This window comes from Vicia villosa, linkage group LG7 (assembly GCF_029867415.1).
Source record: "Vicia villosa cultivar HV-30 ecotype Madison, WI linkage group LG7, Vvil1.0, whole genome shotgun sequence".
Taxonomy (NCBI): domain Eukaryota; kingdom Viridiplantae; phylum Streptophyta; class Magnoliopsida; order Fabales; family Fabaceae; genus Vicia; species Vicia villosa.
Genome location: NC_081186.1, coordinates 20,186,842 through 20,331,020, shown reverse-complemented (window position 1 = coordinate 20,331,020; position 144,179 = coordinate 20,186,842).

The following is a 144,179-nucleotide window of genomic DNA, read 5'->3' as shown; positions in this document are numbered from 1 at the left end:
TTGCAGGAGTAACAGGCTGCTTTGAAGGTAGTGGAGTATACACACGTCCACTTCTTGTTACTCGACTCACATCAGCGATGTTTACGACAGATGAGAGAGTTGGTAAAGGAACTTCTTGTCCATCCTTTATCATTGTTGCATTGTAGTTGTATGGAACTGCCTTGTCAGAGTCATAAGGAACAGGTCCAGGTAGACAAATGATCAAAGGAGCAATAGGAACCCTTGGCTTGTTATAAGTAACTTCTATGCGCTCAGGCATGTTGAAATGAGGAACGATGACGTTAACTGTAGGCATTTCCGAGTTGATATCTGAGACTAAAAGCTCATGCGGATAACATCCTATCATGTTAACTTCATTTTCATCCCTATTTCTGTAGATCTCAATAGTACCATTATCTAGCAAAACTTGGAGATCTCTTCTCACAATCGAACACCCGTGAGGATCCACACAACATATTCTACAGGAACCGTATTGATGCTGGCGAAAATTCTGCCCCCGACAAAGAGTAGCGTGCATTTGTACCAAATCTGCTCTTGAGAAGTTGATATTATAGACTCGGTATGGACCAGGACATCCATACACCATGTTTACAACATGCCCTCCATGATTGGGCAGCGGATTTGCTTGCACATTTGGATTCAAATTTCTGAATGAGAGGAGATTAGATCTAACCAACCTCTGAACTTCATATTTCAAAGCTATGCAATGCTCAAGATCATGGCCAGGCGCTCCTTGATGATAAGGGCATGATACCTCAGCTTTGTACCACCATGGGAGTTTCTCAGGTACTGGTGGTGGTGCTTTAGTTTGAACAAGACCTCTTTCAACCAAGGCAGGGTACAACTCTGTGTAGGTCATTGGAATCGGATCAAACTGTGGAGCTCTTTGTACACGATTCTGATTATTGTTAAACTGCTGAGCCTGTTGTCGAGGCTGTTGTTGTTGAAACTGCGGGGTAAATCCCGGATTTGGCGCTGTATTAACGACTGGCGCAATAGCAGAAACCTGTTGTTGACGACTGACATTTCCTCTTGGCCTCCCTTGGGATACCATGTCAACACTTTGTTCTTTCTTCTTTGGGAAACCACTTCCGAACTTTTTGGTTCCGCTTGAAGATCCACCTTCTTTAGTTAGACGTCCGGTTCGGACCCCTTCTTCTAGACGCATCCCCATGTTTACCATTTCGGTGAAATCACTTGGAGCACTAGCAATCATGCGTTCATAATAAAAGGGACTGAGAGTATTCAAGAAGATTTTTGTCATCTCTTTCTCTTTTAACGGTGGATTAATCTGAGCAGCGGTTTCTCTCCAACGTTGGGCATATTCTTTGAAAGCTTCATGATCTTTCTGAGCCATGGATCGAAGCTGATCTCTGTCGGGAGCCATATCCGAGTTGTATTTGTATTGTCGGACAAAGGCCTCTCCTAGATCGTTGAAAGTTCGAATATTGGTGCTATCCAAACCTGTGTACCACTTCAGTGCGGCACCAGTCAAACTGTCTTGAAAGTAATGGATAAGCAACTGATGATTATCTGCATAAGTAGACATCTTTCTAGCATACATTACGAGATGACTTTGTGGACAAGAACTACCTTTGTACTTCTCAAAGTTAGGGACCTTGAACTTAGCCGGTATTTGTACACTGGGAACCAAACATAGCTCCTGGGCATTCTTTCCAAACAAATCTTTCCCACGAATAGCCTTGACTTCCAATTGAATCTTGTTGAATTGTTCTTGGAGATCTTCCACAAGATTACGCGGATTTGTGCTATCACCTTGATCATGATAAATCTCATTGCCATCATAAGGAACAGTGTGAACCGTAGGGGTCGAAACTGTCATAGTGGGTTGAGAAAGTGCCATAGTGATTTGGGAAAACGTTACCCCTGAATGTGGAATAAACGCCGAACCTTGTGCAGCAGGCGCTTCAGTTGTAGCTGTTTGAACCCCAGAGAAATTATGGCGGAAACCTGTACCAAAGCTGAAAGGCGGGCCCCAACCTTCTGGCATAGAGAAAGATGGAATGCTGAATGCAACTGTAGAAACTGGAGTAGTGACTTCAGATGTTACCGTTGCTTGACTGTTGGGTGGCGGCTGCTGATTCTGTGCGGCCATCAGGGAGTCAACCAGAGTAGTGAGACTTTCCAATTTTTCCTGAAGAGTGGTCACTGTACCACGGAGCTCAATATTCTCTTGTTCAGAGTGTTCCATTACTCTTCTTCTGCTTGAACGAGTATTGTATCTGTGATCTGATTGCGAGCATGGTCGAGAAACTTTGAGACGCGACAGCTTGACGATCTATTGGAGAAAGATCCAAAAGATAAGACTCTATACAACAGACTCGATATGCAGAATGATGTATGCAAAAAGAAATTTATGATTTTTCCAAACATTTTAAAGATTATTTCCTTGCAAACATTTGAACACAAACAATTCTTTTATTGAAATAATGGGAAATGTTACAACATTGGAGCGTAGCTCCTTACAGAATCAAATGATACATGAAAATCTAAACAAATCCTAAACATCTTCATCAGACGAAGAACCAAATGCGTTGTGCAGCTTGAGCTTCATGATTTCTTTCCCATAGTAAGCTTTCAACTCGGCCTTTTCAGCTCTCAGCTTGTCAACAACATTCTTCCAATTGTCAGGCATCGGAGCGTTGCTTGTCGAGGCTTCAGGATTTTTCTTGCTTTCTTTGATGTATCTTCTGATTGCGGCGTCTTTCCGACGGATCTTCTCATCTTTGCTCATGAGCCATCCATCCTGATAATAGAGAGTTTCTTCGTGATCTTTCACCCTTTTCTTCAACTTTCTATTTTCCTCATCAGTTTTACGAAACTTTTCTTCCCAAGAGTCCTTTTCTAACCTTATCTTGGCTAAGATTTCCTGGTACTTTTCTACAGTGTTAATGGGAACATTGGGTAGTTGAGACACTACAGGGAACATGGGTTTTTCATAATCATAAGGCATTCGAAACTCCTTTGCTCTTTTCTTCACCCAGCTGGTGTAGGCGTTCGTAGCAATGCAGTTCCTTATCTCACCTTTTCCTTTCCATCGGACGTCGTACCAAGCTCTCACCATTCTTGTTTTCAACCCTTGAGGATCCTCCCCTTCTTGGTAGAAGTAGCTTTCCACTGCGAGACCAACAGGTTTAACTGAATTTGCATACCCGAGTTGTCGTCGGGCTAGGACCGGATTGTAGTTAATTCCTCCTTGTGTACCAATGAGGGGTACATTGGCGAATTCTCCACAACTATCAATGATTTCTGCGCCGCAGCGAGCCAGAGCATACCAATGGATATCATTATTAGTAAGGGACATAAGTCTTCGAGGCCAATGCAAACCTTCTCGGTTTTCCGTGAAAATAGGAGACTTAGGTAAGTGTGAAACAATCCATTTGTACAAAAGAGGTGCACAACATACAATGATTCCACCACCTTGGCGATTTTTGTGATGAATAGAGAAATACATGTCACCAAGCAAAGTCGGAACAGGATTTCCATTCAGAAAGATCTTTATGGCGTTGATATCAACAAAGTCGTTGATGTTGGGAAACAGAACCAACCCATAGATGAGCAAGGCTAATACAGCTTCAAAAGCTATCATGCTACCAGTGTCAATGAAATCAAAAGCTTTCTTTATTAGAAACTGCGAAGTCAAACCCGGAAGGTTTCCTTTGGTAGTCCAATTACTTTCTATTTCAGATTTCTTCAAGTGGATACTTGCTGCAATGACTGGTGACTTAGGAATGGCTTCCAAACCATTGAAAGGTATTTTGTCAGACACAGGAATACCCAAAAGATTGGCATATTCTTCCAAGGTTGGTACCAACTGATAGTCTGGAAAGGTGAAACACCGGTAGACGGGATCATAGAACTGAACCAGAGTTTTGAGAAGTCCTTCATCAACATGAGTGTTCAAGATAGGCAAAAGCTTTCCATGGCTTTTCCTAAAATCGGAAGGATCTTGTACAAAAGATGCTAACTCTTTCAGTCTTTCTACATTAGGAGCTTTGAAACCGTACTTCTTGGTATGCCTTTTTACCCACTCCATAACTTAATCCTATAATGTTTGCAAGGAAAATTTCTAAATTTTTTTGGAAAAATCATGTTTTTATGGAAAAAGATGGGTTTTTTAATGAATGTATGAATGCATGGATGCATGGATGCCACATATTCAAACATGGTAAAGCAAACATGGTAGTTCAAACATGGTAACGCAAACATGGTACTACAAACATGGTAACACAAACATGGTACACACAAGTTCAACGGTCCAGCGTCACGAGCATGAGGTCAGAGAACCAAACATGGGATAGTACTAGGGTTTATCACCTGCAAAACATGTTCTACTGATACGTCAGAGTCCACATTTTTCTTTCGGATATTACCGGCTTGCACAACTGAACTTGTGAGCCAGCAATATTCTCAAGAAAAACTCGTCTGAGTGTGGTTCTCCGCATGACAACTAATCCAAGTCTACACCTGAATAGTTTCTGCACCACAACCTAATAAGGCCAGGATGGGTTGGGGTTCTACAGCCAACTCAGCTTCTACAGTTCAATGAAAGCAATAATGTCTTCGCAACTGAACTTGCTAAACATATACTACCAACAAGGAACCTCCACTGAGCGGAAGGATTCTCATGCTGACTTTTTAAGGACTGAACTCCTTGTATGCCATACATGACTATACCCTCCACCTAATTCTTATGTGTACTTAATCCGGGTTAGGATTTGTCCATAATGTATCACTTGTAACAGAATCACACAAGTAACAGGACCAAGGAACCACACATGTAAATAAAAACAAAACAAATAGAAATAACCCTTTCTTTGGAAACAACAAAAAGTTTATTCCCCAGTGAAGTCGCCATTTTTCTGTCGCGGGCGAAAAATCGTTTGTCCTTTTTCGGGATGAGACACCTGATGCCTTCTTTGGGCTCGAGTGCTCAAAAAATGATTTTTCTTTTGTACCGACCAAATTTTTTATTGTTTCCAAAGTAGGAAAAGGAAAAAAGCTGCAATAACCTAAAAAGTGGGGGAGAGATTCCGGGTAAGAGGGTTGGTTATACGAAGGGAAGGTATTAGCACCCAACGAATCTATAGTACTCTATAGGTTTCTTTGTTTTGTTTATTCCATTCTTGTTGTGGTGGAGGTTCTTGTGAAATAGGTGGGACCTAAGGTGTTTGTTTGATTATGCTCGCAAAGATCATTGCGATCCTCTGCATACATATCCCTTAGAGGGAATCAGAGCATCTGTAGCTCGGGGTCTACGGGTGCTAAGGTTTGAATGGTTTTTTTTTTGTTTTGTTTTGTTTTGCTCGCCAAGGATCGACCTTGTGCCTACGTATTCTCAAAGGGATGTTGAGAAAGTCAGAGCAATCGTAGTTCCCACTTATGCTAGTGGAAGCAAAGGAAAAGAGACAAATGTCATCTAAATGTTCGATGTATCTAATCTATATCATCACATACATCTGTTTGATTTTTGTTTGAAAATCTCTTCATTATAAGCCCTGGGCTGTGCCACTTATGGCGCTTAGAATGATAAAGATGTTTTTGTTGTTTAACCAGCCTTGTGGCAAAAACTTTCAATGAAGTCAGCCTTGTGACAAAAAGTTTTGATTAATCAGCCAGCCTTGTGGCAAAAGTTTCAATGAAGTCAGCCTTGTGACAAAAACTTTGATTAATCATCCAGTACGGTGGTAAAACAGTTTGATTGATTAGCCAGCCTTGTGGCAAAAAAGTTTGATTGATTGATTGATTGATTGTTTGTGATGATATAAAAGAGATACTCCTATCATAGAGATGCAAAATGTCTAATCTCCTAGGGTATTTTGATTTGGATATTGGGGATGCTTATAAGAAGCCCGTGGGTCCTTGTACGAAGCCTAAGAGGAGGCTATCCGAGGGTCCTTGCATTGTAAGCCCAAGAGGAGGCTATGGGAGGGACAATCCAGGGTCCTTGCATTGTAAGCCCAAGAGGAGGCTATGGGAGGGTCACTCGTTTGTACAAAGCCCAAGGGGAGGCATGGTATAGTTGGTTTGAGCTCTTAGAGCGATTTCACCGGGAAACCATACTCTATGTCCTAACCTAAACTAGGGAGATTCTTTGCACGAAGCCCAATAGGAGGCTATGGGGAACCTAGTGTTGTACTAAGTTGAATAAGCACACATATCACACATATGAACAAACATGAACAAGTATGAACAAACATGACCAAGTATGAACAAGCACATATATATGACAAAGTATGTGTATATAATGGAGTTTATGAAGGAAATATACCTGTAAGCATGATCCATTTGTATACACAGGGCTCGGGACTCATACTCGGGGAGAGGTCCACTTGAGTTTATTCAAAGCTATGTAAACAGGTATTTACAAAAGGGCTTGGGACTTATACCTACATGGAGGCCCATGGTATATTTTTGGGAAGATTTAAAGAAAACCTTCATTTTTGGTTTGTTATTCAAAGTTAAAAAAAACAGATTGAGATATGTACAAAAATGTGTGTGTACAATGAAATACCTAATTTCATGTACAGGAATGGGTATGTACAAAAGGGGCTTGGGACTTATACCTACGTGGAGGCCCGTGTTTTATTTTATAAAACATGGTTGATTGTTTATTTACAAACGCGTCGTTTCGTCGTTTTGAAAACAGTTTGAAAAGTATTGTTTTGAAAGAGTTTTCTGTACAAAGAAAAACTGTGAAAAGAAAGAGGAAAGGGACTTATACTCTCTAATATTCGAGAGGCCCATATCGCTTTGAAAATCAATTGATCAAATAAAAAGATTTAATCAATAGTTTCTTTTGAAATCAAAAAGAGATGGTTTATCGTTTTTTTGAAAAGAATTGCGATCGCTTGTTTTAAAACGATTTGAAATTGAAAGAAATCAAATTAATCAAGATAAACAAAAAGATTATGCTTAATTAACACCTAAATGATTAGGGTTTGATCACAAAATATTTATAAGTGATTAGGTTTGAAAATTAAATGAAAAAACAATATTTAAAGTATTTAAAAACATTTAAAAATGTATCATTTTAAACCTAATTAAAAACATATTAAATAAATCTTTTTTTGTGATTTTTTTTGATATTCATAAAATATATATATTAAATAAGAGGTGTGTAAAAAATGAATGAAAAATGAATTAATTTGGTTAGTTAAATAATTAATTGAAGTTGTGAAGAAAATGAAAGAAAATAGGTACTAAAAAATTGGTTTTGTCTCTACAAGGGTTTGAACCCACGACCTCACGCTCACCACTCAAAAACATAACCAACTGGACCACGCGCGTGGTCTGATTATCAAAGGCAAGGATTAGGTTATATTTTGAGTCAAGTTACTAAATTCAGCTTCAAAAATATGGCGCCAAGAACATGAATCCCAATTGAATTTGAAAATTCTGGAAACTGGATCAAATTGATCAAGTGAAGGGTCTAATTCACTCGTTTTTTCACAAGGATCACGATGGTGGTCTTTAATTCCATTTATTTTCACTCTAAGGGGGTCAATTCTCTGATGAACACGAAGAACCCTAATTCTATGATTCATTCTAAAATCGTGTATGTGCAAGTTAAGATGCAATTGATTGAGGGTTAATGATCCTCATAGGTGCAGAAACAAGATGGTATGCTCACATTTCATTTATGATGCGTGCAAGTATGAGTTTGAAGTTCATGAGGCTTACCTTCAAAAACGGCCAAAGTGGAGATTGAATTCTTCAGTAGAGGTGTTACAGATGCTTTGCAATGATCTGGATAGCTTCAATGATGATTATGGAACATGTTTGGATGCTTGGAGTGAACTGAATTCATCTGAGCATAGCCATGGGACCCGATCTGCAGTTGCTTGGAGTGAGGATCGAATTTGAAGATTATGAGGTTACAGGTCATATGTGAGTGTTTGGATCATTCATATGAAGTATATGGAGAGTGTTAGAAGTGATAGTTTGGGCAGATATGGCTTGATGTGAGAATTGGCATGTTAAGGTTCACTTTATGCAAACATGGAGGTGAGATGGTGATTCTGAGTTTTAAGGTGTTTTTGGGTGTGTGGATGGATCAAACACATCACATTTGATGTTTATGGGATGTTAGAACCCTCACTTTTCTCAGAAATTGCAAGAAATGGAAATTGCAATTCTCCCTCTTTGAAACTCATGAAACTTGTAACTTAAGAAAGAAGAGAGAAAACCTATGATTATGAGGTTTTGGTGTGTGTTTGAAGATGATTTGAACCTCTATTTATAGGCCAAGGATTCTGAATGCAAAGCTCTTGCAAGTTGATCAAGAAGTGATGATTTGGCTTAAGAGATAAAATGGAATCTTTCACATTAAATGCAAATGGTTAAAAGTGACTTAACCATGGTTATTTCTCTAGCTTCTTATCCTCTTCCATTCTGATCTTCAAATCAGAAAATATCATTCAATTATTGCTTCTATGCATCATTGCTTGGATTATAGGTCATGTAGTCTTGAAACTTAGTGAAAAATGGTGCAAATCCAAGTGAAAATGATCACTAATGTCAAAATTCAAAACCATGGCTACACTCCATATTTTTTCATGCTCTTGGTCATTTTGGAAAGCTCATATTACACACTTCAAAACCCTAGTTGAAAGTTTCTTCAAGACCTTTAAGGAAATGGGTGAAAAAGATCCATGAACTTTGAAGAAAATGAAGTCTTAAGTGAAATTTTCAAAAGATACCAACTTTGAAGCTCCATATCTCTTAAATGGTTGATCTTTTGGAAAAAAAATTATATGTGACAAAGTTGTTCATTGGATCAAAATCTACAACTTTCATGTTGGAAGTTTTTTTCAGTTTGTAGGTGAAATTTTGAGTTATTCCCTTCCAAAGTTTGAAAAAAAACCATGAAAAACACTTAGAAATTTTTCTAAGTATGGAAAGTCAAACTTTTGACTTTTTGATTCTTGATTGATTTTCTTGATTTTTCTTGATCAAATGACTTCATATATCATACATTGATGATTAAAAACTTCAAAAGTCATGGTTGACCAAAATTCTCCAAAAGTCAATGGTGATCTTGTACAGTTGACTTTTTCAGACGAATCGCGTTTCTGGAGATTTCAAATGAACCAAGCTATCCTCACCAAATGAATGGTATGAATGGATCATATTGAAGCATTAGAGGATATTGAGCCATGGTTTGAGTTGTGACACCATGTCCTGATTAAAAGGTCAGTTGTTCAGTGAATTAGGTCAAAAAACCCTAATTGTCGACCTGATAAAATTGATGACTGTGGATCTTGAATTGAGATGCAATTTCCATTGGATATTGTCATAGGGATTATTTGAGGATGATTGAAACCTTTGATTGACTCCCTGGGGATTTTTAGGGTTTCCCAAATGTGATCCCTGATTTTAGTCCCTGATAGTTCAAAACCCTAATCTGATGATTTGAAATTTCACTGTTGATCAATCCTTGTGTAGGAGATGTTCTGAGCCAATGGATTAGGTCAAAATGATGCACTTGGGGTCTTGAGGTCATATCCCAAGTCATTAGGTTAAATTCTGAGCAAAAGTCAGGAGTATGCTAGCTTCAGTCAAAACCCTAATCTGGTTGATTCAGAGCCTTTGAGCTTGTTGAAATGAATCTCTGAGAACCAAATGTTGATTGCTGATGAAGATGATTCATTTGAGATGAAGGGAAAACAAAACCCTAATTGTTATTTGTACTGATGAGTGATTTCTTGATTAAACCCTGCTGAGTCACAAGTAGCAAACACAAGCTATGCAATTTGTTAGAGATGCAAATGATGCATATGCTATGATATGAGGTGGTATCTTAGGTCAAAAATTGGGGTATGACAGAAACTCCGAAATTAGTGTCAGAAATTCGTAATTTTCTTGGTCTTATAAAAAGTTTATTGAAGGATTTTCAAAGTTAGCATTGCCGTTAACTAAATTGACCAGGAAGGGTCAAGCGTTTATTTGGGATTCGAAATGTGAAGAAGGATTCCAAGAGTTGAAGAAGAGGTTGACTAGTGCTCATATCTTGATTTTGCCGAATCCAACAGAATCGTTTGTGGTATATTATGATGCGTCACTGATGGGTTTAGGTGGTGTATTGATGTAGAATCGACAAGTAGTCGCTTATGCGTCGAGACAACTCAAAGTGCATGAAAGGAATTATCCAACTCATGATTTAGAGTTGGAAGTTGTGGTTTTTGTTTTGAAGTTGTGGCGACATTATTTGTATGGTTCGAGATTTGAAGTGTTTAGTGACCATAAGAGTCTGAAGTATCTCTTTGATCAAAAGGAGCTTAATATGAGGCAGGGGAGTTGGCAAGAATTCCTTAAAGATTATGATTTTAGTTTGAATTACCACCATGGTAAGGAAAACGTGGTTGCTGATGCGTTGAGTAGGAAGTCCTTACATATGTCTATGCTAATGGTGAAAGAATTGGATTTAATTGAACAATTTAGAGATTTGAGCTTGGTATGTGAAGGTACTCCTAATAGTGTTAAATTGGGTATGCTAAAGCTAACTAGCGGTATTCTTGAAGAGATTAGAAAGAGTCAGAAAGCTGATGTTGAGTTGGTCGATAAGTTGACTTTGATTAACCAAGGTATAGGTGGTGAATTCAGAACTGACGAGAATGGTATAATGAGGTTTGGTGATAGAGTTCATGTTCCTGATGTTGTTGAGCTCCGAAAGAGTATTCTGGAAGAAGGACACCGTAGTGGATTGAGCATTCATCCTGGTGCTACCAAGATGTATCATGATTTGAAAAAGTTGTTTTGGTGGCCTGGAATGAAGAATGAAATTGCAGAGTTTGTATATTCTTGTTTGACATGTCAGAAGTCAAAAATTGAGCATCAGAAGCCATATGGGTTTATGAAACCGATGTTTATTCCTGAATGGAAGTGGAATAGCATATAAGTGGATTTTTTTTCTGGTTTGTGATAACACGAAATTATATCGTATATTTTGACTTGATTCGCATGAGTTTTATTTAATTTTTATTTGTTTATATTTTATTATGCCGGTATTTTTTCGTATTTCAGGTATTCGATTATAAAATAGCTACAAAAGAAAATGGAAGAAAAGAAAAGAAAATGAGGTGAAAAGAAGAAGGAAAGATAGAAAGAGGAGAGAAAATGAAGAGGAAAAAGAAAAAAAAGAAAGAAATGAAAAAGAGAAGAATATATATATATATATATATATATATATATATATATATATATATATATATATATATATATATATATATATATATATATATATATATATATATATATATATATATATATATATATATATATATATATATATATAAAGGTGGGGCACCCACCCTTGGCTTGGGGCCCCCATCCCAAGTGCATACACGCATGTAAAGAGAAGAAGAAAAGAAAGTGGGGGGATCCCACCTCCAACCAAGGGCCCCCACCCCCACTTGCCCTGTCATTAAAGCGACGTTCGTCCCTCACCCAAGTGACCCCCGCCACTAGCTACTTTTTCTACAAAATTTTCTCCACCACTCACACGCTTCAGCGAACCACTCTCCTCTCCACAAATTTCTCTCATCCGATTCTTCAGCAAAGAGGAATCAAACCCCACTTCCCCTATTTTTCCTCCATCAACTGCTCCGAGTAGGAATTATAAAAAGGAAGAAAATCAACATTTTTTGGTTTGGAAGATTTTACGGAGCAGAGCAGTTCAAAGCTATTTAATTTTCCGGTTTCTATTATGTAAAAGGGGCTAGTTCTCCACATTGGGGGACTATTCTCAAACTAGTTTTAGGATTTACTTCTACCATTTTTTTTCTTCTGTGCTTTGATTCAAAGCCTGGCGGAACGATTTCGGCCCAACATTTGTTTCCAGTATCGATTTAATTACAGGTTCCATTTTTATTTTTCATTTTACTGTCTTCAATTTATTTCCTAATTATGTTTAGCCTTATATTAAATCATTTACTATGTTTTTGTCTAATTTAAAACCCCAAAATTGTTTATGTGTTTCTGTCATTATGTCCGGCTAAATAGTTTAGAGTCCGGCGTATGAGGACCGTCGTTACCGACGTGACTCGGTAGAAAATAATAGGTGCGAACTTATGATTAAAATTCTATTTTGGTTTTAATTTCCAAGTCTAATTTAAATAACTTTGTCACGAGAGTGAGATGTTATTTAACACGATTTTGTCACGAGAGTGAGAAATCAATTAAGGTTAGAGCCGACACTGCGAGAGCATGGGGATCAAACCGGATAGTAGAAATTAGGCAACAAATCTAAATACAGCGAGAGCGCTTTAGATGCGTTTAGGATATTTTTGGCTTTCAAAATATACTTCTTAATTACCGGGCGAGCGAGAGCAAAATCTTGGGATTAGGAAGTATGGCTTTAGTTAATACCGCGAGAGCGTGAGGCGGAGTCTTTAAGTTGGTATATTCTACGGAACTAAGTTATAGTCGTAATTAGTACCCGTTTTCTATAAGTCCTTCAGGAACGCAGAAATCATATCCCGGCCTCCCTTTTATTGTATTTTTCTCTTTAAAATTAATTTAGTTTTAGTTCTAGACTTAGTTTCCCCCTTAATTAATTATTCATTAGCCTTAGCTTTACAAAGCGACGATAGACTACAGTAGATTGACATTGGTCTCTGTGGGTTCGACAATCTTTTATATTACTTCGATAAATCCGTGCACTTGCGGACGCATCAGTTTGCCGAGAACTGTTAAGAATCGTGAGGCTATCTGGGTTATTATGGACAGGTTGACGATGTCTGCACATTTCATACCGGTAAGAATGGATTATTCGATGGAGAAGTTGGCTCAATTTTATATTGAAAGGATAGTTAGTCTGCATGGCGTTCCTTCGAGTATCGTGTCCGACAGGATCTGAGATTTATGTGTAAGTTCTGGGAAGGTTTGCAGAGGGCTTTGGGTACTAAGCTGAGACTAAGTTCTGCTTATCATCCGCAGATTGATGGACAGACTGAGAGGACGATCGAATCGTTATAAGATTTGTTGCGTGCTTGTGTGTTAGAAAAGGAGGTGCTTGGGATAGTTATCTGCCTTTGATTGAATTTACCTACAACAATAGTTATCATTCGAGTATTGGTATGGCTCCATTTGAGGCTTTGTATGATAGGAGATGTAGGACACCGTTGTGTTGGTACGAATCTGGTGAGAGTGCTGTGATCGGGCCAGAAATTATGCAAAAGACTACGGAAAAGATTAAGATGATTCAGGAGAAAATGAAAGCTTCTTAGAGTCTTCAGAAGAGTTATCACGACAATAGGAGGAAGACACTTGAGTTTCAAGAGGGAGATCATGTGTTTATAAGAGTTACTCCTATGACGGGTATTGGTCGAATGTTGAAGTCAAAGAAATTGACACCTCGTTTTATTGGTCCATTTCAGATTTCTGAAAAAGTAGGAGAAGTAGCCTATCGTAATGTTTTACCGCCGATTCTTGCAGATTTGCATGATGTATTTCATGTGTCTCAGTTGAGGAAATACATTGCGGATCCGTCCCATATGATCCAAGTAGATGATGTACAGGTGAAGGACAACTTGACGATTGAGGCTTTACCTGTGAGGATTGAAGATCGAAAGCTGAAGCAACTACGTGGCAAGGAGATAACCTTGGTCAGAGTAGCTTGGGGAGGACCGACTGATGGAAATGTTACCTGGGAACTAGAAAGTCAGATGAAAGACTCCTATCCGGAACTCTTTACTTGAGGTATGTTTTCGAGGACAAAAACTGTTTTAGTGGGGGAAAGTTGTAACACCCATATATTTTAATTTTTAATTTAATTGGAATTTAAATTAATAATTAGAATATTTTGGTTTGTGAAATTAATTGGAAAAGATTGGTTTATTGCATTGGGCTATGTGTGATACTAGTGAGAAGAGGGGTGTTATATTAGTAAAGCCCTTTTACTAATCAAAAGTCTGTTTTTCATAAAAATAAGGAAATTAGAAAAGAGGGAAATAGAACGTGAAAAAAGAGCTGAGAAGTAGAGAACTCAGAGAACGTGAAAGAGGAGCAGAAGAGCAAGAGGACCAATCAAGAATCTTAGCTAAGGTAAGGGGGACTCTCCGGTTAACATCTCTTATTATGTTATAGATGATAATGTTGATTAGATGTGTTATTTTTGTCAATTTGATTATATGTTAGATTGGGGTTTAGGATGATTTTGAAGAGAATCATATAATTTGATGTTACCCATGTTAAATTCTGTGTGTAATTGTGTGTGAATTGATGTTATGGTATGAATATAGTGTTGTTGATGTGTTGCTGTGTTCATCCATGGAAACTAAATATGAGAATAAGGGTTTCTAAATAATTGAGTAGAAGTTAGGGTTTTAATGTGTAAAACTGATATAGGATGCTAGATTGTTGAAGTTGAATGAATCCTATATGTTAAAGTATGCAAAAATGTTGTTTTAGACTCAAAATCGCAGACTGTTAACAGTGGAAACGAGTGGAAAACGGACTGGTACGATTGCAGATTTTGGAAGAAGTCTCTGGCGATTTGTGTATGATACGCGTATGAGGGACATTCCCAAGGGCCGTACGCGTATGGTACGCTTCCCTATCCCGTCATAACGCATTCCTCTGCCAGTATGCGTATGAGCAGGGGTGATACACGTATGGTGGAGTGATACGCGTATGAAGCGTTTTTCTGTGAGAATCAGCCTCTGCTGATACGCGTATGGTACACGTACGGACAGGCGTGTGTGCAGAATTTTCCCGCTTTGTGATTTTTGAAAGTTTGATGATGCGTAACTTTTGAACCAATGGCCTGTTTTGAGTGTCGTTTCGAGTATGATGAACCTTATGAAATAACCTTTGTATCGGATGACGATTTGATTGTATTTGAATGATGCTAATATATATAAACATGCTTTGATGATGATGGTTTGAATATTAGACGATGTTGTTCATCGGATCGACAATGGTATAAGTATGTTGTATATATGTTTGCATTCATTCATAATCATTTGTTGCGGGATGTATCCAGATGATTGTTGTGGATCAGTGAAGGGCATAATTCTCATTGTGTGGAATTTGTGCTGGCAGGACCGTGTCTTAATGATGTTGGATCGGTCGGTGGGTTATTCCCATCGATGATGTTGGTACCACATGCATAGTGTCGGTTCATTCATATGCATGATTTTCATAATATGATTAAATGTATTTCAATGTTATGATTTAATGATGTGTTGAATGTGTGATGGTGAATTTTCTGAATATAATACAATTGGGTGAATAATATAACTATGATGTGTGATTGTTTATGATGCAATAATATTTGTTAATTGTGAATGAGACTCACCCTTACATGTTGTCATTTTTCAAATTGAGGATAACGGCTTTCGACTTGGTGAGGATTAGCTCATAAGTCAGTGTGTTTAGTATATCGTCAGGTGTCATGCTCTGATATTGTAACACTGGGGAACGCGAGTTTTTGAGTTTATAAATTTATAACTCTATTTTTTTGTTTTGTTTTGAGTTATCTTGTGGGATATAATATCAAAGATGTTGTGCTTATCCGTATGATTAATTTTCCGCTGTGTTAACATGAGATGTTAAGAATTATGATGAATTTTCCTTAGTGAATGCATGACAATGACATACGTTATTTTGTTTTTAAATTGAATTGTGGCATCCTTGTTTCATGTTACTCTGAATTATTTATTTAATTGCCGCAGGGTTTAGAAGGGTGTTACAGTTGCTTCTAGTGATGTAACCGGTTACATCATTTCATGTAACCGGTTACATGCTTTTTTTTTAGTTTTTTTCTAACTTCTTTTTGTTGTATTTCTCGCACCGTTTTGAGTTTTCATGCGAATAAATAGTGCTTTTCGAGTATATTGATACTTCTGGAACCATTGGCGATGTTTAAATTTGTTTTTAGTCGATATTTTGTTGGTGTTCTTTGTCTTTCCCTTATTGTTTGTTTATCATTCGAAATAACGCAATTTCAATTGCGATATGTTGTTATCTCTAACTTGTGAGCTACTATGCAAGGCATTTCGAAAGGCGATCACTGATAACGCTTATCCCATTTGTGTTCCGCTTTATTTACGGGACATAACTTCACTTCCTTGTGTCGTGTTCTCATCTTGGAGACACGTCTTTCACTTTATATCTGTTCGTTTGGATCGTTTGTTCCTCTTGCAGGTGTATTGTGATTATGCTCGTTGCGTACGTTGACACGTGATTTATTTTCACAACGTCGACCCTTGTTTGCTTATGTGGCTAATTAATGTGCTGACTATTTGCTGTTGCCTTTGCTAGCTCGCTTACGGGATCTCTGGTTTTCTTTCTTATTTTGCTGCAGTTTACGGATCATAATCTGTTTGGTATTTATCTCGTTTCATTTTACCTTTTCTCGCATTTTATCTCTTTCTTTCATTTTTAACATGAGAAGTAGGAATTAGGCATGCATTCATCTGGCCAAGCCCTCGAGAGAGGCTCTGTTTTTGTTGGTATGTTTATGTTTGTGCTTGTAGGAAGTCCTAACCAAGGCTATTATAAGTCCTTGAGAAGGCAAGCGGAAAAGGTTGGCAATCAACCCCCGCAACTTTCAGTTCTCAGGTCATCCCTATGCTCACTTTTTGCAAGTTCAGAGCTCTGGACAAGTCCCAAAGATCATCGAGTCGAAGGTCCAATGGGTAAAGTGAAGCGGGTCCATGCAATCGGACCCCCACGTTTCTTAACTCACGTTAATTGACGTTGACACTCGGTGTACGCGCGCACCGATTTTCCTTTGCTCCTCTTTGCCCCGGTAACACAATGCCGCGGTTAAAGATTCACAACTCCTTGATCTAATGCTTGGTTGACTCGGGTGATATGCTCCCTTTGGCTATGGCGGGACCACTTTTCTACTACACGGCTGCGCCTGTAAGTGTGTGTGCACGAGCCGAGCTCGTTTGTTTGATATTCTTGTTTGTTTCTTTTGCTTTTTCCCCATAGGTCGCTAGTTTAGTTTAGTCTTGTACCCTTTGTATGATAACATAGGTAGCAAGCTTTCCCCCCTTAGCTTAGGTTTTCCTCTTGCATCTTTTAAAATACAAACCAACTCTTTGATTTTATTTTCTTAAGAGCTTGTTATTTTCGCTCCATTCCCAAGCGTAAGACTTCAAAGGTCGAGCAGCGGAATGCGAATGTAACTCGTTGACCTAAAAAATACAAAACAAACAGAAATTAGTTAGCCGAGCTACGGTACCTCTGATTCCTTAAAAAGGATATGTAGGCAGCGGGGTAGGGCCCGTGCGAGTATAACTCTTTCTTTTCCCTACATTTTGCATGCATACTAAGTTTAGTTTAGGCGTAGATTTGTTACACACTGTAATACGGTGGGAGAACTAACTTTTAAAATATTGCGGATAGCAACAGTTGCCACCAACTTTTATTTTATCCAATTGGAAAGGCAAAAAGAACAAGAAAGACCTTTGAAAGATTTTGAGTTCGGGGGGTAGGTTATACATAGGGAAGGTGTAAGCACCCTTTGTTTGATTTGTTTGAAAAGTGTCGTGTGTGTTTAGAAAAAGATTTTGAATAAGGACTTTAACTTGTAAATAAGTGTAGCCTTTTGGAAATTGTTTCGAAAAGAGGTGTGAAAAGTAATTTGAATTTGAATTGATTATGAGCAAGCAGTTAAGAGCCACCTACCCTTAGTTTGTCTTTCTTGTTCTTTAAGTCTTTCGTTTGAAAGGGCTATCCATACCATAAGGAGGGTAAGTAGTCTTTTCATTGGATGTACGGGTCATTGAGGGTCATCGTTTGCCATAAGGCTATCCATACCATAAGAAAGGCATGAAGTCTTTAGGAAAGAATGTGAATAGTCATTTGTAGGCACCCAGTAAGGATACCTTAGCATTCGAAGGGGCAATCATCATTTATCGAGGCAACATCGAGGGACAAGATCATTTTTAATCGTAGGCAACTCGAAGGGACTATGATATTTATTTCGAAGGGACTATGATGATTTGAATCGATGGCAACATTTGCTAAGGTATCCTACATCCAAGGGACTTGACTATTTTTGATCGAAAGGCAGCATAAGAGATATTACCTTAAAGGTGTGTGGGTACAACAATCACGTGAATTTGATTTAGATATTTATCTTGGAAGTTAGTGATCTATGTCCAATTAATTATTTTGTCACTCCCTATTTTACTAACCTCACAGATAATAAATAGAAAAGGAAGCAGTTACAATATGCAGAAAATAAAGAGCAGAAAGGTGAATCCTAATTACTATTACATTTAAAACGAATGAGCGACCTATACACCTTCTAGAATTTTAAGTGACATTAAATTAAATAATTGAATAAAAGGCAAAAAATTAAATAAAGGAAAATTAAATAAAAGCAGAAAATAAGAGGGAAAAATTAACCAGAGGGTATTTGACAATCAATGGAATATGAGATGAGAAGAGAAATTGCGCCTTGATAGAAAATAAGGGTTAGATGTAACACCCCATATTTTCTAATTTTAATTTAATCGGAAATTAAATTATTATTTGGAATTATTCGGTATTTTGTGGAATTATTTGGAAAGAATTATGAGATGGGCTATTGGGCCAAGTGTGGTGTTAGTAAAGAGGGGGTGCTATGTTAGTAAAGCCCTTTACTAATTAAAATGTTATTTTTCATAAATAATAAGGAAAATTGGGAGAAAGGAAAAAGGAACGTGAAAAGCAGAGCAGAGGAGATGAGAGATTGGAAAGCTGGTAAGTGAAGAGGAACAAAGAGGAAAAGAACCAATCAAGAATCTTTGGCTAAGGTAAGGGGGGACTCTCTGGTTATCATCTATTATCGTGTTCTTAGATAATAATATTGATTAGGGATGTTGTTGAGTCAATTGGATTATATGTTAGGTTTGGGGAGGTTATGAATTGATGAAAATTGCATGGATTATTGATTGATTTATGTGTTGTTTTGATGTGTGATGATGAATAATGATGCAATTGATGATTAACTGCCTGTATATGATGTTTGGAGTTAGTTTTGGACTCAAATTGGGCGAGATCGTAGGATCTGACGCAGACCCGAAAGTCTGTAAAATCGCCAGTTCGCGCCGCGTCCCAGTGTTGGCGCCGCAAAGGCGTACTTATTTTTTCGTTTCGCGCCGCGTGCATATGTTGCGCCGCGAACTCGTTTGTGTGGTTCAGGTCGCGCCGCGAAAATTGGTTGCGCCGCGTGCTGTAGCGATGGTTGCTTTCTTGGAAAAGTTAAATGATGTGTAACTTTCGAACCGTAGGTCTGTTTTTAGTGCCGTTTCGAGCACGATGAATCTTACGAGATGGTCTACGTGTTTAAATGATGGAATGAGGTGTGAATCCAAATATTTTTAAATATGATTTTTATTTCTTGGTGAATGATGTATTGTACATATATGTGATGAGATGTGTTAAATACATGCTATGTTGAAATATTAATCATGTGACGATTTGTTTAATTGGATGATGTATTGTTGACATATATGATGAAATGTGACAATATAAGATGTTGTTTTGAAAAACATTATGATGTGATGATTTGTTGAGAATTATATGATGATGATTGATTATTGTGGAATGATGTGGATACATGTGTGTTCTCCTTATTGATGATGATGATTGATGTGGACACATGTATGTTCTTTAATGATGATGATGATGATTGATTGTATTTGAATGATGCTAATGTATATAAACATACTTTGATGATGATGATGATGTTGATGATGATGATGAAATGAGTATTTTACGATGTTACTCATTAGACTTGACGATGGTATAAGTATGTTCATGTATGTTTGCATTCATTCATGTTCATTGATGATACTGTATCCATAAGGGTGTGTTGGATCAGTGAAGGGCATGATTCCCATTGTGTGGAATCTGTGCTGGCAGGGCCGTATCTTGATGATGTATGATCGGTCATGGGTTATTCCCATTTGATGAGGTTGGTACCACATGCATAGTGTCAGTTCATACATATGCATACTTTTATAACATGATTGGAAGTATTCCAGTGTTATAAATATTGATGATGTGTTGGTTGCGTGTTTTGTTGAATTAATGTTGAGTATGATTGTCTGTTTGAAAGATGTGTTCTGTTGGCATTTATGTAAATGATGGACGTTCCTGATAATCTGAATATGATGAAATTGGGTGAATGATATAACTATGATGTGTTGTTATTTAAGATGCAATAACATTTGTTAACTGTGATGAGACTCACCCTTACTATTGACATTTTCAGATTGAGGATAGCTGCTTTCGACTTGGCAAGGATTAGCTCATAAGTCAGTGTATTAGTGTAGCGTCAGGTGTCATGCTCTGATATTGTAACACTGGGGGAACGCTAGTTTAGAGTTTATGATGATACTCTATCGTGTTGTTATTGTATTAGTTCTGTGGGATATTGCATATATGATGTTATGCTTATCCGTATGATGAATTTTCCGCTGTGTTAACATGAGATGTTTATGTATTATGATGAAATGTTCCTTTGTGAAAGCATGACAATGAAGTTATGATAAATTTGTTTTAATTGGAATTGTGGCACCCTTGTTTTCATGTTTTACTCTGAATTATTTTATTAATTTACGCGGGGTTTAGAAGGGTGTTACAATAGTGGTATCAGAGCAGGTCGATCCGTCCGGCCAATTGTCGAGTCAGCTGAGTTGCGCGACAGTTGTATACTGTCGGCGTTTTATCCCTTGGTACACGACATGTGAGTGAATCACTGTCGGTACTTGTTTGTTTTGTTGTAGGTGTTAGATTGAAATAAGTGGGGGAGAAGCTTTGCTTCTCGGTTATGTTTCAGTTGTAAGATGATTGATTCAGTAGGCTGTTGTTGGCAACAGTGCAAGCGTTGTTGGAGTTTGTTATTTCCCGAATTGAAGGTGACTTGGAATTAAGATTTGACTGGTAATTGAGTTGGAACATCTTGAAGGAAGATGATTAGAGGTATTTGGTGATTAATTGTAGGAGAGGAAAATTAGAAAGTTGCGATGTGTCAGCTCTGCTGGTGTGCTGCAAAGTTGTCAGTTGAGTAGCCTTAGGTCTTAGAAGAGGATCAGTTGCAAGTTTGCAAAGAGGATTACTGTCGTAATGTTTCAGAAATCGCACTTCGGCGATGGGATGTGTTGCTCAAGTTATAGGAATGTTTGGAAGTGAAGAGATATGATAAGGGGCTGTTTGGAATGCGATCGAGTTGAAGAGAATGAGTTTTCGAGTGAGATTTTCGTAAGCAAAACGCAGGAAAATTGCTGAATAGCTGCAGAACTTCGAAAATCCATAACTGGAGTTCTGGACATCCGATTTGAGTTCCGTTTGAAGCGAAGGAAAGCTAATGAGATGAACTTTGTTATAAAAATGGTTGCAGCAGCTGTAACATAATTAATTGTGACAGGATGACGTTGGAAAGAGGTGAAGTTGCGGTTACTCTTGTTCTTATAACTAGACTTGTTTATTGGTACTGCACGGGATGTCAGTGTCAGTGTTGAACGTATTGAAGGAATAATTAGAAGGTTTGTTGAGAAGTAATTTTAATAATTGAATATAATATTTGAAGGGTTTTGGATATATCGTATAGAGTGTCGCTGCATGATGTCGATGTTGCATCTGGATAACGATTGGAAAATTCATATCTTGAGTTCTGAGTGTCGGATTAATGTGCCCTTTGAGCCTACGAAGAGGTGAAATTATATTCTACCTTATGGGAGAGTTATAAATACAGTAGAGGTGATCCTATGAGGAGATATTCTGAATTCGGTTAAGGAAGCGTGGAACTTGTTGAATAGGAATGCCTACTACCGTGATTGTTTGAAACAAAATTGAGTAGAACATGTTGTTGATGAATAAGTTGATGAGATGTTCAGTAATAAAGACGATTTGAGTGCCGATGGATTTTAGTGAGAAATGAATTAGTAGTAAAGGCGAAATAAACTTTGGAACAGTTGAAGTCATATTTGTGATGCTAAAGCAACGACAAGTATAGAAAAAGAATTGTAGAGAAATTCTAACATATGTGGACGTGAGGAAGACTTTGTTGAGATTCCGAGTGGAATGATATTTGGACGTGAAGGATATCATGGAATTTGGATTAGAACCACGAGTTATGAATGTTGTCTTGGTCTTGCAGGTTAATTGTACGGTTCAAGATTCGAAGTGTTTAGTGATCATAAGAGTTGAAGTACCTCTTTGATCAGAAAGGGCTTAATATGAGGCAGCAGAGATGATTAGAGTATATTTTTTTTTGGATTATGATTTTGGTTTGAATTACCATCCTAATAAGGAAAATGTTGTGCTATTATGTCGCGTAGGAAGTCTTTAAATATGTCGGTGCTAATGGTGAATGGGTTGGATTTAATTGGACAATTTTGAGACTTGAGTTGGTATATGAAGGCACTCCTAATAGTGTTAGATTTGGTATGCTAGAAGATGACTAGTGGTATTCTTGACGAGGTTAGAGAAGGTCAGAAAGATGATGTTGAGTTGATCGATAGGTTGACTTTGAATTACCAAGGTAGAGGCGGTGAATTCAGAATCGACGAGAATAGTATAATGAGGTTGAGTGATTGGATTTGTGTTCCTGATGTTTTGAGTTTCGGAAGAATATTCTAGAAGAAGGACACCGTAGTGAATTATTGAACTATGACGATGTTAATGAGTTTGGGCGCAAACTCGGAAAGGGACACTATTATGCAGTAACGACGGTTTATGCTTAAATATGATTGTCAACTATCTATTGACAAATTTAGGACTTGATCACCCTAAATCTCTTGTTGGTAGTAGATGGATTCATATAGATAAGATGAGCTTGTTTTGTTACCTTAATGGTATAAGATGTGATGAATACTAAGCCGTGGGAATAATCACTCACTATGTTGTGGGAACTTATGAAGAGGTGAATATGAAAGAGTGCAACATGATGGACAAATGACTTAAGACGGGTAATCAGAGTCGCACAGCGAAAGTGTGATGTGGAGTAGTGTTATGAGTACTACTCGTGGGAAGTGAGGAATTAATATGTCAGGAGCTTACATAGAGAATATGTGTTGATCTATATGTTGGGTTTAGAATCCAGTGGATGTAAGGATGTCGTGTCGAAGAATTATAACTCTTTTGAATAATTGCCGAGATGATGAATATGTTATTACGGTTGTACGTAGTTAACGAGTATGTATTCGGCGAAATTAAAACGAAGAATTGATACTATATGATGTTGTAATAATTTTGTGTTGTTATTAAGGTGATATTGTAGATTCCAGATATAATGAGTAATTACACTCTATGAAGGACAAAGTGGATTTAATTCTTAAAAGAGAGTGGGACTCAGTTGGGCTATTTTGTAAGCAATGGTATATTGATGCTAATGAGTGTGACTATAATTACTTGTGTGTACTTGTTCTGATGGTTAGGATGTTTAAATAGAGGAAGTAAATCAGGAATTAGTTTTCGTTGGATGCGAGTAAGGATTGCTAAGTGGAAGATTAGTACCATGAATGATGAGGAATGATTCTTGGACGAATGAGTAAAGAGAGTCGGAATCGGGTGAAACTCAGAAATCTATTTGGTATAGATGATTGTGATGAGTAGTCAGAGTAGTGCGGAAAAAGCGGAATGTAACGTGTTGGATAATTGCTGGTGTGACTTAAGAGGAGTCAGATAATTGGAATTCAATGGTATAGGAATATGAGTATTGAGTTTCTTGAAGGAAGCGGTTGGTGAAAAGTCTAAGTATTACCTTATCACTCAAATGGAAAAGTGTGTCTAAGGATGATAAGTTCGGTAGATGGTATGCATCCCTGCAGTGTTGATCAGTGTGATCACACTATGGATTGTGTAATTGTATTACTCAGTTATTAAGCGTATTATATAGGTTGTACTTCAATGTTCTATTGTTGTTAACCTTTTGGAGATATAGCAAGTGGTATCCTTTTGGATGGTCAAATGCGACGTAAGAACTGGGATTTGAATGTATGAAACATGTTTCTTGTTGGTTATGTCAGATGGATTTTTGAGGATTGACTGATGGTAATGTTAATTGAGAGCTGGAGAGTCAGGTGAAGGACTCTTATACGAGCTGGTTACTTGAGGTATGTTTTTGAGGACGAAAACTCTTTTAGTGGGGGAGAGTTGTAACACCCCATATTTTCTAATTTTAATTTAATCGGAAATTAAATTATTATTTGGAATTATTCGGTATTTTGTGGAATTATTTGGAAAGAATTATGAGATGGGCTATTGGGCCAAGTGTGGTGTTAGTAAAGAGGGGGTGCTATGTTAGTAAAGCCCTTTACTAATTAAAATGTTATTTTTCATAAATAATAAGGAAAATTGGGAGAAAGGAAAAAGGAACGTGAAAAGCAGAGCAGAGGAGATGAGAGATTGGAAAGCTGGTACGTGAAGAGGAACAAAGAGGAAAAGAACCAATCAAGAATCTTTGGCTAAGGTAAGGGGGGACTCTCTAGTTATCATCTATTATCGTGTTCTTAGATAATAATATTGATTAGGGATGTTGTTGAGTCAATTGGATTATATGTTAGGTTTGGGGAGGTTATGAATTGATGAAAATTGCATGGATTATTGATTGATTTATGTGTTGTTTTGATGTGTGATGATGAATAATGATGCAATTGATGATTAACTGCCTGTATATGATGTTTGGAGTTAGTTTTAGACTCAAATTGGGCGAGATCGTAGGATCTGACGCAGACCCGAAAGTCTGTGAAATCGCCAGTTTGCGCCGCGTCCCAGTGTTGGCGCCGCAAAGGCGTACTTATTTTCTCATTTCGCGCCGCGTGCATATGTTGCGCCGCGAACTCGTTTGTGTGGTTCAGGTCGCGCCGCGTGCTGTAGCGATGGTTGTTTTCTTGGAAAAGTTAAATGATGTGTAACTTTCGAACCGTAAGTCTGTTTTTAGTGTCGTTTCGAGCACGATGAATCTTACGAGAGGGTCTACGTGTTTAAATGATGGAATGAGGTGTGAATCCAAATATTTTTAAATATGATTTTTATTTCTTGGTGAATGATGTATTGTACATATATGTGATGAGATGTGTTAAATACATGCTATGTTGAAATATTAATCATGTGACGATTTGTTTAATTGGATGATGTATTGTTGACATATATGATGAAATGTGACAATATAAGATGTTGTTTTGAAAAACATTATGATGTGATGATTTGTTGAGAATTATATGATGATGATTGATTATTGTGGAATGATGTGGATACATGTGTGTTCTCCTTATTGATGATGATGATTGATGTGGACATATGTATGTTCTTTAATGATGATGATGATGATTGATTGTATTTGAATGATGCTAATGTATATAAACATACTTTGATGATGATGATGTTGATGATGATGATGAAATGAGTATTTTACGATGTTACTCATTAGACTTGACGATGGTATAAGTATGTTCATGTATGTTTGCATTCATTCATGTTCATTAATGATACTGTATCCATAAGGGTGTGTTGGATCAGTGAAGGGCATGATTCCCATTGTGTGGAATCTGTGCTGGCAGGGCCGTATCTTGATGATGTTGGATCAGTCATGGGTTATTCCCATTTGATGAGGTTGGTACCACATGCATAGTGTCAGTTCATACATATGCATACTTTTATAACATGATTGGAAGTATTCCAGTGTTATAAATATTGATGATGTGTTGGTTGCGTGTTTTGTTGAATTAATGTTGAGTATGATTGTCTGTTTGAAAGATGTGTTATGTTGGCATTTATGTAAATGATGGACGTTCCTGATAATCTGAATATGATGAAATTGGGTGAATGATATAACTATGATGTGTTGTTATTTAAGATGCAATAACATTTGTTAACTGTGATGAGACTCACCCTTACTATTGACATTTTCAGATTGAGGATAGCTGCTTTCGACTTGGCAAGGATTAGCTCATAAGTCAGTGTATTAGTGTAGCGTCAGGTGTCATGCTCTGATATTGTAACACTGGGGGAACGCTAGTTTAGAGTTTATGATGATACTCTATCGTGTTGTTATTGTATTAATTCTGTGGGATATTGCATATATGATGTTATGCTTATCCGTATGATGAATTTTCCGCTGTGTTAACATGAGATGTTTATGTATTATGATGAAATGTTCCTTTGTGAAAGCATGACAATGAAGTTATGATAAGTTTGTTTTAATTGGAATTGTGGCACCCTTGTTTTCATGTTTTACTCTGAATTATTTTATTAATTTACGCGGGGTTTAGAAGGGTGTTACATTAGAAGTCTTTTATGGTGATAAATTCTAAATCTTGAGGGTTAGTGAACACCTAAAAAAAAATTAATGGTTAAAACCTTACGGCTAAAAAACCTAATGACAAACCTAAGGGTAAAAACCTAAGGGTAAAAATCTAAGGATAAAAAAAAGGGTTAATGGGTAATTAATTACTGAGCCTAACTGTACTAAATTAGTTAAACTAAATTAAAACTACGAAAAAATTAATCAATTCAATAAAACCCCAAATTCTAATTATTAACCTAAATTGTTTAACCTAAACAAAAACTAATCCTAATAAAATTATTAACCTAAGACTAATTCTTTTCCTTTTTAAAAAAAACAAATAAAACTATGTTGATTTTATGATAAAGAAAAAAAGTTATAAAAGTTTTATAAATAAAAACCCTTAAAAAACTATATTAAAACTAAATTGGATAAAAGGAAAAAACAAAGATTATATAACAAACAAAAAACAATAAAAAAAACCTGTTGTGTGATCCTGTGTGGTATGGTATTGAGGGTCCATCGTGTGGAGCATTTCAAGGGCGTTAGATCTGGCTCTAGGAGGAATCCAGCGGCCAGTGCGTGATGGTGCACTGTGGTCTTTCATGGACTGGCTGCACTGAACCTGCACTTGAACATAAACAAAAGAATAAAAATCACAACAATTGCAAGGGGCATGGATCGAACCCCCGCCCTTGCATACGAAGCCCTTTTGGGTGCGCCGCTTACCACCACGCCATTTTCTCTGCGTTGTCAACCTACTGAACAAAAAAAAAAGTGAAAACAAAAAATATTCCAATTTTTTAAAATGAAACGCGCGCGATAACCAGGTCATCTTCTTCGTTTGGCATATTTCCTGTTCCTGCGATTTACCTACGAATTTGCTACGATTACATTCGTAGTCAATCCCTGCAAACACCTAATTCACAAAATACAACGAGGAAATTCAAACTAAAGATACAGTTTGCTCCGAAATTGTCCTCTAAATGTGATGGTACCAACGATTTTGACCAATTGCGTCTCTAACTAACAATCCCCAAATCGAAGCTTACAAACCCTAATAATGGTGAAACCTTATACCTGCACTCAAACTTCAATCAACCTATGCAAAAAGCTTACAAACGTGATTATGAACTTGAATATACAATCAAAACATATCTATAGTGCGTAACTCGTAGGAATCGACTCTTGGAAAAGAGGTGCAAACCGTGACGTGCAACGGGCAATTCTGGACGTGTGTATTGAAGGTGATGGTCTGGATAGCTTCAGCAACGTCCAAGGAATGCGTTTGGAGCCTTAGAATGCTCTGAATCTCCCTCTATCTCCAAAACCGACTTCCACTTGTTCTTGAAATTTTATGAGTTTGAATAGAGTTTCTGAAATCTGCAAAACGTGTCCTTGGCATCTGAGCATGTTACATATATATTGGATACAATTAGGTCAACAAATTTGGACAAAATCTCCTTGAATCCATGATTGCAATTTTGAGGAAATTTGATTTGTGAATCTTTCTAATTCTAGCACAATTTCAATCCAATCAACCCCCTTCCAATCTTCACGAATTTTGCACTTAATATGAAGTATTTGATTTATATTGTATTTTTAATAAATTAAATTCAATAAAAAAATAAAAATATTAATCAATAATCCGTGGCTTTGGATATGGACCTCTTTGATAACTTGAAGAACAAGATTGGATCATAAAAAGTTGGTCCCTTTTACAAGGAAATCCATTTTGACCCTTATTTGTTTCATGTACTTTACCAAAAATTGTCCAACTTTGACAAAGCATATCTCCCTCAATTTTTAAGATATGAAGGTTTTCTAGGACTTTTTGGAAAGCCCAAGGTGACCTCTACAAGCCATTTTGGAACCTTTTTTGCATTTTGAGATTTTATCTTGATGATATTGGCTTTGACAAAAAACTGCTTTTGGTTGACTTTCAAAAAGGACCTGTAATGTTTTGGCTCATATCTCCCAAATGAAGCAGTTTTGGCCTTGGCTTTAGAGATTCAAAGTTATATAGAATTCAATTTACTTAAAAATAGGCTTTGGTTGGGAAATTTCTGATGTTCCATGTGAAAGTTATGGCTGGTCAAAGTTCGGTTGACTTTTAGATTAAAAACCCTAATTTAGAAATTTTAGGTTTTGTTGATTTTGGAACTTTCCTTGATGAATCATGATTAACCCTGGATTAAATGATGAATGTTACTTTAAAATGTTGATGTTGACCAAAAATCAGGAGTTTTGACAGTGGTTTGACCATAGTTGACTTTTAGGTCAAACTGGTCGACTGTGGATCATTTGAGTAGTTGACTAAGCAATCTTAGGGATCAGAGCCTGAAGATTAGCACGAGGATCCTTTGAAGCATATGAGAGGCCATGGGATCCATTTGAGGTCTTAAAACTTTATTTGACCTTGAGAGAAACAAAACCCTAATTATGGGCTTGTTGCTTAGGAGAGAGGTAAATGCGCCAAATTCTTGCATATTCTTGAGCAGTTGAAAGTCAGGTGAGTCAAAATATCTGAAAATATTATGGGAAAATTTTGGGGTATGAAACACACCCATAGTTTTAGACACAAGCGTGGATACCACCGAGTATGATGAGCGCGAGGGGTGCTAACACCTTCCCCTTGCGTAACTGACTCCCTTACCCTCTTCTCTGGTTGTGAGACCATTGTTTTGTTTCGTGGTTTACTGGAATTCCATTCCTTTTCAGGATAAATATGTTAGTGGCGACTCTGTTGATTTTCGCAGTAGCGATAATTGGCAACTCTGCTAGGGACGTCAACCTATTGCGGGTCCGTACTTAGCGAGTCGATCCTAGAGCTTGTGTGTTTATCTTTGGATGTTTTATTGTTTTGCATATTTTCCTGTTTGCATTTCATTCTATTTGCGCTTTTACTTTTCTGCATCACATTCTGGACTGTCTGGATTTCTATCTGGTGGGTGGGTGTTACAAGAGGTAAAAGACCCAATACATAGGTCATGAGTGATACCTTAGGAACTAGGATTAGAGTGGCCATGACGAACAAAAGACGTATGTCTGATTGTTCCGATCATGTATCCACGGGCAGAGCTTGGTGGAATGAGGCAATATCGTATAATTGCGCCTACGTTCGATCCTCTGTTGGCTTTTTGACCTACCCTGGCCTAGATTTACCCGTGAGTGGGGCGGGAATCAATCATTACTTAACAGGTACATTGATAGTGACCTCGGTTTTTGTTCGAGGGTTACCGTGGTTCTTGTTCGAGAGTTACCGTGGTTCTTGTTCGAGGGTTACTGTGGTTCTTGTTTGAGGGTTACCGTGGTTCTTGTTCGAGGGTTACCGTGGTTCTTGTTCGAGGGTTACCGTGGTTCTTATTCGAGGGTTACCGTGGTTCTTGTTCGAGTGGTTTCATTTCCGTGATGGTGACCATAGTTCTGATTCTATTGATTATGTCCCGTGTGAAGGTGGAGAAAAACACAAGAAAGGGGGAGGATTGAATTGTGTTCTTTATCGATTAGAATTCCCTTTCTTTTCTTTAACGTCTTTTCTTTCTTCGGTTTAATCATCTATATTATGCTTTGATGTTGCGGAAGCATGAAGTATAGTACTACATACCCAATGAGATGTTCATTTTAACTTCTGTGTGTCATTAGAGCTTCTGACTTGCTCAGTATAGTTCTGCAGATTGAAGCTTGGAAGTTCTAAGTTAAAATGACATGTGCAGAAAGTAAAAGACACATTTATTTTTATCCTGGTTCACCTTCTAACTAAGGCTACCTCCAATCCACCTTCTTCAGGTGATTTGCCTCTCAATAGTGGTCTTAATCCCTTATAACCAAATCATGATTACATCTGAACGATCCTCCATCGTGACTCACAACCTACACAGCCAACTGCCGTGACTAACCATCTGGACAATGACCCGTTCAGTGATCTCCTTGAGATATAACGTCCATTGACTCAGGCACCCTGCACAGTCTACCTACTGTGACTAACCCCTATATGATTGAACCGTTCAGTGATCCTTTCTGGATATAACGTTCATCAATCTAGTACCTGCACAACAACACGTTGTAACTAACTACCTGCATAGCTTCCTGCTGTGACTAACTACAGATGATAAGCCGTTCAGTGATCTCAGCGAGATATAACGTTTATCAATCTTTTAGAGATTATAAGTGTGCTTCTTAGTTAAGCAGATTGTCTCCTGCTGTAAGTACATACTATGCGATACAATGACAAGTTATCACTATGAGTGAGTGAATAATATTTTAAATCTACTTGTTTGTATCTTCTGAACTAGAACTTTGATTTTTGATGGTAAGCAGAGTGAGAGCTTCAGCTCTATATGTTGAATGCTTCTTTAAATAGTTCATTGTCTTCACTTCTTCTTGTTAAGCAGATTAAGAATATCAGTTCTTTTTTAAGGTTGCTTCTTTGATATTTTCCTTTGATTTTCTTCTCAAGCAGATTAAGAATATTTGTTCTTTATTGGAGGTTGCTTCTATGATATCTTCCTTTGATCTTCTTCTTAAGCAGATTAAGAATATTAGTTCTTTATTGGAGGTTGCTTCTATGATATCTTCCTTTGATCTTCTTCTCAAAAAGATTAAGAACATCAGTTCTTATTAAAGGTTGCTTCTTTGATATCTTCCTTTGATCTTCTTCTTAAGCAGATTAAGAACATCAGTTCTTATTGAAAGTTGCTTCTTTGATATCTTCCTTTGATCTTCTTCTTAAGCAGATTAAGAACATCAGTTCTTATTGAAAGTTGCTTCTTTGATGTCTTCCTTCCATCTTCTTCTTAAGCAGATTAACTTCCTAGGAAAAACATACTCTTCATAAGAGATCTTTGCTACTTTTTATAGCTGTTGAATATGTTTTTTGTCTTGATCTTTGGAAAGCGTAATAAATGTAGACGTGTTTTCACCATGCTTTTGTTTTCTTCAATGTGCTGCATGTAGGTTGCTTCTTCAATCATTCTTGGGAGTTGTTCCTTTTATTTGTTGTAGCCGTTTAGCTAATAATGATGTTTGTAATAGATTTCTTCTTATTTCTGATCCTTCGTGAAATTCTGGTATGACAGACTCGGATGTCATTCACAATGTCAAGACATATGATCTGTTATTAATGTAGCAGAGGCAGAACAGAAAGATCCCCAACTTTTGATTACCCCTAAACAGGAGTCAATGAGATCTGGGATCACATGTGTTTAGTCAACATAACCAGATTGTAAAGTTTATAAATGATATCATAACATCCATGACTGAACAAACAACACAATGCAGAAGATAAATAACACAGTTAATTGTTAACCTAGTTCGGTCTAACTACCTACTCTAGGGGCTACCAAGCCAAGAAGAAGATTTCACTATCAGTAGTACTATTTTATGTAAACAACCTCAGGTTTACAGATAAAAAACCTCTAGTTTACCTAGTCACTACCCAATGCAACCTTTATCTCAGACATCTATCCAAGACAAGAGAACTTCTGTTTACTCCCTAGTGATACCTAACTGTTACAACCTTACAACAGCTATTTACACAATTAATAATGAACAATAACTTGATCTTGCTTCACAACTTCAATCAAGAACACAATACTCAACTCTTACCTACAGGTTTCGAGTGAGAACAATCACGTCTCTTACCTACAGGTTTCGAGAAGGACATGGCAGCCATCCCACAACCTGGGTGGTCTACCTATAGAAACTCTAATGACTACATCTTTTCTAAACAAGGTTTTCTATGTAAAACTAGGTTACAAAGATTTCTATTTATAACCTATTCACAATTGGACTTGGGCTTACAAATCGCAACACTCCTTGCTGTTACAAATCTGCAGAAATCTTCTGCTACAATCAAGGTCTTTTTAATCATGAGTTTCCTAATTTATCTCCTAAATTAGAAACTACTGAATCTTCAATCTTCTAATTTGATTCTTCAATATTCTGACTTGATTCTTTTGACCTTTAAATCTGCACCACATAGGATTATAAAATATTCTACGAATATCCTGTATCTGTTGAGTTACAAACTGAATCTTCCTTCCAGTTCTGCAGGCACGATGTCATGAGTTGATGTCATGACACTCCATATAACATCTTGCTTGTACCTGTTTTGTTCTTTTTATATTTGCAAGATTACACTTGTATTATGTTTTACTGCTATAATGTTTTAGCCAAACATAGATGCCAATCAGCCAATAAAAGCACTGACAATCTCCCCCTTTGGCATATTTTGGCTAAAACTAAACATTCATTAAAAATGCAGCAAAACACAAATACTTCAAATTTCAAGACAACAAGGAAGAACAAAATTTTACATTCTCAGAATTGGGCTTTACCTTCTGTTCTTCAGGACTTGAACCACATCATAACATCTTCAGTCTGCTACAAAATCCTTTATTTCTTTTTACAGTAGCAAAATTAGAAGATGATATTCTCTCCCCCTTTTTAGACATAATATGACAAAGAATAATACGATGTCATAATATGCAGTGTAACACCTTCATGCAACACTGATGAACACGAGGAAGACGATGGGAGAAGGCCTTTGTCTTGGAGGACCAATGGTGGCATAAGAGACCCCTTCCTTAGTCCTGAACCAGAAAACAAATCCTAGCATAGACCCTGAGAAAGGACTTGAGTGAAAACTGTCCACCAGTCCTAGTAACTCAGAACACAAATCACAATTGTGTTCATAAGTCAGATCACAAATCATAACGACAAGTGTTCATATACTGAAGGTTGTATATGGTGGAACATTGTTGTTGTTATTGTAGAAAAACCCATGGTAGAGACCATCAACATCCCCAACCCGTGTTTTTCTTTTTCTAAAGAGGTTTTGGTACAACAACCCATCACAATAACAAACGCAGACATGACTCATAAGAACACACACAAACGACATCTTGAGAGAGTTTGATTTCTGTAATCCATGGAGATGCCATTATATAGCCATTGGAGATTATAGGAAATAACGATGGTCTTTGGTCTTGTTCAACGGTCAAACGGTTAATTAGGAAACAGTTCCAAAAGTAATTACTCTTTCGAAAGCAGTTTTTGACTTTTTTCTGATAGGAGTTATCTTGAAATACCAGTGCATGCATAGTCATTGATTGTACTTTACACTGACCACTGACGTGTAAATAAACTTCAAGACAAATTTCCTTGTTTGACTTAGAATATTCAATGTCTTTAAACATGTCATGACATCCTGTCAGACATTGTCACTTTTCTTCCTTTTAAGCACATAGCTCAAGATTCTTTAAAAGATTAAGACAAAGCATCCTACGGACCAAGTAATAGACTCCCCACTTACTCACTAGTCATAGACATAGACTTCTGTTGTTCTGAACACCTTGAGACTGTTAGACATACAACTACCACATTAGTGTAGAGAAGGAATTGTGGTTTCCAGTTGCACATGGTTAGATTTAACCATTGACAAATAACTGACAAAAATGTCACATTTTCTTCATGATGTTAAAGTATTTTTAACCAAGAAACTTTTCTTGACAAAAGAAGTTACTCCCCCTATCTGAGATAGTCTGTGCTTCTTCAAGGAATAAGCTTGAAATGATGAATGGAAAATATAAGACACATCTTCATATCTTCAAGAGCCGCACCCTCTGTTCAACTATCCTGCTGAACACACTCACTATAGCAAATTTGCTCCTTTACATTAAATACTTACACCAGAAGATGTCATAACATTATGTCTGAAATTTGTACTACCAGTTTTTTCCACAAGGTTCATCTCTTTCTTCAACAGACCCTTGTCTACTAACTTATCTCCTCCAGAAATGATCAACTGATGACCTTTTGATACTAGAAGCACGCACAGAGAGGTTGCCACAATCTCAACATACAGAACTGCCACTTCTTGAACTTTGTTGAGCATAACCTTACCATGTTTGGATCAGATCATGGCCTGCTTAAGAAAATTCAAAATCCTTCTTGATATGGTGTTTCTCAATCTCACACATTGATTAACATGCTCCTTGAACCGGAAGGATTCTCCTTTATCCTTAGCTGTGTTGATCAGATCATAGAACTTTTGTCTTCATAGTCATTTTCACTAAGTGAAGTCTTCATCATGAAAGTAATTATGTATTGCCAGAACAAATTACTTACATCCAGATCAGAACCTGCCCATTCTAATCCACATTATGCCTGAACTGCCACTTTAGACAATAATGTCGCTTTTTCAAACTTCTAATGCATATTCCTAGTCCTTCTTCCAGGATAAATGCACTTTGTGATGTTGACGTCACTAAAGACATAAGTTCGTCTGAACTCAAACAAACTCTGACTATCCATAGAGATAACACTTCTCTATAGAGGACTTGGAACACAAGAAACAATTTGTTTTCACGACACGAAACAAGACTCTTATTCTTTACCAAACAATTGTAAAGAATGACCTCAGACTTAACAATGTCTGAACACTACCCTTAAACCCTATGATTGTCACAATTAGACAATCATAACCTAGACTCTAGACATTTCTCATATTCGAAAGAAGAACATGAGGGACTCAAACAAGACTCAAACAAAATCAAAAGACTCTATAAACCTGAGCAATTTAAACAACATACATGAACTTTAACTAAAGTCTCGATCAAGAGGTGTTATTTGAAAACGAACTGCACTAGGTGGACTTGTGCATAGGTTGGATCATGCACTAGGTCAGAACAAGTGATACACACCTTCAATCCATGTCTTCGGATGATAATGTAAAGAATATTCTTTGCTGGTCTTTGAGAATAAACATGATTTGAGTTATTTTCTGACATCTTGTGTGACTTTGTTCTTCTGGCTTTAAGGTTAGTCTTTGAAGGACTTTACATTAGGATAGAAGCAGAATAACATTGTCTTTGTTGATCTTCATACTCTTTTACTCCCCCTGAGATATACCAATTTAGGACATTTTTGATGTTCGTACTTGAAGTTCCCTTTATTTGGAATTTGCCACAGTTTCCAAGTTTAGAAACATCAGTTTACTTGCTACACAAGATTCAGATTGCCACACTCTGCAACTTGAAGTAGAAGAAACTATGATTGTATAACCATAAAATAATCTTCAGCATACACATCTGAGTCATTTCATACAGACATTGTAAATATCCAGCTCCCATCAAGATATTTAATAGAATCAGTATGCTACACCAGATACTCTTGCCATTCTTCCTTAATGTGTGAAGATAATTGAGAACACATAGCTAGAAGAACTTATTCTCAGTCTAGCATCCAGGTTCTAAACCCAATAAGTACTAAGTCTCCCGTCAAAGTACTTACCAGCTTTTCAGTTATAATTTGCTACTCACACTAGGTCATTCTAACTTATTACCTCTTCACATTTGTACTTTCTTCTCTTGGCAAATATTCTACAAAGAAATTGAAGATCTCGAGATGATGTTGTGACATCAGATATGACATCATCCTTCATGGTTGTTGGTTAACATTCTTAATGTCAAATTGACAACACTCGGGGTGAGAATAGAATAATCCAATTATCAGCAATACCCAGACATATCAAGGAATACAATAGCCAGCATCTCAATAAGCTTTTCTTCAGACATTTATTCTGATTTTGAGATGATGGATGCCATAGTCTGTACCTATAGAGGAGATTCCCTCATTTAGGTTTCTGGACCAGACTTGATTATAGCATGACACTGAATTTGTCAGATTCATCTGACTTCCTTGATTCCAAACAACACTACCCTTTCTGGATAACAACTAGGGCAATACACATTCTTGACCATATTTCCCTGTGGTAGAGTCACAGTATTCAACTCCAACAACTGCTCTATGGTTATGAATGATGATACACATATCTGGCTCCATTGATTAGAGGAAAATGCCAGATGTAAGCTCTTCTTAATTTAATCACAAAGGATCAGAAAGGAATACCTTCATGAGTTTTCTTGTGGCACTGAGCTTTTACTTCTAACTGAATTGGAGTAGAAGCACATGTTAATCGTGTCCAGGTTAACTTATAGTCAGATGTCTCCTCTTCCAGACCAGGAATAGGTTCCAAACCAATTGTAATACGGTGAACTGACTTTAAAGAAATGTCGCGGTAAGCAAGAGTTGCCACCGACTTTTATTTTATCCAATTTAAAGAAAGGCTAAAAGAACAGAAAAATACCTTTTTAAAAGAGATTGAGTTCGGGGGGTAATTTATACAAAGGGAAGGTTTAAGGCACTCTTTGTATCCATGGTTTTCAATGGGCTCTTAATTTCTTAGCTCATTTGTTTTCAAAAGTTTAGAAATGTATAGAAAAAAAGCATTTGAATAAGGACTTTAGCTTGTAAATAAGGGTAGCCTTTTTGAAGGTTTTTGATAAAAGGGTAAAATAGATTTAAACCAGAGAAAACAATTAGGAGGTAATTACCCTTAAAATATTAAAAAGGTTCTTTTAGTCTTTCAGGGATATCCATACCATAAAAGGGTAGGAAGTCCTATTATTTGAGGTTGAAGGGTCATCGAAGTTATCATTCGCCATAAGACTGACCCTGCCATAAAGAGGGCATGTAGTCTAAGGGAAGGATAAAATAGTCATTTTAGGCAACCAATGAGGACACCTCAGCAATCGAAAGGGACTATCATATCATATCATAGGCAACTTCGAGGGACGAGATCATATAACCGGAGGCAACATCGAAGGGACTTATGATCTTCAATAATGATAATGGGCTGAGGGCAACATTTGCTGAGGCATCCTCAGATCCGAGGGACTTGACTATTCTGTAATAAACAAGGCAACAAGGCAGCAAATATAAGGGCAACAGGCAACAAGAGGGGTTACCCTTAAAGGTGTGTGGGTGCACAATCACGTGGTTTATTCAGATATATTATCTTGTAATTAATTATTCTAAATTCAATTCGAGGTTTTCACGCCCAAAATTACTTACCACACAGTTAAACAAATAATACAAAATCTAACTATTACAAAGCCTCGGGCGGGGGATTACATGGCCAAAAACCCATTGATAAGAAAAATAAAGGCAAGAAAGAACAATAATTAAATAATAATAAGTTTAGGGCTACCACAAGGTTTGAGCTTTAATCGATCTGGTTAACCCCTGAAAATTAGGCACGAAGAAGAGAAATGGTTAGTGCATTAAAGATCGACAACAATTGTAATGTAACATATGAAAAATTAAAATTGTAATAATTTAGACAAACAAATAAACAGGCAAGGCAAAAGGCAAACCCCGAATGGGACAAAAGTTAACCAGGGTTAATAAAAGAAACAGGTAAAACCTGGACCAGGGTTAAGGGGCAACACCTATCAGTAATGAAACTTTTTAGGGTTAATCGAGGCTAACAAACCTAAAAATTAATTATTGGTTTCTAACCTAATTAATTTTAAAATCGGCTAATCCTGATTAAAATAATTTAATACTTAATTAATTAATCATCAAACCTATTTATTTAAACTAATTTTAAATTAATTATCTAGTCATTTAACCTAAAAACTATATTTAATTAATTAAAACAAATTTAATAATAATTAAAAAAAATTATGAAATTTTAAATAAAAAACCTAAAATACTAAATTATAAATTTAAATGGCTTTTAGTTTTAGTAAAAAAAACAATTTAAAAATAATTAAAAAAACAAATAAGAAAGAAAGAAAAACAAAAATGGAACTTAGCTTTTAATCTGGTGTGGCTGAACACTGAGGGAGCATCATGAGGAACCATCTCCAAGGCCCTTAGATCTGGCTTTGCGTTAATCTGATGGTAGTGACAAGAGAGTGCACCCTACGGCTTTGTTTACCATGCGCATTGTATCTGAAACCAAAGAAGAGTAAAAGAATAATATGCAAGAGGCAGGGATCGAAACCCTGCCCTTGCACACCAAGACGCAGACCATCTCTTATACCGCTGCGCCATCTTTCATTCGTTGTTAACATAATGGCAAATAAATAAAATATATGAAATTAATGACTCAGAAAAATTCAAATTGAACTGCGCGCCCATATCCCTTCATCGTCAACCTGGGATTTTCTGAAAAAAACAAGAGACTTTTACCCATGGCTTCCTTGCGTGGCTATAGACCTGCACAAATCAAACTCAACAAATATGCATGATAAATCAAGAAAGAGACCATGGTTTGATTCAGAAGCTTCCCCTGAGGCCAATGGTATCGCTAATTTTGTCTAATTTTTCCCTTAACTCAGTGTCTCCAAATCATAGAGTCGGAACACTAGCCATGGTGCATTCATATACCCGCGCTTAAAACAAAATTGGACTACCCAGATAGCTTGCAAACTTCATCACAATCATAAATATATCATCAAAACACGTTAAAGACGCATGAATGTATGAGATCGAAAATTCAGAAAAAACCATAAAAACGTGAATGGTGATATTACGATTCAGAGCGTGTTGATGTGTTGCGAAGGGCTGGGATTGATCAGGAAGCTTCAAGGAATCGATTGGCACTCTTGTCTTGGCTTGGAATGATCAAAATCCTTGGTTGCTTGCTCTTGAAAGGGGACAGTTTTTTCCAAGTCTCCAAGAGCTCTTGAGGCTGCCAATCCTTGTGAATTTCGTGCCCCATGCTTTGGTACTATTATGTTTATATAATAAACTGATTTAGGTTAACAAAATTAAAGAGAATCCTCTTAAATCTTTGATTGGGAAATTGATTGAAATATGATTTTCAATCTTTCTAAATTTGCCAAATTCCAATATTTTTCAATCAATCTTGGGGAGCACGAAATTATATGGAATATGGGGGTAAATGATGATTGGATTTGATTCAAATTGATCCCTTAAACTATATCTTTGATTTTCTATTTGATTTACTTAATTTTAATCATTTTTAAATGAATAAAAATTCATAATAAATCAAATAAATCAAACAATTTCGTGGCAATTGAGTTTTGAGACTTTAGATAACTTGAGAGTGAAGATTGGGCCAAGAAAGATTGGGTCCCTTTGCAAAAAGAATCATTTTGGAGACTTTTATTTCACATTTTTCTTCTCAAAATTGTCCAACTTTGACAAGGCATATCTCCCTCAATTATTAAGATATGGAAGAGTTCTAGGACTTTTTGGAAACCTCAAGATGTCTTCTACAAGCCACTTTGGAATCTTTTTTCCGTTTGGAGATTTTATCTTGATGATATGGGCTTTGACAAAAAATTGCTTTTGGTTGACTTTCAAAAAGGACCTATAATCTTTGGGTCCATACCTCTCAAATGAAGGATTTTTAGACGTGGAATGTGAGAGACAAAGTTGTAGGGAATTCAATTTACTTCAAAATGAGATTTGGAAGGGAAATTTCTGATGTTCCATGTGAAAGTTATGGCTGGTCAAAGTTCAATTGACTTTAGGCCAAAAAACCTAATTTAGAAACTTTAGGTTTTGTTGATTTCTGAACTTTCCTTGATGAATCATGATCAATCCTTGATCAAATGATGAATGATACTTCAAAATAAGGATGTTGACCAAAAATCAGGAATTTTGACTGTACTTTGACCACAGTTGACTTTTAGGTCAAACTAGTCGATTGTTGACTTTCTGAGCAATTGACTGGGCAATCCTTGGAATTGAAGCTTGTACTTTGCCATAGAGATAGTTTGAAACATCATAAGCCATAAGAATTCCATTGGAGACTTTGATTCATTGTTTTTCATTAGAGAATTCAAAACCCTAGTTCATTGAGCCATTGTTTAGGAGAGTGTGTATTTGAGCCTTGAGCTTTGGTATGAGCTTGAAAGGAGAAATGAGATGGGTACATTTTGGGGTATGACACCAACGTTCTCACACTACATTAGTTTAGCACCAAAACATATGTTCTTCATCTTGTAGCTGCATACCAGTACTAATGTCCCAACATCCGGTAGGACATCTGTTCCTCCTTCTAGGAACACTTCAGCCTTGAATTTTTCAAGGTTCACACTTGCAGATGATTATGAATATCATTGATCAGTTGACATTCATCAGCTCTAATAAACCATGTCATTATGAGTGGACTTGAGAGATTACTCAAGTATCTTTGTCACTTTAATCAAAGTTGTAAGTTTCTGCCATACATTCTGTTGAATATACTTAACCCTAGAATCTTTCTTATACACATGGGGTTGCATAGAGACTATGCAGCGGAAAATAGTCATACTTCAACAGTTCTCTTCAGTGGTCAGATAGACTTGTTAACCTTACTTCTTTTGACATCAGGTGGAATTATTGTGTGGGGAAGGTTTGGAACATCATTACCAGTTGTGGTAAATACTCCAATGTCCCTCTCATTGGAACATCATTACCAGTTGTGGCCAATTGGGATATGCAATGGAAGGTCCTCCGAAGGATGTGGAAGTGGTCGAATTAGTGTACTTTGCTGAAGGGAAAGATCTTATGGAGCTGGAGAAGATAACATTTGCTTGGACAAAAGTTCATAAGAAAAATCAAACCACTATAAGTAAAAAGGTTCCTATTGCTACGGGTCCTTATATGGATTGGATCAGGGCAAGAGCCAAAGATTTGTTGTTTCCATTTGTGAAGTCAGATCCATTGTATGAACGGCCTCCTGTTGTCTTGTCTAATACAGTTCCTCCTGAGCTCTACACTCAAGCCTAGGCGGACAACATCAAACTTCGAGCGAAAGATAGGGAAGTGGATTTGGAGAATTATTTTTGAGACCAAGAAAAGGGTGAGTTGGCTCGTAAGCTCAAGCAAGCACAAGGTGAAGGCTCAGGCATGACACGTGCTCAAAGGCGCTCTTATGACTTAATGGAGGAAAACTTGTACCGAAAGCAACAAGAGTGTTTGAAGTTGCAAAGGTCCGAAAGCAATGGTAAAAGGAAGATCCGGGATTTGGAAAAGCAATTGAGGGAAGAAAAGGCCAAGTCAGCTCGACTTGAGGGAGAGCTTGCAAGACTCCTAGCCCAACAGAGATGATTGCCTTGATCCGAGTGAGTATTTCTCATTTGTTTCTTATTTTGATCTACCGACCACCTCCAGGATTGTTGGATGGGGTTGTATCTTGATGTATTAAACCTCATATGTATGCTTTTGAATCATTTACTTTGTTGCTAGACTATGCACAGCTTATCTGTATGAACTCATATGTTTGTTTATGGTTGAATGAAATGTAATCGGGGTTCTTCGAATATCTTGCTGTGTTATTTATTATCTGATGGTTTTCTGTATTTTTGTTGATATGTCCTATCTGAAAGTGGGATGAACTCTTGGATACCTGAAAACTGACATACATTTCATGCATATCATACCATATATCATACATTTTCATGCATTTGTAGGTTTTGCAGATCATCTCTCTTATATCTTGCTGTTTTATTATCAGAAGGTTTCCGACAACGACAACTCATTCAAATCCGACTCGAAGCAACCAACGAAGACAGATAGAGCAAATACAAGAATAGATGGCTGAGATGCGAGCTCAGTTGACTGAACAGATGAATGCACAGATGACATAGTTTATAGAGGCACTGGCTAACGTCACCAGGGGTCAGGAAGATTTGCGAGTTCTCGTCGAGAATTCCAGAAGGACTGAAAATGATGGATGATAGTATGGTTTATTTGATGATGTATCAGGCCGTATTGATGATCACCATGATGAGGATGAGTTCAGGTGTCGTCCTAATTTCGTGCCTTATAATCCTTTCCATCAGAACCAAGGGTTCCCACCGCCACCTCCGTCCCGTCTCTTGAGGGAGAGAGGTAATCAGAATAGAGGACATCTTGAGGTTGACCTTGAGAATGTGGACCAGCTGTCTAGGCACAGTGTTGATGGTGTACAAGATGAGGGTGTAAAGATTGGAATGATTGAAGAGCGACTGAGGGCTGTTGAAGGAAAAGGTGTGTTTGGTATGGATATCACTGATTTGGGATTGGTTCCTGGTGTGAGGGTCCCACCAAAGTTCAAAGTGCCGACTTTTGACAAGTAGAACGGAACTACATGCCCCTTGAAAAACGTCAAAGCTTACTACCGCAAGATGTCGCTTTATTCCGAGGATGAAGTTTTCCTGATGCACTTCTTCCATGATAGCTTGGCTGGAGCTTCCTTGGAATGGTACATGCAACATGAGCATGCACACATTCATTCATGGAGAGATCTTGTTGAGGCGTTCATCAAGCATTATCAGTATAATGTTGATATGGAACCTAATAGGACCCAGTTGCATAGTTTGGTTCAGCGCTCTAAAGATTCATTCAAGGAATACGCCAAGAAGTGGCGTGAGCTGGCAGCAAGATTGCAACCTCTGATGACAGAGAGGGTGATGATTGATATGTTCATAACTATCCAGACATTATTATCTGGCTTGTAGTACGTCTGCAAGTTTTACTGAAATGGTTAGATGTGGCGAACGAGTCGATATGGGCCTTAAAATGGGAAAGATACAGTTATGGGGTGTTGCTAGTCCTGCTGGTGGCAAGAAACCGTCAGAGGGTTATGCCAGAAAGAAAGAAGGAAATGCAAATGCTGTGTATGGGCGAAGTGGTCAAGGAAGATGTAATTCCCAGGTTAATGCTGTTACAATTCCTATGCCGCAACAGTTAGAACAACAGGGGCAGCACCCTCAGTACCAGAATAACCAGTACCGATAGAGAAGGGATATAAATATTGATCTGATTCCCATGACGTATGCTCAATTGGTAGCAGGAATTGCTATGAATACGTACTTAACCCCTAGGTACGTGGTTCGATTCCTGCGGGAGGCAAAAACAATATTTCCTGGGCAGCCGGTAAGCGGACCTAGGGGGAGTATTGATTAAGATGGTGACATGCTCGGTTGGCCGACACGGTTGATGCGTGTGGCGGATATCGGGGTGTTACAACACCAAAGAGGAAGAGGGGTCATCTAAAGAGAAATTTGATGAGACCGTGGTTGCAAATGCTGATAATTTCGCTGGTACTGGTAGAATCACTCGCAGTGGTAGGGTGTTCTCTTCTCAACAAGTACAAGACAATGTTGATGCTTTGGCGAAGGCCAAAGGTAAACAAGTGTCGATTGAGGGCCAGAGTAATCCTCCGATCCAGAATGGGGCATCCGATAATGTTGTGTCTTCCAAAGATGTGGAAGAGTTATTGAGAATTATCAAGAAGTGTGACTATAAAGTTGTTGATCAGCTGCGCCAGATTCAATCAAAGATCTCCATCTTACACTTGTTGATGTGTTCAGAAGTTCATAGGAATGCTTTGTTGAAAATTCTGAATAATGCTTATGTGCCGCAAGAGATATCTGTGAATCAATTAGAGGCGGTGGCCACTAACATCTCAGCAGGAAACGACTTGGGGTTTACCAATCGTGATCTTCCTCCAGAGCCGAGAAAACACAAAAAGGCATTGCATATCTCTATGGAGTGCAAGGGGACGAATCTGTCTCGTGTTTTGGTAGATACCGGTTCTTCCTTGAATGTGCTTCCCAAATCGGCACTCGTGAGAATTGATTATGATGGTGTTGAGTTGAGGCCCAGTGAATTGGTGGTACGTGCTTTTGATGGTTCAATGAGATCCGTGTTTGGAGAAGTAGATTTGCCAATCCAAGTTGGTCCTCAAATCTTCACTACTACTTTTTACGTGATGGATATTCAGCCTGCGTATTGTTGCTTGTTGGGACGACCATGAATTCACAAAGCTGGCGCTGTGACATCCACTCTCCACCAGAAGTTGAAATATCCAATTGATGGTAAAGTTGTGACAGTTTGTGGTGAGGAGGATTACATTGTGAGTCACCTGTCTTCTTTCTAGTATGTGGAGATTGAAGGTGAAATACACGAGACCCCGTTTCAAGCGTTCGAGGATGTAAATGCTGTGAAAACTCCGTTTCGTGAGGTAAAGAGGTCTGAAACGATTATGTCTTCCTTGAAGGATGCACAGGTTGTTGTGGAAACTGGTACTAGGGCGGGATGGGGATAGATGATTGATGTGCACCCCAAGTTCAATAAGAATGGTCTCGGTTTCAACCCTGGTAGGAAAAGCTTTGCATCTCTAACGTTAGGTTTCACTCTAGTCAAGTTTGTGAGTGGCGGTGTTATCCAAGGCAATCTCATCAGTGCCATCGTCAATGGTGAAGAAGGGGACAATGACTGTGATTTTGATAGCTAGTTTCATCCAAGTATTCCTGGGGAGTAGGGGTGGGAATAGGCCAGGCCGGCTTACAGGGGCCTATAGCCTAGCCTATATAAGGCCAGGCCTGGCCAGTCTTATTTAACAAAAAGGCCAGGCCTAGGGTTTTTTAAAAGCCTATTTAATAAAATAGGCCAGACTTAGGCTATTAAAAAAGCTTATGAAGCCTTATAGGCCGACCTATATTTTCATGTATATTAAAAATAGGCTAAATAGATCGACCTATATTTGCATGTATATTAGAAAAAAAGCTAAATAGGCAAGCCTATATATGCATATATATTAGAACAAAGGCTAAATAGGCCGATCTATATATATATATAGGACGACTCATAATATTTCTTAAATAATATGGATTAGTTGAAAACTATAATGAAAAGTAGGCTTTCAGGCTAGGCCAGGCTTTTAAAAAGGCCAGACAAGGCAAAAAAAAAAGAGCCTATTATAGACCACAGGCCAGGCTCAGGCCTTTCAAGTTTATCGTAGGCCAGGCTCAGACCTTATAAAGCCTAGCCTATTTCCACCCCTACTGGGGAAATGCCTCGCAACTGGACAATTGAAGATGTCATTCAAGTCATAAAGGCTCAGGAGTAATTTTCTTATTTTCATATTTCTTATCATGCAATAATTCCTACGCTTTGCCCAAGGCGTAGTGAATCATTTGTAGGGCCATACAATTCGTATTCTCAAAGTTAATCATAAATAAAAGGACATTTTTTGCATCCAAATGTTTTGTTCCTTGTCTTTCTTTTAAAACCTTTTTCCTTTTAAAATGGCAATGTTTCCTTTTGCACCCACATGCACAAAGCTTAATAAAAATAAAAACTAAAATAAAACATCAAGCATGTAGATGTTCCACCACCATGGATTCCATTGGTAACGGTCTTGCTATCGTTCATTATGACTTTGATAATCCGATCTACCAAACCGAGGAGGAAGCTTATGAAGACTGTGATCTTCCCGAAGAGTTGGTCAGATTGTTGAAACAGGAAGAGAAAGTGATACAGCCGCATCAGGAGGTAATTGAGATGGTGAATGTTGACCTTAAGGAGCAGGTCAGAGAAGTCAAGGTAGGGGTTGCGCTTGAGTATAGTGTGAAGCAGAGGTTAATTGCTATGTTGAATGAATATGCAGACATCTTTGCTTGGTCGTACGAGGATATGCCGGGTCTTGATAAAGATATTGTGGTGCACCGTCTACCTCTCAAGAAAGATAGTCTTCATGTCAAGAAGAAATTGCGAAGGACTCATCCCGATATGTCCGAGAAAATTAAGAAAGAGGTTGAGAAAAAGTTTGATGCTGGCTTCTTGCAAGTTGTGAATTACCCTCCGTGGGTTGCGAATATTGTTCCTGTGCCTAAGAAGGACGGAAAGGTCAGGATGTGTGTTGATTAAGAGATCTGAATAGGGCAAGTCCGAAAGATATGGTTTGAGTATTGGAGCCATGTCTTGATTAAAAGTCAATTTTCCAGTGTAATTAGGTCAAAACCCTAATTTGGGGCCTCAGGTGATTTTGAGAGTTGTTGATCTTGAATTGGGTTATCCTTGGACTTAGATATTGATGAGAGAACCCTTTGAATCATAGGAGAATGTTGAACTTCCTTGTGGGCCTTAAAACCCTAATTTGCCCAGCCTCCTCTTGATCACTCTCTTGTCTTAGGACACAGGTAACAAACAACAATTTTTTTGTATTTTTGGGTTAACAAATGATATATGCATGCATGATGATGATGATAATAATGATGATCTACCATTTGGAATATGGTGGGATCTCAGTGGTAAAAAATTGGGGTACAACATTGTGGCACGTTGCTTGCTGCTATTCAATTTTGGGAAAGCTCGACCAACACTTTTCACACTATATGTGGAATGATTACACCAACTCTTATGGATGTAACAGCCATTACAAGTTTGAAACCAACCGGACGCGTCTTCAACTACAAAGACGTAAAAGCTATCCCCTTGAGGTTTGATGTCGGTGAATCTCGCAAGCCGACATATGACAACTTCATTGACCATCATGCCACCACTTCAGGCCCAATAACTGATGAAGAACATGTGGGGTTTTTAACTCTGGCTATCTCGCTTTGTGTTCTGTTCCAGGTCGATGCAAGTGGCCAAACAATTTTCTCTCTTTGCTACTCAACTGCACCAAGGTCGTGACGTTTCCCTTGATCAACTAGTCTTGGCTTCTCTCAATGACTCGCAGACTGATGTGGTGTACCAAATCAGGACCCTCGACCATGAACAATCAAAAGGAAAAATGTCTTAGTTCATGGCCTTTTTTGGTTTCTACAACTATGGCTCAATGACACTTTTTCTAAAGACCTCAAACCTTGTGGGATGAAGAGGGTAGCGTGCTCTCCAAAAGAACGTCACCTTATCTGGAAACGTCTAATTCCTTTTACTCCTCTAGACAAAAACTTTCCTAACGTCAAAGTGTTTCGCCTCTTGTTCGACATCATGCTAATTCGTGTCGACTTTGACCCTTCTATGGCTCCATTCAGCAATCGAACTAAGGGTCCTGACTGGTTTACCAGAGCTTTTCCCCTACCAACGCTGCAGTTAAGAGTGAAACTCTTGCTATGTGGAGACTTTTTTGGTCCCTCAACTCCTGTCGACTGTAATTGTTGGTTAAACGCCTGGCTTGGTTGCTTACCAACCTAATTTGGTGGCCCGACAATTTGGCCTCTGCCAGTTTATTCCAAATCCTTATTCCTTTCCCGTGATCTACTCCAGAAGATCATCGGTGACCACCTGTCATACCCCAAAATTTGCCCATCTCATTTCTCCTATTCAAGCTCATACCAAAGTTCAAGGCTCAAAGATACATCCTCCTAAACAATGGCTTAATGAACTAGGGTTTTGATTTCTCTGAAGAAAACCAATGAATCAAAGTCTCCAATGGATTTCATATGGACTATTATGTTTCAAACTATTTCTATGGCAAAGTACAAGCTTCAATTCCAAGGATTGCCCAGCCAATTGCTCAGAAAGTCAACAGTCGACTATTTTGACCTAAAAGTCAACTGTGGTCAAAGTCCAGTCAAAACTCCTGATTTTTTGTCAACATCCTTATTTTGAAGTATCGTTCATCACTTGATCAAGGAAAGTTCAGAAATCAACAAAACCTAAAGTTTCTAAATTAGGGTTTTTTGACTTAAAGTCAACTGAACTTTGACCAGCCATAACTTTCACATGGAACATCAGAAATTTCCCATTCAAATCTCATTTTGAAGGAAATTGAATTCTCTACAACTTTGACTCTCACAAGCCAAGTCTAAAAATGCTTCATTTGAGTGATATGGATCAAAACATTACAGGTCCTTTTTGAAAGTCAACCAAAAGCAGTTTTTTGTCAAGCCCATATCATCCAGATAAAATATTCAAATATCAAAAAGCTTCCAAAGTGGCTTGTAGAAGACATCTTGAGGTTTCCAAAAAGTCCTAGAACTCCTCCGTACCTTCAAAATTGAGGGAGATATGCCATGTCAAAGTTGGCTAATTTTGAAGGAAAAAATGTGAAATAAAAGGCCTCGAAATGGATTTCTTTGCAAAGAGACCCAATCTTTTTTGGCCCAATATTGTTCCTCAAGTTATCCAAGACTCCATAATTGCCACGAATTATTGATGATTATTTGATTTTATATGAATTTTGATTCATTAAAAAGTCAATTTAATCAAATATTTGGAAGGAAAATAGAGAAGATTTGATTTGATCTATTTTACAACCATAATGACTCACCAAAATATGCATTATTTTATAACAAATTCGTACTAAGTGTGATTGGAGAGAAAAGATTGAAATTTGAGAAAGTTTAAAAATCATGTTTCAATCAAAACTCAAATCTTTGATTCAATAGGATTCTATCAAAATTTGTAACCCTAATACATTCTATTATATAAACATAATGTTATCAGATGTGTAAGGGGGGGATTCACAAGGTTTTGCAGCATCCAAGAACCCTAGCCTGAGCTCCAAAGTTCAAGAAAATCTCAAACTTGAATTATGAATTACAGGCAAATTCAAGGTGTTCTATTGATTCCAATACGTTCCTTGAAGATCACTAAAGCCGTTCCAATCTTCATACGCGAGCCAAGCATTCAGAATCACCCACCAAAAGCCCCACGGTTTGCTATTCTTTTTTTACTCGATTAGCATAATACAGGCATCCATAATCAAATCCAATTGCATATATCTGTTTTACGTGATGTACTGAACAATTCTGGAAGTTTAATTGTGTTTTTGTGTCGGTGTGAAGAAGATACCATGTTAGGGTTTCAAGTTTCAAAATTGGGGCTTTACGTTTAAGGCAAAATTAGGGGAAACCAATAACGTTTTTGAACTCAGGGTATCTGGACGATCGTGTCCATGGGGTCGCGAAAGATTTCTGTGTTGTTTTGTGGTTTTTACATTTTCACAGGTGTAGTAGAGGTGAGCTTTTACAGCTACCATGGAAAAGTGATGTAAAAAGGGAATTACAGGTGGTCACTTGGAGAAGATGACTGCATGTCATCATTCCGTTGATTGGACGAGTGGCGCGCTGAATTTTTCAAAAAAAGGGGATCAGATGCGTCACATCCACGAATGCGTGCAGTGTTCTCAGCTCCTCAACCATGTGATTGTCACCTTTTTAGATCCCACGCACCAAAGACGCTGGCGCACCATGCTCCTCTCCTGATGTGCAACATAGGATTATACGCCAGGTTTCTTTAATTTTATTTATTTTAATTACACAACTCCTTAGTTTTGTTTGTTCTTTTTTTTCTTTTAATTTTTTTTAAAAAGTTTTCTTATATATATAAAACTAAAAATTTTTTATCCAAACTTTTTTTAATTCAAATATTTCTTTTTTTAATTAAAATTTGTTTTATTTAATTAAATTAAAATTGATTAGGCTAAAAATTAGGTTTAATTAATTTAATTTAGGGTTTTAATTAATTTAAATTAGGGTTTAATTTACTTAAACCTTTTTAGCCACTAATTTATTTTCCATTTGTTTTTGTTTATCTCATCTTCTAACCGTGATTTATTTCCTTCCAATCATGGTTTGCTCTTTTATTGCTTAAATTGTCTTGCAGGGTTATGATATTATTTTCTTGTGGTTTGCCCACGAGCCTATTTTCCTTATCATTGCAGGGTATCATCTATTTACTTATTTCTTGTGGTTTAGCCACAAAATGTTTTTGCCTTTATTTCAGTGTTTTAAAAACCGGACCGGACCGGCCGGTCGGACCGGTCGAACCGGGAACCGACCAGGTAACCGGTCTGGTTCAATAGTCAGATCGGGTATGCCATCAAACAGGTGGGAACCGGTGAAAACCGGAAAAACCGTAAAACCGGCGGTTTAATTGCTTTTTTTTGTTTTTTTTTTAAACTTTTTTTTTAAACTTTTTTTTTAACTTTTTTTTTAACATTTCTTTTAAATTTTTTTTTTAAACTTTTTTTTTAGTAGTGTATTACTTAAATAGCATTCTCACATAGTTTTTTTCGTTAGTGACAAATTAAAAACTTTATTGTCTATTTGTTATCTTTGCTAATAAATTTTCTTAAATAGGATAAACATATTAAATTTTATTTGATTTTCTTTTTAGGAGGATCCTATTTTGAATTAAATTTGGTATACATTGGAGTTATTTTGTTATAAACTATTCAATTAGATTATGTTGTAATTAGACTTTGTTTGCAATTAGACTTTGTAATTTTTTATTATTTTGTTATGTGTGATACCTTTGTTTAAAATTTGAATTTAAGTTATGAAATTGTGAATTTATGATATTATATTTTTTAAAAATTTAAAAGCTAGTTATATTTTTTTAGAGACTGAATCATCCGGTTCGACCGGTTTTATACCTATATAATGACAGGTCTATTCAACCGAGTTATCCGGTTTCATCCGGTTTAATCCGGTTTGGTCGTGTGGTTCGACCAGTGACCCAGTGGTTCAACCGATAAACCAGTGACCCAGTACCCTCACCGGTTTGATGACCGGTCCGGTTTTTAAAACACTGCTTTATTTCCCCTTCCCCGCAGGTGTTTATTGTAATAGTTAATTAGGCTTTTATTTTTCTGCCTTTAATTTCTGCATTTTTAAACTGCGTGGTTAGTAATCTTAGGGAGTGCAAGCCTTGAACTGAATTAGCATCACTAATTACAAGATAATATAATTGAATTGAATCACGTGATTGTGCACCCACACACCTTTAGGGTAACCTCTCTTGTTGTCTGTTGCCTTGTTATTTGCTGCCTTGTTGCCTTATTTATTACAAAATAGTCAAGTCCCTCAGATACGAGGATGCCTCAGCAAATGTTGCCCTCAGTTCATTCTCATCACTAAAGATCATAAGTCCCTTCGATGTTGCCTTCGGTTATATGATCTCGTCCCTCGAGGTTGCCTACGATAAAATGATGACCTTCCCTTCGAATGCTAAGACGTCCTTACATGTTGCCTTCTATGACCATCCGATGAACCTTCGATGACCCGCACATCCAATGTATAGGACTACCTACCCTCATATGGTATGGATAGTTCTATCGCCCAAGGAAAGCCTTAATGAATAGGAAAGACTTTACGAACTTAGGGTAGGAACTCTTAAGTGCTTACTCACAATCAATTCAAACAAAAAATTTTCACACCCCATTTTCTAACGTTGTCTTTTTAGACATTCTCAAAAGCAAATTGTTTTTCTAAACACACATGACACAGACATTTCAAAACAAACAAAGTGAGCTAAGCAACTAAGAGCCCGTAAATAACTAGGGATGAAAAGGGTGCTTACACCTTCCTGTCGCGGGCGAAAAATCGTTTTGTTCCTCTTTTTTGTGGGATGAGACACCTGATGCCTTCTTTGGGCTCGAGTGCTCATAAAAAATGATTTTTCTTTGTACCGACCAAACTTTTTATTATTTCCAAAGGAGGAAAAGGAAAAAAGCTGCAATAACCTAAAAAGTGGGGGGAGAGATCTTTGGGTAAGAGGGTTGGTTATACGAAGGGAAGGTATTAGCACCCAACGTATCTATAGTACTCTATAGGTTTCTTTGCTTTGTTTTTCATTCCATGTTATTGAGAGGTTCTTGTGAAATAGGTGGGACCTAAGGTGTTTGTTTGATTATGCTCGCAAAGATCATCGCGATCCTCTGCATACATATCCCTTAGAGGGAATCAGAGCATCTGTAGCTCGGGGTCTACGGGTGCTAAGGTTTGAATTGTTTTTTTTGTTTTGTTTTGCTCGCCAAGGATCGACCTTGTGCCTACGTATTCTCAAAGGGATGTTGAGAAAGTCAGAGCAATCGTAGTTCCCACTTATGCTAGTGGAAGCAAAGGAAAATAGACAAATGTCGTCTAAATGCTAGATGTATCTAATCTATATCATCACATACATCTATTTAATTTTATGTTTGTTTAACCAGCCTTGTGGCAAAAACTTTCAATGAAGTCAGCCTTGTGACAAAAAGTTTTGATTAATCAGCCAGCCTTGTGGCAAAAGTTTCAATGAAGTCAGCCTTGTGACAAAAACTTTGATTAATCAGCCAGTATGGTGGCAAAACAGTTTGATTGATTAGCCAGCCTTGTGGCAAAAAAGAAGTTTGATTTTGATTGATTGATTGTTTGTGATGATATATAAGAGATACTCCTAGCATAGAGATGAAAAATGTCTAATCTCCTAGGGTATTTGATTTGGATATTAGGGGGATGCTTATAAGAAGCCCGTGGGTCCTTGTACGAAGCCCAAGAGGAGGCTATCCGAGGGTCCTTGCATTGTAAGCCCAAGAGGAGGCTATGGGAGGGACAATCCAGGGTCCTTGCATTGTAAGCCCAAGAGGAGGCTATGGGAGGGACACTCGTTTGTACAAAGCCCAAGGGGAGGCATGGTATGGTTGGTTTGAGCTCTTAGAGCGATTTCACCGGGAAACCATACTCTATGTCCTAACCTAAACTAGGGAGATTCTTTGCACGAAGCCCAATAGGAAGCTATGGGGAACCTAGTGTTGTACTAAGTTGAACAAGTATATATAACACAATCACACATATGAACAAGTACAAACAAATATGCACAAGTACATGAACAAATATGAACAGTTATATGAACAGTTATATATGACAAAGTGTGTGTATATAATGGAGTTTATGAAGGAAATATACCTGTAAGCATGATCCATTTGCATACACGGGGGCTCGGGACTCATACTCGGGGGGAGGCCCATTTGAGTTTATTCAAAAGCTATGTAAACAGGTATTCACAAAGGGCTTGGGACTTATACCTACATGGAGGCCCATGGTATTTTTTGGGAAGATTTAAAGAAACCTTCATTTTTGGTTTGTTATTCAAAGTTAAAAAAAAAACAAACTGATCGAGGTATGTAAAAAAGTGTATGTACAAAAAAGCGTACAATGAAATACCTAATTTCATGTACTGGAATGGGTATGTACAAAAGGGGCTCGGGACTTATACCTACATGGAGGCCCATGGTATATTGAAAACATGGTTGATCGTTTTATTTACAGACGCGTCGTTTGTTGTCTTGAAAACAGTTTGAAAAGTATTGTTTTGAAAGAGTTTTCTGTACAAAGAAAAACTGTATAAAAGAAAAAAGAGTGGGTCTTATACTCTCTAATATTCGACAGGCCCCACATCGTTTTGAAAATCAATTGATCAATTAAAAAAAAAGATTTAATCAATAGTTTCAAAAAGAAATGGTTTATTGTTTTGAAAAGAATGATCGTTTGTTTTAAAACAATTTGAATTTGACAAAAGTCAACTTAATTAAGTAAAAAAAAATCAAATTTTAATGCTTAATTAAGACCTAAGTGATTAGGGTTTGATCACAAAAAATATTTACAAGTGATTAGGTTAAGAATCAAATGAAAAACAATATTTTAAAGTATTAAAAAACACTTAAAACATGTCATTTTAAACCTATTTAAAAATGTATTAAATAAATCTTTTTTTGTGATTTTTTTTTATATTCATAAAATATATGTGTTAAATAAAGAGTGTACAAAAAATGAATGAAAAATGAATTAATTTGATGTGTTAATTAATTAATTAAAGTTGTAAAAAAAATGAAGAAAAACAAGTGTTAAAAAAAATGGTTTGGTCCCTAGAGGACTTGAACTCGTGACCCTAATGTCACCAACCAAAACAATAACCAGCTGAGCCACGCTTGTGGCTTGTTAGTAATACGCGCTTGGTAGAATATATTACTCAACTGAATTTCAAAACTTATGAACCAAAAAACGCGCCAAGAACACAATCCCAATTTGAATTTGAATTTTCTGAAAACTGAACCAAATTGATCAAGTGAAGGGTCTAACTCACTCGTTTTTTCATAAGGATCATGATGGTGGTCTTTAATTGCATTTATTTTCACTCTAAGGCTATCAATTTTCTGATGAACACGAAGAACCCTAATTCTATGATTCAATCTGAAATCGTGTATGTGCAAGTTATGATGCAATTGATTGAGGGTTAATGATCCTCATGTGTGCAGAAATGAGATGGTATGTTCATATTTCATTTATGATGCGTGGAGAGTAGAGTTTGAAGTTCAAGTGTACTTACCTCAAAAACGGCCAAACTGAGAATTGGATTTTGATCTGGAGGTGTTACAGATGCTTTGTATCAATCTGAATAGCTTCTATGATGATTATGGAAGGTGTCTGGATGTCTGGAACAAGTTGAATTCATCCGAGCATGGCCATGGCACCCGATCTGCAGTTGCTTCAAGTATGAATCGAATTTGAAGATGGAGATGTTTCAGATCATATGTGAGTGTTTGGATAGTTCATGTGTGATATATATGAGGTGTTGGAAGTGTTAGTTTGGACAGAAATGATCTTGAATGGATTTTGGCATGATAAGGCCATGGTTATGCATATTTGAGAAGTGAGGTAGTGATTTTGAGCTTGAGGTGTTTTTGGGGTGTATGAGTGGTTCAAACAAGTTTCAAATGATGTTTATGAGTTGTGGGAAGCATCATTTTGCTCAGAACTTCAAAGGTTTAGAGGTTGAGCATTTTACCTCTTTGAAACTTAAGAAACTTGCAATTCAAGAAAGAAAGAGAAAGCCTATAATTTGTGAGACTTTGGTGTGTTTTTGAATGAGGAAATGATCTCTATTTATAGGCCAAGGTTTCTGAATGAAGAGCTTTGCAAGTTGATCAAGAATTGGTGATTTGGCATTTGGAGATAAAATGGAATCTTACCATTAAATGCATTAGGTTAAAAGTAACTAAACCATGGTTAAATCTCAAGCTTCTTATCCTCTTCCATTCTGATCTCAAATCAGAAAAATATCTTCAATTATTGCCTCTATGCATCATTATTTGGATCATTTGGCAAATTGGTTCATAACTTAGTGAAAATGGCATGAAATTCTAAGTGAAAAGTTCACTAATGTCAAAATTCAAAGCCATGGTTATACTCCATATTTTTTCATGCTCTTGGACATTTTGGAAAGCTCATGTTGCATACTTCAAAACCCTAGTTGAAAGTTTCTTCAAGCTCTTTAAGGAAATGGGTGAAAAAGATCCATGAACTTTGAGAAAAATGAAGTTTTAAGTGAAGTTTTCAAAAAGTACCAACTTTGAAGCTCCATATCTCTTAAATGGTTGATCTTATGAAAAAAAATTATATGTGACAAAGTTGTTCATTGGATCAAAATCTACAACTTTCATGTTGGAAGTTTTTTTCAGTTTGTAGGTGAAATTTTGAGAAATTCCCTTCCAAAGTTTGGAAAAAACCATTGAAAAACACTTAGAAATTTTTCTAAGTATGAAAGTCAAACTTTTGACTTTTTGATTCTTGATTGATTTTCTTGATTTTTCTTGATCAAATGACTTCTCATATCATATATTGATGATTTGAAACTTCAAAAGTTATGGTTGACCAAAATTCCCCAAAAGTTAATGGTGATCTTGTACAGTTGACTTTTTCAGACGAATCGCATTTCTGGAGATTTCAAATGAAACAGGCTATCCTCATCAAATGAATGGTATGAATGGATCACATTGAAGCATTAGAGGATATTGAGCCATGGTTTGAGTTGTGGCACCATGTCCTGATTAAAAAGTCAGTTGTTCAGTGAATTAGGTCAAAACCCTAATTGTCGACCTGATGAAATTGATGACTGTGGATCTTGAATTGAGATACAATTTCCATTGTATGTTGTTATAGGGATTATTTGAGGATGATTGAAACCTTTGATTGACTTCCTGGGGGTTTTTAGGGTTTCCCAAATGTGATCCCTGATTTTAGTCCCTGATAGTTCCAAAACCCTGATCTGAGGACTTGTCTGATCAATCTTTGTGTAGGAGATGTTATGAACCAATGGATTAGGTCAAAATGATGCACTTGAGGTCTTGATATCATGTCCCAAGCCATTAGGTCAAATTCTGAGCAAAAGTCAGGAGTGTGCTGTCTTCAGTCAAAACCCTAATTCAGTCGATTCAAAGCTGTTGAGCTTGTTGAAATGAATCTCTGAGGACCAAATGTTGATTATTGATGAAGATGATTCATTTGAGATGAAGGGAGAACAAAACCCTAATTGATTGTTTCTTGCACTGAGGAGTGATCTCTTGATTAAACCCTGCTGAGCACAAGTAACAAACACAAGCTATACAATTTGTTAGAGATGCAAATGATGCATATGCAATGATATGAGGTGGTATCTTAGGTCAAAAATTGGGGTATGACAGATGCCCCTATTTAAGTTTCTTCAACCTGAGACATGAAGATTGAAAATCTTCGTTTTGATAGGGTAGAAGAGACTTAAATATCAGAAGACGCAAATTTTGGACCTAAGATACCAAAATTGCGAATGATGCAAGGATATCTTTACCGAGGGAATATCAAAACTGACTCCACTGGGGAAAAGAGGTTGGGAAGGATATCTCAATCCGTTTTAGGAAGAGAATCCGTTTTTTCGGGAAAGCAAGTGTATGCTTCATTGGGGAATGATAGCTTTGTAAGAAAAGCTTACCTATCGGCATTATCGACTATCAGCTTGGGGATAGACTTGTTTAATAACGCGAAGGTGAAAGGTATGAAACTATATTACCGACTATCAGCATGGTGATAGACTTGACAAGGTAAAAAGAGTTTCAAAGGTTCGGTTAATATTACCGACTATCAGCCTTGTGATAGACATGTTAAATAATATAACCAGAACAAAAGGTTACCGACTACCAGCCTTGTGATAGCGGTTTTGAACACATGATCAATTATCATCCAAGTGATAAAATGATTTTGGAGACTTTGATAGGGGAATTACTGGATATTCAACCTTGTGAACAGTAATAAGGCCCTGATCGTCAAATGATCTTCATGATTGATTTCCTTGAGAGGAAATTTTTGAAAGAAACATAAACTGCTCAGATGACGAGGCGATTGTTTATGGTTCAATTTTTTCACGACTCTATTTGGGGAATCGGAATTTGAATCTTTGGTAAAGACAAGGTTCTAACCAAGAATTAATTGGAAAGACACAGTCAAACAAGACTTTGTACCCAATGAGGAATGAACTCAACTGGGGATTTTCTCCTTTGTTTTGAGAGGAGAAACTAAAGCAACCTTCTTCCACGAGGAATGATCTCAGTGGGGAACTGGAGAAAGAAAGGATGTTATTTCTGCTTATGGGTGACAATCTATTTGGAGAGATGACACGCCCATATCTGTTTCTTTTTTTTTCTTTCTCTTTTCTTTTTTTCTGGGATAGATACATCCTGAACAAGTGATTTTGAGGCAAACATTGAAAAATGCAAGAATGCATAAATGATGCAAATATGTATGAATGATGAATGTCATGAATGTCGCATGCATGCTAACAATACTGACAGACAATGAAGTATATACTGGAGAAGGACCGACGTCGCAATACAACCAGATACTTGGCAAATGTTCTTCAACACGTTGTAGATAGCACGGGTGATGAATGGTGCTGCATGTTTTAAACTTCTCTGGGGAAGATAAGCATTTTTCCTTATTGAGATGGAAGAACCTTTTCACTGGAGATAGAAAATCTTCGTTACTGGGGATAAAAGACCTTCTTCACTGGGGATAGAAGAGCTTCTTCACTGGGGATAGAAGAGCTTCTTTACCTCGAGGGGTAATTGCTTCAAGAATTCTTTTTTGGGACAAGAATACCGTTGTCTCAACAACTTTTCCAGGAGAATCCTTTTGTTCATCCTATGGAGACGACTGCTGATGTTCCTTCCGTTGTTCACAACTCAAAGGAAAATTTCGCTTTTATTTTGAAAAAGAAAAGTGAAGTAAATTCATTTAAAACTTATTTTTTTCTTTTTTGTTTCAAAAGTGAATAACACAATTAAAGCGTCATTTTGCAAGCTGAAAGAAATTAAAGATTGCAAACAAATGGGCACAAGGCTCAAATTTATTTAATAGGATGGAAATCAGCTAAAGGCGTGATTCCATGGAGTTTTTACAAAAGTTGGAAACGGTAATTATGCGGAAAAGGCTAAATTGAAAGCAATAACCACTATTCCCTTAACAACTTTGAGTTCCAACTGTGCTTGTTGCTTCAGATTGGCGATGATTTGATCGAAGTTCCTTTGATGAAAAAGACTCTTCAGGTGACGAAGTATGGACTGATGCAGTTACTTTGTCATAAATCCCTAATTTTTGCCTAGATTGCCCTTTCAGGTTTTCAATCTACCAGGATGAATTTTTTTCTGTTTATTGTCTCTAATTTTTGCCTGGACCGCCCTTTCGGGTTTTCAATCCACCGAGACGCTCATTTTTGCCTAAGTCGCCCTTTGCAGGTTTTCGACTTACCGAGCTGTTCTTTTGTAATTTTTAGACAAAGTATTTCTTGACTGCATCAGCATTCACAGGATGTGGGAGTTCATCACCATCCATGGTTGCAAGAGTCATGGCGCCGCCAGAAAATGTTCTTTTGACAACATACGGGCCTTCGTAATTAGGAGACCATTTGCCCCTAGAATCTGGTTGAAAAGACAAGATCTTTTTAAGCACGAGGTCGCCTTCTTGAAATTCACGAGGTCGAACCTTTTTGTTGAAAGCTTGTTTCATCCTTGCTTGGTATAACTGTCCATGACATAGAGCAGTCATACGTTTTTCTTCGATTAAGTTCAACTGATCGTATCTGCTTTGACACCATTCAGCCTCTGATAACTTAGTCTCCATGAGGACTCTCATTGATGGTATTTCCACTTCTACAGGGAGCACAGCTTCCATGCCGTATACTAGAGAAAAGGGAGTTGCCCCTGTTGAAGTACGCACTGAAGTACGGTACCCATGTAAAGCAAATGGCAGCATTTCATGCCAGTCTTTGTAAGTGACGACCATTTTCTGGACGATCTTCTTAATGTTCTTGTTAGCAGCTTCGACGGTGCCGTTCATTTTTGGTCTATAAGGAGAAGAGTTATGATGCTCAATCTTGAATTCCTCACATAATTCTTTCATCATCTTGTTGTTCAGGTTTGAACCATTGTCAGTAATGATCTTGCTGGGAATACCATATCGGCAAATGATGTTATTCTTGATAAACCTCACAACCACTTGTCTTGTAACATTGGCATAAGATGCTGCTTCGACCCATTTGGTGAAGTAATCAATTGCCACTAAGATGAAACGATGACCGTTTGAAGCTTTTGGTTCGATCATTCCAATCATGTCGATCCCCCACATGGAAAAAGGCCATGGAGATGAGAGAACGTTGAGTGGAGTCGGTGGCACATGGATCTTATCTGCGTAGATCTGGCACTTGTGACATCTCTTCACGTGTTTGTAACAATCAGATTCCATTGTCAACCAATAGTATCCTGCTCTTAAGATCTTTTTGGACATTGCATGCCCATTTGAATGAGTTCCAAAGGACCCTTCATGCACTTCATGCATTAACATGTCTGCTTCGTGTCTGTCCACGCATCTGAGCAAAACCATGTCGAGGTTTCTTTTGTATAGCACATCTCCGTTCAGGAAGAAACTGCCAGAAAGTCTCCTTAGAGTTTTCTTATCTTTGTTTGATGCCCCAAGCGGGTACTCTTGAGTTTGAAGGAAGCGTTTGATGTCGTGAAACCACGGTTTATCATCGATGACAGCTTCAGTTGCAAATACACAGGCGGGCCTTTCAAGGCGCGTGATTCTGACTGTAGGCATATCATTCCAGTGATTGACTTTGAACATGGAAGATAGAGTAGCCAAGGCGTCTGCCATTCGATTCTGATCTCGAGGTATATGATGCAATTCCACCTTGTCGAAGAAAGTCAACAGACGTCTTGCATAATCTCTGTAAGGAATCAAGCCAGGGTGGTAAGTTTCCCATTTGTCTTTGATTTGGTTGATCACAAGGGCTGAATCTCCATATATGTCTAGGATTTTGATCCTTAAGTCAATGGCTTCTTCGAGACCCATGATACAAGCTTCATATTCTGCGATGTTGTTGGTGCAATCAAATAGCAATCTGGCGGAGAATGGGATGTGAGTACCCTTGGGAGTGATGATGATTGCCCCAATTCCATTGCCAAAAGCGTTTACTGCTCCATCAAAAATTAGGCCCCATCTTGATCCGGGCTCAGGACCTTCTTCAGGTAACGGTTCGTCACAATCTTTCATCTTCAAGTACAAGACATCTTCATCAGGAAAGTCAAACTTGAGAGATTGATATTCATTGATTGGTTGATGCGCCAAGTGATCGGCGAGAATGCTTCCTTTGACCGCTTTTTGAGCACGGTACTCAATGTCATATTCGGATAACAGCATTTGCCATCGGGCAATCCTTCCTGTTAAGGCAGGCTTTTCAAAGACATACTTGATCGGATCCATTTTGGAGATTAACCAAGTAGTATTGTTGATCATGTATTGGCGGAGACGTTTTGAAGCCCAAGCCAAAGCACAACATGTTTTTTCGAGCATGGAGTAACGAGACTCACAGTCTGTGAATTTCTTACTCAAGTAATAGATGGCATGCTCCTTCTTACCGGTTTCATCTTGCTGTCCAAGCATACAACCCATGGATTCTTCTAACACAGTAAGGTACATGATTAATGGTCTTCCTTCAACTGGAGGAATCAATATTGGTGGTTCTAACAGGTATTCCTTGATACTGTCAAACGCTTTCTGGCAATCTTCAGTCCATACAACCCCTTGATCTTTGCAGAGAAGCTTGAAAATTGGCCCACAAGTAGCAGTCATCTGAGAGATAAATCTGGAGATATAGTTTAATCGTCCAAGAAATCCTCTTACTTGCTTTTCAGTTTTTGGTGCAGGCATCTCTTGAATAGCTCTGACTTTGTCGGGATCTACTTCAATACCTCTTTGGCTGACAATGAAACCCAAGAGTTTTCCAGATCTAACCCCAAAAGTACATTTGTTAGGATTCAAGCGAAGCTGATATTTCCTTAGTCGTTGAAACAACTTCAAAAGGTATTCAATATGTTCTTCTTCTGTGCTGGACTTGGCTATCATGTCGTCCACATAAACTTCAATTTCTTTATGCATCATGTCATGAAAGAGAGTAGTCATTGCCCTTTGGTAAGTTGCGCCGGCATTCTTCAATCCAAACGGCATTACTTTGTAGCAAAAGGTACCCCATGGGGTGATGAAAGATGTCTTCTCCATGTCTTCGGGAGCCATCTTGATCTGATTATAACCGGAGAACCCGTCCATGAAGGAAAAGACGTTGAACTTAGCGGTGTTATCAACCAGCATGTCAATATGTGGTAATGGAAAGTCATCTTTTGGACTGGCCTTATTCAAGTCACGGTAGTCAACACACATTCTAACTTTACCATCTTTCTTCGAAACTGGCACTATGTTGGCCAACCATTGAGGATACTCAGAAGTGACAAGACAACCTGCGTCGAGCTGTTTCTGAACTTCCACTTTGATCTTGTTAGCCATATCAGGGTGAGTCCTTCGCAATTTCTGCTTAACCGGCGGACATTCTGGCTTCAATGGCAAGTAATGCTGAACAATATTGGTATCCAACCCAGGCATGTCTTGGTAGGACCAGGCAAACACGTCAACATATTCTTTGAGAAGGTCTGTCAACTTACTCTTGACATCAGCATCAAGCAGCGATCCAATGGTCACTTCTTTTTTGTCTTCTTCAGAACCCAAGTTGATCTTTTCTAAAGGCTCTTTGTGAGGCAGAATGGCTCTTTCCTCGTGCTTAAGTAATCGAGAGATCTCGTCCGGAATCTCTTCTTCTTCCTCTTCTTCGGCTTCGAACACAGGAAACTCAAAGTTGGGAGAGGGCATATGGTTATTGCATTCAATGGGTTTATCAATAGTAAATCTGCACATGTGATTTATATTTATTTCAGAAAATTTATGAATGCAGGAGTGTATGCAGATTTTTTTTTTTTTTTGAAAAGTTTTTTTTTTTTTTTAATTTTTTTTTTGGTTTTTTAGGATTACCATTTCCTGAAAAAGCAAAAATAAAACATATAATGTAGGGAATTCAAAATGACACTTTATTTATGATTCATTTTTGAAACAAAGCCCTAAACACAAACTCATTTGTCTTGGGCAGGACAAAGAGGGAAACTTTTAAAACAAAGCCCTATACACAAAGTTATTTGGGCGGAACATTCAAAAGCAAAGCCCTATAAAACATCTCTCTGCTTTGGGCAAGGCAGGAGGTCAAAATAACAGCGAGGTGATTACTTTGAGCGGCGAACAACATTCGGAACGTCGACAGCCTTCCAGTAGCAACGAACTCCTCTGTGCATTATGTAATCAGGAAAATTCTCCTCGGAATTATCTTCAGTATTGACATTGACCGCTGGTCGGGCAGGATTTGAAGGTCCTGGTTTGTCACCCTTGTTCTTTGTAGAGTTGAAACGGTCTTCTTCTACTTCTTGAAGAGCATAAGACGAGTCACAATCTTCAGAATTTTCAGGATGTATTTCCCAGTCTTCAGGATGAAGAGACTCATTGTCAGCGACACTTTCCGAGTCAACTGAGGGACCATCTTCCCCTTCATCTTCAAAAATGGCATTTATGTGATAATAACCATCTTCAGGATTATAAACCTTGGCGGATGCATTGAAGCTGAAACCTTCAGTAATTTCAGGCTGCTGAGAAAATTGACAGGGCTGATAAGCCTCTTCTGGTTGACTATGATATTCAAAGGAATCTCCCCATCCAGTTGGTTGGATATCTTCCATGGAAATCTTTGAACTTTCAGGCGCAGTATATTTCACCATATAATCAAATTTTCCACTTGGTTGTCCCAAGGTATCCCAGATCTCTGCAGGAACAGGCTCAATTTCATTGCCTTTGGATTTCTCTGACGGAGGATATGGTTCTTCCTGAGATATGTATCCCGAGTCATTGAGATAACACTTCCATTCTTCTTCAGTATCAGGTAGACCTTCTTCGATACATTCTTCGATAAGGACATTAACCTCTTGAGGAATTGGTTTAAGGAACCCTCCACTAATGAATGTTTCTTTGATCGGACGAAGGGTTTCATCCTTCTTGGTGCAGTTTGAGAATGTTGGTGAACATCCGAGTCCTGCTCTAGTTTCATTCTTGGTAGGGATCACAACTTGCCCCCAGCCAGTGGTAGTTCCATCCTTTACTACTTTCACTGCCTCTTTGTAAGAAGAGATCGATGCTTTCTTTTTGGAAGATTCGTCTTCTAAAGAGAGACCTTGGAACGGAGTTCCTTCCACATCATCAGCACCGATGAAAGAGAAATTGGATAAATGGCTCACCATCAAGGCTTGTTCTCCACTTATTGTTACCAATTTTCCATTTGTTACAAACTTTAACTTTTGATGGAGCGTAGAAGTTACTGCCCCTGCTTCGTGGATCCATGGTCGTCCTAACAGACAGCTATAAGCAGCTTGAATGTCCATGACCTGGAAGGTGATTTGAAATGTATGTGGGCCAATTGTCATGGGAAGATTGACTTCGCCGATAACAGATTTTCGCGATCCATCAAATGCTTTGACTACTACACCACTGAATTTCATAGGCATTCCTTGGTAAGACAAGCGAGCAAGAGTCGTCTTTGGCATCACATTCAAGGAAGATCCGGTATCTACCAACACATTGGACAAAGAGTCTGACTGACAGTTCATAGAAATGTGCAAAGCAAGATTGTGATTTTTACCCTCCTCGGGGAGTTCTTCATCACAGAAGCTTAAATTGTTACAAGCTGTTATATTGGCTATTATCCCATCAAAGTGATCAACAGTCACATCATGATCTACAAAAGCTTGATCCAAGACCTTCATCAGGGCTTCCCTGTGGGCTTCTGAGTTTAAAAGCAATGAAAGTATTGAGATCTTCGAAGGAGTCTGCATAAGCTGATCCACAATCTTGTATTCACTTCTTTTGATAAGTTTCAAAATTTCATCAAAGTCATGATTGACATTGGTTCCACTGGATTGACCAAAATCAATGTTTGTATTACTGACAGGAATTTCTACAGGACTCTCTACTGGTGTATTGACAGGATTTTGCCCGGTTGCAGGAGCAACAGGCTGCTTTGGAGGTAGTGGAGTATACACACGTCCACTTCTTGTTACACGACTTACATCAGCAATGTTTACAACAGATGAGAGAGTAGGAAAAGGAACTTCTTGTCCGTCCTTTATCATCGTAGCATTGTAGTTGTATGGAACTGCCTTGTCAGAGTTATAAGGAACAGGTCCAGGTAGACAGATGATCAAAGGAGCAATAGGAACCTTCGGCTTGTTGTAAGTAACTTCCACGCGCTCAGGCATGTTGAAATGAGGAACGATGACGTTAACTGTAGGCATTTCCGAGTTGATATCTGAGACTAAAAGCTCATGCGGATAACATCCTATCATGTTAACTTCATTTTCATCCCTATTTCTGTAGATCTCAATAGTACCATTATCTAGCAAAACTTGGAGATCTCTTCTCACAATCGAACACCCGTGAGGATCCACACAACATATTCTACAGGAACCGTATTGATGCTGGCGAAAATTCTGCCCCCGACAAAGAGTAGCGTGCATTTGTACCAAATCTGCTCTTGAGAAGTTGATATTATAGACTCGGTATTGGCCAGGACATCCATACACCATGTTTACAACATGCCCTCCATGATTGGGCAGCGGATTTGCTTGCACATTAGGGTTCAAATTTCTGAAAGAGAGAAGATTAGATCTAACCAACCTCTGAACTTCATATTTCAAAGCTATGCAATGCTCAAGATCATGGCCAGGTGCTCCTTGATGATAAGGGCATGAGACCTCAACTTTGTACCACCATGGGAGTTTCTCAGGTACGGGTGGTGGCGCTTTAGTTTGAACAAGACCTCTTTCAATCAAAGCAGGGTACAATTCCGTGTATGTCATTGGAATTGGATCAAACTGTGGAGCTCTTTGTACACGATTCTGATTGTTGTTAAACTGCTGAACCTGTGGTCGAGGCTGTTGTTGTTGAAACTGCGGAGTAAACCCCGGATTCGGTGCGGTATTAACGGCTGGTGCAATAGCAGCTACCTGTTGTTGACGATTGACATTTCCTCTTGGCCTCCCTTGGGATACCATGTCAACACTTTGTTCCTTCTTCTTTTGGAAACCACTTCCGAACTTTTTGGTTCCGCTTGAAGATCCACCTTCTTTAGTCAGACGTCCGGTTCGGACTCCTTCTTCTAGACGCATCCCCATGTTTACCATTTCGGTGAAATCACTTGGAGCACTAGCAATCATGCGTTCATAATAAAACGGACTGAGAGTATTCAAGAAGATCTTTGTCATCTCTTTCTCTTTTAATGGTGGATTAATCTGAGCAGCAGTTTCTCTCCATCGTTGGGCATACTCTTTGAAAGCTTCATGGTCTTTCTGAGCCATGGATCGGAGCTGATCTCTGTCTGGAGCCATATCCGAGTTGTATTTGTATTGTCGGACAAAGGCCTCACCTAGGTCGTTGAAAGTCCGAATATTGGTGCTATCCAAGCCTGTGTACCACTTCAGTGCGGCACCAGTCAAACTGTCTTGAAAGTAATGGATAAGCAACTGATGATTATCTGCATAAGTAGACATCTTTCTGGCATACATCACAAGATGGCTTTGTGGACAAGAACTTCCTTTGTACTTCTCAAAGTCTGGGACCTTGAATTTAGCTGGTATTTGTACACTGGGAACCAAACATAGCTCCTGGGCATTCTTTCCAAACAAATCTTTCCCACGAATAGCCTTGACTTCCAATTGAATCTTGTTGAACTGTTCTTGGAGATCTCCCACAAGATTACGCTGATTTGTGCTATCACCTTGATCATGATAAATCTCATTTCCATCATAAGGAACAGTGTGAACCGTAGGGGTCAGAACTGTCATAGTGGGTTGAGAAAGTGCCATAGTGACTTGAGAAAAAGTTACCCCCTGATTTGGAGTGAACTGTGAATTTTGTGCAGCAGGCGCTTCAGTTGTGGATGTTTGAACCCCAGAGAAATTATGGCGGAAACCTGTACCAAAGCTGAAAGGCGTACCCCAACCTTCTGGCATGGAGAAAGATGGAATACCGAATGCAACTGTAGAAACTGGAGTAGTGACTTCAGAAGTCACTGTTGCTTGACTGTTGGGTGGCGGCGGCTGATTCTGTGCGGCCATTAAGGAGTCAACCAGAGTAGTGAGACTTTCCAACTTTTCCTGAAGAGTGGTCACCGTACCACGGAGCTCAATATTCTCTTGTTCAGAGTGTTCCATTACTCTTCTTCTATTCGAACGAGTATTGTATCTGTGATCTGATTGCGAGCGCGGTCGAGAAACTTTGAGACGCGACAGTTTGACGATCTAATGGAGAAAGATCCAAAAGATAAGACTCTATACAACAGACTCGATATGCAGAATGATGTATGCAAAAAGAAATTTATGATTTTTCCAAATATTTTAAAGATTATTCTCTTGCAAACATTTGAACACAAACAAATCTTTTATTCATTCATTTTTTTTTATTGCAATAATGGGAAATGTTACAACATTGGAGCGTAGCTCCTTACAAAAGCAAATGATAAATAAAAAGCTAAACAATCCTAAGCATCTTCATCAGACGAAGAACCAAATGCATTGTGCAGCTTGAGCTTCATGATTTCTTTCCCATAGTAAGCTTTCAATTCGGCCTTTTCGGTCTTTAGCTTGTCAACAATATTCTTCCAATTGTCAGGAGTTGGAGCGTTGCTTGTTGAACCTTCAGGTTTTTTCTTGCTTTCTTTGATGTACCTCTTGATTGCAGCGTCTTTCTGACGAATCTTCTCATCTTTACTCATGAGCCATCCATCTTGACAGTAGAGAGTTTCTTCGTGATCTTTCACTTGTTTCTTCAACCTTCTGTTTTCCATATCGGTCCTACGAAACTTGTGCTCCCAAGCGTTTTTCTCTAACCTCATCTTGGCTAAAGTGTCTTGGTATTCCTTCATAGTGGGAATGGGAATATTGGGTAGTTGAGGTACCACAAGAGACATGGGTTTTTCATAATCATAAGGCATTTGAAACTCCTTTGCTCTTTTCTTTACCCAGCAGGTGTAGGCGTCCGTAGCAATGCAATTCCTTTCCTCACCTTTTTCTTTCCATCGGACGTCGTACCAAGCTCTCATTATTCTTGTCTTCAACCTTTGAGGATCTTCCCTTTCTTGATAGAAGTAGCTTTCTACTGCGAGACCAACAGGTTTAACTGAATTTGCATACCCGAGTTGTCGTCGGGCTAAGATCGGATTGTAGTTAATTCCTCCTTGTGTACCAATGAGAGGTACGTTGGCGAATTCTCCGCAACTATCAATGGTTTCTGTACCACAGCGAGCCAAGGTATACCAACGGATATCATTATTAGTAAGAGACATAAGTCTTCGAGGCCAACGCAAACCTTCTCGGTTTTCTGTGAAAATAGGAGACTCAGGTAAGTGTGAAACAATCCATTTGAACAACAAAGGTGCACAACATACAATGATTCCACCGCCTTGGCGATTCCTATGATGGACAGAGAAATACATGTCACCAAGTAAAGTCGGAACAGGATTTCCAATCAGAAAAATCTTTATGGCATTGATATCAACAAAGTTGTCGACATTGGGAAACAGAACCAACCCATAGATGAGCAAGGCTAGTATAGCTTCAAAAGCTATCATGCTACCAGTTTCGATGAAATCAAAGGCTTTCTTTATTAGGAAGTGTGAAGTTAAACCCGGGAGGTTTCCTTTGGTAGTCCAATTACTCTCTACTTCAGACTTTTTCATGTGGATACTTGCTGCAATGACGTGTGACTTAGGAATGGCTTCCAAACCATTGAAGGGTATTTTGTCAGACACAGGGATACCCAAAAGATTGGCATATTCTTCCAAGGTTGGTACCAACTGGTAGTCTGGAAAGGTAAAACACCGGTAAACGGGATCATAGAACTGAACCAGAGTTTTGAGAAGTCCTTCATCAACATGAGTGTTCAGGATAGGCAAAAGCTTTCCATAACTTTTCCTAAAATTGGAAGGATTTTGTACAGAAGATGCTAACTCTATCAGTTTTCCCACATCAGGCGCTTTGAAACCGTATTTCTTGGTATGCCTTTTTACTTCTTCCATGACTAAATCCTAAAATGTTTGCAAAGAAAATTTCTCTAAATCTTTGGAAAAATCATGTTTTTTATGAAAAAAAGATGGGTTTTTTTTTTGAATGTATGAATGCGTGGATGCATGAATGCCACATATTCAAACATGGTAAAACAGACATGGTAATGGTAACGCAAACATGATACACAAACATGGTAATTCAAACATAGTACACACAGGTTCAAAGGTCCAGCGTCACGAGCATGAGGTCAGAGAACCAAATAGGGATAGATCTAGTTAATCACCTGTACAACATGTTCTACTGATACGTCAGAGTCTACATTTTTCTTTCGGATATTACCGGCTTTCACAACTAAACTGATGAGCCAGAAATATTCTCAAGAAAAACTCGTCTGAGTGTGGTTCTCCGCATGACAACTATCCAAGTCTTCACCTGGATCGTTTCTGCACCACGTCCTAATAAGGCCAGGATGGGTCGGGGTTCTACGGCCAACTCAGCTTCTACAGTTCAATGCGGCAATAATGTCTTCGCTACGAAAGCATGCTAAACATATATTACCAACAAGGAACCTCCACTGAGCGGAAGGATTCTCAAGTGCGCCTGCACATGACTATACCCTCCACCTAATTTCTTATGTGTACTTAATCAGGGTTAGGATTTGTCCATAATGTATCACTTGTAACAGAACCACACAAGTAACAGAACCAAAGAATCATACATGTAACAAAAATTAAAATAAAAACAATAATTAGAAATAACCCTTCCTTTGGAAACAATAAAAAGATGGTCCCCAGTGAAGTCGCCATTTTTCTGTCGCGGGCGAAAAATCGTTTTGTTCCTCTTTTTTGTGGGATGAGACACCTGATGCCTTCTTTGGGCTCGAGTGCTCATAAAAAATGATTTTTCTTTGTACCGACCAAACTTTTTATTATTTCCAAAGGAGGAAAAGGAAAAAAGCTGCAATAACCTAAAAAGTGGGGGGAGAGATCTTTGGGTAAGAGGGTTGGTTATACGAAGGGAAGGTATTAGCACCCAACGTATCTATAGTACTCTATAGGTTTCTTTGCTTTGTTTTTCATTCCATGTTATTGAGAGGTTCTTGTGAAATAGGTGGGACCTAAGGTGTTTGTTTGATTATGCTCGCAAAGATCATCGCGATCCTCTGCATACATATCCCTTAGAGGGAATCAGAGCATCTGTAGCTCGGGGTCTACGGGTGCTAAGGTTTGAATTGTTTTTTTTGTTTTGTTTTGCTCGCCAAGGATCGACCTTGTGCCTACGTATTCTCAAAGGGATGTTGAGAAAGTCAGAGCAATCGTAGTTCCCACTTATGCTAGTGGAAGCAAAGGAAAATAGACAAATGTCGTCTAAATGCTAGATGTATCTAATCTATATCATCACATACATCTATTTAATTTTATGTTTGTTTAACCAGCCTTGTGGCAAAAACTTTCAATGAAGTCAGCCTTGTGACAAAAAGTTTTGATTAATCAGCCAGCCTTGTGGCAAAAGTTTCAATGAAGTCAGCCTTGTGACAAAAACTTTGATTAATCAGCCAGTATGGTGGCAAAACAGTTTGATTGATTAGCCAGCCTTGTGGCAAAAAAGAAGTTTGATTTTGATTGATTGATTGTTTGTGATGATATATAAGAGATACTCCTAGCATAGAGATGAAAAATGTCTAATCTCCTAGGGTATTTGATTTGGATATTAGGGGGATGCTTATAAGAAGCCCGTGGGTCCTTGTACGAAGCCCAAGAGGAGGCTATCCGAGGGTCCTTGCATTGTAAGCCCAAGAGGAGGCTATGGGAGGGACAATCCAGGGTCCTTGCATTGTAAGCCCAAGAGGAGGCTATGGGAGGGACACTCGTTTGTACAAAGCCCAAGGGGAGGCATGGTATAGTTGGTTTGAGCTCTTAGAGCGATTTCACCGGGAAACCATACTCTATGTCCTAACCTAAACTAGGGAGATTCTTTGCACGAAGCCCAATAGGAGGCTATGGGGAACCTAGTGTTGTACTAAGTTGAACAAGTATATATAACACAATCACACATATGAACAAGTACAAACAAATATGCACAAGTACATGAACAAATATGAACAGTTATATGAACAGTTATATATGACAAAGTGTGTGTATATAATGGAGTTTATGAAGGAAATATACCTGTAAGCATGATCCATTTGCATACACGGGGGCTCGGGACTCATACTCGGGGGGAGGCCCATTTGAGTTTATTCAAAAGCTATGTAAACAGGTATTCACAAAGGGCTTGGGACTTATACCTACATGGAGGCCCATGGTATTTTTTGGGAAGATTTAAAGAAACCTTCATTTTTGGTTTGTTATTCAAAGTTAAAAAAAAAACAAACTGATCGAGGTATGTAAAAAAGTGTATGTACAAAAAAGCGTACAATGAAATACCTAATTTCATGTACTGGAATGGGTATGTACAAAAGGGGCTCAGGACTTATATCTACATGGAGGCCCATGGTATATTGAAAACATGGTTGATCGTTTTATTTACAGACGCGTCGTTTGTTGTCTTGAAAACAGTTTGAAAAGTATTGTTTTGAAAGAGTTTTCTGTACAAAGAAAAACTGTATAAAAGAAAAAAGAGTGGGTCTTATACTCTCTAATATTCGAGAGGCCCCACATCGTTTTGAAAATCCATTGATCAATTAAAAAAAAAGATTTAATCAATAGTTTCAAAAAGAAATGGTTTATTGTTTTGAAAAGAATGATCGTTTGTTTTAAAACAATTTGAATTTGACAAAAGTCAACTTAATTAAGTAAAAAAAATCAAATTTTAATGCTTAATTAAGACCTAAGTGATTAGGGTTTGATCACAAAAAATATTTACAAGTGATTAGGTTAAGAATCAAATGAAAAACAATATTTTAAAGTATTAAAAAACACTTAAAACATGTCATTTTAAACCTATTTAAAAATGTATTAAATAAATCTTTTTTTGTGATTTTTTTTTATATTCATAAAATATATGTGTTAAATAAAGAGTGTACAAAAAATGAATGAAAAATGAATTAATTTGATGTGTTAATTAATTAATTAAAGTTGTAAAAAAAATGAAGAAAAACAAGTGTTAAAAAAAATGGTTTGGTCCCTAGAGGACTTGAACTCGTGACCCTAATGTCACCAACCAAAACAATAACCAGCTGAGCCACGCTTGTGGCTTGTTAGTAATACGCGCTTGGTAGAATATATTACTCAACTGAATTTCAAAACTTATGAACCAAAAAACGCGCCAAGAACACAATCCCAATTTGAATTTGAATTTTCTGAAAACTGAACCAAATTGATCAAGTGAAGGGTCTAACTCACTCGTTTTTTCATAAGGATCATGATGGTGGTCTTTAATTGCATTTATTTTCACTCTAAGGCTATCAATTTTCTGATGAACACGAAGAACCCTAATTCTATGATTCAATCTGAAATCGTGTATGTGCAAGTTATGATGCAATTGATTGAGGGTTAATGATCCTCATGTGTGCAGAAATGAGATGGTATGTTCATATTTCATTTATGATGCGTGGAGAGTAGAGTTTGAAGTTCAAGTGTACTTACCTCAAAAACGGCCAAACTGAGAATTGGATTTTGATCTGGAGGTGTTACAGATGCTTTGTATCAATCTGAATAGCTTCTATGATGATTATGGAAGGTGTCTGGATGTCTGGAACAAGTTGAATTCATCCGAGCATGGCCATGGCACCCGATCTGCAGTTGCTTCAAGTATGAATCGAATTTGAAGATGGAGATGTTTCAGATCATATGTGAGTGTTTGGATAGTTCATGTGTGATATATATGAGGTGTTGGAAGTGTTAGTTTGGACAGAAATGATCTTGAATGGATTTTGGCATGATAAGGCCATGGTTATGCATATTTGAGAAGTGAGGTAGTGATTTTGAGCTTGAGGTGTTTTTGGGGTGTATGAGTGGTTCAAACAAGTTTCAAATGATGTTTATGAGTTGTGGGAAGCATCATTTTGCTCAGAACTTCAAAGGTTTAGAGGTTGAGCATTTTACCTCTTTGAAACTTAAGAAACTTGCAATTCAAGAAAGAAAGAGAAAGCCTATAATTTGTGAGACTTTGGTGTGTTTTTGAATGAGGAAATGATCTCTATTTATAGGCCAAGGTTTCTGAATGAAGAGCTTTGCAAGTTGATCAAGAATTGGTGATTTGGCATTTGGAGATAAAATGGAATCTTACCATTAAATGCATTAGGTTAAAAGTAACTAAACCATGGTTAAATCTCAAGCTTCTTATCCTCTTCCATTCTGATCTCAAATCAGAAAAATATCTTCAATTATTGCCTCTATGCATCATTATTTGGATCATTTGGCAAATTGGTTCATAACTTGGTGAAAATGGCATGAAATTCTAAGTGAAAAGTTCACTAATGTCAAAATTCAAAGCCATGGTTATACTCCATATTTTTTCATGCTCTTGGACATTTTGGAAAGCTCATGTTGCATACTTCAAAACCCTAGTTGAAAGTTTCTTCAAGCTCTTTAAGGAAATGGGTGAAAAAGATCCATGAACTTTGAGAAAAATGAAGTTTTAAGTGAAGTTTTCAAAAAGTACCAACTTTGAAGCTCCATATCTCTTAAATGGTTGATCTTATGAAAAAAAATTATATGTGACAAAGTTGTTCATTGGATCAAAATCTACAACTTTCATGTTGGAAGTTTTTTTCAGTTTGTAGGTGAAATTTTGAGAAATTCCCTTCCAAAGTTTGGAAAAAACCATTGAAAAACACTTAGAAATTTTTCTAAGTATGAAAGTCAAACTTTTGACTTTTTGATTCTTGATTGATTTTCTTGATTTTTCTTGATCAAATGACTTCTCATATCATATATTGATGATTTGAAACTTCAAAAGTTATGGTTGACCAAAATTCCCCAAAAGTTAATGGTGATCTTGTATAGTTGACTTTTTCAGACGAATCGCATTTCTGGAGATTTCAAATGAAACAGGCTATCCTCATCAAATGAATGGTATGAATGGATCACATTGAAGCATTAGAGGATATTGAGCCATGGTTTGAGTTGTGGCACCATGTCCTGATTAAAAAGTCAGTTGTTCAGTGAATTAGGTCAAAACCCTAATTGTCGACCTGATGAAATTGATGACTGTGGATCTTGAATTGAGATACAATTTCCATTGTATGTTGTTATAGGGATTATTTGAGGATGATTGAAACCTTTGATTGACTTCCTGGGGGTTTTTAGGGTTTCCCAAATGTGATCCCTGATTTTAGTCCCTGATAGTTCCAAAACCCTGATCTGAGGACTTGTCTGATCAATCTTTGTGTAGGAGATGTTATGAGCCAATGGATTAGGTCAAAATGATGCACTTGAGGTCTTGATATCATGTCCCAAGCCATTAGGTCAAATTCTGAGCAAAAGTCAGGAGTGTGCTGTCTTCAGTCAAAACCCTAATTCAGTCGATTCAAAGCTATTGAGCTTGTTGAAATGAATCTCTGAGGACCAAATGTTGATTATTGATGAAGATGATTCATTTGAGATGAAGGGAGAACAAAACCCTAATTGATTGTTTCTTGCACTGAGGAGTGATCTCTTGATTAAACCCTGCTGAGCACAAGTAACAAACACAAGCTATGCAATTTGTTAGAGATGCAAATGATGCATATGCAATGATATGAGGTGGTATCTTAGGTCAAAAATTGGGGTATGACACTTCCCTTTTCATAACCTACCCCCCGAACTCAATCTCTTTTCAAAGAAGGTCTTTCCTGTTCTTTTATACCTTTCCTAATTGAATAAAATAAAAATCGGTGGCGACTCTTGCTCACCGCAACATTTTGCTTGCAAAGATAAAAAGTCAGTTCACCGTATTGCACCACCCTTTTGACGTAATCAAATGGGATATTGAAAATTTATGGGAAAAAAGGCCAAGGCTTGCTCCTGTCCCTTTTCTACATGCATACTACTCTACTTCAGAATTTAAAGCATGGTGGCATTCATATCTCGACGCCTATATTGGTGCTCCTGAGACCAAATTGGCTGAACTGACTCAAGCTCTTGTTCATTTTCAGGCGAAATCAACAAAGTGTAAGGCTACTCATATAAAACAGATTCGAGCTTTCCAGAAGTATTTCCAAGTTGAGTATCGATCTAATGATCTTCGTCGAACCATCTCTGAGGCCGCTGCTGAACCAAAGTAGAAGGTAACCGACAGGATTCCAAAACTAAAAATTCCTGGTTACGCGAAAGATAAGTATCTTTATGACCTTCATTTTGGAAAAATCAAATTTTCTCCTTTGCCATCTAGCCCTTTGGCTTTGGCATTTGGCCCACCAATCCCAGATTGGTGGTATTGTCCTTTTTCAGACATACAAAATGCTTATAAGAAAAAGGCCGACAGAGTGGTGCCGACGAAGCAATATCTACCCCACTATTCTGGGCCGCTTCATATTGCTCCTCAATATGTTAGAGTGTGTGTAACACGGTGGGAGAGCTGACTATTTAAAAAAATTTCGCGGTAAGCAAGAGTCGCCACCGACTTTATTTTATCCAATTTAAAGAAAGGCTAAAAGAACAGAAAAAAACCTTTTTGAAAGAGATTGAGTTCGGGGTGTAAGTTATACAAAGGGAAGGTTTAGAGCACCCTTTGTATCCATGGTTATCCACGGGCTCTTAATTGCTTAGCTCACTTTTGAATTGTTTGAAATGTTTGAAGTGTCGTGTGTGTTTAGAAAAGATTTTTGAATAAGGACTTTAGCTTGTAAATAAGCGTAGCCTTTTTGGAAATCATTTTGAAAATGAGGTGTGAAAAGTAATTTGAATTTTAGAGCAAGCAATTAGTAGCAACTACCCTAAGTTTTAAAATTTGTTCTTTTAGCTTTTCAGGGCTATCCATACCATAGGAGGGTAGGAAGTCCTTTTATTGGATGTAAAGGGTCATCGGAGTTATCGTTCGCCATAAAACTGACCCTGCCATAAAGAGGGAAGGTAGTCTAAGGGAAGGATATAATAGTCATTAATCTTTTTAGGCATCATGCGAGGACACCTTAGCAATGGGACAAATCATCATTTATCAAGGCAACATCGAGGGACAAAATTGATGATGAATGAAATGAGGGCAATATTTGCTTTAGGTATCCTCGGAATCGAGGGACTTGACTATTTTAAAGGCATAATTAGTAAGGCAACAAGGCAACAGTAATACAGCAACAGGCAACAAGAGAGGTTACCCTGAAGGTGTGTGTGTGGCACAATCACGTGATTCAGTTCGGATATTTTATCTTATAATTAGTGATTCTAAGTTAATTTATAAGGCTTGCACTCCCTAAGATTACTAACCACGCAATTAAAAAATATAGAAATTAAAGGCAGAATTTAAATGTCCTACGCTATTACAATAAACACCTGTGGGTAGAAAAATTAAAGGCGGAAATATAAATCTAAACTATTACAATAAACACCTGCATGGAAAATAGAGGCAAAATATAGAAGAAATAAAATAAGCCATTACAAGGCTTTAGGACAGTTACATGACAGAGGAAGAAATGAGCGCAAAAATGAAAACATGATTCAGTGTGGTGGAGGTCTATGGTGGAGCAGCACGTTCTGGTCCTTTAGATCTGGAATTAGTGAGATCCAGTGGAGGAGATTGAGGATGAATAGATGAACAGCTCGAATGTACCTCGCAATACAAGAAAATGTTAAGATAGATATGATAAGGAAATATTAGTGAATAACCGAGAAATCATAAAAGACATCTAAAAAATTAATTCTAAAGAGAAAGTTAACTAAAATATTTTTGTTATTTAATGATATATTATGAAATTAAAATAAAAACAATAGTGAAGGAATTATAAAACAAATTTATTAATAATAAGTTAAAAAGCAAACATGGAGGTGTGGTAAAAGGAATTAAGCGCTGGCAGGGGTACATAGAGAGAAACGGATTGGGTTGGTTTTTGAGTAGGCTCAAAATGTTTTTTAAAACAAACAGTCAACACAAGAGAGAGGTGAATGGACCATGCGGGGGTGCAAAATGGATTCGGATGGGCTTAAGTTCAGTATCTAGGCCCAAAGAAAATTATAGTAAATCCCCTAACCTAAAGGTGGACCGCCCCACTCTCTCTCAGCCTCCCTCACGTTAACATTTCTTCAACCCCTCTGTTCAACTTAATTGCACAACCTCACACTCAACTCTCAATATGCTTTCAATCTCTCAATTCTATATCTAATATTCCCAAAATTTAATCACAACAACACATGAACAAAAAGGTTCAGAATCACAAACTCACAACATTGCAAAGGGAAAAAGAACATATCGATCGGTGATGCTGAGATGACGTTGAGCTGTGTTTGCAGGTCGCGAGATTGATGAAGCTCGATTCGCAGGTTGCGTAGAATGTTGGGTTGTCATTTTGTTGCGGTGATGATGAGCGCTGGTTGTGTCGGTTGCGATTCTGGATCGGTGCTGTGCGGAAGCGATGTTGCGAGTCGATGGAGTAACGATGCAGGTTCTTTGTGGCTGAGGTCGGCGGTGATGACCTAAACATTTGATGTAGGAGCATCTCTCCGACGAAGGTGCTTCGTTATCGGTCTTGTGCTGTTGTGATGATAGGCGAAGACAAACATGCTGTTGTGATGATAGGCGAAGATGAACAGAGACTCCGATTTGCTGCATATGTTATCGTTGAAGTTGCTGGTTCGGCAGTGGTGGAGGAGGTGACTGGAGGGTTGAACCGTGGATCCCCTGCGAAGTTAACTCTACAACTCCGACGCCGCTCTAAGTGATTTATCGCCGACTTGTTGGAACAAGTTAATAGCCTATAAGGAAATCAAAACACAAACAAATATGAAATTGCAACCGGCAAAGTTTACGGAATTTCAAACAAGTAAACAATTCTGCGATTTTTGAAACAAGATTGGAATTATTGAATGATGATTGTTGTTGCAGATCCAATCAATGATGATAACTAGTTGCTTGCTTTAATCCGGTTTGTTGTTGTAACACGATGAACTGACTTTATTTGAAATGTTGCGGATAGCAAGAGTCGCCACCGACTTTTATTTTATCCAATTGGAAAGGCTAAAAGAACAGGAAAGACCTATGAAAGATTTTGAGTTCGGGGGGTAAGTTATACAAAGGGAAGGTACAAGCACCCTTTGTATCCATGGTTATCCATGGGCTCTTAATTGCTTAGCTCACTTGTTTGTTTGAAATGTTTGAAGTGTCGTGTGTGAATAGTAAAAACTTTGAAGAAGAACTTTAGCTTGTAAATAAGCGTAGTCTTTTTGAAAAGTTTCTTTGAAAAGAAGTGGGAAAGATTTTGAATTTGAATTTGAATTTGAAAAAGAGCAAGCAATTAATAGCAACTACCCTAAGTTTGAAGAAATTTGTTCTTTTAGCTTTTCAGGGCGAAAGGGTCTATCCATACCATAAGAGGGCAGGAAGTCTTTCAATTGGATGTTTAAGGGTCATCGAGAATAATCGTTCGCCACAAGACTGTCCCATGCCATAAAGAGGGCAGGTAGTCTAAGGGAAGGATATAATAGTCATTTTATCTTTTTAGGCATCATGCGAGGATACCTTAGCAATTGGGGACAATCATTTTTTATAAGGCAACATCGAGGGAGTTTCAATAACTTTGAAGGCAACATTGCTTTAGGTATCCTCGGAATCGAGGGACTTTGACTATTTAGTATACTTAGAGGCAACAAAATTATAAGGCAACAGGCAACAAAGGCAACAAGAGGGATTACCCTAAAGGTGTGTGGGTGCAACAATCACGTGATAACTTCGATGATATTTATCTTATAAGTTAGTGATCTATATTCAGTTCATGGTTTATCACTCCCTGGATTACTAACCACGCAAATAAAATAAAGGCAGAAATAAAATTTCCTACGCTATTACAATAAACACCTGCGGGGATGGGGGAAATTAAAGCAGAAAATAAGAGAGATCAATAATTAGTAAAAATCCTTAAGCGCCTTGATCTTCCTCGAACCCTTGATTGACTCTGAACATCTGAGAATTAAACAGAAAATAATAGGGGTGAGTGTAGGAGGAATTCCTTGGCATTGAAAATAAACCCTAAGGCAAAAATTAAAAGGTAAAATAACATTTAAATAAGAAAAGGATTAGAACTTAGCTTTTTGATTGGCATGGCGCGTGGCTGAAAGATCTTTATTAATCCTGAAAAATAGCCACGAAGAAAAAATGCGTTAGTGCATTAAAATTCTTAACAATTATAACGTGGCAGATCAAAAATTAAAACAATAATAATTTAGGCAAACAATTGAACAGGCAAAACCCCAAATGGGTAGCAAGTTAATGGGCAATACCTACCAATAACAGTGATTAGTGATCATGATAAAATCAGGGTTTAAGGCAAAAAATAAATTTAATTAGCCAAAAATTAAATTACTACCCCAAAATAATTATTAGTGTAAAAACCTTAATTAATTAATTAAAAAAACGTGTGCAAAGTAATATCTTTTTTATAAAACAATTATTTTTTAATGTTATGAGGAAAAAAATCGAATCTTCGATTAAACAAAATAAATAGTTAAATAAAATTATTATAAAAAATGTTTTAAAAGAAATAAATTAAAAGAAGAAATAAATAATAAGGTATAAACAAAAATAAAATAAAAAAAAGAAAGGGACTTAGCTCTGGATCCTGTGTGCTTTAATTTTGAGGGTTCATGGTGGAGCACCATCTTCTTGTGCGTTGGATCTTGGAAGAGAGAGATCTGATGGCTTTCACGTCAGGGTATATTGTGGTCTCTCATGGGTGAGGAGCGTATGATCCTGTAATTAAATTCAATTAAAAAGAACACGTAAGGAGGGAGAATCGATCCCGTGACGTTAGTGTGAGCAACCAAAATCACCAACCATTCCATCCACCTGCACTTATTGATAATTACATGCAACAAAAATAATAAATAAAATAGAAAAACTCCTTGATTCCAAGAATTCAAACAGTCAATGCGTGGGCCCCTGGGATCTGTTGACTACCCAATAGCGAATGGAGAGAGGGGTTGGAAGTGTTGACCCACGAATAAGGAGAGGCCACGCGATGTTCAACTTTTCCACCGAATACTGTTCATTGTCTTCAACCTGCCATTTTTCCTGCGGAATTAGATGGAGATTTACCTGCGGATTTAGACGGAGATTTACCTGCGGAATCCGAAACCAGTCATGGCCAACATCCAACACCTGCAAAATCGCGATTGAACAACAACCAAATCTGCCCAGATCCGCTAATTTGATAGCTACGAATGCAATGGACATATTATTTTAGTCTGAAACGACCTGGAAAATAGGATACGAAGCTACATGTGTCTTATGCCTTAATAATGGTATTAACCGAATCTTGAATCAAAACTTATGAACAAAGGGTCTAAACCTCTCTAAACGTTTACCTGAACAGATCAAAAGGCATCAAATTATTTTGACAGCCTGGATAAGAAAAATTGAATTTGAAGAAAATACCGCAATTGGTGCAACTCGGGTGGGGGAGATCCGTTGTGTTGCATGCTTCAACAATGGTTGGTAACTGTTCCTACCACCTTCAGGAGCATGAATAGATACTTGGAATTGAATGAGATCCCCTGGAAAAACAGTTCACACGTGCCTTAGTTTATTGACATTTTTTGCAACGATAAACCCTTGTTTCTCTCCTCCTCTTTTTTTTTGTCCCCTCTGCTTTTGCTATTGTTGTCCTTATATAATAGATGGATTTAGGTCAGAAAGCTTGCACACAAATCCAATCATTGGTATAGTGAATATTTGATTGAATCTTAGATTGGAAAAATCATGAAAAGTTTCTATTTTTGTATCAATTTCCCTTGCCATGATTTGAATTAAATATTTGGGACATCTTGGATGATTAATAGTTGATTTGTAAACCAATCCTTAAAATTAAAACAAATTATTTCATATTTTACCTAATTTATTAATATTTAAATGAATAAGGCTTCAAATAAATATAATAAATATTATAAATATAAAAAATAAAATATTTGGTCTAAGAACTCTCATATGGGCCATGGTCACGTTGGGAATCCATATTTTAAGTCCATTGGTTCAAAAAATCAAAATTCATCCTTTTGCATTAAGTGTATTTCCTCCAAATTGACCAACTTGTGCAAGCCATAAGTCATTCAATATTTATCATATGGAGACGATCTATGACTTTTTGGAAAGCTTAAGATGTCCTCTACAAGCCACATTGGAAGCTTTTTTGCATTTGAGGATTTTATCTTGAAGATATGGCTTCTGGAAGAAAATAGCTTTTTGCGAGTTTCTAGAAGGACCTGTAATGTTTTGGCTCATATCTCTCAAATTAAACATTTCTGGCCTTGGCTTGTGAGAGACAAAGTTGTATAGAATTCAATTTCCTTCAAAATGAGCTTTGGATGGGAAATTTCTGATGTTCCATGTGGAAGTTATGGCTGGTCAAAGTTGGGTTGACTTTCTCCTTAAAAACCCTAATTTAGAAACTCAGGTTCTTGATGATTTTGGAGCTTTTCTTGATGAGTCATGATCAATCCTTGATCAAATGATGAATGATACTTCCAAATAAGGATGTTTACCAAAAATCATAAGTTTTGACTGTGGTTTGACCATAGATTGACTTTTAGGTCAACCAGTCGATTATTGATCGTTTGGGCCATTGAGTGAGCAATCTTTTGAATTAAGGCTTGAAACTTGGCATGAGGATACTTTGAATCATATGAGAGGCCTTGGGGTCCAATGGAGGTATCAAAACCTGACTTTTCTTGAAGAGAAGCAAAACCCTAGTTTGAGGGTTGTTGTTTAGGAGAGAGACTGCATGCTTCCTTCTTGCGTATCTTTGAGCATTTGAAAGTTAGATGGACTGAAATATGAATAAATATGATGGGAAAATTTTGGGATATGACAGCTGCCCCTGTTCAATCTTCTTATACCTGAGGATGTAGATTGGCTTGTGCGCCTGTCGGTATCTGAAGGTAGAAGAGGATTGAACACTAGAATACCCAGGAATTTGCCCTAGCTGAAGCAGAGACTTTTTCCAGAGACGGGCTTAAAGATGCCGTCCAAGTGTTGAAAGAGATGTATGAGACGGGCTTAAAGATGCCATCTGATCTGGATAAATACGAAAGTCAGAATAAGTCGTACGTTATACTATACCTGAGCTTGAAGTATTGAGAGGCGTTTGTCAGAGATGGGCTTAAAGATGCCATTAGTTGATGTATTGACGTGTGTTAGATTGAGTCGTACGTCAGACCATATCTGTGGTGTCAGAATTAAGTTATTGGCTCGATTGCCCTGAGCGTCTGGATCATATGAGTGAATTGTTCGTCGTGACTCTGTCGTCGTAACTCCATCGTCGTGACTTCATTGTCATGATTGTTTCTGAACTGAATACCGGGATTAGATATGTGACTCAATTGTCGCGACTCCATTGTCGTGACTTCATTTGTCGTGACTTTATTGTTGTGACTCAATTATCGTGATTCCATTATCGTGACTCAGTTGTCGTGACTAAATTGTCGTGATTCCATTATCGTGACTCAGTTGTCGTGATTCCATTATCGTGACTCATTTGTCGTGATTCCATTATCGTGACTCAGTTGTCGTGATTCCATTATCGTGACTCAGTTTTCGTGATTCCATTATTGTGACTCAGTTGTCGTGATTCCATTATCGTGACTCAGTTGTCGTGATTCCATTATCGTGACTCAGTTGTCGTGGTCTTTTCTGAATTTAGTGTCATGATTAATTCTGTCTCTTTCTTTGATTGTGTCAGCACCATTCGTAGTACCTGAATTAGATTGATAGAATTAGATCTTTGAAGGTTGGTCGTGTCAGCACGATTCGTAGTAACGGAATTAGATCTTGGAGGTTGATCGTGTCCACACCGTTCGTGATGATGGAATTAGATCCTTGAGAGTCGACCGTGTCAGTACCGTTCGTAGTAATTGAATTAGATCTTGGAAAGATGATCGTGTCTACACCGTTCGTGATGATAGAATTAGATCCTTTAAGGTTCATCGTGTCAGTACCGTTTGTAGCAACTAAGTTAGATCTTGGAAAGATGACCGTGTCTACACCGTTCGTGATGATAGAATTAGATCTTGTAAATAGAATACCATAACGGGTCATACATTAGACCATATATGATAGAAGACGTCAGAACGAGTCATGCATTAAACCATATCTGAAGGAGAATATTAGATCATATCTGTTGGAGGGTGTCAGAACGAGTCATACATTTAGACCATATCTGAGGAAGGATACCAGAACGAGTCGTACATTAGACCATATCTGGAAGTAGGACATCGGAACGAGTTAATCATTAAACCATATCTGAAGGAGAATACCAGAACGAGTCATACACTAGACCCTATCTGAGAAAGGATACTAGAATGAGTCGTACATTAGACCATATCTGGAAGTAGGACATCACAACGAGTTATTCATTAAACCATATCTGAAGGAGAATACCGGAACGAGTCATACATTAGACCATATCTGATGAAGGATGTCAGAACGAGTTATTCATTAAACCATATATGAAGGATAATGCCAGAACGAGTCATACATTAGACCATATCTGACTGAGAATACCGAAACGGGTCATACATTAGACCATATCTGATAGAGAATGCTTGCACATTAGAGTTTATAAGTTATTTGATGAAGTTTTGGAATGTAAAAGGCTTGTCAGAATGAATCTTCAGCTCGATTATATCTGAGAGGAATGCTTGTCGAGGCGGAACCTGAAAACAAAGTTAGAAATATGCAATGTCATGATGCATGTATTAAATGACGAGTCTCTCCAAATAAATGAGAAACTCGTATGTTTACCATGAAGTAATGTATGCAATGTATGAATATGTATGTGATGTATATGATGTATGACTGATGTTGTTCTGAGAAAATAAATCTCTGTATCATTGTGACTTGGATATTTGATCTTGTTTTGAAGATGTGTAGCTGGGGATTTATGATTTCTTCTTGGGGATGGAAACGATTTGAATGATTCGTCTTGATGTACCCTGACTGGGGATAAGAGAGACGAATGACCTTGTTTGGAGAAGAGAATAGTATCGGGGAACCGGCAGTGTCGAAGATGTAAACTAAGTTGAGGAACTAAGTCTTTGTTGGGACGAAGTTGTAACATCCCAAAATTTCTTATTTAATTAATTTAATTAGGTTTTAAATTAATTAATTTGAATTAGCATTTTATTGGAATTATGTGGGAAGAAATAATAAAATGTAGTGTTGGGCCATTGGTGGAGTTAGTAATGTGGGGGTGTTAGTATGAAGAAGCCCATTACTAAATTATGTTATGTTTTCATAAAACAAGAAAATAAGAGGAAATTGAGAAATAGAGGAAGAAAACCTAAGAGGGAGAGAAGAAGAACTCATGGGCAAAAGCTATTTTCGCAACTCTTTGGCAACCTTCACAAAATGGGTCATAACTTCTTGCTCGTAACTCCAAATCAGGTAATTTTGGAAGATTCGGATTATACACGAAATTTCCTTTGATTTGATATATTAATTCGTGTTAGGGAAGTTCTCGGTGAGGGAGATAAGCGGGTTTGAAGATTGAAGATTCTTGTTGAAAGTGATGAAAAGAGGCTTACGGGTTTGATGGAGAAGAAGGAGAAAAGTCCAGATTCTTGGCTAAGGTAAGGGGGGACTCTTCCTGTTAATTTCTATTATGTGATTATGGGTAATAGGATGGATTAACGTATGATTCGATTCGATTGGGTATATTGGGATTTGATATTGTTAGGTATGTTATGATTTGGGATAATTGATGAATTTGTATAGATTGTTGGTTATTGATGTGTGGTTTTAATGTATAATGATGTGTGATGAGAAATTCGATGTTTGTATGTTTGTATATGATGTCTGGAATCGTTTTTGGGTGAAAAGGGTGTGAAACCGCAGGTCTGTCGCAGACCTGAGAATTGCTGAAATCGCAGGTCAGCTGAGCGGAGGGGGCCCGCTGAGCGGAGGTCCCAACGTAGTTCGCTTCTGTTGGACGTCGCTAGAGGTCCGTTGAGCGGAGGTATGAAGGATTCGCTTCTGTCTTGCGTCGCTGAGCGAACCTTGCTGTGTGTGAATTTTTATAAAACTTTAAAATAACGTATCTTTTGATCCGTGAATCATTTCTTAGTGCCGTTTTGGGCGTTGTGCAAGTAATTAAATGTTTTATATGATGAATAATGAATATGGGCAGTATCCGAATTTATTTCTTTAAAACTCGATTTAATTACTTGATGAGAATTGAACATTGTGTGCATATGAGATAGGTGTGACAATGTATTTGATGTGATGATGAATTGGATGTGATTATTATTATGATTGTGATGAATGCATGAATATTTGAATGCTGCTGAAAACATGTACATACTTGTTCGATGATGTGGTGTTGAGATGAACTGTTCATCGTGATTCCGTGACGTTTTTAAGTATGTTATGTGTGTTTCATTCATTCATATGCATTTGATGTTAGATCCCGGTGATGTTTGGATCGTTGGTGGACATATTTCCCATTGTGCGGATGTTATACCCCAAAATTTGCCCGCATCTTTTTTCAGAAAGTAGGCAACAGACTTCTGTCTAAAAATTGAGAGTTTCATATAATCTTGGATTTTATTTCATAAATATCCTGATTTTATGAATACTCGGTTTTCAGAATTTTTCTTATACGGTATTTTGGTTCGATGTTGAATTTATTCTTACGCAAACGCCAATTACTGTTTATCATTTCACACACGCTGTTTATTTGAGATTTATTTGCAGATAAATAGTACTGACGCAATTGGTACAGAATTAAATCTTTTTGCAGGCGCAGAGTCCGGGGATTCAGACTGTACTGGTAACAAGTAAATTATTATTAGTTTTTGTTTCCCACTAATTTTTATACTATATTCTATTATTTTCAAAAATCTTTACCTTTCTTTTCAAATCTCTTTCTTTCAAAATCAAATCTTAACTTTATTCTATACATCTCTTTTTTCAAACCCTACCATACACTTTCTTTCAAATCCTACTTCCACTCAAATTTTCCTTTTTTGTACGGAATCACTTCATTCCCCAACGTCTCTATCCTTCTTTTCACTCTATAAATACCTCTCATTTTCTTCATAAATTCTCACATCAAATTTCAACTCATCTCTCAAATTTCTACCTCATATTTACTTTCTCTTCTTCCCCGGCAAAAATGGCGAAGTGGATGGACACGTGTTTTCTTATGGTCATCACCGTCGTGGTGGTGATCATGTCCTTTTTCTGTCTGCACAGTCCTGAAAAATGCGGACCTGGGTTGCTTACACTTCCGATCATCTATATGTTGTTATTTATAGCATGGGTTTTTAATCGTCATTTTTAAAGTTTGTCGTATCTTTTGTTTTCAAATAATGTACCGTTTATTTGTCGTACTGTTCATTATATTATGTAATATTTGTATTGTCAGTATTAAATGTCGTACTATCTGTCGTACTATAGTTTAATTATCCAGATAATATTTTGTGTGTTTTCTGCCAGTTAAATATTTATTTTTCTGTGCCTTAAATATTTTTCAAGGTTATTATCGGTAATTTCGTTCGCGTACAGTATATTTTATTTATTTATTATGTCTGTGTTTTTCTAACAACTCATGTAAATAAATTTTCACCATTAACACAACAAAAAAAAAACAAAAAGAAAAATTAACTTTAACTGTTGAATTTTCACTTTAACTGTTACGTTAATACCCGAACAGCCAGTTGACAGTCAAACCCGCTGACAGTGCAGTTCTCCGTGTTTTGTACCATCAATCAAATCAATCTTTTGCATTTCAAAATTCCAATATTTTTGTTCTAGAAGTCTTATGAATATCACATGATTAGCAGAGACTCAGTACTGCACAAAAATCAGGTACGCTTAACTGTCTCCTACACGAACAGTCCCTAACTAGGATTTCTTGTTTTTTCAGGAGAATAAGTTTTTGAGACCTCAAATGGATTTCATGGACCTCCATATATCTCAAAGTACCACCATACAAATTTTCAAACTTCAATTCGCTCAGACGCACAGTCAGCAGCTCAAACAGTCAACAGACGGCCCGTTTGACCAAAAAAGTCAACAGACAGTCAAAAATGAAATTTTTTGTCAACATCCATATTTTGTCAAAAGATTCATCATTTGATCATTGGTTGATCATAATTCATCAAGGAAAGATCAAAAATCAACAAAACTCTAAGTTTCAAAATTAGGGTTTTCTCCTAAAAAGTCAACTGAACTTTGACTGGTCATAACTCTCTCATCCTTCATCCAAAAAATTCAAACCAAAGCTCATTTTGAAGGAAATTCAATTATCTTTAAAATGCAATTGTTCCCATGGTCATTAGATTCACCATTTGAAAAATATGAACCAAGACATTACAGGTCATTTTCAAAGTCAACAAAAAGTGGTTTTTTGTCAAAGGCCATAACATCAAGATAACTTCTCCAAATGAAAAAAAAATTCCAAAGTGGCTTGTAGAGGACGTCTTGAGGTTTCTAAAAAGTACAAGAACTCCTTCATATGATAAAAATTGAGGGATTTATGCCTTGTTGAAGTTGGCTATTTTTTGGGAAAATGCATGAAATCAACATTGACCAAAAGTGTTTTTTTTCCAAAGGAGACCAAATTTCCATGATCCAAACATGTTTCTAACAATTCTAAGGGCCTCCCATGATCAACCAAAGGCCCATAACATTTTATTTCTTTTTTTGGTTTAATTTTATTACATTTAAGATTAAATTAAAAAAAGAAATGGAAGGATAATGTTATGTGGCTTGTATATTAAGCTAAGGTCATCAAGAAACATTCAACTCTGCCACAAGAAGCTAGTACAGCAGAAGAGAGTGGAAAAATCAAGCCATGGTTGCTTGAATTCAAAGCTACATATGTTATAATATTCAAAAATTCAACAAAATCATCAATGCTTCCTAGCTTAGTTTTTAAGCACTTTCTTTGCCTATAAATTAAGTATAACACTTCATCAAAAAAGGAGACAAGATCAGAACCAAACCTATGCTTGTAACTCACTTGTAACACATTTGAAATTTTCAAAGAAACTTGAAATTCAAATTTTCAGTTTAAGTCATTTTTAATCCTAACTAAACACTCAAACATCATCTCTGAGCATCATTGAACCTGTTCCAATCAGTTTCAAGCTTTGAAACACAAAGAATCGAGCACCATAGCTCACGGTTTGTGCAAACAAAAACTTAACAAAATCTCATCATACACTCACATCTAGCACGATGTAATCATATATTTGAATTTAGTTCATTATTCTGATCGTTTCTGGATGGTTAATTGAAGTTTGAACATGTATCCATGAAGATACCATTTTAGGGTTCTTGAACTCTATTTTAGGGTTTTTCTTAAAAGGCAAAATTAGACAAAATTAAGGGCATGGTTGAATTCAGTGAATCATGACGAATCAAATGGATATGTCGCGGAAAATTTCTAAGCTTGTTTACCCCTATTCGCTATTTTGCAGGGATGAGTTTCATCTATTACAGCGCTTTTTGGCAAAAAACGCTATTAAAAGTATTGGCTGGAGGTTGAAGACGAAGGCGTGGCGCCATCTGATTGGCCAGTTTGAAAAAGCGCGCGTTTTGTCTTATTCTCGGATCTGATGCTTCGCTGACTAGACTATTGCCATGCGCCACACGTCCTTGTCCATTAGATCATTTTAATTCTCTCATCTAACACTCCTTGTCTTGCAGGTTCACCATAGACCCTAGGGGTTTGCCACACATGATTATTGTTTTATATATTTTCTATTTTATTTTATTTTCTTTACAAAATTAATTTAAAATAGTTTCAAAAATCAAAAAAATATAATAAAAATATTTCTATGTTTATAAAATAATCTATTATTTTTTTGACATAAAATTATTTTATTTTTCTTAATAATTAAAATATTTTGTTTAATTAATTAGTATATATTTATATATTTGCTTTTTAATTATTCAACCAATCAAAAAATCATAAAAAAATTTGTTCTTTATATTAAATTTAGTTTATATATTTTAGACTAATTTTGTACATATTTAGAATATTTTTCTATTTAAGTTTTAATTATTTATGTAATTATTTGCATAATTATATGTTATTTAACTTAATAGTTTTCAAAACAATTTCAAAAATTCCAAAAAAAAAAATTAGTTTTATTTTAAAATTAATTAATAAGCATTTTGAACATATTTTAAACTTAATTTTTAGGTTTAAATTTTATTTCTACCTTTTTCCTCATTTTTAATTAAATTAATCATGCATTAGTTCTAATTAAAATCAATCATACAAAAATCCAAAAATATTTCTTTTATCTTATTGCAATTTAAATTCCCATATAAAGTGTATAGGTTGTCAAGTTCATGTAAATAGCGTAGTTTACATTTCCCGCAAAATCGATGTAATAGCGTAGATTTACTTTCCGCATTTTACATTCCGCATTTTAATTCCAGCATATATAAAACTGCGTGTATGTCAAGAATAGAAACTGAAGCGTTAGATCACTAACTTCAAAGATAAAATATCTGAATCAAAACACAATCACACTTGCACCTCTTAGGGTAATCCCTCTTTTACTCTTTTCAAAATCAAAACCAAATTCTACTGTTTCATGTAACGCCCCAGACTGTTTTCGGGATGATCGACTAACCCCACAAACCAACACGAGTCTTTTCAGCATGCTTTGACCTCACTCGCACGCTTTCCAGGAAACTTCCCAGAAGGTCACCCATCCCAATACTACTCCAAGTCAAGCACGCTTAACTGTGGAGTTCTTATAGAATGAGCTACCGAAAAGAAGATGCATCTTGTTGGTATAGGTAGTATCCATCAATCCTTATAAGCTTTCCTTCAACCATGCAGTCCCATACCTGTCTGGCCTTAGGATTCCTCTCATTCCGATGTGGCGACCACCACTGCCCACTTCGGCCTTAGGTGTTCCATGCGGTGCAACCACCCCTCGCCTTCTTCGGCCTCGGGTGTTACATGCCCACCAGCTTCCGCATGGTTCGTCCTCGAACCACATCGTATTGGGAGAGGTCTGGCTCTGATACCATTTGTAACGCCCCAGACTGCTTTCGGGATAATCGACTGACCCCACAAACCAACACGAGTCTTTTCAGCATGCTTTGACCTCACTCGCATGCTTTCCAGGAAACTTCCCAGAAGGTCACCCATCCCAATACTACTCCAAGTCAAGCACGCTTAACTGTGGAGTTCTTATAGAATGAGCTACCGAAAAGAAGATGCATCTTGTTGGTATAGGTAGTATCCATCAATCCTTATAAGCTTTCCTTCAACCATGCAGTCCCATACCTGTCTGGCCTTAGGATTCCTCTCATTCCGATGTGGCGACCACCACTGCCCACTTCGGCCTTAGGTGTTCCATGCGGTGCAACCACCCCTCGTCTTCTTCGGCCTCGGGTGTTACATGCCCACCAGCTTCCGCATGGTTCGTCCTCGAACCACATCGTACTGGGAGAGGTCTGGCTCTGATACCATTTGTAACGCCCCAGACTGCTTTCGGGATAATCGACTGACCCCACAAACCAACACGAGTCTTTTCAGCATGCTTTGACCTCACTCGCACGCTTTCCAGGAAACTTTCCAGAAGGTCACCCATCCCAATACTACTCCAAGTCAAGCACGCTTAACTGTGGAGTTCTTATAGAATGAGCTACCGAAAAGAAGATGCATCTTGTTGGTATAGGTAGTACCCATCAATCCTTATAAGCTTTCCTTCAACCATGCAGTCCCATACCTGTTTGGCCTTAGGATTCCTCTCATTCCGATGTGGCGACCACCACTGCCCACTTCGGCCTTAGGTGTTCCATGCGGTGCAACCACCCCTCGCCTTCTTCGGCCTCGGGTGTTACATTTCAAATGCAAAAAATCGAACTTTCGTTTACATCCGGTGAAAGGAGAATTTTCTAAAGGAAATAGGAAAAGACCTTATAACTTAGGGTAGACCTCCTAATTTGCTTGCTCAAATCAAAACAAACAAATGTCTCATATATCATTGTTTTCAAAATAAAACTTTCAAAAAAAAAAGACAATACTTGGTATATATCCAAACAAGGATTATTACGAAGTTAACGTTCTTTTTTTTCAAAACATCTTTCGAAAGATAAAACACTTTGTATACATCCGCACAAGGATCATTACAAAGTCAATTTACAAAGGTATTTGAAACCACATACAAGCATTTCAAGGCAAGAGAAAAAAATGATTCAAAACAAGTGAGCTAAGCAAACTAAGAGCCCATGGATAACCATGGATACAAAGGGTGCTAACACCTTCCCTTTGTATAACCAACCCCCTTACCCAGAATTTCTTAAAGGTCTTTTTCTGTTTCTTTTATAAACCTTTCCTTAATTGGATAAAATAAAAGTCGGTGGCGACTCTCTGATTTTTCAAAAACACAAAAGCAAAGAGAAGAGTGTCAGTTCGTATATCTCTCCACGAGAGGTACGGTAAAAAAGCGAGGGCGACAGAACCGGCGACTCTGCTGGGGAAGATTACTTTCTAAAAACAAAATGTTTTCAAAAGGGGTTACCTTAGAGTTTAGATCACTTCGATGTTTTCAATTGCTTGATTTGATTGCTCTATTTTTCAAAGGTTTGTTTGGGTACTTGCTTGTGTGAAAGATTCTAACCCGAATCTCGAGATACCTTAAGTATGTGACAATAGACCAAGGAAACTGTACGGCATCTACCGATACGGTTGATCTGGTAGTCACCATTAGTGCGACACTTTGGTCTGTACTGATATCCCTTGAAAACGATCAAGGAGTATGTTAGGCTTCCGAAATGTCATTAAACAATAATTTGTCTTAGAACCTTTTAGTTGAACTTGACCTGTGGCCTATTAAGTGACTAGCTTTGAAATTGATCGAAGTTAGTTATCCTCGAGGAATATTTTTGATCGGCCGTCCGAGTTCCGTATTGAGATGTTGTCTCCAAGGATCATAGAACCCGAATACTATTTTAAGACAGGTTTTAACCAACTCAACTTCAGTAGGGGAGGGTATCACCTATGAACTTCATGCAAGCCTTTAAACCTAAGGCTATTGTTTGATTTGTTTGTGTGTGCCACATGTTTGACATCATGACATCATAAGCATATCATTTTCTCACTAATCATTTCAAGGATCAAAGAGTTTACCTTTGTTCTGTTATTGTAGGTAATGGCTCTCGCTACTAGAGATTACATCCGAATCAACATCTCAACAGTACCATCTGAACTAAAGGACTTAATATCCGAATTTCCCAGGAATGCTCAATTCACCGAAAAGCACGGTCACCTACTCCATTTGGTTACCTCAAAATTTGAAGAAGACATGATACGGGTCCTTTTCCAGTTCTTTGATCCCGAACATCATTGTTTTACATTTCCTGATTATCAGTTAGTACCCACTTTGGAAGAGTTCTCTGAACTAATTGGATTACCGGTTCGAGATCAATTACCTTTCACTGGTTTAGAAAAGATTCTGAAACCTGAAATCATTGTTGCTGCCTTACATTTGCGAAAGTCAGAAATCGAGTCCAATTGGGAAACAAAGAGTGGAGTCCAGGGTTTGCTTGCTAAGTTCTTAATGGAAAAGGCTCGATTACTACTAAAAAACAGAAGTTACCTAGCTTTTGAAGAAGTTGTGTCTCTTTTGATCTATGGGTTGGTTTTATTCCCTAATCCCGACCAGTTCATAAGTGTGCACATCATCAACATTTTCTTAACCCGTAACCCGGTACCTACCTTGCTGGGAGACATTCTACATTCTCTACACACTCGTACCATGAAGAAACGAGGAACTCTTATGTGCTGTGTACCACTACTGGCTAGATGGTTTACATTACACCTTCCCCGATCAGTGTTGAGAAATGAACAAAGGATGCAATGGTCTCGCAGGATTATGTCTTTGTCTCATTCAGATATCCGGTGGAACAACTTCTTTCAAAGAGACATTACTATCATTGACCATTGTGGAGAGTATCCTAATGTGCCACTCCTTGGCATCAAGGGAGGCATCACTTACAACCCCTCTTTAGCTTTACGCCAATTCGGATATGCACGAAGAAACGGTCCTCACGACATGATTATCCGTGGCATTGTGTTCGACTACGAAGATGATTCCCACAGACATCGACGAAGGTTTATACATGCGTGGGGCAGTGTCTATAGAATAGAAAGCAAAACTTTAGGGCAATGGAACTCTATTCCTATGGAACCTTACCTCAGAGGGGTGCGTGCTCATGCTCAGAAGTTCATCATGCCATATCCCTCTATTCTACCTGTGACTATTGAGCCAGAAGTCGAAGGAGACGAACCTCGAGTTATTCTACATCCGGACATGCCAACTGACCTAGAAGAGCTGCAGAAATCTTGGGTTCAACTAAAAGAGGAAAGAGACACCTTCAAAGCACACTGTCAAGACTATGAGAGGAAAGTGTTAGAGCTCACCAGACAACTCCAAGAAGAACAGCAGATCAACACATTCCTGGGTGCAAAGAGAAAGAGTCCATGGGAGACCTGAGGGATCCTTCATTTTCTGTTTTGTAAGCCCAAAAGAGGCAAAAAAGAAAAAAAAAATTGTTTAACTAATAAATGTTTGTTTCTCCTTTGTTTTAAACAAATCTAAATTCCAAGATCCTTGAAAACATTGCATATGCATTTCATTCATAAACATTGCATAACAGGTTCACATGATGGGTTTCTCATCTCCTCGCTGTTTATTTCAGTTAGAATAGATGGAATCCGAAACAAGCATCAAGAATCTCGAAGCACAGAATGTCCAAGTTCAGGTAGCAATTCTTGAGCTAGAAAAGGGGCAACAAGAACTGAAAGCCCTGATAATCAAGAAGAAAAAGAAGCCCAAAGGATCTGCAGGCTTAAGTCACCTTGCAAGGAAGGTCAAAATCCCAGTCAAAAGACCCAAAAAGCCACCAATCCCTGAAATAGTCGGTGAAGGTGATCAAGAAGACAATCACAGCAACCAGGGTTCTGCCAAACCCTCTCTCTCTTCTAATGAAGAAGATTATCATTCTGGAGACGAGCAGGGTGATGACAAATACCAGCTGTTGGAAGAACGCATGAAAGCTATGGAAATACAAAAAATACCTAGTTTAGACTTCAATGATCTTGGACTCGTCTCAGATATTGTTATTCCTCCAAAATTCAAAATTCATGTCTTTGCAAAGTATGATGGAATTTCTTGCCCAAAACTACATTTGAGGTCCTATGTGAGGAAGATACTACCTCATACGGCAGATAACAAATTGTGGATTCATTTCTTCCAAGAAAGTTTGTCGGGTACACAACTCGAGTGGTACTACCAGCTGGAAAGTACAAAAGTTCACACTTGGGAAGATTTGGCTGCTGCTTTCTACAAACAGTATCAATACAACGCTGACCTTGCACCAACCCGTACTCAACTGCGGGGCATGTCTATGGAACCAAAAGAAAGTTTCAAAGGGTATGCACAAAAGTGGAGAGATCTGGCTGGAAGGGTTCAACCACCCTTATCTGATCGCGAGCTGGTCGACATGTTCATGGGCACTTTAACTGGCCCTTTCTATAGTGATTTGCTGGGAAGCTCATCATCAGGTTTCACTGACCTGATATTAACTGGAGAGCGTGTCGAAAGCGGCATTCAAAATGGAAAAATTCAAATAGGCTCTTCCTCTGGTACTACAAAAAGGCCCATCAGTGGGAGAAATGAAGTCAATACAATGCATAGTCAGAAAGGTCGCAAAAATGAGCATCACCAATCAGTAGGGGCAGTTCTAATCTCCGCATCTGCACCTCAAAAAGATCAACTGCCAAAATATACGCGTCGACTAGATGCACCAAGAAGAAACTTCACCAGAATCAATATGCCAATCTCCCAAGCATTGCAGCACTTGTTAAAAGCAGATCTAATCACATTAAAAGATCCTCCGAAGAATGTCAACACTTCCTCTCCAAGTTATCGCCCCGATGCAACATGTGCGTATCACTCTAACTGTCCAAGACATGACGCAGATCACTGTTGGGCCCTGAAAAATAAAATACAAGACATGATAGATGCTGGGGAAATTGAGTTCGATCCTCCAGAAACTCCAAATGTCATCACGGCACCTATGCCGAAGCACGACAAAACCGTTAACGCTATCATAGACACTGTTTACATCTATGATGTGAGAGAATTGTCAACTCCGCTCCTTGAAGTCAAAAGAAAGCTAATCCAAGCTGGTTACTTTCCAGGTTGTGACCCTGATTGCTTTTATTGCGCACACCTACCCAATGGTTGTGAAAATCTGAGAATGGGAATCCAGAAGTGGATGGATCGCCGTATCATTATGTTTGAGAGGCTCCCTTCTATGGACGATTTATGCGAAGTTTTTTCAAACGGAATGAGAATAGAGGACGTCTCAGTGGTTTCCAACATACCATTGAAAATCCCTATCAAAGCTCCTTTCAAAATTTCTGCTGCACCCAAAGTGGCATCTGTCATCATTACCAGTCCGACTCCGTTTCCATACTCCTCAGACAAAGCTGTCCCGTGGAGTTATGACACTAATGTTTATATCCATGGAGTTAAGCAAGATACCTTGACTGAAGAGGCCATGAATTTTACTACTCCAACTGTTGATAATATTGTGGGTACTAGTAAGATTACAAGAAGTGGAAGGATCTTTTCACCAGAAATTTCTCCAAATGTTGCTACTAATCCAGTCCAGGTCCCAGTTCCTAATCAAGATATCAATGCTCGAGGCAAAGAGCCACTAGTTGAACCAGTTCAAGTACCGGTGGAAGTCACTGTTGAAGATCCATCAAAGCAAGAAATGGAGGAAATATTGAAAATCATCTGCAAAAGTGATTATAATATTGTCGAACAGTTGGGGCACACTGCTTCAAAAATCTCAATGCTGTCTCTGCTAAAATATTCCGAGGCTCATGCCAAGGCCCTGATGAAGTTCCTGAAAGCTGCACATGTGCCACAAGAGATTTCAGTCGATCAATTTGAAAATTGTGTTACCAATCTAACAGTGAATAATGGTCTCAGTTTCTCTGATGTTGATCTAACCCCTGCTGGAAAAAATCACAATAAAGCCCTGCACATCTCTATTGAATGTAATGGCACCACTTTATCTCATGTGCTGGTAGATAACAGTTCCTCTTTGAACGTGTTACCAAAAACAGTACTGGAAAAGCTTGACTTCGAAGGAATTGTGTTACAACCAAGCGAGGTGTTGGTAAGATCCTTCGACGGGTCAACAAGAACAGTGTACGGAAAGGTGAAGCTCCCAATCCGAGTGGGCTCTCAGATCTTTGATTCTACCTTTTACGTAATGGAAATTCACCCAGGATATTCCTGTTTACTAGGACGCCCTTGGATACATGGGGAAAATGCTGTAACGTCTACCCTACATCAGAAGTTGAAGTATCCAGTAAAAGGCAAGGTTGTCACAGTTTATGGCGAAGAAGAATATGTGGTTAGCCACCTGAGCAACTCCAAGTATGGTGAGTTGGATGACGAATTCATCGAAACTCCCTGCCAATCTTTTGAGGTAGTCTTTCAAGATGTCTCTACTGCCAGACACATTTCCGTTACTCCTGCTACAAAAATAACTCCAACTATGGCTTCTCTCAAAGATGCCAAAGCTGTGATCGAAGAAGGTGGTTGCACAGTATGGGGGCAGATCCTCGATGTGCCTTACAAGTCCGATAAGCTAGGCCTGGGCTATGCTAATGGAAATCAGAAGAACGATCAAAGTCCTCATTCTGGAGGATTAATGTCACATTTCATCAGCCAAGGAGTAAATGCTATTGAAGACGATGGAGTGTTCTTGAACCATATTATTCAGCCATATCCAAATGAAGTTCCACCTGTTCCCATGGAAGTTTGGGATACTTTGGGAGAACCAAGCGGCGGGTATGATTTTCTAGTAAAGTATACCGCATCTCAGAGTTCTTTTATTGCTATGGAAGACATTACCCCGACTGGATGGGGTGATCAGTTTGAAGATTGCAAAAGTTTCACAAGTTCCATCACTGAGCAATACCAAGGTCCACCTAGTCCAAAAGAAGTTTGGGATACACTAGGAGAACCAAGTGGCAAGTATGACTTTATGGTGAAGTATTCTGCTCCCCTGAGCTCGCAGATCGCTATTGAAGACATCACCCCAACTGGATGGGACAACCATTTCGAAGACAATATGACATTCACAAGCCCTGTCGCTCCTGAAGAAACATGGGAAACACCAAATAATGAGAATGATTTCCTAACACAATACACTGCTCCCCAGAATGCACAAGTCTCCCTTGAAGACATCATTCCAACTGGATGGGACAATCTTATCGGGTATCTCGCTCAGCCAACAGAGGTATCTCAGCCTGGGCTCTCGTATCCAGCAGAGTATATTACTTATCCCGAAAGATCACCGGCTCATTTCCCCACCAAAGAAATCAATGCTGTGGAAGATGAAGAAGACAACTACAACTGGAGCAGCTGGATACTCCCTGCTCACAACAATGGATTGAACAACTGGGAAGCCGAGGATGTGATCTCCTTTGATCAGGAGTAAATGCAATTTCCTGTTTTCGTTGTTTATATGTGCAAAGATAAAAACGGTTCCTGTACTATCGAACCATGAACTTGAAAGCAGTGTGCCTTGCCCGAAGCACACTGGTCCTTTTTATAAGGGTTTGTCATATCATGATCATGTTCATTCAATAAAATCATGGGACGTTTGCACATTCAAAATTTTGTGATCCTTTTTCTTTGCTTTATTCATTTTTCAAATAGCTATGTGTTCTTACACACACCCACATAAATAAATGCAGATTCACATTCACTCTGGATCCTGTTGATAACGATTCTGCTATTGCCAGTCATGACTTCGATTTACCAAACTGAGGACGAAAGTAAGGAAGATTGTGAAGTACCAAGAGAACTTGCAAGGCTGTTAGAACAAGAAGAAAAGACTATACAGCCGCATGAAGAACCAATTGAGGTTATCAACTTGGGCAGTAACGAAGAAAAGAAAGAAGTCAAGATAGGGGCTGATCTAGAAGACAGTGTCAAGCAAAGACTAATTCAAATGTTACAAGACTACGTTGAGATATTCGCCTGGTCCTATGAAGATATGCCCGGCCTTGACACAGATATTGTGGTTCATCGCCTACCGATCAAAGAAGGTAGTACTCCAGTTAAGCAGAAACTGCGAAGGAGTAGGCCTGATATGTCAAAGAAGATCAAAGACGAGGTTGAAAAGCAATTCAATGCTGCCTTTCTGAAAGTTGTGAGTTATCCTCCTTGGATAGCTAACATCGTGCCTGTGCCTAAAAAAGACGGGAAAGTCAGAATGTGTGTAGACTACAGAGATCTGAATCGGGCAAGCCCCAAAGACGATTTCCCTTTACCTCACATCGATGTACTAGTTGACAATACTGCACAATGCATGGTATTCTCCTTTAAGGATGGATTCTCAGGGTACAATCAAATCAATATGGCGCCCGAAGACATGGAAAAAACAACCTTCAAAACACCTTGGGGAACCTTTTGTTACAAAGTAATGCCCTTTGGTTTAAAGAATGCAGGAGCAACATATCAGCGTGCAATGGTAGCTCTGTTCCATGATATGATTCATCAGGAGATAGAGGTTTATGTCGATGATATGATTGCAAAGTCCAACACTGAAGAAGAACATTTGGGTCATCTGCACGAGCTGTTTGACAGACTCAAGAAATACAGGTTGCGACTGAATCCGAATAAGTGTACCTTTGGAGTAAGATCCGGTAAACTCTTAGGTTTCATAGTCAGCAGCAAAGGTATTGAGGTTGATCCTGCCAAGGTCAAAGCCATTCAAGAAATGGCTATACCCCGTACCGAGAAACAAGTCAGAGGATTCTTGGGACGTCTGAATTACATAGCCAGATTTATTGCCCATATGACTACTACTTGTGTGCCGATCTTCAAACTGTTGAAGAAAGATCAAGTGGAAAGATGGAATGACAAATGCCAGTTAGCCTTTGATAAGATCAAAGAATATCTTCAAAAACCGCCAATCTTATTACCACCAGTGGAAGGAAGACCTCTGATAATGTACCTAACAGTGTTAGAAGATTCAATGGGGTGTGTACTGGGCAACATGACGAGTCCGGCCGAAAGGAGCATGCAATCTACTATCTTAGCAAAAAGTTTACCGATTATGAAACAAGATACTCACTGCTCGAGAAAACTTGTTGTGCCTTAGCATGGGCGGCTCGCCGACTAAGACAGTATATGCTAAATCATACCACTTTCCTAATCTCCAAAATGGATCCTATCAAGTATGTGTTCGAAAAACCTGCTCTCTCTGGAAGAATAGCAAGATGGCAAATGATCTTAACAGAGTATGACATCCAGTACACTTCACAAAAAGCAATCAAAGGGAGTGTGGTAGCTGATCATCTGGCTCATCAAGCAGTGGACGATTATCAAGCATTGAACTTTGACTTCCCAAATGAAGACATTATGCTAGTTGCTGACTACGAACAACCAGGACCGGAAGAAGGACCCAAGCCAGGATCCCGATGGACTATGGTTTTTGATGGAGCTTCTACTGCACTCGGCAATGGCATCGGAGCTATGATCATTTCCCCTGCAGGAGGTTATACACCATTCACTGCCAGGTTATGCTTCAACTGCACTAACAATATAGCCGAGTATGAAGCATGTATTCTGGGTCTCAAAGCTGCAGTCGATTTAAGAATCAAGTTCCTGGAGGTCTACGGAGACTCGGCACTTGTAATTTATCAAGTCAAAGAGGAATGGGACACGAAGCACCCGAATCTAATTCCTTACAAAGAATATGTGCTGAGTTTGATTCCTTACTTTGAAGAAATAACTTTTGAACATATCCCGCGCGAAGAAAATCAACTAGCTGATGCCTTAGCTACCATGTCATCCATGTTCAAAGTCAGGTGGGACAATGAGGCGCCGATGATCACCATTTACAGACAGGATGAACCAGCCTATTGCAATGAGATCAATGTCGAAGGAACGGAAGAAAAACCATGGTTCTATGAAGTAAAAAGATATCTCGAAACTCAGGAGTACCCTGAAGGGGCATCCATTAACAATAGAAAGTTTCTAAAAAGATTTGCTGCCAAATTCTTCCTAAGTAATGGAACCCTATACAAACGCAACCATGACTTGACTTTGCTTCGTTGTGTAAACAAGAAGGAAGCAGAACAGATTATGGAAGACATACACGATGGTGCTTTTGGTACTCATTCAAGTGGACATACAATGGCTAAAAAGATCCTAAGAGCAGGTTATTATTGGTCTACCATGGAGACAGACTGCCATCATCACTCCAGAACCTGTCACAAATGCCAGATATATGCTGACAAAGTACATGTACCTCCGGTCCCATTAAACGTCCTGACGGCTCCTTGGCCTTTTGCAATGTGGGGTATTGATATGATCGGAGAAATCAAGCCTACTGCCTCCAACGGACATCGTTTTATCCTAGTCGCTATTGACTACTTCACAAAATGGGTAGAAGCAGCTTCATTTGCTTCTGTCACAAAAATGTTGTGGCTCGGTTTATCAAGCACAATCTCATTTGTCGGTATGGCATCCCTAAAAGGATCATCACAGACAATGGCACAAATTTAAACAACAGAATGATTACTGAACTCTGCACACAGTTCAAAATCAAACATCATAGTTCCTCTCCATATCGACCAAAGATGAATGGCGCGGTGGAAGCTGCCAACAAGAACATCAAGAAAATCATACAAAAGATGACAGTAACCTACAAAGACTGGCATGAGATGTTACCTTTTGCTCTTCATGGTTATCACACATCTGCGCGTACTTCAACAGGGGCAACTCCATTCTCCTTAGTCTATGGTATGGAGGCAGTTCTTCCAATTGAAATTCAGATTCCTTCCCTAAGGATTATGAAAGAAGCCGATCTATGCGAAGACGATTGGATTCAGACTCGATTGGACCAGATAAACTTGATTGATGAGAAGAGGCTCGCAGCTATTTGTCATGGTCAGGTGTACCAAAAGCGTATGATTAAAGCCTTCAACAAGAAAGTCAAAAGTCAGGCATATCAAACCGGTGATCTGGTTGTAAAACGCATCATCTTACCACAAGGTGACCCCAGGGGCAAGTGGACTCCCACTTATGAGGGACCGTTTGTAATCAAGAAAATATTCTCCGGCGGTGCCATGCTGCTTACCACTATGGATGGCGAGGATTTCCCACATCCTGTAAATGCGGACATAGTGAAAAAGTATTTCGCTTAAAGAAAAGCTCGCTAAGTTGAAAACCTGAAAGGGCAACTTAGGCAAAAATGAGCGTCTCGGTGGATTGAAAACCTGAAAAGGCGATCCAGGCAAAAATTAGAGACTAAATAAATATTATCCCGGTAGGCTGAAAACCTGAAAAGGCAGCCTAGGCAAAAGTTAGGGAATAAAGCGTACAACTATGTTCCGTTTAGCTATCTACTCACCTTCAAGGTTCAACACATCAAAGGCACCAATCAGTCCAATCATTTTCTTCCAACAAGTGAGGGATGAGATACTCGAAGACAGATTGGCAATAGCAGAATTGAAACTTGACTGGATTATTTTCACATAGCAATTCTCTTTATATATTTTTCAAAGCTTTATGACAATTTCCTACTACTAGGATTTTTTGTCTCCTTGTACTAATCAGCCTATTATGGCTCTTTTTCAAAAAAAATCAATGCAGCTCAGGCTCAAAAATTAACATTTTCACTTTTTCTGTTTTGAATACGTAAACGTCCCAATGATAATTTTGAATGAACATGTGCATTTGAATATGATTGATGTTTACCAGAAAAACAGGAATAGCATTCAGGTAATGTCCCAATCATTCGGACATCATCCCGAAACCAGCATCAGAAGAAAAATCCCCAACAGAGATGCATTTCTCAGCAAGTTCCTCAATGAGATTTTTCTCTCCAACAAAGTGATTCGAGAAATCTTATTTCCCAGCAGGGCTGTTCAAGAGTGCTATCCCCAGAAAATGTGGTCTCCACACCAGGACTTGGTCAAATAGTGCATCGGAGGATTATGCATCTTCCTCATTCCCACTTTAAAGGGCATCAAAGTCAGAACTTTCAAATTACCTTCCATCCCCGAGCGGTAGTCAAAGATCCTTCAACAGAGCACCCTGGTTCTCAAAGAAGGCCCCCAGCCGAGTATACTCAAACAAGACGACAAAATATCATCAACGATCACAATGCCTTCATTTCCAAATGGCTAGCAGGGATTTATTTTCCCAACCAGAAGCTTGATACGCTCAAGACTGCATAAGTCATACATCATACATCATACATCATACGCATATTCATACACAGCATATAATGTTTCATGACAAACGCATACATAACATGCATATTTCTCCTTTAGTTCAAAAATCTCATACATTACATACATCATAACACTGCATATCACTAACTTGATTTTTTCAGGCGGACGGATAGCTTCAGCAAAGATATTCTCAATCACATGCAGTGTTCCCCTGAACTCTATTCAGACAAGCAGTCCTCTCAAATATAATCAAACCGAAGATTCATTCTGAAGAGATCTCTCTTTCCAAATCACCTATCAACTCAAAAACATACCAACACAGATCTAAGTCGATACCTTGGACGGTTCCTTAATGATCTACCATCAAAGATCTAAAGCTGATACCTCAGACGGTTCCAGAACGATCTACCATCAAAGATCTAAAGCTGATACCTCAGACGGTTCTAGAACGATCTGCCATCAAAGATCTAAAACTGATACCTCAGACGGTTTCACAACGATCAATCTTCAAAGATCTAAAGCTGATACCTCGGACGGTTCCCCATAGATCAACTTTCAAAATCTAAAGCGGAAACTTTGGACAGTTCCGTAACGATCAGCCTCCCAGACTTAAAGCGATAACCTTGGACGGTTCCGAAACGGTCAACGCAGAGGTTTTCAAATCCTTCATTAAGATATAATCAAAGGATTCATTCTGATGAGCAAACCATCAATACATTCAATAGATGGCATCTGAAAGCCCATCTCAGGTAATGTTATGATCTGCCAACAACATCTCTCAGACAATACTCAAATGCAATTTCCAACGTCACTTCGATGGAGGTAAGTGCAAATTTTCAGGGCATCTAAAATATTCAATCATCTTCTACCTTCAGATTCCAAACAGTCTCTTCAGGTTTAAGAAGATTGAATAGGGGCAACTGTTATACCCCAAAATTTGCCCGCATCTTTTTTCAGAAAGTAGGCAACAGACTTCTGTCTAAAAATTGAGAGTTTCATATAATCTTGGATTTTATTTCATAAATATCCTGATTTTATGAATACTCGGTTTTTCAGAATTTTTCTTATACGGTATTTTGGTTCGATGTTGAATTTATTCTTACGCAAACGCCAATTACTGTTTATCATTTCACACACGTTGTTTATTTGAGATTTATTTGCAGATAAATAGTACTGACGCAATTGGTATAGAATTAAATCTTTTTGCAGGCGCAGAGTCCGGGGATTCAGACTGTACTGGTAACAAGTAAATTATTATTAGTTTTTGTTTCCCACTAATTTTTATACTATATTCTATTATTTTCAAAAATCTTTACCTTTCTTTTCAAATCTCTTTCTTTCAAAATCAAATCTTAACTTTATTCTATACATCTCTTTTTTCAAACCCTATCATACACTTTCTTTCAAATCCTACTTCCACTCAAATTTTCCTTTTTTGTACGGAATCACTTCATTCCCCAACGTCTCTATCCTTCTTTTCACTCTATAAATACCTCTCATTTTCTTCATAAATTCTCACATGAAATTTCAACTCATCTCTCAAATTTCTACCTAATATTTACTTTCTCTTCTTCCCCGGCAAAAATGGCGAAGTGGATGGATACGTGTTTTCTTATGGTCATCACCGTTGTGGTGGTGATCATGTCCTTTTTCTGTCTGCACAGTCCTGAAAAATGCGGACCTGGGTTGCTTACACTTCCGATCATCTATATGTTGTTATTTATAGCATGGGTTTTTAATCGTCATTTTTAAAGTTTGTCGTATCTTTTGTTTTCAAATAATGTACCGTTTATTTGTCGTACTGTTCATTATATTATGTAATATTTGTACTGTCAGTATTAAATGTCGTACTATCTGTCGTACTGTAGTTTAATTATCCAGATAATATTTTGTGTGTTTTCTGCCAGTTAAATATTTATTTTTCTGTGCCTTAAATATTTTTCAAGGTTATTATCGGTAATTTCGTTCGCGTACAGTATATTTTATTTATTTATTATGTCTATGTTTTTCTAACAACTCATGTAAATAAATTTTCACCATTAACACAACAAAAAAACAAAAAGAAAAATTAACTTTAACTGTTGAATTTTCACTTTAACTGTTACGTTAATACCCGAACAGCCAGTTGACAGTCAAACCCGCTAACAGTGCAGTTCTCCGTGTTTTGTACCATCAATAAAATCAATCTTTTGCATTTAAAAATTCCAATATTTTTGTTCTAGAAGTCTTCTGAATATCACATGATTAGCAGAGACTCAGCACTGCACAAAAATCAGGTACGCTTAACTGTCTCCTACACGAACAGTCCCTAACTAGGATTTCTTGTTTTTTCAGGAGAACAAGTTTTTGAGACCTCAAATGGATTTCATGGACCTCCATATATCTCAAAGTACCACCATACAAATTTTCAAACTTCAATTCGCTCAGACGCACAGTCAGCAGCTCAAACAGTCAACAGACGACCCATTTGACCAAAAAAGTCAACAGACAGTCAAAAATGAAATTTTTTGTCAACATCCATATTTTGTCAAAATATTCATCATTTGATCATTGGTTGATCATAATTCATCAAGGAAAGATCAAAAATCAACAAAACCCTAAGTTTCAAAATTAGGGTTTTCTCCTAAAAAGTCAACTGAACTTTGACTGGTCATAACTCTCTCATCCTTCACCCAAAAATTTCAAACCAAAGCTCATTTTGAAGGAAATTCAATTATATTTCAAATGCAATTGGTCCCATGGTCATTAGATTCACCATTTGAAAAATATGAACCAAGACATTACAGGTCATTTTCAAAGTCAACAAAAAGTGGTTTTTTGTCAAAGGCCATAACATCAAGATAAATTCTCCAAATGAAAAAAAAGTTTCCATAGTGGCTTGTAGAGGACATCTTGAGGTTTCTAAAAAGTACAAGAACTCCTTCATATGATAAAAATTGAGGGATTTATGCCTTGTTGAAGTTGGCTATTTTTTGGGAAAATGCATGAAATCAACATTGACCAAAAGTGTTTTTTTTCCAAAGGAGACCAAATTTCCATGATCCAAACATGTTTCTAACAATTCTAAGGGCCTCCCATGATCAACCAAAGGCCCATAACATTTTATTTCTTTTTTTGGTTTAATTTTATTACATTTAAGATTAAATTAAAAAAAGAAATGGAAGGATAATGTTATGTGGCTTGGATATTAAGCTAAGGTCATCAAGAAACATTCAACTCTGCCACAAGAAGCTAGTACAGCAGAAAAGAGTGGAAAAATCAAGCCATGGTTGCTTGAATTCAAAGCTACATATGTTATAATATTCAAAAATTCAACAAAATCATCGATGCTTCCTAGCTTAGTTTTTAAGCACTTTCTTTGCCTATAAATGAAGTATAACACTTCATCAAAAAAGGAGACAAGATCAGAACCAAACCTATGTTGGTAACTCACTTGTAACACATTTGAAATTTTCAAAGAAACTTGAAATTCGAATTTTCAGTTTAAGTCATTTTTAATCCTAACTAAACACTCGAACATCATCTCTGAGCATCATTGAACCTGTTCCAATCAGTTTCAAGCTTTGAAACACAAAGAATCGAGCACCATAACTCACAGTTTGTGCAAACAAAAACTTAACAAAATCTCATCATACACTCACATCTAGCACGATGTAATCATATATTTGAATTTAGTTCATTGTTCTGATCGTTTCTGGATGGTTAATTGAAGTTTGAACATGTATCCATGAAGATACCATTTTAGGGTTCTTGAACTCTATTTTAGGGTTTTTCTTAAAAGGCAAAATTAGACAAAATTAAGGGCATGGTTGAATTCAGTGAATCATGACGAATCAAATGGACATGTCGCAAAAAGTTTCTATGCTTGTTTACCCCTATTCGCTATTTTGCAGGGATGAGTTTCATCTATTACAGCGCTTTTTGGCAAAAAACGCTATTAAAAGTATTGGCTGGAGGTTGAAGACGAAGGCGTGGCGCCATCTGATTGGCCAGTTTGAAAAAGCGCGCGTTTTGTCTTATTCTCGGATCTGATGCTTCGCTGACTAGACTATTGCCATGCGCCACACGTCCTTGTCCATTAGATCATTTTAATTCTCTCATCTAACGCTCCTTGTCTTGCAGGTTCACCATAGACCCTAGGGGTTTGCCACACATGATTATTGTTTTATATATTTTCTATTTTATTTTATTTTCTTTACAAAATTAATTTAAAATAGTTTCAAAAATCAAAAAAATATAATAAAAATATTTCTAAGTTTATAAAATAATCTATTATTTTTTTGACATAAAAATATTTTATTTTTCATAATAATTAAAATATTTTGTTTAATTAATTAGTATATATTTATATATTTGCTTTTTAATTATTCAACCAATAAAAAAATCATAAAAAAATTTGTTCTTTATATTAAATTTAGTTTATATATTTTAGACTAATTTTGTACATATTTAGAATATTTTTCTCTTTAAGTTTTAATTATTTATGTAATTATTTGCATAATTATATGTTATTTAACTTACTAGTTTTCAAAACAATTTCAAAAATTCCAAAAAAAAATTAGTTTTATTTTAAAATTAATTAATAAGCATTTTGAACATATTTTAAACTTAATTTTTAGGTTTAAATTTTATTTCTACCTTTTTCCTCATTTTTAATTAAATTAATCATGCACTAGTTCTAATTAAAATCAATCATACAAAAAATCCAAAAATATTTCTTTTATCTTATTGCAATTTAAATTCCCAGATAAAGTGTATAGGCTGTCAAATTCATGTAAATAGCGTAGTTTACATTTCCCGCAAAATCGATGTAATAGCGTAGATTTACTTTCCGCATTTTACATTCCGCATTTTAATTCCAGCACATATAAAACTGCGTGTATGTCAAGAATAGAAACTGAAGCGTTAGATCACTAACTTCAAAGATAAAATATCTGAATCAAAACACAATCACACTTGCACCTCTTAGGGTAATCCCTCTTTTACTCTTTTCAAAATCAAAATCAAATTCTACTGTTTCAAATGCAAAAAATCGAACATTCGTTTACATCCGGTGAAAGGAGAATTTTCTAAAGGAAATAGGAAAAGACCTTATAACTTAGGGTAGACCTCCTAATTTGCTTGCTCAAATCAAAACAAACAAATCTCTCATATATCATTGTTTTCAAAATAAAACTTTCAAAAAAAAAAAAGACAATACTTGGTATATATCCAAACAAGGATTATTACGAAGTTAACGTTCTTTTTTTTCAAAACATCTTTCGAAAGATAAAACACTTTGTATACATCCGCACAAGGATCATTACAAAGTCAATTTACAAAGGTATTTGAAACCACATACAAGCATTTCAAGGCAAGAGAAAAAATGATTCAAAACAAGTGAGCTAAGCAAACTAAGAGCCCATGGATAACCATGGATACAAAGGGTGCTAACACCTTCCCTTTGTATAACCAACCCCCTTACCCAGAATTTCTTAAAGGTCTTTTTCTGTTTCTTTTATAAACCTTTCCTTAATTGGATAAAATAAAAGTCGGTGGCGACTCTCTGATTTTTCAAAAACACAAAAGCAAAGAGAAGAGTGTCAGTTCGTATATCTCTCCACGAGAGGTACGGTAAAAAACCGAGGGCGACAGCGGAAATTGTGTCGGTGGGCCGTATCTCGATGAGGCGTAGATCGGTTAGGTGGATTGATTCCACGGTTTATTGGTACCACATGCATAGTGTCGGTTGTGTCATATGCATTTTGTCATAACATGATTGTATGAATTTCTGTGTTATGTGTTGTAATCTATTGTTGTGTAAATTGATGAATAATAGATGTGAATCTGAATATATGACAAATTGGGTGAATGATATATTATGATGTTTTGTTGCTTATGAACGCATAACATTGATTAATTGAGAATGAGACTCGCCCTTACTTGTTGACAATTTTCAGATTGAGGAGTAGCGGAATTAGTGCTCGGTGAGGATGACTCGTAGAGTTTATCCGTTTATGTTGGGTCGTGTCGGTCATGCTCTGATCTTGTAACACTGGGGGGCGATAGTTATTGAGATTTATGAGAATTCTCTATTTTAATCGGTGTTGGATTATGTTTCCATTTGGTTATGTTGATGATGTTTCTTATTTCGCTGTGATAAACATAATTGTGTTTTTAGTAAATCGTTTCCTAATGAAGCATGACCTGACCATGATTGGTTTATTTATTTTAAATAATTGTGGCACCCTTTTGTTTATGTTTTACTCTGATATAATTGTTTAAAATTTCCGCGGGGTTTAGAAGGGCGTTACAATAGTGATATCAGAGCATAGTCGGTCATGTGACCAGAGTCTTGTTGTTAATTTTCCTTTCGGTATGCATCATGTGTGGGAAACACTGTCGGTACTCGGTGTGTTCTAACTGTTTGCCTGCAGAAGTGGGATTGAAACAAGTGGGGGAGAAGCTTCGCTTCTCGGTCATGTTTCAGTTGTGAGATGATTGATTCAGTAGGCTGTTGTTGGCAACAGTGCAAGCGTTGTTGGAATTGTTGTTTTTCGAATCGAAGGTGACTCGAAATTAAGACTTGACTGGTAATTGAGTTGGGACATCTTGAAGGAAGATGATTAGAAGTAATTGATGATTAGTTATAGGAGAGGGGAATTAGGAAGTTGCAATTCATAAGCTCTGCTGAGAGGCTGCGAAGTTGTCAGTTGAGTAGCCTTCCGTTTCGGAAGAGGTTCAGCTGCAAGTTGCAAAGAGGATTGCGGTCGTAATGTTTCAGAAATCGCACTTCAGTGATGGGATGTGTTGCTCAAGTTATAAGAATGTTTGGAAGTGAATAGATACGATAAAGGGCTGTTTGGAATGTAATCGAGTTGAAGAGAATGAGTTTTGGAGTGAGATTTTCGTAAGAAAAACGCAGGAAAATTGCTGAATAGTTGCAGAACTTCGAAAATTCATAGCTGGAGTTCTGGACATTCGATTTGAGTTCCGTTTGAAGCGTCGGAAAGCTAACGAGATGAACTTTGTTATAAAAATAGTTGCAGCAGCTGTAACATATTTAATTGTGACAGGATGATGTTGGAAAGACGTGAAGTTGCGGTTACGCTTGCTCTTAGAACTAGACTTGTTGGTTAGTATTGAACGAGACGTCAGTGTCAGAGTTGAGCGGTTTGAAGGAATAATTAAAAGGTTTGTTGAGAAGCAGTTTTAGGAATTAAAGGTATCAATTGAGGAGTTTTGGACACATTGTATAGAGTGTCGCTGCATGATGTCGGTGTTAGATTTTCGGACAACGATTGGAAAATTCATATCTTGAGTTCCGAGTGTCGGATTAACGTGCTGTTTGAACCTATGAAGAGGAGAGATTATGTTCTACATTATGGGAAAGTTATAAGTACAGTAGATTGATCCTATGAGGAGATATTCTGAAGACGGTTAAGGAAGCATGAAACTCGTTGAATAAGAATGCCTACTACCGCGATTGTTTGAAACGAAGTTGAGTAGAACATGTTGTTGATGAATAAGTTGATGAGATGTTCGGTCATAAAGATGATTTGAGTACCGATGGATTTTAGTGAGAAGTGAATTAGTAGTAAAGGTGGAATAAACTTTAGAACGGTTGAAGTCGTATTTGTGATGCCAGAGTAACGACAAGTATAAAAGAAGAATTGTAGAGAATTTCTAACACCTATTGATATGAGGAAGACTTTGTTGAGATTCCGAGTGAAATAATATTGGTATGCAAAAGACGTCATGAGATTGGGAGTGAAACCACGAGTTATGGATGTTATCGCGGTCTTTTGCTAAGATGAGGATTTTGATTTGGAACGAGATGAATAGTAATGTACGAGTATATTAGTGATTATGAAGTTTGGAAGTACTTAACAAGTGTGTGATGCTAAGTGACTATGAAGCGAATTGTGTAAAATGTTTAGACGTTGGTGTCTCACCGACAAGATCCACTAAAAGGGAAGTGTGCGAGTTGTAAAGGCTCAAGGTGAATTATTGGGCTATGACGATGTTAATAAGTTCGAGTGCAAACTCGGAAAGGACACTATTATGTAGTAACGACAGTTTATGCTTAAATATGGTTGCCGACTATCTATTGACAAATTGAGGACTTGACCACCCTTAATCTCTTGTTGGTAGTAAAGGGAAATCATATAGATGGGATGGACTTGTTTTGTTACCTTAATGGTTTAAAAAGTGATGAATACTAAGCCGTGAGAATAATCACTCATTATGCTGTGTGAACTTATAAAGAAGTGAATATGGAAGAGTGCAACATGATGGGCAAATGACTTAAGATGAGTAATCAGAGTCGCGCAGCGAAAGTGTGATTTGGAGTAGTGTCATGACTACTACTCATGGGAAGTGAGGGATTAATATGTCAGGAGCTTACATAGAGAATATGTATTGATCTATATGTTGGATTTAGAATCTAGTGGATGTAAAGATGTTGTGCTGGGGAATTAGAACTCTTTTGAATAATTTCCGAGATGATGAACATGTTATTATGGTTGTACGTGGTCGACAAGTATGCATTCGGCGAAGTTAAGACGATGAGTTGATACTATATGATGCTATAATAATTTTGTACTGTTGAAAGGTGTTATTGTAGATTTCCAGATATAATGAGGAATTATAATCTATGAAGGACGGAGTTGATTTAATTCTTGGAGAAGAGTGGGATTCAGTTGAGCTATTTTGTAAGCAATGGTATATTGAGGTTAATGAGTGTGATCATAACTACTCATGTGTACTCGTTCCGATGATTGGAATGTCTTAATAGATATAGTAACTCAGGAATTTGTTGTTGAATAAGTATAAGTATTGCTAAGTGGTAAATTAGTGCCATGTATGGTAAAGGAGGATTTTAAACGAATGAGTAAAGAGAATTGGAATTGGGCAAAACTAAGAAATCTAATTGGGGATGATGATTGTAATGAGTAATAAGGATAGTGCAGCAAAAGCGGAATGTAACGTGTTGGATAGTTACTGGTGTGACTTAAGAGGATTCAGATAGTTGAAATCCAATGATATAGGAATATTATTATTGAGTTTCTTGATGGAAGCGGTTGGTGAAAAGTGTAAGTATTACCTTATCGCGCAAATGGGAAAGTGTATTTCAGGTTGGTACGTTCGTATATCGAATGCATTGCTGCAGTGTTGATTAGGTGTGATCATACCACGGGTTGTGTAGTTATATTATTCAGTTATTGGGCGTATTGTATGGGTTGTACCTCAATATTCTATTGTTGTTAACCTTTTGGACGTATAACGAGTAGTACACCTTTGGGTAGTCAAATGCGACGCAAGAGCCGAGAATTGAATGCGTGAGATGTGTTTCCTGTTGGTGATGTCAGATGGATTTTTAGGATCGACTGATGGAAATGTTGCATGGGAACTGGAGAGTCAGATGAAAGGCTCTATCTGAAACTTTTCACTGGAAGTATGTTTTCGAGGATGAAAACTCTTTTAGTGGGGGAGAGTTGTAACATCCCAAAATTTCTTATTTAATTAACTTAATTAAGTTTTAAATTAATTAATTTGAATTAGCATTTTATTGGAATTATGTGGGAAGAAATAATAAAATGTAGTGTTGGGCCATTGGTGGAGTTAGTAATGTGGGGGTGTTAGTGTGAAGAAGCCCATTACTAAATTATGTTATGTTTTCATAAAACAAGAAAATAAGAGGAAATTGAGAAATAGAGGAAGAAAACCTAAGAGGGGGAGAAGAAGAACTCATGGGCAAAAGCTATTTTCGCAACTCTTTGGCAGCCTTCACAAAATGGGTCATAACTTCTTGCTCGTAACTCCAAATCAGGTAATTCTCGAAGATTCGGATTCTACACGAAATTTCCTTTGATTTGATATATTAATTCGTGTCAGGGAAGTTCTCGGTGAGGGAGATAAGCGGGTTTGAAGATTGAAGATTCTTGCTGAAAGTGATGAAAAGAGGCTTACGGGTTTGATGGAGAAGAAGGAGAAAAGTCCAGATTCTTGGCTAAGGTAAGGGGGGACTCTTCCGGTTAATTTCTATTATGTGATTATGGGTAATAGGATGGATTAACGTATGATTCGATTCGATTGGGTATATTGGGATTTGATATTGTTAGGTATGTTATGATTTGGGATAATTGATGAATTTGTATAGATTGTTGGTTATTGATGTGTGGTTTTGATGTATAATGATGTGTGATGAGAAATTCAATGTCTGTATGTCTGTATATGATGTCTGGAATCGTTTTTGGGTGAAAAGGGTGTGAAACCGCAGGTCTGTCGCAGACCAGAGAATTGCTGAAATCGCAGGTCCGCTGAGCGGAGGGGGTCCGCTGAGCGGAGGTCCTAACGTAGTTCGCTTCTGTTGGACGTCGCTAGAGGTCCGCTGAGCAGAGGTATGAAGGATTCGCTTCTGCCTTGCGTCGCTGAACGAACCTTGCTGTGTGTGAATTTTTATAAAACTTTAAAATAACGTATCTTTTGATCCGTGAATCATTTCTTAGTGCCGTTTTGGGTGTTATGCAATTAATTAAATGTTTTATATGATGAATGATGAATATGGGCAGTAGCCGACTTTATTTCTTTAAAAATCGATTTAATTACTTGATGAGAATTGAACATTGTGTGCATATGAGATAGGTGTGACAATGTATTTGATGTGATGATGAGTTGGTTGTGATTATTATTATGATTGTGATGAATGCATGAATATTTGAATGATGTTGAAAACATGTACATACTTGTTCGGTGATGTGGTGTTGAGATGAACTGTTCATCGTGATTCGGTGACGTTTTTAAGTATGTTCTGTGTGTTTCATTCATTCATATGCATTTGATGTTGGATCCCGGTGATGTTTGGATCGTTGGTGGACATATTTCCCATTGTGCGGAAATTGTGTCGGTGGGCCGTATCTCGATGAGGCGTAGATCGGTTAGGTGGATTGGTTCCACGGTTTATTGGTACCACATGCATAGTGTCGGTTGTTTCATATGCATTTTTTCATAACATGATTGTATGAATTTCTGTGTTATGTGTTGTAATCTATTGTTGTGTAAATTGATGAATAATAGATGTGAATCTGAATATATGACAAATTGGGTGAATGATATATTATGATGTTTTGTTGCTTATGAACGCATAACATTGATTAATTGAGAATGAGACTCACCCTTACTTGTTGACAATTTTCAGATTGAGGAGTAGCGGCATTAGTGCTCGGTGAGGATGACTCGTAGAGTTTATCCGTTTATGTTGGGTCGTGTCGGTCATGCTCTGATCTTGTAACACTGGGGGGCGATAGTTATAGAGATTTATGAGAATTCTCTATTTTAATCGGTGTTGGATTATGTTTCCACTTGGTTATGTTGATGATGTTTCTTATTCCGCTGTGATAAACATAATTGTGTTTTTAGTAAATCGTTTCCTAATGAAGCATGACCTGACCATGATTGGTTTATTTATTTTAAATAATTGTGGCACCCTTTTGTTTATGTTTTACTCTGATATAATTGTTTAAAATTTCCGCGGGGTTTAGAAGGGTGTTACAGAAGGCATTTGAAGATATCTTCTTAATAATCACTCTGTGGGGATATGATCCTATGCAACCGGCTTTGTGGGAAAGCATGGACGTCTTGAACGTTGCCCCCAGTATTATATTAACTGTCATTCCTGGATTTGTATTGATTGGGACACACCAATGAGTGTTGGTTGAAGTGTCAAACAGGCTTTGCACAACTTTGCCCCTGCTATTAGGGAATTTGAAGAGACTCGCCTCGCGAGGACCTTATGAGGTGTGTACTATGGGTGACATGCCCCCAGTAATCATAGACTTAGGATGATGCCCCATGCTGATTAGGAAGTAGTTGCAGATCCGCTTGGGTGTATGCCCCTGGTTGTTTGGAATCTTGAGGAATCTTGAGAGATTCTTGGAATCTTTACCTGACTGCCCCAGGTTGATTGGGTAAACCATAAGAGACATTGCTTCTGAAGTGGTTTTGTCTGTCGGTATGATTTCAGTCATTAGTTGTACCATGTGCAGGTTCTTCCTGTTGCTAACATTTGAAATTATGTAGCAGAATATGTTTAATAATGTATTCATGAGATGCAATGCATATGTCTGTCTTGAGTTTGTTGAGAAAACATTAAAACTAGAGATGTAAAAGCGTGATTTTTATAAAAACGTGACGTTTGTAAAAACGAAATATCAACTCAGACTTTTTGGTAAACCTTAAGGAGTCAGGATACCTTTTTTTTGTGACATTATGCTTTCGAACTAACCATGCTTCAGTTAGGACTTTCAAGGGTTGTAACGTGGCTTGGTTCACGGTTTAAGAAACAAATGATAAAGGCTCAAAATTTTATTTATACCCATCCCAATCTTCGTGATGTCCTTCGATCCTGCGCTCAGTTAACTTTGCGTTTCAGCTTTAGCAAAGCTTGAAGTATTAACATTGATATTTGATGGTGGTTGAAGAACCAGAAGTTTATTCAGACAGTCAGTCATCCTTCTTTGTAATTCTTTTTGCTTTGGTCGAGGATTTGTAGTGACCTCTTTTTTTACTTTGATTTTTGTTATCCCTACTTTTTCCTGAACTGCTTATTTTGTGATTACAGTCAGCGGGATGTTCCGACTTTTTCGATACGTCTCCTTCATAGGTTTTGACTTAACAAGTTTTTCTTTTTGGTGGATATTGACTGCATGACTTCTTGGTTGCGGGAATCCATCATTATTTGGTGTAAACAACAGCTAGCATAATTGGGTTAACTGAGTAACTACCCTGCCCCAGGTTATGATTAAGGATTTTAAATTGCACAAGAAAGAAACTTCGACTCCTTAGGCTCCAAGGGGTTTACGAGGGATTAACATCCTTATATCTCCACTGTTTAGGAATTGAAACAATGTCTGTACATCGTCAGCATAGTGTGTTCAAAAGCATACTGTATGAGGTTGCGGTATCATTTTCGTCATCCTCCCTCAAAAGGCATACAGCTTTAGCAGGAGTTGAGTATCGCAAAACATATGCAAAGTAAAGACACAATTTAAAAGGAATGATTGCGAAATAATTTATTCAAGACAAACATATGCAATGCACTGATGATGATTATTAAAACAGATAATGTCTATCATGAGTCAAATGTTTAAACAAACAGAAAAGAAACTTGCAAATGAAAGTAGATCTAATGATCAAAAGTTTGTCCGTCTAGACGTCAGTCAGTCTTATCATGACTAGGCATAGGAGCAGTGATCATCCCAGGAGTTTTCAGGAGGGTTGAATTTGATTTCCCCGTCATCGATCAGATCTCGATTCTTATTCGTCAATGTTCAGCAATTGTTAGTGTCATGTCCAGGACTGTTGAAATGGTATGTGCATCTCGCATTGGGTTGATATCCAGTAGCGGAGGTGCTAGGATTCTTAGGAGTGTCCCTCAGACTAATCAATTCGATCTTCAACAGATGTTGTAATGCTTGAGTCAGTGACATATTGATCTAGGTGAATTGACGCTTAGTTGCATCTAACTTATGTTGTTGTGGTACCGGTGTAGAGATCAGAAATGCCCCATCATATTGGTTACGTTCATTACGGCCTTTGCGGTATCAGTCATATGAGGCTCCTCAGGTGAGTTGAAATCAATGATCTTGTCATAAAGTAAGTTTTGAATCACATGTTTCAACGGTCTACGGTCCTTTACATCATGATCAGGATTGTTCGAATAATAAGCACATCTCGCATTGTAATTGTACCCAGGAATAGGATTGGCAGGAACTGAATATGGAGGCGATAGGGTTATCAAGTTCTGATTGAGCAGTTGTTGCAGAATTTGAGACAATGGCATGTGCAATGGAGTAAACTTTGTTGCATATGCTGATCCTTTTTCTTCTGGGTTAACAAGGTTTTTCAACTCGTCTGGCCCCTTGGCCAAGTTCAAAATTAAAACTTGGAACCAGATATTCTGAAGATTTTTGACTGATTGCTCGAGATCCATTTGTGCTGAAATAAACAGCGAGAGAGAATGGGGATGTAACGCCCGTATAATTTTAATATTAATTTAATTTTATTATTGAATTAATAATTAGAATTATTAAAGAAATTGTGGAAATAATGAATAAATAAGGTTCTGGCATTTGGGCCATGTGTGGAAATAGTAAAAGAAGGGGGGTGATTTTGTAAATCCTTTTACTAATTTTATTATTATTTCATAAACATTGGGAATTGGGAACAAAGAAAGAGCGTGAAAGAAAGAAGTCGGAGGAACGAGGAACGTGAAGGAGAACGGTAGAGGGAGAGACCAAGAATCAAGAATTGTCTAAGGTAAGTGGGGACTTGTCTGATTATCATCTATTATCGGGTTAGGGGTTGAAAATGCTGAATAGATGTAGAATTCGGATCGATTGGGTCATATGATAGGTTTAGGGATTGTGTCAATTGTATGATGTTTGATCTCTATGTGTGAATCTATGATGTCTGTGTTGTTATAGTCCCAATTGATGTGTAATTGGTGCATTATGAGACGTAAATTGTGTTGTTTGGGCAATCTATGTATCTATGTTCGCACTGGTATGTATTGGGGGTGTTTGGAATGCATAGAATGCTGTTTTCTGCAGGTTGGGGTTTCTGAAATCGCCGGTTCGCGCCGCGTGCACAGGGATGGCGCCGCGAACAGGTGGGCAGAATGCCAGGAATTTGTGATACGCACAGGTCGCGCCGCGTACCTGTGTTGGCGCCGCGAAGGCGTAACTTTTTCTCGTTCCGCGCCGCGTGTGGATGTATGCGCCGCGAATAGCTTGGCAGAAAGCCAATGAGTTTTTGGGACGCTCAGTTCGCGACGCGAACTGGTGATAGCGCCGCGTGCTGTTGGTGTTTTGGGATATTTTCTAAAAAGTTCAAAGATGCATAACTTTTTAACCGTTGGTCCGTTTAATGTGCCGTTTTGAGCTGAACGAACCTTATAGGATAATCTATATGATGATGATTGGTTGGTTTTAGAATGATGATAATACATGTATGCTATTTCTTATCGATGATGATGATTGGTGCAGATACATGTATGTTTTCTATATGATGATGATAGAATTGTGATTGAATGGTGTTAATATATATGAACATACTTGATAATGATGATGATATTGATGGTAATGATAATGATAGTATAAGTATGTTATATATGTTGCATTCATTCACATTCATTGATGATACTGTATCCATAAGGGTGTGTTGGATCAGTGAAGGGCATGATTCCCATTGTGTGGAATCTGTGCTGGCAGGGCCGAATCTTGATGATGTTGGATCGGTCATGGGTTATTCCCATTGGATGATGTTGGTACCACATGCATAGTGTCAGTTCATTCATATGCATAATTTATAACATGATTGGATGTATTCCAGTGTTGTAAATGTTGATGATGTGTTGGTTGTTGTTTGACTTATTGGATGTCTGTCTATGAAACAATTGGGTGAATGATGCAACTGTGACGTGTTACTGCTTATAACCTTATAACATTTGTTAATTAAGACGAGACTCACCCTTACATGTTGTCATTTTCAGATTGAGGATAGCGGCTGTTCGACTCGGTGAGGATTAGCTCATGAGTCAGTGTTTTTAGTTAGCGTCAGGTGTCATGCTCTGATAGTTGTAACACTGGGAACGCTTATTTGTAGTTTGATTGTAACTCTATATTTATTTGTTTTGGTTGAAGTCTGATACATTAGTGATAATGTTGACTTGATGAAGTATTTCCGCTGCGTAGAACATGGTTTTGATTAATGAATGATGATTTCAGGTGTTTTCAGTAATGCATGACTTATACTGATGTGTGTTTCATTATTTATGAATTGTGACGCCTCTCTACATGTCACTCTGATTTAATAATTGTTTATTTGCCGCGGGTTATTAGAGGGGTGTTACAGGGGAGCCTATTGCGGAAACCTGTTATGCAATGTTTATGAATGTAGATGCAATTTTTTCAAGGGTCTATAGGAAGTTTGGTTTGCGATGTTAGAAGATAATTGGTCGCAGCCTTGTCTGAAGAACTCTGACTTTTGTCTTGGAAAATCCTTCTTTGAGAATCAAGCTCACCATATCGAGTGGGTCATCGCATATGATTCGGGATACTTCTGCATTAGAAGGTACGTGGCCAGAGGAAAATAAATCCTCTTGCCCCTTGCTAGGTACTGAGTCTTTGAATTGGAAGGTGTGTGGCCAGAGGAAAATAAATCCTCTTGCCCTTTGATTAGGAAATCAGTCCTTGATAGGAGTCCCTGAAATTACGTGCCCTAAATCCCTAACATCCTTGAAAGGGTTAGTTAGATCATGTTATGCTTATGATGTCATGATGTCATTATGCTATGCGAATGCAATGCATCAGACAAAACGTAAGGTAGTAAGGACAAACATGTCCTACAAGAAAAACCTGCAAAGAAACAAAAAGGTTAGTAGCACACACAAGCAAGTCACACAAGTGTCCTTAGGTTTAGGGGCTTGCATGAAGTCCGTAGGTAAGTACCCTCCCCACTGAAGTTTAGTTGGTTCAACCTGTCCTAGAATAGTAACCGGGTTCTATGGTGCTCATATCCCTGATCTTTCTCGCGGGCATTGTCTTCACATGGCACTCGATCGGCCAGCCAAAAGCATCCCTAGAGTCCAATCTCAATGAGTGTAGCATCGAGTATCAACCGGCTTCAGTCAGGAATCCAAAGCCAGCTATCTCACTACTTCCTATAAGCCAAAGTCAAGTTCAACTAAGGTTCTAAGGGCGAATTAGTGCTTATGACACCACGCGGTAGCCAAATGTCTCCTCGATCATATTCAAGGGCCATCAGGACAAACCAAAGCGTCGCACTAACGGTGGCCACCAATTCAACCATAACGATACATGTCGTACAACCTCCCTGGTCTATTGCCACATACCTAAGGTACACTAGATCCGGGTGTAAGATCTTTCACACAGCAGAATACCCAAAACATCCTTTAGAATATAAATCAAACAAGTCAAACAATTAAAGTGATCCTAAACTTTAAGGTAACCCCTCTTTTATTCGAAAGTATCCCCAGCAGAGTCGCCAGTTCTATAACACGGTGAACTGACTTTATTTGAAATGTTGCGGATAGCAAGAGTCGCCACCGACTTTTATTTTATCCAATTGGAAAGGCTAAAACAACAGGAAAGACCTTTGAAAGATTTTGAATTCGTGGGGTAAGTTATACAAAGGGAAGGTACAAGCACCCTTTGTATCCATGGTTATCCATGGGCTCTTAATTGCTTAGCTCACTTGTTTGTTTGAAATGTTTGAAGTGTCGTGTGTGAATAGTAAAAACTTTGAAGAAGAACTTTAGCTTGTAAATAAGCGTAGTCTTTTTGAAAATTTTCTTTGAAAAGAAGTGGGAAAGATTTTGAATTTGAATTTGAATTTGAAAAAGAGCAAGCAATTAATAGCAACTACCCTAAGTTTGAAGAAATTTGTTCTTTTAGCTTTTCAGGGCGAAAGGGTCTATCCATACCATGAGAGGGCAGGAAGTCTTTCAATTGGATGTTTAAGGGTCATCGAGAATAATCGTTCGCCACAAGACTGTCCCATGCCATAAAGAGGGCAGGTAGTCTAAGGGAAGGATATAATAGTCATTTTATCTTTTTAGGCATCATGCGAGGATACCTTAGCAATTGGGGACAATCATTTTTTATAAGGCAACATCGAGGGAGTTTCAATAACTTTGAAGGCAACATTGCTTTAGGTATCCTCGGAATCGAGGGACTTTGACTATTTAGTAAACTTAGAGGCAACAGAATTATAAGGCAACAGGCAACAAAGGTAACAAGAGGGATTACCCTAAAGGTGTGTGGGTGCAACAATCACGTGATTAACTTCGATGATATTTATCTTGTAAGTTAGTGATCTATATTCAGTTCATGGTTTATCACTCCATAGATTACTAACCACGCAAATAAAATAAAGGCAGAAATAAAATTTCCTACGCTATTACAATAAACACCTGCGGGGATTGGGGAAATTAAAGCAGAAAATAAGAGAGATCAATAATTAGTAAAAATCCTTAAGCGCCTTGATCTTCCTCGAACCCTTGATTGGCTCTGAACATCTGAGAATTAAACAGAAAATAATAGGGGTGAGTGTAGGAGGAATTCCTTGGCATTGAAAATAAACCCTAAGGCAAAAATTAAAAGGTAAAATAACATTTAAATAAGAAAAGGATTAGAACTTAGCTTTTTCATTGGCATGGCGCGTGGCTGAAAGATCTTTATTAATCCTGAAAATTAGCCACGAAGAAAAAATGCGTTAGTGCATTAAAATTCTTAACAATTATAACGTGGCAGATCAAAAATTAAAATAATAATAATTTAGGCAAACAATTGAATAGGCAAAACCCCAAATGGGTAGCAAGTTAATGGGCAATACCTACCAATAACAGTGATTAGTGATCATGATAAAATCAGGGTTTAAGGCAAAAAATAAATTTAATTAGCCAAAAATTAAATTACTACCCCAAAATAATTATTAGTGTAAAAACCTTAACTTAATTAATTAATTAAAAAAACGTGTGCAAAGTAATATCTTTTTTATAAAACAATTATTTTTTAATGTTATGAGGAAAAAAATCGAATCTTCGATTAAACAAAATAAATAGTTAAATAAAATTATTATAAAAAATGTTTTAAAAGAAATAAATTAAAAGAAGAAATAAATAATAAGGTATAAACAAAAATAAAATAAAAAAAAAAAAGAAAGGGACTTAGCTCTGGATCCTGTGTACTTTAATTTTGAGGGTTCATGGTGGAGCACCATCTTCTTGTGCGTTGGATCTTGGTAGAGAGAGATCTGATGGCTTTCACGTGAGGGTATATTGTGGTCTCTCATGGGTGAGGAGCGTATGATCCTGTAATTAAATTCAATTAAAAAGAACACGTAAGGAGGGAGAATCGAACCCGTGACGTTAGTATGAGCAACCAAAATCACCAACCATTCCATCCACCTGCACTTGTTGATAATTACATGCAACAAAAATAATAAATAAAACAGAAAAACTCCCTGATTCCAAGAATTCAAACAGTCAATGCGTGGGCTCCTAGGATCTGCTGACTACCCAATAGCGAATGGAGAGAGGGGTTGGAAGTGTTGACCCACGAATAAGGAGAGGCCACGCGATGTTCACCTTTTCCATCGAATACTGTTCATTGTCTTCAACCTTCCAACCTGCCATTTTTCCTGCGGAATTAGATGGAGATTTACCTGCGGATTTAGACGGAGATTTACCTGCGGAATCCGAAACCAGCCATGGCCAACATCCAACACCTGCAAAATTGCGATTGAACAACAACCAAATCTGCCCAGATCCGCTAATTTGATAGCTACGAATGCAATGGACATATTATTTTAGTCTGAAACGACCTGGAAAATAGGATACGAAGCTACATGTGTCTTATGCCCTAATAATGGTATTAACCGAATCTTGAATCAAAACTCATGAACAAAGGTTCTAAACCTCTCTAAACGTTTACCTGAACAGATCAAAAGGCATCAAATTATTTTAACAACCTGGATAAGAAAAATTGAATTTGAAGAAAATACCGCAATTGGTGCAACTCGGGTGGGGGAGATCCGTTGTGTTGCATGCTTCAACAATGGTTGGTAACTGTTCCTACCACCTTCAGGAGCATGAATAGACACCTGGAATTGAATGAGATCCCCTGGAAAAACAGTTCACGCGTGCCCTAGTTTATTGACATTTTTTGCAACGATAAACCCTTGTTTCTCTCCTCCTCTTTTTTTTGTCCCCTCTGCTTGTGCTATTGTTGCCCTTATATAATAGATGGATTTAGGTCAGAAAGCTTGCACACAAATCCAATCATTGGTATAGTGAATATTTGATTTAATCTTAGATTGGAAAAATCATGGAAAGTTTCTATTTTTGTATCAATTTCCCTTGCCATGATTTGAATTAAATATTTGGGACATCTTGGATGATTAATAGTTGATTTGTAAACCAATCTTTAAAATTAAAACAAATTATTTCATATTTTACCTAATTTAATAATATTTAAATGAATAAGGCTTCAAATAAATATAATAAATATTATAAAAAATAAAATTTTTGGTCTAAGAACTCTCATATGGGCCATGGTCACGTTGGGAATCCATATTTTAAGTCCATTGGTTCAAAAAATCAAAATTCACCCTTTTGCATTAAGTGTATTTCCTCCAAATTGACCAACTTGTGCAAGCCATAAGTCATTCAATATTTATCATATGGAGATGATCTATGACTTTTTGGAAAGCTCAAGATGTCCTCTACAAGCCACATTGGAAGCTTTTTTGCATTTAAGGATTTTATCTAAAAGATATGGCTTCTGGAAGAAAATAGCTTTTTGCGAGTTTCTAGAAGGACCTGTAATGTTTTGGCTCATATCTCTCAAATTAAACATTTCTGGCCTTGGCTTGTGAGAGACAAAGTTGTATGGAATTCAATTTCCTTCAAAATGAGCTTTGGATGGGAAATTTCTGATGTTCCATGTGGAAGGTATGGCTGGTCAAAGTTGGGTTGACTTTCTCCTTAAAAACCCTAATTTAGAAACTCAGGTTCTTGATGATTTTGGAGCTTTTCTTGATGAGTCATGATCAATCCTTGATCAAATGATGAATGATACTTCCAAATAAGGATGTTGACCAAAAATCAGAAGTTTTGACTATGGTTTGACCATAGATTGACTTTTAGGTCAACCGGTCGATTATTGATCGTTTGGGCCATTGAGTGAGCAATCTTTTGAATTAAGGCTTTAAACTTGGCATGAGGATACTTTGAATCATATGAGAGGCCTTGGGGTCCAATGGAGGTATTAAAACCTGACTTTTCTTGAAGAGAAGCAAAACCCTAGTTTGAGGGTTGTTGTTTAGGAGAGAGACTGCATGCTTCCTTCTTGCGTATCTTTGAGCATTTGAAAGTTAGATGGACTGAAATATGAATAAATATGATGGGCAAATTTTGGGGTATGACAGTTGCGCTGAAGACAATTGAAGCGACGTCACTGAATCAAAGTCGTATGCGATGATATTGGATTGTTTCTCTTCTTCCGGATGTAATTCGTCGTGAATGGTTCTTTGATAACCTTAAGTCGAATCCTTTTCTTATGCTTTTGGCTCCATCTTGTTGTTACTGTGTTGTATTCTTCTTTTTCAAGCTTGATAAAATATTGGGAATGTGCGTGTGTTCTTCTGTGAAGAAAAAAAGAAATAGGGGTTTTTCCTTCCTTTTGAAAATAAAAGACCTATTTATATACAAGCTTTTAGGTCAACAGGTAAGGAAATAAAAATATGGATCAAAGCCCAATCAAATTAAATCTGATTTAAGTCAAATAATATATGATTGTTCTTTTTTTCTTTTTTTTTTTTGAAATGTGCATAAAATAAATTAAAAATCATTATTTAAAAAACCTATAATAAAAACAAAAATTAAGTATTAAAAAGGTAAACATGCAATTTTTGATATTTTTGTGATTTTTTTATGAAATGCGTAAAACGAAATCAAAAACAATATAATAAAGAAAAGAGAAAGGTGTCAATGCTAGGATTCGAACTCCCGACCTTATATCTACAAGCTTTACCTCCTTACCAATTGTGTCAATTCATTTATTCAAAATATAATGACATTTTCAAATAAATGAGGGCAAATTTTGGGGTATGACAGCTGCCCCTGTTCAATTTTCTTAAACCTGAAGATGTAGATTAGCCTGTGTGCTTATTGGAATCTGAAGGTGGAAGAGGATTGAACACTAGAATACCAAGAAAATTTGTCCTTGATGATGCAGGGACCTTTCCAGGAGATGGGCTTAAAGATGCCATCAGTTGATGTTGGCAGAAGGATGTGTGAGATGGGCTTAAAAATGCCATCCAGCAGGAAATATGAAGTTTGGCTTAAAGATGCCTCCAGGATATTGAGAGAATTGATTGAGATGGGCTTAGAGATTCCATCTAGCTTGATAGACTTGAGAGTCAGAATACGTCATACTTTAGACGGTAGACGAAAGGACGGGTCGTACGTTAGACCGGGTCTGATTGCATTGACAGATGTCTAGAGAGCCGTACGTTAGGCTGAAGGATGGGTCGTACGTTAGACCGGATCCAATTCATTGATAAATGTCTGGAAAGCCGTACGTTAGGCTGAAGGACGGGTCATACGTTAGACCGGGTCCAATTGCATCGATAGATGTCTGGAAAGCTGTTCGTTAGGCTGAAGGATGGGTCGTATGTTAGACCGGATCCACTGTGTTGATAATTGTCAGAATACACCGTACGTCAGGTTGTATCCTAGGACGAGTCGTATGTTAGACTGAATCCCTTGTTTTGAGAAGTACCAGAGTGGGCCGTACGTTAGGCTGCATCTGAGCTTAGTATGTTGAGAAGTGTCTGTTGGAGATAGGCTTTAAAGAAGCCATCCGGGCCTTGACATAAAGTTTATCGGAGATGGGCTTACAGATGTCATCTGGATGTTGGGAGTATGAAGTGGGTTTTAAGATGCCACCTGTCTTGATAAGTTTTGAAAGTCAGAATGAGTCGTACGTTAGACTATATCTAAACTTGAAGTGTTGAGAAGTAGTTGTTGAATGTTGATCGTGTCATCACCGTTCGTGGTAAATGGGATCTTAGAAGGTCGATCGTATTAGCACTGTTCATAGTAACTGAATTAGATCTTGGAAAGATGATCGTGTCTACACCATTCGTGGTCTATAGGTTAATCGTGTCAGCACCGTTTTTAGTAACTGAATTAGATCTTATAAAGCTGATCGTGTCTACACCGTTCGTGATGATAGAATTAGATCCTTGTAGGTTGATCGTGTCAGCACCGTTCGTAGTAACTGAATTACATCTTGGAAAGATGATCGTGTCCACACCGTTCGTGATGATAGAATTAGATCTTCGAATGTTGATCGTGTCAGCACCGTTCGTAGTAACTGAATTAGATATTGGAAGGATGATCGTGTCCACACCGTTCGTGATGATAAAATTAGATCTTCGAATGTTGACTGTGTCAGCACCATTCGTAGTAATTGAATTAGATCTTGGAAGGGTGATCGTGTCTACACCGTTCGTGATGATAGAATTAGATCTTGGAATATTGACCGTGTCAGTACCGTTCGTAGTAACTGAATTAGATCTTGGAAGGATGATCGTGTCCACACCGTTCGTGATGATAGAATTAGATCTTGGAATGTTGATCGTGTCAACACTGTTCGTAGTAACTGAATTAGACCTTGGAAGGATGATCGTGTCTACACCGTTCGTGATGATAGAATTAGATCTTCGAATGTTGATCGTGTTAGCACCGTTTGTAGTAACTGAATTAGATCTTGGAAGGATGAAGATTTTGTTTATCTGCTTGTACCTGTATCCAGAAAAAGGTAAAGTTAGTTTTTATGCAATGTCATGATGTATGTATTATGTGACGAGTCTCTCAAAATAAATAAGAAACTTGTATGTTTATTATGAAGTGATGCATGCAATGTATGAATATGTTTATGCTATCTGGAGTATATTAGTGATTTTTCTTGATTGAGAAAATAAATCTCTATATCATTGTGATTTTGATGTCTGATCTTGTTTTGAAGATGCTCAGCTGGGGATTTATGATTTCTGCTTGGGGATGAAAGCGATTTGAATGATTGATCCTTAATGCACCCTGACTAGGGATAAGAGAGATGAATAAACCGTGTTTGGAGAAAAGAGAAGTATCGGCGAACCGGCAGTGTCGAAGATGTAAGCTCCGTTAAGGAACTAGGTCTCTGTTGGGACGAGAACATTTGAAGATGTCTTTTTAAGAATTACTCTGTGGGGATATGGTCCTGCGAAACCGACTTTGTTGGAAGACATGGATGTCTTGAACATTGCCCCCCAGTATTATAGTAACTTCCATACCTGGACTTGTTGGTTGAGGTGTCAACAGGCTTTGCGTAGCTTTGCCCCTGTTAGTAGGGACTTTGGAGAGATTCGCCTTGTGAGGACCTTTGGATATATATACTATGGGTGATGCCCCTTGTACTCTTGACTTATGGTGATGCCCCTGACTGACTGGGAAGTAGCTTCAGACTCATTTGGATGCATGCCTCTGATTGTGCGACGCTTCTGAGAGATTCTTTGAATCTTGACCTGATTGCCCCGGATTGATTGGACAAAGCATGTCGTGCCCCTTGTATTTATTGACTTGAGTCAACTGAGTCCTGTGTAAGTGTTTTTCGTTTGTCGGGATAACCTTTAGTCATTAGTCTTACCCTGTGCAAATTCTTTCTGATGCTAACATTTGAAATTATGTAGCAGAATATGTTTGATAATGAATTCATGAGATGCAATGCATATGTCTGTCTTGAGTTTGTTGAAAAACATTAAAACTGGAGATGTAAAAGCGTGATGTTTATACAAACGTGATGTTTGTAAAATCGTGATATCAACTCAGCATTTATGGTAAACCTTAAGGAGTTAGGATACCTTTTTGGTGACAGTATGCTTTCGAACTAACCATGCTTCAGTTAGGACTTTCAAGGGTTGTAACGTGGCTTGGTTCATGGTTTAAGAAACAAAGGATAATGGCTCAAAGTTTATTTGTACCCATCCCAATCTTCGTGATGTTCGATCCTATGCTCAGTCAACTTTTCGTTTAAATCCTAGCAGAGCTTGAAGTCGTAACTTTGACATTTAATGATGGTTAAAGCACCGGAAGTTTATTTGGACAGGCAGTCGTCCTTTTTTTTGTAACATTTTCTTTTATCGAGGATTTGTAGCAACCTCTTTTTGACCTTGATTTTGTTATCCCTAACTTTTGCCTGAACGGTTTATTTTGAGATTACAGTCAGCGGGATGTTTCAATTTTTGATAAGTCTCCTTCATAGGTTTTGACTTGACATTTTCTCTTGACTGCCTGACTTAATGGTTACAGGAACCCATCACTATTTGTGTGAATGAACGGCTAGTATAATTGAGTTAACTGAGTAACTACCATACCCCAGGTTATGATCAAGGGTTTTAATCTGTACGAGAAAGAAACTTCGACTCCGTAGGCTCAAAGGGGTTGGCGAGGGATTAACATCCTTATATCTCCACTGTTTAGGAATTGAAACAATGCCTGCACATCGTCAGCATAGTCTGTTTAAAAGCATACTGTATGAGGTTGCGGTATCGTTTTCAACATCCTCCTTCAAACGGCTTACAGCTTAGCAGGAGTTGGGTGTCATAAAACACATGCAAAGTAAAGATGCAATTAAAAATGAGTGATAGCGAAATAATTTATTCAAGACAAACTTATGCAATGCATTGATGATGATTATTAAAACAGATAATGTCTATCATAAGTCGAATGTTTAAACAAACAGGATAGAAGTTGCAAATGAAAGTAAAGCTACTGAGCCAATAGTCCATCCTTCTAGACATTAATCAGTCTTGTCCTGATTAGGCATGGGAGCAGTGATCACCATAGGGGTCTTAGGAGGATTGAACTCAATTTCACCAACATCGACCATGTCTTGGATCTTATTCTTTAATGCCCAACAACTATTGGAATGGTAGGCACATCGCACATTTGGATTGTGCTTTAGCGGAGGAAGTGTTGATGTGTTGAGGCAGGTCCCTTACAGTCATCATTCCTGCCTTCAACAGGTATTGCAGTGCCTGACCTAATGACATGTCAATTTTGGTGAATTAACGCTTAGGTGCCTCTGGCTTACGTCGTTGTTGTGGAACTGGTGTAGAGGTTCAGAGTATCCGGGGTTCGAGCTTCCGGAATGTATATCTGATTGGAATGTTTCAGAAGTCTGGGGGTCAAGCTTCCAGAATGTTCATCTGATTGGAACTTTCAGAATGTCCGGGGTTCGAGCTTCCGGAATGTATATCTGATTGGGATGTTTCAGAAGTTTGGGGGTCAAGCTTCCAGAATGTTCATCTGTTTGGAACTTTCAGAATGTCCGGGGTTCGAGCTTCCGGAATGTATATCTGATTGGAATGTTTCAGAAGTCTAGGGGTCAATCTTCCAAAATGTTCATCTGTTTGAAACTTTCAGAATGTCCGGGGTTCGAGCTTCCGGAATGTATATCTGATTGGAATGTTTCAGAAGTCTGGGGGTCAAGCTGCCAGAATGTTCATCTGATTGGAACTTTCAGAATGTCTGGGGTTCGAGCTTCCGGAATGTATATCTGATAAGGTGTCTTCAAAATGTCTGGAGGGATATGCTTTCCAGAGTGAATGTCTGATAGAGATTGATTTGTTGATGGTATTCGTCTGACCAGTTGGTCGACCTGAAAGACAAAGTCACTTCTATGTGATGTTATGAATGCAGATGCAATGTTTTCAAGGATCTTTAGGAAATTTAGTTCACGACATTTAGAAATTAAATCGGTCGCAGCCTTGTCTGAAGGACTCCGTCTTTCGTCTTGGAACGTCCTTTCTTAGAGAATCAAGCTCACCATATCGAGTGGGTCATCGCCTATGATTCGGGATACTGGTTCCTAAGTTTAAATGCATGTGGCTAGAGGAAAATAAATCCTCTTTCCCCTTGATAGGTACAGTGTCTTCGATTTGGAAGACATGTGGCTGGAGGAAAATAACTCCTCTTGCCCCTTGATAGGAATTCAGTCCTCGATAAGAGCACCTGAAATTGTGCGCCCTAAATTCCTAAGATCCTTGAAAGGGTTAGTTAACATGCAATGATATGATGTCATGATGTTATGCAACACATCAGGTATGTCGTAAGATAATAAGGACAAACAAATCCTACAAACGAAACTTGCAAGGAAAACAAAGGTTAGTAGCAAACACGAGCAATTCACACAAGTGTCCTTAGGTTTAGAGGCTTGCATGAAGTTCGTACGTAAGTACCCTCCCCACTGAAGGGCAAATTAGTTCGTAGGTTAGTGACATTTTCGGGTTCTAGGGAGCTCATATCATTGACCTTTCTCGAAGGCACTTATTTCAGTTCAGCAATCGAATTATCGACCGAAAATGTCCTGAAAGTCCAGTCCATATGAGTGTAGCTTCGAGTATCAACCAACTTCAGTCGGAACTAAAGCCAGCCATCTCGCTACTTTCTAATAGGCCAAAGTCAAGTTCAACTAGGGTTCTAAGGGCAAATTAGTGCTTAATGACACCACGCAACAGCCAAGTGTTTCCTCAAGTCGGATCCCAAGGATCACCAGGACAAACCAATGTGTCACACTAACGATGGCCACCATATCAACCACAGCAGTATACGCCGTGCAGTCTCCTTGGTCTCATGCCATTTACCTAAGGTACTCAGATCCGGGTTAGGATCTTTTGCACAAGTAAATCCAAACAGGCCCACAAATATAAAGCAAACAAATACAAACAATTGAAAACATTTAAAGTGAATCCTAAACTTTAAGGTAACCCCGCTTTTATTCGAAAGCATCCCCAGCAGAGTCGCCAGTTCTGTAACACGGTGGGAGAATTGACTATTTAAAAAAATGTCCCGGTAAGCAAGAGTCGCCACTGACTTTTATTTTATCCAATTTAAAGAAAGGCTAAAAGAACAGAAAAAAAACCTTTTTGAAAGAGATTGAGTTTGGGGGTAAGTTATACAAAGGGAAGGTTTAAAGCACCCTTTGTATCCATGGTTATCCGTGGGCTCTTAATTTCTTAGCTCACTTTTGAATTGTTTGAAATGTTTGAAGTGTCGTGTGTGTTTAGCAAAGATTTTTGAATAAGGATTTTAGCTTGTAAATAAGCGTAGCCTTTTTGGAAATCATTTTGAAAAGGAGGTGTGAAAAGTAATTTGAATTTTAGAGCAAGCAATTAGTAGCAACTACCCTAAGTTTTAAAATTTGTTCTTTTAGCTTTTCAGGGCTATCCATACAATTGGAGGGTAGGAAGTCCTTTTATTGGATGTAAAGGGTCATCGGAGTTATCGTTCGCCATAAGACTGACCCTGCCATAAAGAGGGCAGGTAGTCTAAGGGAAGGATATAATAGTCATTAATCTTTTTAGGCATCATGCGAGGACACCTTAGCAATGAGACAAATCATCATTTATCAAAGCAACATCGAGGGACAAAATCATCATTTATCAAAGCAACATCGAGGGACAAAATTGATGATGAATGAATTGAGGGCAACATTTGCTTTAGGTATCCTCGGAATCGAGGGACTTGACTATTTTAAAGGCATAATTAGTAAGGCAACAAGGCAACAGTAATAAGGCAACAGGCAACAAGAGAGGTTACCCTAAAGGTGTGTGTGTGGCACAATCACGTGATTCAGTTCGGATATTTTATCTTATAATTAGTGATTCTAAGTTAATTTATAAGGCTTGCACTCCCTAATATTACTTACCACGCAATTAAAAAAATATAGAAATTAAAGGCAGAATTTAAATGTCCTACGCTATTACAATAAACACATGTGGGCACAAAAATTAAAGGCAGAAATATAAATCTAAACTATTACAATAAACACCTGCATGGAAAATAGAGGCAACATATAGAAGAAATACAATAAGCCATTACAAGGCTTTAGGACAGTTATATGACAGAGGAAGAAATGAGCGCGAAAATGAAAACCTGATTCAGTGTGGTGGAGGTCTATGGTGGAGCAGCACGTTCTGGTCCTTTAGATCTGGAATTAGTGAGATCCAGTGGAGGAGATTGAGGATGAATAGATGAACAACTCGAATGTACCTCGCAATACAAGAAAATGTTAGGATAGATATGATAAAAAAATATTAGTGAATAACCGAGAAATCATAAAAGACATCTAAAAAATAAATTCTAAAGAGAAAGTTAACTAAAATATTTTTGTTATTTAATGATACATTATGAAATTAAAATAAAAACAATAGTGAAGGAATTATAAAACAAATTTATTAATAATAAGTTAAAAATCAAACATGGAGGTGTGGTAAAAGGAATTAAGCGCTGGCAGGGGTACATGGAGAGAAACGGATTGGGTTGGTTTTGGAGTAGGCTCAAAATGTTTTTTAAAACAAACAGTCAAACACAATAGAGTGGTGAATGGACCATGCGGGGGTGCAAAATGGATTTGGATGGGCTTAAGTTAAGTATCCAGGCCCAAAGAAAATTATAGTAAACCCCCTAACCTAAAGGTGGACCGCCCCACTCTCTCTCAGCCTCCCTCACGTTAACATTTCTTCAACCCCTCTGTTCAACTTAATTGCACAACCTCACACTCAACTCTCAGTATGCTTTCAGTCTCTCAATTCTATATCTAATATTCCCAAAATTTAATCACAACAACACATGAACAAAGGTTCAGAATCACAAACTCACAACATTGCAAAGGGAAAAAGAACATACTGATCGGTGATGCTGAGATGACGTTGAGATGTGTTTGCAGGTCGCGAGATTGATGAAACTCGATTCGCAGGTTGCGTAGAATGTTGGGTTGTCATTTTGTTGTGGTGATGATGAGCGTCGGTTGTGTCGGTTGCGATTCTGGATCGGTGCTGTGCGGAAGCGATGTTGCGAGTCGATGGAGTAACGATGCAGGTTCTTTGTGGCTGAGGTCGGCGGTGATGACCTAAACATTTGACGGAGGAGCATCTCTCCGACGAAGGTGCTTCGTTATCGCTCTTGTGCTGTTGTGATGATAGGCTAGGACGAACATGCTGTTGTGATGATAGGCGAAGACGAACAGAGACTGCTATTTGCTGCATATGTTATCGTCGAAGTTGCTCGGTTCGGCAGTGGTGGAGGAGTTGACTGGAGGGTTGAACCGTGGATCCCCTGCGAAGTTAACTCTACAACACCGACGCCGCTCTGAGTGATTTATCGCCGACTTGTTGGAACAAGTTAATAGCCTGTAAGGAAATCAAAACACAAACAAATATGAAATTGCAACCAACAAAGTTTACGGAATTTCAAACAAGTAAACAATTCTGCGAGTTTTGAAACAAGATTAGAATTATTGAATGATGATTGTTGTTGCTGATCCAATCAATGATGATAACTAGTTGCTTGCTTCAATCTGGTTTCTTGCGCTGAAGACAATTGAAGCGACGTCACTGAATCAAAGTCGTATGCGATGATATTGGATTGTTTCTCTTCTTCCGGATGTAATTCGTCGTGAATGGTTCTTTGACAACCTTAAGTCGACTCCTTTTCTTATGCTTTTGGCCCCATCTTGTTGTTATTGTGTTGTATTCTTTTTTTTTAAAGCTTGATAAAATATTGGGAATGTGCGTGTGTTCTTCTGTGAAGAAAAAAAAGAAATAGGGGTTTTTCCTTCCTTTTGAAAATAAAAGACCTATTTATATACAAGCTTTTAGGTCAACAGGTAAAGAAATAAAAATATGGATCAAAGTCCAATCAAATTAAATATGATTTAAATCAAATAATATATGATTGCGCTTTTTTTTTTTTTTTATGAAATGTGCATAAAATAAATTAAAAATCATTATTTAAAAAACCTATAATAAAAACAAAAATTAAGTATTAAAAAGGTAAACATGCAATTTTTGATATTTTTGTGATTTTTTTATGAAATGCATAAAACGAAATTAAAAACAATATAATAAAGAAAAGAGAAAGGTGTCAATGCTAGGATTCGAACTCGCGACCTTATATCTACAAACTTTACCTCCTTACCAATTGTGTCAATTCATTTATTCAAAATATAATGACATTTTCAAATAAATGAGGGCAAATTTTGGGGTATGACAGTGTGTTCTACCATGCAAATTGGCATATCTTTCTAGAAAGCTTCCTTCTACTTATGTAACCTTTGTTTACTTACTTGATTCTTTCCATGTTTCTCTTACAGCTGTTCTTATAGAGCCTGAGTACGCTGTTGTGGATACCAATGTCACTCCGGCAGAGCAACCTCAAGTTTGCCCTTACGCATTTAAAATTACTTTCTAATTAGTATCAACTTCTTTTTTACTCCAATTTCTACAATCTTGCAAGTCATCCCTGAAAAATCCCCTTCTGATGATGAGACCATATCATCAACTATGAAGAAAAAGGGCCTTTCGGTATGTCCTTTTACTCATTACTCTCATTTTGTTGCTAATTCTTATGGCTATTAATCTGTCACCGACACACAGATCCAGCCAAGTTCGACAGACAGATCCGCTTCTTCCAAACCTTCCAAGAAGTTCAAGAAGGCCAAACCTTCTCATGCAAAGGAACGAGAGGTATTTCTTGTCGGCTTATCCACTCTTTTGACTAAAATAACCACTTACAACTTGCGATGTCTCCAGCCTTCTCTACCACTACCCGACAAAACCAAAGGCCATAAGAGCCACAAAAGGAAACAGGAGTCTCCCGCCAAAGGTGGTGAGGTGAAAAAGAAAAAGAAAAACAAATCAACCGTGGATTAAGGCAAAAACAGGACAACCAAAGAAGCTGAAGCTCAACAGGGCATGTCGATACTACAATAACCGATAATACTATTGATCTCTCTGTTGCTGGAGCTACAGTGGTTAATAATGCCACTGCCAATCGTTCTCTAGATCCATCAGTCGAGCCTAAAAGCCGATGGGCCCTGCTGGTTTTGCCTTTGGTACCGCAAATCTAACCGCTAATCCTTCCTTGTCAACACAAGTAACTGCATATTTCAACTTTTATTTATCAGAATCACTAAATCATTCTTACATACCTTTCCATGTTAACAGGTTGATGCCCTTGAGCTCCAATCTCAGGAACCTCAGTACATGCCTCAGGACGCGCTTGAAGACATGCCTGAATACTCTCCTGCAACAGTGGACTCCTCTTCTCCCCACCGCGCCAATCCTGTTGACCATGTTGATGAATTTATCTAATTGACATCCCAGATTACTGACAATGATTATGCCTCTATCACTAGTCCTATCATGCATCAGGATTCTATTTTGACTAGTTCTGACTCTAGTCTTTCAGATTACTTGAACTTGCAGGACTTAGTGGGAACGGGAAAAGCTGCTCCTACTGAAACCCATTCCCCTCAAGTTGTGTTTCAAACAACTACTTCATACTCCTCTCCAAAAACATTGGTCATAAAATCTTCTGCTCTTGAGGCCATTACCCGACTCCGTAACTTAGTGAAGGCACGTGAAGAAACCTCTTCTGACTCTGACCAGTCTTAGATCCATAATGATAAATTGGGGCCAGAAGCAACCAAAATTAAGAAGCTCATGGATAAGATCCGTACTCACGCCTTGAATCCACATCTTTACCACGAGCTCTATTCTGACCCTTCCCTTGGTCCAAAACTTTTGGCTGCTCTTGCTCATATTAAAGAACTGAACATATCCCAACATGCTCAAACTGTAATGACTATGTTTGAGTAGGTTCTTATTCCTATGCTTCACTATTTCGATGACTTGAGAAGAAATGAGCAACAAGTCGAGGCTAAAGAGGCTTTCGTGAAAGAGAGTTGGGACTTGGTGAAAACGGCCGACAAAGAAATCACCAGCTGGCAAGCTAAGATTGATGAAGCAACAACAAAACTGGTCCTTAAACAACACAGGGCTAATGAGTTATGCATTCAGATTGCTGCCATGAATAAAGATCTGGAGTCGATTGCTGAAGATGAAGAAAAGTTGGTTGACCAAGTCATTAACCCCACTCAAGAAAAGATTAACAAAACTGCTTAGGATGCTGTGACCGTAGGTGAAGGAATTAGCTCAGTCGAGCAAGTGATTAAGACACTCAAGGCCCAAACTGATGAACTTAAGTATAGGGATGTGCTTTGTAAAGGCGACTTACAATCTTTCCAAGACAAATTCCGCCATTTTTAACTATTTCCGCAATTTTATAATTTTTTCATAAATGTAATTTTGAATAATGGCTCTCTCTTACCATTTTTAATATAATCTTTTTTTAGCATTGTGTGTGGATTATATTAATTTTTTTGTAACTTAGCTGGTCTCAAACAAATTTTGTTTTCTCCAGCTAAAAAGTTCGACATTTATTCTGGCAACATTTTAATTTCTTGAAGAACAGGTTTATACTTCTTTAAGTATTTTCCATTTATCTTCAAGATTCGTCTATCAGGTGCTAGCTCTTCGACTTCATAGGAGTTATTGGAAAATACACGCACTATCTTAAAAGGTCCTTCCCAATTCGGGGACCATTTTCCCAAAACCCTATCATTCCTTTACCTTTTTGTTGTAGGCCCTAGTAACTCTTTCCTTCTGCCTTTGCAGCGAATCCAAGGCCCCCATTCTTTCTTCATCCAAGTCCACTAATTCATCTGCCATCATGTTCCAGTAATCTTCTGATGGTATTTCGTGTTGCCTTTGAATTTTGACTGCATGAACTTGAATTTCTACTGGCAGTACTGCATCATGGCCATAGGTTAGTCGAAATGAGGTTGTTCTAGTTGCTTCTTTTGGTGACATTCGACATGCCCATAAAGCTTGATTTAACGTCTTATGCCAATTTTTTGGCTTCTTGCCTACATGTTTCTTTATTAGGCTTATTATCACCTTGTTAGCTGCCTCTACTGACCATTTTCCTGTGAATAATAAGGTGTCAACTTCAATAACTTAATTCCAATTTCCTTTGTGAAATCTTGCATCTTTCGACCAGTGAAAACTGTCCCCTGATCAGTAGTAATTATTTCTGGAACTTCAAATATGCACATAATGTGATTTTGAATGAAATCTATGACAACCTCTTGGTCCACATTTGTTAATGCTACGGCTTCGACCCATTTTGTGAAATAATCAATACCTACCAAAATATACTTTTGTTGCTTTGATGAAGCTGGTCTTATTTCTCCAATCACATCTAACGCCCATCCTCTGAATGGCCATGGTTTTACCATTCTGTTTGCCCCCATGCATTTGGCATTCCTGACAACCTCTGGCAAATTCAATGCAATCTTTCAACATTTAAGGCCAATAAACCCCTGAACATATTAACAACCATCTAATTTTCTGCCCAGCTTGATGTGCACACATGTCCCACTATGTATATTCGACACAGACACAAATGCTTCACTCTCTCCCAGGCATTTAAGCAAAACTCCTTCAATTGTCTTTTTAAACAACTCATTTCCCATTAAGACATTGCTAAGAGCCTTATATTTGATCTTGCGATCTGTCGACCCCGTTGGATTATGTAGATAGTCGACTATTGGCTTTCGCCAATCATTCCCTCCCATATCATCTATAGTCATGATTTTGAAGTTTTCATTATCCACAACACCCAACTTTATGATCGACAGGTCTGAAGGTGATAACAACATTGCACACACCTTCTCTCTTACTTAAATCTCCTCTTCATTTTGATCCTTCAAAGCTTTGTACCCTGAGGCCTCTTGCGCCAAATCATTAGCTTCATGATTCTCCTTTCGTGGTATGTGTTGAATATTCACTTGTTCGAACCTCTTTAGCAATCTAATAGTAATCACAAAGTACATAATTAAATTCTCTTTAACACACTTGTACTCTCTCGACACCTGCTTGATCACCAATTCTGAGTCTCCCATAATTTTGACATTCCTTGCCCCTAATTCCAGCAGAAGTTCAAGTCCTGTGATCAAAGATTCGTATTCAGCTTCATTGTTTGTGCATACTCCCTCAATCCTGTACTTGAACTCTGCTGGAATTCCAACTGGAGAAATTATAACCCCTCCAATACCAGAACCATTCTTGTGAATGGAACCGTCAAACTTCCATGGCACTGTATCCACATAGTTTTGACCCCATTCGACCATTGAATGGTCGAAAAGGAAATCAGCCACCACTTGCCCTTTTATTGCTTTTAAAATCACATAAGTCAAAGAATATTCAATTAATGCTAAAGCCCATTTACCAATTCGACTATGCAAGATTGGTTTGGACATCATGTGTTTAATAATATCAAAATGAGACGACACGTAAACATCAACTGGCTGGATATATTGCTTTAATTTGATACAAGAGAAATACAGGCATAGACATAGTTTTTCTATATCACTATACCTAGTTTCTGGACCATTAAGCATTCGACTAAGATAATATACAGGTCTTTCGACACCGTTTTCATCTTCTTGGACTAACATACTACCTATAGTCGATTCTGAAGCTGAAATATACAACCTCATTGGCCTATTTCTAACAGGAGGAGCCAAGATCGGGGGTTTCATTAGATACTCATTGATTTTGTCGAAAGTCTCCTGGTGCTCTTCTAGCCATTGAAAATCTGCATTCTTCAACTTCAAGAGTGGCGAAAAAACTTTTGTTTTACCACTTAGATTTGAAATAAATCTCCTTAGGAAATTTATTTTCCCCAATAGTGACTGCAGTTCTTTCTTAGTCGACAGAGGCTTCACATCCATAATGGCTTTAGTTTTAGTCTGATTTACTTCAATACCCTTTTTATGCACCACGAAGCCAAGGAAGTCGCCTGCCTGTACACAGAAAACACATTTTAATGGATTCATTTTTAATCCATATTTTCGCATTCTTACAAAATCTTTTCGAAGATGTTTGACATGAGTAAGTTGACAATGGGATTTTATCACCACATCATCAATGTATATTTGCATGAAATCTTCAATAAAATCATGAAACATTGAATTCATTACCCTTTGATATGTTGTTCCGACGTTTTTCAGGCCGAATGGCATGACAGCCCACTCATATGTGCCTAAGGCTCCTCCTCTGCAATGAAAATTTGATTATAACCTGAATAACCATCAAGCATGCTTAAATATTCAAAACCAGCAGCAGAGTCGACCAACATTTCTGTCACAGGCATTGCATACTCATCTTTAGGAGTGGCTGTGATAACACGAAAGCGTATCGTATATTTAGCTTAATTTACATGCATTATTATTCTATTTTATTTCGGATTTATTATTTTATTTTGTATTATGCCGGTATTTCTATTTGTTTTCAGGAATTTATTTAATCGGAGCTCGCAAAAGAAATAGTCGGAAAAAGGAATTAAAATGGAAGAGAAATTGCTTAAAAGGACATTTAAATAAGGAGGTGCAAATAGAAGAAGGAAAGAGGCCCAAAGCAATGCTGAAGCAAGAAGCCCAATATGCGCAAGAGTGAGTTGCACGTGACGTGGGGCACCCTGAGGTCCACGCCGGTCGGTGCACCCCCCCTCCCAGCCGTTCGGCACCCCTCCAAAATGTGGTGTGTGACGTTAGTCACACACCCAGGCCCAGAAGAGTGTTTTCGTTTACGCTACTTTCGTTCCTCAATTTTCTCTGCCGAAAGACTTGTTACTGCTACAAAACAAGTTCAAATCCAAGAATTGGCAGCTCTATAAATACCCTTCAAGAATTATTGAGAGGGTTACGTACTTTTTTACCCTACTGCCGTCAAGTTTATTTCTCTGCAATCTCAATTTCCAGTTCAAGCCTACTTCTTCCAAACCATTTTCTGCAATAGATTTCCATACCGGAAATACTATTGCAATTCAGTTTCCTTTTTCAAGCTTCAAAATTCGTATTGGTTTTAAGAGTAGATTTTGTTTTCGTCATTTATTTTCGTCCCAGATTCAAGATTTGGTACAACAGGATTTCAATTTCAGTTTACCATATTAAATTCACGTTCATTTAATTGCTTTAAATTATTATTTTCTGTTTATGTTAGTTAATAGAATTATGTCCGGCTGAATTTTTACCTGCTATATCTATCCTGTTCCGTTTATTAAAACAATGTCCGGCTAATTTATTTTTATCGGTATGTAAGGTCACATAACCGAGGGAATCGAGTAATACTTCGATGTAGTTTATTAATCAAATTCATTTGTCTGGCTGATATTTCTAAACGCTTAATTAAACTGTTTTGTAACGAGAGTTAAAAACAATAGAAGTTAGGATCAATAAAAACGAGAGTTTGAGATTTTAACTGGACCTTAGAAATTAGGCATTAACCTTAAATACAGCGAGAGCGCTTTAAGGGTAATTAGTTTTCATTGGTTTTCAAAAATCACTTTGAACTTTAATTGATACAGCGAGAGCGCTCACTTAGGTTTAATAGTGAAATCATAATCAATAAACACGAGAGTGTGAGAGGTGTTAGACGCTGGCCTAAAGATCTAGAGGGGGGTGAATAGATCTCACTAAGTTTTTAAGGATTTTTCTACTGACTCGAGCGAAAGCGGTTCTGAATCGACTTGCGTCTATTCTGGACCGCTATTGCAAAGGTCGTATGTGTTTCAAAACCAAAGAGTAAGTGGAATTGATGGTGAAGTAATATGATAGCTAAACAGTACGTTTTACAACTGAAAACCAATTAACTTCTAGATTGACAATTTTGATTTTCAATGCAGTAAGATTGGATTAAGCAAAAACACAAACACTTGGTGATACGTTCAAATTGATAGTGATTCAAGTTGTGGTGAATTGTGATGTTTGTGCAGAACTTTAATTCACAATTTTAACACTCGAATCGTTGATAAATTTTGCACTTATAACCAATTATGAACAGAAGGTAAAAGAGAAAGTAAAAGCGACAAGAACACGATATTTGTTTAGGCAGTTCGTCGATCGTCCTCGCTACGACTACGTCTGCCCCCAATTCCAAATTGAAATTGGGTAATCTTTCATTAATGTTGAAAGTAGTATGTACAAAGAAGATAACAAAGCGATAAACGATAAACCAATTATGTCGATCCTTTGAATCTTCTTCCCCCTTAATCTTGAGCCAGATCAAGGTTATCCAAGAGCTTCACTTTGATTCCCTTCTGCAGTGTCTTGATTCCTTGAACTCCCCGTTCCTCAATCGTTACACTCAGCCGAATCCTCAATGAACGCCTCTTGATAAAAACCCCCAAGAACCACCCGTCGTGGAGGACAAAACCCGCAGATTTTATTCACCAACAAACCCCACAAACCTTCACCCACTAGGAATCTTCAATTCCGTTCCATGGACGTTATCGAACTCATCACTAACCTGCAACGCAAGAATGATTATGTGTAATTGTGTTGGAGATGATGAAGAACGAAGATGAGAAGCGTTTATGTATCTTTCAGTCGTTGGTGTTGCTTGAATAATTACCCTTGCACAATATATATGATTGCATAACAGTTAGAACCAAGAAAAACTGATTTTTGAACTTTCTTGATCAGTTAGGTCGACCACTTGTAGTGCTTAGGTCGACCTAACAGAGCTTGCAGAATTTTGCTCCCAGTTAGGTCGACCTGTTGAAGGAGTAGGTCGACCAGAATCCTCTTCTGATGCATTCTGGGGACATTTTCACAGATTAGGTCGACCTAGTTGCCATGTAGGTCGACCTAGCAGACTGATATGAAGATTTCTTCATTTTGAGTCGACCTAAATGGTCTGTGAGTTGACCTAGCAGGGGTATATGGATTTTCCTTCATTTTAGGTCGACCTAGGTTGACAGTAGGTCGACCTAACTGCTGATTTTCTGCATTTTTCATGTCCAGCTTGTGTTGAGTCGACTTATATGCATAGTGGATCATCTTGTGCTTTCATGAGTGATCAAATTCCTCCTTGTTGTTTGAATGCTCATTTGAGTTTGCCATAAATCAAAAACATCTTTGAGTGTAATCTTGTATTCACATACTCCCCCTTTTTGATGATGGCAAACCAATAGTCAAAAGCTTTGGTAGTAAGTGACACAGACTCAACAAGGCTCCCCCGTACATCCGGCATCTATCTCTCAACAGGGCAATCTCTCAACAAAGCTCCCCCGTACGTTCAGCATCTATGCTCCCCCGTACGCTCAGCATCTATCTCCCCCTTTGTCAACATCAAAAAGAGAAAACAGGAGAATAGAAGAGTAACAAGAGAACCATAGATAATAATGCTAGCATGTATAGTATAGTAGGTAAAAGGTAGTTAATGGTAGAATGAGACACATATGTGAGCAGGAGCAGTTTTTATGCATGAGGTCACTATAAGCATGTTAATTGATAGCATATTATAGTATCAATAATATTTTTGGAAGTGAACACCAATTGCGTTACCGCTTTTTCAATATGACGCCTGGCTTGATGATGAGCTACCTTTATGCTAAAAAATTGTTAGCAAGACAAATAGATATATACATAAAGTAAAGAAATAATATTAAGAGAAAACAAACGTAATTAGCCCAAATTAGAGATATCGAGTATCCCTAATTCCCTACGAATGTTGAAATATTGCTCCGTTGCTAGCGGTTTGGTGAAGATGTCAGCTAGTTGCTTCTTGCTTTCTACATGTTCAAAAGTAACGTCTCCTTTCTCTACATGATCTCGTAGAAAGTGATGCCTTATTTCAATATGTTTGGTACGTGAGTGTAAGACAGGATTTTTACTCAAGTTTATGGCGCTTGTGTTGTCGCACATGATAGGTATGTGATCAAGCTTAATCCCAAAGTCAAGAAGTTGTTGCTTGAGCCATAATATTTGTGCACAGCAGCTTCCAGCAGCTACATATTCTGCCTCAGCAGTGGATAATGCAACCGATGCTTGTTTCTTACTATGCCAACTTATTAATGAGTTTGAGAATAGATGACACGTTCCACTGGTGCTTTTTCTATCGGATTTGCAGCCAGCAAAATCTGAATCGGAGAATCCTACCAAATGACACTCATTTCCTTTTGGATACCATAGACCATATGTAGTAGTTCTACGTAAATATCGCAGAATTCTTTTGACAGCTTTCAAGTGAGATTCTTTTGGACAAGATTGATATCTTGCACACATACACACACTAAACATAATGTCTGGTCTTGAGGCAGTAAGATACAATAGTGAGCCTATCATACCTCGGTATAATTTCACGTCAACCTCTTTACCTTTCTCATCTTTGTCTAGATTTGTATTTGTTGCCATAGGTGTGTCAATTTCCTTTGCTTCACTCATTCCAAATCTTTTGAGCAGCTCCGTACAATATTTAGTTTGATTCACAAACGTTCCATGACTGAGTTGCTTGATCTTTGAGCGTGTTGTAACGCCCCTTGAGATGTCTCCTATTATATTGTCAATTGGATGGTCTTTCACGTTTGTCCAGGCCTTGGGAAGTTCTTCATTGTTTGAGATGCTATCTTTTTCATTTTCATTGTGAGACTCATCTTTCTCTCTCTCAGCATCTTTCTTTACAATACTCTCATCCTCATCTTCCTTATCCTTGACAATGTCTTCAGTGGATGGGCCTGCACCATTAAATGAAAGACCTTTCTCGACATATTTTGCATAAGATTCATCAAAAGAAACATGTACTGACTCTTCTACTATAAGTAATCTCTTATTATATATTCGATATGCTTTGCTAGATTGAGAGTAACCAAGGAATATGCCCTCATCAGCTTTAGCATCGAATTTGCCAAGATTATCCTTACCATTGTTCAAAACAAAACACTTGCAACCGAATACATGGAGATGAGATACATTTGGTTTTCTACCCTTTAGTAATTCATAGGGAGTTTTGTTCAGTATAGGACGTATTGTTATCCTATTCAAAACATAACATGCTGTACTAATCGCGTCAGCCCAGAAATACTTTGGTAGATTACCCTCATTTAGCATTGTTCTTGCCAGCTCCTCTAGAACTCGATTTTTACGTTCAACTATTCCGTTTTGTTGAGGTGTTCTAGGAGCTGAAAAGTTATGCTCAATTCCATGTTTATCACAGTATTTTTCAAAAGAAATGTTTTCAAATTCTCCACCGTGATCACTTCGAATTGCAACTATTTTGTTGTTCATTTTGTTTTGACATAATCTTGCAAATTGTGTAAAGGCTGGAAAAGTTTGATCCTTACTAGGTAAAAAGATTGTCCAACAAAATCTCGAGTAATCATCGACAATGACAAAACCATAGGTGTTTCCACCTAAGCTTTTAGTCCTTGAAGGGCCAAAGAGATCCATGTGAAGTAGCTCAAGAGGGCGTGATGTTGAAACCACGTTCTTTGATTTAAAAGAGATTTTTGTTTGCTTTCCCTTTTGACAAGCATCACATAGATGATCTTTTGAAAACTTCATTTTGGGTAAGCCGATTACTAAATCTTTTGAGACAACTTTATTTAGTAAGTCAAAATTTATGTGGGCGAGACGTCTATGCCAAAGCCATGAGTCATCGCCTAGAGCAACTAGACATTTGGTACTAGACTTAGATACCTCATCCAAGTTTAGCATGTAAATGTTGTTTACTCTTAAGCCCTTAAACATAATGTCTCTTTTCTTAGTATGTTCAATTGTGCATCCAGAATTTGTAAACATTACTTTAAAATCTTTGTCGCACAATTGACTTATACTTAAAAGATTATGTTTAAGACCTTCTACTAGCAGCACATCAGTTATAGTAGTGGTAGAAGGGTTACCTACACTTCCTTTACCAAGTATGGCTCCCCGATTGTTATCTCCATAGGTGACATACCCCTTTTTCTTTGCTTGAAACTCAACGAAAAGAGATAGGTCTCCAGTCATGTGTCTTGAACATCCGCTATCAAGGAACCACAACCTTTCGGCAATGTCAAGACACTTTTCCTGCAAGATTAATTTAAAGAGGGAGGTCCCCAATTTTCATTGGGTCCTTGGTAGTGAGTACACAATTTGTTGCACTTAGGCAACCATTGAAATACTCCTTTAGGAACTAAAATTCTCCTAAATTTGCATTTTTCAATGGTATGTCCCTTTTTGCAACAATAATGACAGGTAATATGATGAGAATATGGAGTTTTGCTAGTTGATACTTTTGGTACAAAAGTGTATTTACTATATAAAGGAGTATACGATCTTTTGAACTTGTTTGGATCAACCGCAAAAGTCACTTTTGGTTGTAGAGCCTTGTCTAACTTGGCTTTTAGATCTCTCACTTCTTTTTGCCAAATGTGACATGTCTCACAACCAAACCATGATGTAGGATCTAATTCAACTTTGTCCTTTTGAATGTCTAGCATAGATTGTTTTAAAGCTTCCATATCCCTTTCGGTTTTCTCAACTTTTGATTCAAGATATGAAAATATTTTCTTATTTGAGGCCAAAAGTTTGAAAGCTTTAATTGCATCTCTATGTAATTCTTCAAAAGCAAGTTTTAGTTGAGAATGAGATACCTTATCTACGAGTTCAGGTTTAAGATGACTTACAGCTTTCTTTTTCTTGTTTTGATGAGCCATGAAACATAGGTTTCCTGATTCTTCTTCATCGCTTGACGAGCTTTCACTAGATGAATCACTTTCCCATGCTATGTAAGCTCTTTTAGATTTGTTATGACCTTTGCTTTGGTTCTTCTCCTTTTCTTTCTTAAGGTATGGACAATCCGGTTTGTAGTGACCGGCTTTCCCACAATTGAAGCAAAGACCTTTGATCTTTCCTTTGTTGTCGTCATCTTGTTTGAACATGTTTGATTGCTTTCTATAGTTGATCAATCCTTTGTCGGAATGTTTTGCTCCATTTTTCTTTAGATATTTGTTGTATCTTCGCACAAACAGTCCCATTTCCTCATCATCGGAGTCTTCGTCATCACTTGTGTCACTATCCTTTGGCTCTCGTTTTGAGGTCTTGGAGCTCGAAGCTTTTAGAGCTATTGACTTCTTCTCTACCTCTTTCTCCATGTTCTTTTCTTTCTTTGTCCTCTTCTCATGCATGTCAAGGCATTTAAGATGCTGTTCATGTTCCTCTAGTTTACCAAAGAGAGTGGTAATGTCTAAAGTGTTGAGATCATTTGCTTCCTTAATTGCTGTAACTTTGGGCTGCCATTCCCTGTTCAAACACCTTAAGATTTTGTTAGTAGCAACTGCATTGGAAACAGGTCTATCAAGAGAATTTAATCGATTTTTCAGGTGAACGAATCTTTTCTGCATGCTTTCGATGGTTTCACCATCTTCCATGTGGAAAAGTTCGAACTCTTGAGTTAACGTATTGATCCTAGCTAGTTTGACATCATCCGTTCCCTCGTGGGCAACTTGCAATGTGTCCCACATAGCTTTAGCTGATCTACAATGGGAAACGCGATAGTATTCATCAACTCCTAGAGCTGAGATTAGAATGTTTCTCGCTTTCCAATCGTATGCATATTTCTTTTCATCTTCAGCA